The sequence below is a fragment of the Elephas maximus genome, chromosome 17, assembly GCF_024166365.1.
Source record: "Elephas maximus indicus isolate mEleMax1 chromosome 17, mEleMax1 primary haplotype, whole genome shotgun sequence".
Lineage (NCBI taxonomy): Eukaryota > Metazoa > Chordata > Mammalia > Proboscidea > Elephantidae > Elephas > Elephas maximus.
The window spans coordinates 15,918,424-16,062,602 of NC_064835.1; the positions used below are offsets into that span (position 1 = coordinate 15,918,424).

A 144,179-nucleotide genomic window follows, 5' to 3' on the forward strand; every position below is an offset into this window, starting at 1 on the left:
AAATGACTACAAACTCATCTACAATCATTCAGAATCCAATAGAGATACACAAGAAGAACTACAGTCTAATGCTACCACTGTTAGCAGCTGCGCCTCATGTTGGAGGAAAAAATTGCATTTAAGCTTTTGAAACTAACATCTGATTACTCTCCTGATGTCTCTGATTACAAGGAAGGAAAAATATTAGGCCACAATCCAGGGACCCAGCAAGCTGATAGAGAAATCCTTTCATCTTTACCTGCCATGAAAGAACCTGGAAATTTTGATTTTATTTATCACAACAAAAATGGAACTGAGGTGGTGGAGTATCCTGTGACACAGGATAAGAGGATCACCATTTTTTGGAGAAAATTGATCTAAGCCTAACTGTTGAATTTGCAAGTAACAACACATCTAACACAGAACTTGCCTGAGTACGACTTCTCCACCTCATAGTTCATATCTGGTGTGAAAGTAACTATACCCTGAACATTTTTTAAAAAGAGGATTTGAAAACTGTTTGCTTTTTTTTGTTGTTGTTATCTTCACCTTATTGCATAGAGAAAAAATCTACCTCATCATTTAAAATAACATGACTGTAGGTTTCATAGACTTTTTTTTTCTGGTTTAACTTTAGTAACAAAGTTCAGATATAACATTCCCTGCAGGCATCATTATGTACTAATATGTATGGTTTTTTCTCTTTTTTTGTTTTCTGGCCATCAAGTACAGCCGTCAGTAGGAGTCTCTAATATCATGTATAACGAAGTGCTGCACATCTTGACTCATGAAGTTGTATTAACTAACACTTTTAAACATTAAAATATGTCATTTGACCTAATTTTTTAACATTTGAATTGCTCCATTAAATGTGGAACATCTTCTAAATTTCAAGTATTTTATACTTGCAATTGTCAAGAGTTAATAGATGGCTGGATTTGTTGAAGGTACCGAGTTAATGGATCCTTTCACATTTTTCTCAACTTTAAAATAAAAGATTCTTAGGGCCCTAAGTAGAGCTGTGAGGATAAGATCTTCTGTACGTGCCTGGGGAAGAGCTGGTGCTCTACTTGGAATGAGAGGGTGCATTTACTATTTATCATCTTTGATAAACAGTTCAGGAAATGTTATTACTTGTCACAAGATCCCAAGCACCTAGCTGACTATGCTGGAGTCAGGATCTTGAACCGAAACGTCTTCTTCTGTTGTTATTCAACACAAAACTAAAGTGGCTAAATACTTACTGTGAAAATCGCTTTCTTCTAACAAAAGATCATGTACGCCTTCAGCTTTGCAAATTTTTCAGTAAAATCAGATTGAACTAAAAAAAAAATACCATTGGCGGAGCCAAGATGGTAGAACAGACAGACGCTTCCTGCGAGTCCTGTTTACAACAAAGGCCCAAACAAACAAGTGAAATGAGTAGATTTATGACAAGCTAGGAGTCCTGAGCATCAAAGGCAAGCTTAGGAAACAGACGGGCAGGGGGAGGAAGAGACGGTTCAAAAGCGGGGAGGAGTTACCAGACCTGAACCACGGGGAGCCCTCAGGCACCATTCCAGGAGCAGTGGCAGTGGGCTGGTACTAGCATTAGGCCTCAGTTTCCTCAGGGAGAAGCGGCCAGCCTCACAGCCTACTCACACCTCCAGAACCAGAGAAGAACAGTGCTCTCAGCAAAAGCTAAGTACTTGTGTATACTTTACTGTGTCCCCCCACCCCCAAGCTGGCTTCAGCGGCTGAATTCCCTGGGCCTGAGATAGGCCCTGTTGAGTGCCTAGAGCCATCCTCCCGGCCTTGGAAAAGGAAAAAATTTGCAATTGGGGGAAAAGATAATTTGCCAGCTCTACTAACCAGCGGAGCTCAGGACAGAAGCAGCTCCTGTCCAGGCATAAATGGTCATGGACTTTGAGCATCTTTCCCCTGTGCATGGACCTATGTGGGCCTATTTCAGGAGAATAGCCCCTTGTTGTCAGACTTCAACCGTTTCAGCTGTGAGGTGGAGAGGTGGGTGTTTGATGTTTGACATTGCTTTGCCTATTAACAGGGTCCTTACCGACCCACATCAGGGGCCTCAGGACTAGTAGCTCCACTCAGGTCACCCAGCCACCCACGACAGGGGTCCAAGGATAACTGGTACCTCCCAGTCCTTACAACCAAAAACATTGGGTGCCCACGGTCTGTCTGCAGAACCCACCCACCTGCACGCTTTAGGGAACAGGGACGTGCTTTCCTCAGAGACACTCAGAGGTCAGTTCTCAGCCCCCTGCTTTGTTCAGAGTGTGGCTCCCTGCTTCAATCAGATACTGGTACATATACCAATTACCCCTGCCCCTCTAGGACTGTCGGACAGAGCCTGTACCACACACTTGATGATCAGCTACCTGGACACCTGAGCTGAATTCATACAAGAAAAGTGAATGGACTCCGAGACTGATATACCTCATAACAGCTCTAGCCAGCTGGGGACAGGATGTCAGAGCTCCAAAGGCAAAAATAATCAAGCTAGCTCGCTCAAGCAACCCATTTAGGCACATCAAAACAAAGCAAGAAGCTATGACACAGTAAGCAAGCATAAAATAATACAATAACTTACAGATGGCTCAGAGACAACAGTCAATGTCAAGTCACATAAGGAAGACAGACCATGATCACCTCAACAAGCTCTCAAAACAAAGAATCCAGGGATCTTCTAGATGAAAGTGCCTTCCTGGAATTACCAGAGCCAGACTACAAAAGATTAATATACAGAACCTTTCAAGACATCAGGAAGGAAATGAGACAATATGCAGACAAGCCAAGGAACACACAGATAAAGGAATTGAAGAAATTAGAAAGATTATTCAGGAATATAATGAAAACTTTAATAAGCTGGAAAAATCCATAGACAGACAGCAATCAGAAATTCAGAAGATTAACAATAAAATTACAGAATTAGACAACTCAATAGAAAGTTAGAGGAGGAGAACTAGGCAAGTAGAAGCCAGAATTTCTGAACCTGAAGAGAAATCACTTGGCACTAATATATTTGAAGAAAAATCAGATAAAAGAATTTAAAAAAATGAAGAAACCTTAAGAATCATGTGGGACTCTATCAAGAGAAATAACATACGAGTGACTGGAGTACCAGAACAGGGAGGTATAACAGAAAATACAGAGAGAATTGTTGAAGAATTTGTTGGCAGAAAACTTCCCTGATATCGTGAAAGATGGGAAGATATCTATCCAAGATGTTCATTGAACTCCACATAAGGTAGATGTTAAAAGAAAGTCACCAAGACATATTATAATCAAACTTGCCAAAACCGAATATAAAGAGAGAATTTTAAGAGCAGCTAGGGATAAACGAAAAGTCACCTACAAAGGAGAGCCAATAAGAATAAGCTCGGACTACTCCGCAGAAATCATGCAGGCAAGAAGGCAATGGGATGGCTTATTCAAAAAATTGAAGGAAAAAAAATTGCCAGCCAAGAATCATATATCCAGCAAAACTGACTCTTAAATATGAAGGTGAAATTAGGACAATTCCAGACACACAGAAGTTTAGGGAATTCATAGAAGTCAAACCAAAACTACAATATTAAAGGGAGTTCTATGGTTAGAAAATCAATAATATCAGGTATCAACCCAAGGCTAGAACACTGGGCAGAGCAATCAGAAGTCAACCCAGACAGGGAAATCAAAAAAACAAAGCAAGATTAAAAAAAAAAAAAAAAAAAAAAGCTCAAAACAGGGTAACAGCGACGTTATTATATAAAAGAAAACAACATTAAAACAATAAAGAGGGACTAAGAACTGTAATCATAGATGTTCCATGTGGAGAGGAAGATACGGTGATACAAAGAAATAAGAGTTAGGTTGAAATTTAGAAAAATAGGGGTGAATAATAAGGTAACCACAGAGGAGACAAACTATCCTACTCATCAAAATGAAATACAAGAAAAAAATAGACACAGCAGAAACAAAATCAACAACAATGAATATGAGGAAAGGACAATATATAAAAATAATCTACTCAGCACATAAAATTAAGTGGGAAAAAGAAACTGTCAACAAAACACAAAAAAAGGCATCAAAATGATAGCACTAAATTCATACCTATCCATAGTTATGCTGAATGCAAATTGACTAAATGCACCAATAAAGAGACAGGGAGTGGCAGAATGGATTAAAAAACACGATCCATCTATATGCTGCCTACAAGAGACACACCTTAGACTTGGAGACACAAACAAACTAAAATTCAAAGGACGGAAAAAAATACATCAAGCAAACAACAATCAAAAAAGAGCAGCAGTGGCAATATTAATTTCTGACAAAATAGGCTTTAAAGTTAAATCCATCATAAAGAATAAGGAAGGACACTATAGAATGATTAAAGGGACAATATACCAAGAAGATATAATCCTATTAAATGTTTATGCACCCAATGACAGGGCTGCAAGACACATAAAATGAACTGTATCAGCATTGAAAAGTGAGATAGAAAGCTCCACAATAATAGTAGGAGACTTCAACACACCACTTTCGGTGAAGGACAGGAAATCCAGAAAGAAGCTCAATAAAGACACGGAAGATCTAAATGCTGCAATCAACCAACTTGACCTCACAGACATATACAGAACACTCCACCCAACAGCAACCAAGTATACTTTCTTTTCCAATGCACATGGAACATTCTCTAGAATAGATCACAGATTAGGCCGTAAAGCAAGCCTTAGCAGAACCCAAAACACTGAAATATTACAAAACATCTTCTCTGATCATAGGCCATAAAAGTGGAAATCAATAACAGAAAAAACAGGGAAAAGAAGTCAAACACTTGGCAAGTGAACAATACCCTGCTCAAAAAAGACTGGATTATAGAAGATATTAAGGATGGAATAAAGAAATTCATAGAATCCAAGGAGAATGAAAACACTTCCTATCAGAACCTTCAGGGACACAGAGAAAGCAGTGCTCACAGGTCAATTTATATCAATAAATGCACACATCCAAAAAGAAGAAAGGGCCAAAATCAAAGAATTATCCCTACAACTTGAACAAATAAAAAGAGAGCAACAAAAGAAACCCTCAGGCACCAGAAGAAAACAAATAATAAAAATTAGAGCAGAACTAAATGAAATAGAAAACAGAAAAACAATTGAAAGAATTAACAAGACCAAAAGATGGTTCTTTGAAAAAATCAACAAAATTGATAAACCATTGGCCAAACTGACGAAAGAAAAACAGGAGAGGATCAAATAACCCAAATAAGAATTGAGATGGGTGATATTACAACAGACCCAACTGAAATTAAAACAATCATATCAGATTACTTGGAAAAATTGTACTCTAACAAATTTGAAAACCTAGAAGAAATGGATGAATTCCTAGAAACACACTACCTACCTAAACTAACACAAACAGAGGTAGAACAACTAAATAGACCCATAACAAAAGAAAAGATTGAAAAGGTAATCAAAAAACTCCCAACAACAACAACAAAAAATCCCTGGCCCGAATGGCTTCACTGCAGACTTCTACCAAACTTTCAGAGAAGAGTTAACACCACTACTACTAAAGGTATTGCAGAGCATAGAAAAGGACGGAATACTACCAAACACATTCTATGAAGCCACCATATCCCTGATACCAAAACCAGGTAAAGACACCACAAAAAAAGAAAATTACAGAACTATATCCCTCATGAACTTAGATGCAAAAATCCTCAACAAAATTCTAGCTAATAGAATTCAACAACATATCAAAAAAATAATTCACCATGACCAAGTGGGATTCATACCAGGTATGCAGGGATGGTTCAACATTAGAAAGTTAATATAATCCATCACATAAATAAAACAAAAGACAAGAATCACATGATTTTATCAACTGATGCAGAAAAGGCATTTGACAAAGTTCAACACCAATTCATGATAAAAACTCTCAGCATAATAGGAATAGAAGGAAAATTCCTCAGCATTAATAAAGGGCATTTATACAAAGCCAACAGCCAACATCATCCTAAATGGAGAGAGCCTGAAAGCATTCCCCTTGGGATCAGGAACCAGACAAGGATGCCCTTTATCACCACTCTTATTCAACATTGTGCTGGAGGCCCTAGCCAGAGCAATTAGGCTAGATAAAGAAATAAAGGGCACCCAGACTGGCAAGGAAGAAGTAAAATTATCTCTATTTGCACATGACATGATCTTATACACAGAAAACCCTAAAAAATCCTCAAGAAGACTACTGAAACTAATAGAAGAGTTCAGCAGAGTATCGGGATACAAGATAAACATACAAAAATCAGTTGGATTCCTCTACGCCAACTAAAAGAACATCGAATAGGAAATCACCTTTTACAGTAGCCCCCAAGAAGATAAAATACTTAGGAATAAATCTTACCAGAGATGTAAAAGACTTATACAAAGAAAACTACAATACACTTCTGCAAGAAACCAAAAGAGACCTACATAAGTGGAAAAACGTACCTTGCTCATAGATAGGAAGACTTCCCATTATAAAAACGTCTATTCTACCAAAAGCGATCTATACATTTAATGCAATTCCGATCTAAATTCCAACGACTTTTTTTAACAAGATGGAGAAACAAATCACCAACTTCATGTGGAGGGGAAAGAGGCCCTGGATAAATAAGGCATTACTGAAAAAGAAGAACAAAGTAGAAGACCTCACTTTACCTGGTTTTAGAACTGATTATACCACCACAGTAGTCAAAACAGCCTGATACTGGTACAACAACAGATACATAGATCAATGGAACAGAATTGAGAATCCAGACATAAATCCATCCACACATAAGCAGTTGATATTTGACAAAGGCCCCAAAACAGTTAAATGGGGAAAAGACAGTCTTTTTAACAAATGGTGGTGGCATAATTGGATATTCATCTGCAAAAAAATGAAACAAGACCCATACCTCACTCCATGCCCAAACGTGAGCTGAAAATGGATCAAAGACCTAAATATAAAATCTAAAATGATAAAGATCATGGAAGAAAAAATAGGGACAATGTTAGGAGACCTAATACATGGCGTAAACAGTATACAAAACATTACAAACAATGCAGAAGAAAAACTAGGTAACAAAAAAAAAAAAAAAAACTGAGAGCTCCTAAAAATCAAACACCTATGCTCATCCAAAGACTTCACCAAAAGAGTAAAAAGATTACCTACAGACTGGGAAAGTTTTTAGCTATGACATTTCCGATCAGCATCTGATCTCTCAGATGTACGTATACTGCAAAAACTCAACTGCAAAAAGACAAATAACCCAATTAAAAAATGGGCAAAAGATATGAACAGACACTTCACTAAAGAAGACATTAAGGTAGCTAACAGATACATGAGGAAATGCTCACGATCGTTAGCCACTAGAGAAATGCAAATCAAAACTACAATGAGATTTCATCTCACTCCAACAAAGCTGGCATTAATCCAAAAAACACAAAATGATAAATGTTGGTGAGGCTGCAGAGAGATTGGAACACTTACACACTGCTGGTGGAAATGTCAAATGGTACAACCACTTTGGACATCGATTTGGAACTTCCTTAAAAAGCTAGAAATAGAACTACCATACGATCCAGCAATCCCACACCTTGGAATATATCCTAGAGAAATAAGAGCCTTTACACGAACAGATATATGCACACCCATGTTTATTGCAGCACTGTTTACAATAGCAAAAAGATGGAAGTCATCAAGGTGCCCATCAACGGATGAATGGATAAATAAATTATGGTATATTCACACAATGGAATACTATGCATCGATAAAGAACAGTGATGAATCGGTGAAACATTTTATAACCTGGAGGAATCTGGAAGACGTTATGCTGAGTATAATTAGTCAGTTGCAAAAGGACAAATATTGTCTAAGGCCACTATTACAAGAATTCAAGAAATTGTTTAAACAGAGAAAAAAATATTCTTTGATGGTTATGAGAGGGGGGAGGGAGGGTGGGAGAGGGGTATTTACTAATTAGATAGTAGATATGAAGTACTTTAAGTAACGGGAAAGACAACACACAATACAGGCGAGGTCTGCACAATTGGACTAAACCAAAAGCAAACAAGTTTCCTGAATAAACTGAATGTTTCGAAGGCAAGCATAGCAGGGGCAGGGGTTTGGGGACCATGGCTTCAGGGGACATCTAAGTCAACTGGCATAATAAAATCTATTAAGAAAACATTCTGCATCCCACCTTGGAGAGAGGCGTCTGGGGTCTTAAACACTAGCAAGTGGCCATCTAAGATGCATCAATTGGTCTCAACCCACCTGGATCAAAGGATAATGAAGAACACCAAGGACACAAGGCAATTACGACCCCAAGAGACAGAAAGGGCCACATAAACCAGAGACTACATCAGCCTGAGACCAGAAGAACTAGATGGTGCCCGGCTACGAGCGACGACTGCCCTGACAGGGAACACAACAGAGAACCCCTGAGGGAGCAGGAGAGCAGTGGGATGCAGAACACAAATTCTCATAAAAAGACCAGACTTAATGGTCTGACTAAGACTAGAAGGACCCCGGTGGTCATGGCGTCCAGACCTTCTGTTGGCCCAGGACAGGAAACATTCCCAAAGCCAACTCTTCATACATGGATTGGACTGGACAATGGGTTGGAGAGGGATGCTGGTGAGGAAGAGCTTCTTAGATCAGGTGGACACTTGAGACTATGTTGGCATCTCCTGCCTGGAGGGGAGATGAGAGGGTAAAGGGGGTTAGAAGCTGGCAAAATGGACACGAAAGAGAGAGTGGAGGGAGGGAGCGGCTGTCTCATGAGGCGGAGAGCAACTGCAAGTATGTAGCAAGCTGTATATAAGTTTTTGTGTGAGAGACTGAGTTGGTTTGTAAACTTTCACTTAAAGCACAATAAAAAAAAAAAAAAAAAAAACCATCAAAATGCCTACAACTAAAAATTATAACCCCAGTGACAAAGAAAAATTCAAAAAAAGTTAAAGCCCTCAGATTAACAATTATTTCAAAAGTAAAAATTTGCATAATCACCAAAACTACCAGGATATAATTCCGCAATCCTGCATAACAGTTAACAATACTAAGGAACTAAAAACAATTAAAAAAAAAAAAAAGCTAACAGTCCAAATTGTACTGCAGGTTGCATAGGCAGTTTCAGGTCCAGTCCAGAGATCTTAGGAAAGCGGTCTACCCAGCTGTCATCTGCTTCCTCTTCATCTTTTTTTTTTTTTTGGTGATGTTCGAATTTTTTTTTGCCTTTTTATGAGGATTAACAATTCATTTGGGAGTTGGAGCTTTCTTCAACTGGGATAAATGAATCCAAGTCTTAACTCCTTATAGCTTATAGGCACAAGGATTAGTGAGAAGAATGAAATAAGGTCACTTCAATCGAGGTACAAGAAAATCTTTTAATTGGTATCTTTTCCCAGTAAACATAATCTCTAGGTTGAATATTAGGTAATTCAGACATTTCTTGCTTTGATTATCCAAAGCTTAGAATATTGAATTGAAGATTTACAATATTGAAACAAATCAGATTGAATCAAATTTGAATCAGGGCAAGTTGCCCAACAGGGGAGGGCCATAGGCTGTTGAGTAATAATCTCCTAAGGAGACAGTTTTTAAAGTCCAAATGGAGTAGTTCTCATATTTAAAATGTCCAGAGGCACCACCTTATTCCAAGGCAATTGTAAAGACTTGGCAAGTTTGGCTAGTTGAGTTTTCATTATACCATTAGTTCTTTCAACTAGACCAGACCATTGAGGATAGGGACAATGAGGTCTTTGAAAAATGAGGAAGATTTTACATATTCTCTTATTTGCCCAGTAAAATGAGTGTCTCTGTCACTACAAAGGGCACTCGGGACTCCCCAAGTGGGGATAATATTCTGAAGAATTTTCTTAGCCACAAAAGTGGCAGTGACTTGAAGACTTGAGAAAATCTACAAGTTATTATTAATAAAACTTGTAACCACTTGAGAGGAGGGGTTGGATGAAATCAATCTGCCATTCAGGCATTGGTCCCAATGGCAGGGGAAATCTCCCAGGTGGAGCTTTATAAGGTTTACCTAAATTAAATTGAGAGCAAATTGAACATTGTTCAGTGGCCTCATAAAAAATGTCCCCAACAATATATTTTTTTTAATTTCTCTTATTTCTCCCCAAAGGGGTATATGTGTACAATGAATAGGTCTGTTTTTATTCTCTAATTTTATCTGTAAGGGTTAATTGTCAATGTTTAAAAGTGATTCTGAAATTTCTTTCAGGTCAAATTTTGGTGGGCAACACTTTACAGGTGCCATATTTACAGGCATCCTAACAGTTCTATTATTACACATTCCCTCCTTTTCATCACAGTCAGGAGTGGAATTATCTCGGTCATGAACGAGGGCAGTGTCTTTAAAGGGTGATTGGGAAGCGTCTTGTTTAGTTGCTCTCTCAGCTAAATATTTTCCTTTAATTTCCTCTGCTCATGGAACTCCTTTGGATTAATGGGCCTGGATTTTAATTATAGCAATCTCAGGGAGTAGCAAAAGGGCTTCCAGAAGGTCTGCTACTAAAGGGCTATTCTTAATTTGGGTCCTAGAAGAAGTTAAGAACCTCCTTTGTTTCCATAACCCAGTAACCCAGTGTTTCCATATCATGCCAAACTTACGAGTAATTTTCTTAAAAAAAAAAAAAAAAACCTTCAGTGAAGGGTAAGACAGTACGCAATACTGCAGAAGCCAGCACAACGTGTTCAAGGCAAGGTCATGCCAGCTTCATAGACACACCCAGACTCCCTGAGGGACCAAACTGCTGGGCTGAGGGCTGTGGGGACCTTGGTCTCAGGGAACATCTAGCTCAATTGGCATAGCATAATTTCTAAAGAAAACGTTCTACATTCTACTTTGGTGAGTATCATCTGGGTTCTTAAAAGCCTGTGAGTGGCCATCTAGGATACTCCACTGGTCTCACCCCTTCGGGAGCAAGGAAGATTGAAGAAAACTAAAGATACAGGGAAGGATTAGTCCAAAGAACTAACAGACCACATCTACCACGGCCTCCACCAAACTAAGACCAGCACAACTAGATGGCACCCCGCTACCACCATTGACTGCTCTGACAGGGATCACAATAGAGGGTTCTGGACAGAGCTGGAGAAAAATGTAGAACAAAATTCTAACTCAGAAAGAAAGATCAGACTTGCTAGCCTGACAGAGATTGGGGAAACCCTGAGAGTACGGCCCCTGGACACCCTTTCAGCTCAGTAATGAAGTCACTCCCAAGGTTCACCCTTCAAAATGAGACTAAAGGGGCATACCAGCCCAGGGGCAAGGACTAGAACACAGAAGGGGACAAGAAAGCTAATAATAGGGAACCCAAGGTTGAGGAGGGAGTGTTGACATGTTGTGGGGTTGTTGACATGTCGTGGGGTTGTTAACCAATGTCATAAAACAATATGTATATTAACTGTTGAATGAGAAACTAGTTTGTTCTGTAAACTTTCATCTAAAATACAATAAAAAATATATATACATATATATATACACCACTGCTGTCAAGTCAATTCCGACTCATAGCAACCCTGTAGGACAGAGTAGAACTGCCCTATAGAGTTTCCAAGGCACGCCTGGTGGACTCGAACTGCCAACCTCTTGGTTAGCAGCCATAGCACCTAACCACTACGTCACCAGGGTTTCCATATATATATATGTATTTTATATATATATATATATATAGTATATATTGTTGTTGTTAGCTGCTGTCGAGTCAGTTCCGACTCATAGCGACCCTATGCACAACAGAAGGAAACACTGCCTGGTCCTGAGCCATCCTTACAGTTGTTGTTATGCTTGAGCTCATTGTTGAAGCCACTGTGTCAGTCGACCTCGTTGAGGATCTTCCTCTTCTCCACTGACGCTGTACTTTGCCAAGCATGATGTCCTTCTCCAGGGACTGAATCCTCCTGACATGTCCAAAGTATGTAAGATGCAGTCTCACCATCCTTGCTTCTAAGGAGCATACTAGTTGTACTTCTAAGACTGATTTGTTCGTTCTTTTGGCAGTCCATGGTATATTCATTATTCTTCGCCAACACCACAATTCAAAGGTGTCAGTTCTTCGGTCTTCCTTATTCATTGTCCAGCTGTCACATGCATATGATGCGATTGAAAATACATGGCTTTGGTCAAGCGCACCTTAGTCTTCAAGGTGACATCTTTGTTCTTCAACACTTTAAAGAGGTCCTTTGCAGCAGATTTACCCAATGCAATGCGTCTTTTTATTTCTTGACTGCTGCTTCTGTGGCTGTTGATTGTGGATCCAAGTAAAATGAAATCCTTGACAACTTCAATCTTTTCTCCATTTATCATGATGTTGCTCATTGGTCCAGTTATGAGGATTTTTGTTTTCTTTATGTTGAGGCGCAATCCACACTGAAGGCTGCAGTCTTTGATCTTCATTATCAAGTGCTTCAAATCCTCTTCACTTTCAGCAAGCAAGGTTGCGTCATCTGCATAACACAGGTTGTTAATGAGTCTTCCTCCAAACCCGATGCCCCATTCTTCTTCAGATAGTCTAGCTTCTCAGATTATTTGCTCAGCATACACATTCAATAGGTATGGTGAAAGAATACAACCCCGAAGCACACCTTCCCTGACTTTAAGCCAATCAGTATCCCCTTGTTCTGCCCAGACAACTGCCTCTCGATCTATGTAAAGGTTCCCTATGATCACAATTAAGTGTTCTGGAATTCCCATTCTTCGCAATGTTATCCATAGTTCGTTATGACCCACACAGTTGAAGGCATTTGCATAGTCAATAAAACACAGGTAAAACATCCTTCTGGTATTCTCTGCTTTCAGCTAGGATCCATCTGACATCAGCAATGATATCCCTGGTTCCATCTCCTCTTCTGAAAATGACCTGAATTTCTGGCAGTTCGCTGTCGATATACTGCTGCAGCCATTTTTGAACAATCTTCAGGAAAGTTTTGCTTGCGTGTGATATTAATGATATTGTTCTATAATTTCCACATTTGGTTGGATCACCTTTCTTGGGAATAGGCATAAATATGGATCTCTTCCAGTCAGTTGGCCACGAAACTGTCTTCCATATTTCTTGGCATAGACGAGTGAGCACCTCCAGCGCTGCATCTGTTTGTTGAAACATCTCAATTGATATTCCATCAATTCCTGGAGCCTTGTTTTTTTGCCAATGCCTTCAGAGCAGCTTGGACTTCTTCCTTCAGTACCATCAGTTCCTGATCATAAGCCACCTTTTGAAATGGTTGAACATCAACTAATTCTTTTTGGTATAATGACTCTGTGTACTCCTTCCATCTTTTGATGCTTCCTGCGTCGTTTAATATTTTCCCCATAGAATCCTTCCCTATTGCAACTCGAGGCTTGAATTTTTTCTTCAGTTCTTTCAGCTTGAGAAACGCCAAGCATGTTCTTCCCTTTTGGTTTTCCATCTCCAGCTCTTTGCACATGTCATTATAATACTTTACTTTGTGTTCTCAAGACACCCTTTGAAATCTTCTGTTCAGTTCTTTTACTTCATCAATTCTTCCTTTTGCTTTAGCTGCTCGACATTGGAGAGCAAGTTTCAGAGTCTTCTCTGACATCCATCTTGGTCTTTTCTTTCCTTCCTGTCTTTTCAATGACCCCTTGCTTTCTTCATGTATGATGTCCTTGATGTCGTTCCACAACTCATCTGGTCTTCAGTCACTAGTGTTCAATGTGTCGAATCTATTCTTCAGGTGGTCTCTAAATTCAGGTGGGATATACTCAAGGTCATATTTTGGCTCTCATGGACTTGATCTGATTTTCTTCAGTTTCAGCTTGAACTTGCATATGAGCAATTGACACTCTGTTCCACAGTCAGCCCCTGGCCTTGTTCTTACTGATGATATCAAGCTTTTCCATCCTCTCTTTCCACAGATGTAGTCCATTTGATTTCTGTGTGTTCCATCTGGCGAGGTCCATGTGTATAGTCGCCGTTTATGTTGGTGAAAGAAGGTATTTGCAATGAAGATTTAGTTGGTCTTGCAAAATTCTATCATTCGATCTCCAGCATTGTTTCTATCACCAAAGCCATATTTTCCAACTACCGATCCTTCTTCTTTGTTTCTAGCTTTCACATTCCAATCGGCAGTAATTATCAATGCATCTTGATTGCATGTTCTATCAATTTCAGACTGAAGCAGCTGATAAAAATCTTCTATTTCTTCATCTTTGGCCCTGGTGGTTGGTGCATAAATTTGAATAATAGTCATATTAACTGGTCTTCCTTATATGCGTATGGACATTATCCTATCACTGACAGCATTGTACTTCAGGATAGATCTTGAAATGTTCTTTTTGATGATGAATGCAACACCATTCCTCTTCAAGTTGTCATTCCCAGCATAATAGACTATATGATTGTCTGATTCAAAATGGCCAATATCAGTCCATTTCAGCTCACTAATGCCTAGGATATCGATGTTTATGTGTTCCATTTCATTTTTGATGATTTCTAATTTTCCTAGATTCATACTTCTTACATTCCAGGTTCCGATTATTAATGGATGTTTGCAACTGTTTCTTCTCATTTTGAGTTGTGCCACATCAGCAAAGGAAGGTCCCGAAAGCTCTACTCCATCTACGTCATTAAGGTCGACTCTACTTTGAGGAGGCAGCTCTTCCTCAGTCATCTTTTGAGTGCCTTCCAACCTGGGGGGCTCACCTTCCAGCACTGTATCAATGTTCTGCTGCTATTCATAAGGTTTTCACTGGCTAATGCTTTTCAGAAGTAGACTGCTGGGTCCTTCTTCCTAGTCTGTCTTAGTCTGGAAGCTCAGCTGAAACCTGTCCCCGATGGGTGACCCTGCTGGTATCTGAATACCGGTGGCATAGCTTCCAGCATCGCAGCAACATGCAAGCCCCCACAGTACAACAAACTGACAGACATGTGGGGGATTTGGTATATATATACATATATATATATATACCTTGAATGTGTATAAATAGTTACTGACCATCCAGAAGCCAGTTTTCAAGCTCTCGTGGGTGTGGTAAGTTCAGTTTGCTGAGCTGAAGCGACATCAGAAAGACTGTCACTTTTGAACACCTCAGTGGAAGTGGCCACAGTATATCCTCCTTGGTAATGAGAGCTTATAGGTTAAGGCTTTAAACGTGACCCACCAACAAAAAGGATTAAATCAGTATTTGATAATGGGCTTTCTTGTAAATAAATGCCTAGGACACAAAATCTGTTTTAGTAAGATTTAAACAATCATGAGGTGGGTGGTTATTATCATTAAGTAAAGGTAACCACGTAACTGGAGTCAGAGAGGTTACAGTATGTGACCAAATATTAGAAGCTGCCAAAAGGAGAACTTCATAAGTCAGCCTGCTGGCTGGAAAGTGTTGAGTTAATGTTGAATCTAGAATGGCTGACACCATCTGAGGAGCATAAACATTAGTAAAATTACTGAAAACTATATCTGCTGTGGTATTAATTAGTCTAGCAGTTGTAGCAACTGCTGTAGGGCAAGAAGGGTAGCCCCTTTCTCTGGATTTCAGCTGGATACTATAATAACCAATAAGTTTCTGTTGTCCTTCGTGTTTTTGAATGAAGACTCCTTGAGTATTTTAGAAGTCCTGTGGACAAAGGATACCCTGGTGGCATAGTAAGTGGTGAAGAGCTACGGCAGCTAACCAAAAGGTCAGCAGTTTGAACTCACCAGCAGTTTGAATGCTCCTTGGAAACCAAATAGGGCAGCTCTACTCTGTCCTATGGGGTTGCTATGAGTCGGAATCAACTCAGGAGGAACAGGTTTGGTTTTTTGGTTTGGTGGACGAAACGTGAAGAGTCTGAATTATTATTAGGAAAACCTATTGCAGGGTGTTAACTGATGCTTCACTCAGTGTTAACTGAGTGAGGGTCTTTTGGCCATACTAGGATAGTTGAAAGGGATCAGGCTTTGAACTGTTAAGATAATGGTAAAAAGGTTGAGCCAGCGGGAGAAAAAAATTGATATCCAAGTTCTGTAGTAACCACAGAGTTCTAAAAATTCTTTTAAATATTTTTTGTAGTAGGGACAGGATAATCTTAGATGGTTCCTTTTTTCTTTTGGAGTTCACAGTGATTCCCTTTGTTGAGATTATTAAATGTCTCAGGTACCCTGCAGAAGATTGGGCTAACTGTAATTTTTCTTTGGAGGTCTTGTGACCCTCTCTGTCCAAATGTGGTAACAACAGGACACTATTGGTAGGACATAATTGTTGAGAGTTAGAACAGCCTAGGAAATGATTAAGTTATTGCAGTAATGTAGACCCTTTGTATGTTCAGAGATTTAATTAGACAAAAAGAGGGATCAGTTTTTCATTTTGTTGCTCAAGTTGTAAAGGCTGTCTGGGATAGTGGTTTGGGTCTACTCCTTTAACTCCCAGGCCTCAGTGTTAGATGAGCGTCTTTCACCATGCACCAGCCTTAAAGTTCCTTGTGTTCTGCAATTAGGAGCAGACTCTGAAAGGGCCAAGTATCTGCTATTACTGCTGGGGACCCAAGAACAATGCAGGGCTCCCAGGTGCTTATGATCCAGCCCAGGAGGTGGGAAGAGAAGCTGTTCTCAGCCCATGCTGGGCAACAAAAGGCACCATGGGATAGAGCCAGGCACCTGGGGGTTTCAGGGAAAACTGACTGCCCTCTTGCCATGCCACTTGGCACAATAGCTTGGCCAAGTGTGGGAAGAGCAGGATACCATGACTCTGCCCTGATCCCTACCCTGGCCTGGGCCCCATATCTGGTGGATTTTTTTTGTTTTTTATCCAGGCCATCTGTGGCTGCTTCCAACCTGCCTGGGCCTCTTGCTTTGTTTACATACAGGGAACAGGTGAGTAGATGCTGCTGCAGTATCCACAGCCTCTGAGCCAGCACACAGATGCCAGGCTCAGGCACAGCCAACCTGCAAACAGTTTTATTGGGGCTGTGGCTGCTTACCACCACTGGTGCCACTGCCACCACTGAGGTCTGTGCCATCACACTTAACTTACCTATAGAACCCCTCTACAGCCAAGGCAGGGGGGAAGAGAGAAGCAGTCAGTGAACAGCCTTCCTACTGCCTCCTTCCCTTCTGCCTGTAGAACGTCATCGCTCATGGCAGCACTTTCCACCTGGAGCACATATGAGTTGCTAGGGCATGTTTTCTCCGGGCATGCTCCTTAGTTTAATTGGGAAACTTCTTTCCTATGGCATGAAGTTCCCCTTTAGACCATGGGGTATATGCGACATGAGAAGGTTTCTCAGCCTCTTTCGGACATTTAATTTTAAAAGGCATTTCCAAAACAGATTTTTCCTCTTCTAAAGATTCTTTAGGGTAGTATGGGAGTTTGGAGAAAGTATTTAGGGGTGGTAGTTTTTTTTTTTAGGATGGCAAATGTTGGTAAAAAGGGGTGGCTACCAGAGGGGCAGGGGGAGGGGAATGAAGCCAGGCATCTAAGGCTAGGCTAGAGGTGGATTATAGGTGGCAGGGACTCCGCCATTTTGATAAAGAGAGGGTATAGAAACTATTGCTCAATAGAGAGCTGATGAGGTTACCTTTTAATTTGTTTAACTTGTTTCAAAATGGTCTCCTGTAAGGAGGCAAATTGAAAATTTTGATTTCTTTTGGAAGTTTCCAAGTACTTAAAAAAAAATGCCCCTCGTTAGTTTTGTTTGATACAGGAGCCCTTAGCTAACCTTTTGGTTTTTTTTAGCTTCTAATCTACTGCACAGATTAATTTAGTTAAATTAAACCACCCCTACAATAGCCACTGGTCTTCAAATTTCCCTCAGCCAAGTGCATGCTACTAGCCTAAAAACAAGACGGAGCTGGGGACAGAAGGAGCTGCAGGAGTCCTATTGGGGGTGCTGCCCTAATCTTGGACATGGCATTCCCAATATTACTGAGAAACTTACAAGTATCAAAGACCTAAATGCTTGCAAAAAAAACTTGTGGTGCACCAGAAAGAAAGAGTTCAATAACGAATCCAGTTAGCAGAAAATGAAGGAATAGAGAAAAGATACACAATAAACCTCTCATAGAGCCATCTTCACAATAAGCAGAGGCTTCTGTCTGAGAGACTTAACTCCAGCGGGCTCCGAGAATTCGAGGAGACAGGTCTGGGCATAAATGCCCCTTGCTGATACCAGGGCAACCTGGCTCCACAACTTCTTGGCAACACCAAGATAAATATTCCTTCTGAATCCTTGCAACTACACCATTGAATGTCATAGAGTAACTCTGTACTCTGATTAATATAAAATTGAGAGTTTATTGAAAGTAAAAGGACAGCTTAAACTGGAGATAGACTGAACTCCACCCACTGGAATTACAGTAATCCAATATAGCAACTCAGCAGTGGTGTTTATAAGGGGGAAACAAAGAATATGAAGTGCAATACTAGGTGAGTATTTACAAACTTAGGTCACTGAAAGATATTACTTGATTGGTAATTACAGGCTTAGATCATCAAAAGACATTACTCGATTGGTAGCAGATCATTTTAAAGCAGGACTTCCTGTACTGGAAGTTCGTAAGGCAATTGGATTTATGTGTCTTTCTTAGATTGGTTACAAGGTGGTAATCATAAGAGTATGTGACCTTGTGAAGGGGCATAGTAGAAATCGCAGGGTATTTACATCATCATTGCCAGACATTTCTCAGTTTCATGATTATGTCTGCACGGAAAATGGCTGTGGCTAGGTTGGAAACAGAAGAAGCCACAGAGTAGTCATACTCAAACCTCAAGCCAGCCATTTCAGATTTTCTCAGTTACTTCAAATTTTAAAATTCCCTTACACAAGGGCATTTTCCAATTCTCTATGTTCCCTATCATTAATGATCCAACTGGTATTAAAACATTTTTTCCTCTTTGATGAATCAAATCTACTGGTGGTTTTAACGATATTTTAATGTTAACATAATTCCCAGTTCTTCCTTTCTTCACTCTTGTTTGAAAACTACTCTATAGAAAATATACTACACATATATAAATGCACAGTTTAAGAAATTGTTACAAAGTACATATCTATATAGCCACAACTAAGGCCAGGAAATATAATCTGAAAAGTACTCTCCCCACTCTGCCTGCTAGAGCTGACCAGGATCCTAACCTTTATGGATATTTTGATTTTGTTTTTTTTCTATAGATTTCTCCACTGAGTATGCATCCCTTAACATTCCGACCCATAGTGACCCTATAGGACTGAGCAGAAGTGTCCCAAAGAGTTTCCAAGGAGCACCTGGTGGATTTGAACTGCCAACCTTTTGGTTAGCAGCCGTAGCTCTTAACCACTACGCCACCAGAGTTTCCATATCTGTTAACACAGTATAGTTTAATTTTGCTGTTTTTAGTTTTTATATACAAATTCATAGTTTTGTTTTTTTATCCCCCCTCTCTCAGGCTGGCTTTTTCCCCCTCAACAGTGTTTTTAAGGGATCTCCATGTTGTTACATGTAGCTGTATTTCACTCCTTTTCACTATTATACAGCTTGTTAATGTGTGGAATACTGCAACTTAATTAACTATTTTTGATGAAGGTCCCCGGGGGGCACAAATTGTTTGCACTTGGTTATCAATCAGGTTGTCGATTTGAGCCCACCCAGTTGTACCTCAGAAGAATGGCCTAGCAATCTGCTTTCATAACGATTACAGCCAAGAAAACATTATGGAGCTCAGTTCTACTCTATACCACATGGGGTTGCCATTTAGTGAGACTCAACAGCATTGGGTTTGGTTGTTTTTTTATTATTATTATTGATAGACATTTTGGTTATTGCCAGTTTGGAGGCACATAAGTACACACTTCTTTAGGGTTCATACCTAGCACTGAAAATTGTGGGATCATCAGACATTACTAGGTAATGTCAAACTATTTCCCATAGTGGTTGCACCTGTTTACACTTCCACATACTATACAAGAGGGCTTTTTGTTCTGCACCTTCCCCAACACTTGGCACTGTCAGATTTTTAAGTTTATGCCTATCTGGTGAATGTAGGTTGGTATTCACTGAGATTTTAATTTGTTTTCTTATTACTAATAATTAAGCATCTTTTCAATCAACAGCAAATGTTTACTGGCCATTTGAATTTTTTCCTTTGTGAAAATCTGTTCAAATCATTTACAAGTTGTCGTGGGGTCATCTCTGATTCATGGTGACCCCATGTGTGTCAGCGTAGAGCTGTGCTCCATAGAGATTACAGTGGCTCATTTTTCAGAAGTAGATCGCCAGGCCTTTCTTCTGAGGTGCCTCTGGGTGAGCTCAAACTCGTTAGCAGCCTAATGGTTAGCAGCCTAAGGGTTAGCAGCCTAAGGTGTTAACCGTTTGAACCACCCAGGGACTCAAATCATTTACCTATTCTTTAATTGAATTCTTCTTCTTCTCGGTTTGTAGAAATCAAGACATCCAATCAGTTTTATTCGTTGCAGATGCCTTCTCCCACTCGGCGGCCTGTCTTTCCTTTGCTTTGTATTGGTTTACTTCGGTAAGTCCAGGTCGCCCGACAGCAGCCTCCTCAAGAGCTCTCTGGGTCCTCTGGGGTTCTGGTCCCGACGCCATTGTCACAACTGTTTCCACCCTTTCTTCCAGGGCAGGGGCGCCATTCGGGACGCGGTGGCCTCAACCCTCGCCAGCCACCTTGGCGAGGACTGGCCTCTCTGCTCCCCCGACCCGCGCGCTGCCCCGCCCGCCGGCCAGGCCCGAGTCGCCGCCAAGCCGCTCTGTTGCCCGCGGTCGCCAGGGCAGCGGGGCGACGCGGGAGCCGGGGCGGCCGCGGCGCAGAAGGATGCGGGCGACGGTCGCGGCCGCCAGGAGCGCCGGCAGGTGACGGGCGGTTGCCTCCCGGAACGGGGGTGGGCGGTGCGCCCGGGAGGGAGACGGGAAGGGCCGGGACTGGGGGCAGGGACCGAAGCCTCGGCGGAAAGATCAGGACCGGGAGGACTTGACGGAGCCTGCGCGAGAGCGCATTTGGGACGGGGCAGGGAGGACAGACGGTGGCCGCCGCAGGGACAGAAGGGTCCCGGGCCGGTGGCTTTGGCAGGCCGACCACTAGAGCTGCCCTGTTTCTCCGTTAATACAGAGCGGTGCAGCACAGCAGACCCGCCAGCCCCGTCGTCACTTCCTGGGCCTTAAAGACGCCCTGTGCTGCCGGGTCTTGACCCTCAGAAAAAGACAAAGGGAGAAAACAACCGACTGCTCTTTATGGGCAGCTTCCGGTATGTTCCAAAACAGAGCAACTTTTTTCTGTATCCTTCATCTTGGCGATAATCAAGCAGAATCCCTTTTCACCTACATAAGGAAATTCGTTTCCCCCAGTACTAGTGGGGCCCTGGTGACACAGTGGTTAAGAGCTTGGCTGCTAACCAAAAGGTTGGCAGTTCGAGTCCACCAGCTGCTCCTTAGAGACCCTCTGGGGCAGCTCTCTTCTGGCCTGCTGGCTGGATGTGAGTCGACATCGACTGGATGGCGACGGGTTCGGTTTGGGTTTTTTTCCAATACTAGTGGACAAGACCCAAGGCCACAAACGGATCCCTGTGGAGCTGGTCGGGATATATATCCTTGTCTGTCCCTGTTTACTTAGAGAGTTGACAGCCTTTCCCTGTTAGACATTTCAGTGGCACCACAGTTGTCCACTGGGCTGTACTATGGAGCACATTAGTTAAACGTAAAATGCTCATTTTCTGGACTGAATTATTTTATGAAGGAGCAATTCTAAATTGAACTATGATGTTTATTTTAACTTGTGCTTTAAGATCCCAAATACAGTGCCCTTAACTCTTCAGTACAGCAGGTGTTTATACAAACCTTTTTAGTTAAAATGTGTTGGTTAGTAGTTGATGGATTTGTTGTTGCTTTTCAAAAACACCCTAAAAAGCAACAGTTAATCAGCTTATCAGGATTAAAATGATACTGTAAGATGTAATATGTATTTTTTAAAACAAGCACTTAATACAACTGGTCTGTGAAATTAGACAATAATAATGTCAGTCTAACAACAGGGTGAACTTTGAATTAAAAAGAAAAGTCACTTCATGTGTCTTTAAATATGAATGTTACGTTTTGACTGTTGTGTTTGTGAAGGCCTTTCCTCTAAGGAGTTGAGGATACGCCTTAGAAGCATTGGCAACGAGGTTACCGTTAAACCTCCTAAGTAATCCTAGGAGTAGGAATAAGGTATGTGATTTAATTAAAGTTAGGATTTGCCGAAAGAACAACAGTCAGCTATTAAAACAAATTTTACAGTAATCTCTGATGGTAAAGGTTTCTGTTATCTGACCTATAGAAAAAATGGTATAAAGGCTTTGAGATAGAAGACAGACCAAAAGAGAAATGCTAGACAGAGATGAAAGGAAGCACAATCCAAAAACACATTCCTTTCAATTCTCTATGAGCTCAAAGCCGCCTTTCCATAAACCGTCTCATCAGTCTTCGTAACAGCCTTTTGAGACGCTGAGGGTTCACTTGGAATCATACTCTTAAGCAAGTTGTAAGAGCCCCTCGCTGTTATTCAGGCCACTCTCCCACCCCCACCCCCCAGGACAGCATCCTTTTCAGTGGGTGGACATTCAGCCTCTGCTTAAATGTCTCAGTGGCAGAACTTACACAGCCACCAAATAGTTGCTGGATGTTTTTATAATTACTATGTTCTCTGTTATACCGAGCTATATGGGAGAGGACGGAGCCAGTTGTGTAGAATTCTTGCCTTCCATGCAGAAGATCCAGGTTCAATTCCCGGTCAATGTACTTCAAATACAGCCACCAGTGCAGTTACTACCTGTCTGTCAGTGGAGGTTTGCATGTTGCTCAGATACTGAACAGGTTTCAGTGGGAGTTTTGACTAACTTGGAAGAAAAGCCTGGCAATCTACTTCCAAAAATCAGAGAATTCAGCCAAGGAAAAGCCTGTGGATCACAACTGTCCAATCTTGTTGTACAGGGTTCACCGTGAGTGAGCAGTTGCCATGCGTCAGGGGCTGACTTGATGGCAGCTAACAATAACAAGGTTGATCCCCATGTAATATCCACCTAAATTATATTTTCCTACCCAGAAGCAAGCAAGCTGGTTATCAAAAAGTCTTTTCGAAACCATGCAGCTAGCCAAAGTAGGTCTAGGAACAAAACAGCTTCTCTGTTAACTATTCCAGCTGAGGAAACCACACTGTTCTCCTCTCTCAAGAGGCAGGCCCTGAACCTGTTTTACTGTATCCCTGAATACCACGGTACCTGGCATATTTGTATTGTTTCCCTGAGTATGTTGCCGAGTGGAAACCCCAGGTTCTGCTTGGTGTGACTTGTTACCATAAATAAACAAGAGGCCGAGGTGGGAGAGAAGAAAGGCACCTTTACTTCTTTGCGCAAGCAAAGGAGCTATCAGGGCTGTGCTTCCAAAACTGCTCACAGGCAGCTTGGGGAGGTGAGCTTTTACAGAGAGCAGACAAGAAAATGCAAATTCATCGTGAATATTCAGGACTGACCTTCACAGAGGTGGTCAGAGCTTGGGATGATGAGGCATTTTCTTTAGATGGAGTAAGAGGTTGCTTTTCCTTCATTAGCATGTTAAGTCTCCCCCAGAGGCAGGGAGCTTATATGTATTTTCACTTGAACAGCTATTAAAAAAAAAAAAAAGTCACTTAAAATGCCAAGGTGGCATTGAAAACCTGCTAAAACCAGTTGAGGCCATCTAGAAAACCTAAAACTGGTTGAGGCCATCTATGGCCCATTCTGTAGTTACCTTGTCAAGGACAATTTCAGAACAATGTGTGGCCTATTCTGCTCAGTGTAGGAGGATAAGCCAGAGCAGGTGTCTCTTAGAAGGGTTGGGCTCTGAGGTTGCCTGCCTCAGGTATGTGAAAGAGGCCATTGAAATACTGTCCATGAGTAACCATTTGGCTTTGTCCAGGCTTGTCTGTAGTAGGACCTTAGAAGCCAGAAATAGGAATCAGCTTCCAAGCAGCCATTTGATCCCTCAGTAAAACTACATTCAATTACTCTGATTGTTTATGAACTGCTCACGATGAGTTTCTATAGAGAAAAATACAACTGTTTTTCAAATGGGCCTTCCTCACACACACAAAAGGCTGCACACAAAAGCCTACAGACAATATAACAAGGTTCCCTTATTCATTTAAATTTTTGATTAACATTTGCATTCAGAGATTTCTTTTAGTGTCTCTCTCTCTCTCACACACACACACAGTTGCCCTAGAGTCAATTCTGATGCACTGCAGTGTAGAACTGCTCCATAGGGTTTTCAAGGCTGTGACCTTTGTGGAAGTAGATCACCAGTCTTGTCTTCCGAAGTGCCTCTGGGTGGGTTCAAACCAGCACCCGGGGGCTCCTTATTAGTCACCAAATCAAAATACCTGTTGCCATCGAGTCGATTCTGACTCATAGTGACCCTACAGAACAGAGTAGAACTGCCTCATAGGGTTTCCAAGGAGCACCTGGTGGATTTGAACTGCCGACCTTCTGGCTAGCAGCTGTAGCTCTTAACCGCTGTACCACCAGGGTTTCCTTTATTAGTCACAGAGTTATATAAATGTGATTTTTTTTTGTAGGTAATGTTTTGTGAGCCACAGCTTTATATATTCAGTCAACTCCTCCCGTCAATAAGAGGATCCCTTGTTAATTTTTGAAGTTTTCAACATGAGCCGTAGTAAGGTAATCCCTAAACTCTCTATTCGGTCTCCCGTCCATCACACCAAATTAAAAGCCCGGTCCACAGTCCAGTCTTCTAAGAAAGAAGATTTACATCTGATTTCAAAAGACTCTTTGGAATCTGATTCAGAAGGTGTCCCTCAAGAGATCAAGTCCCAGTCTGAACTTGAGGGCCGAATCCAGGACAACAATATGGAACCCGATAGCTTAGAGGAAGAAAGCCCTCAAGAGGAGAGCCTGAGTGAGACAGAAGAGGAGGCGAGCAGAAAAGTAGCTCAGATGGCCAGAGAGGAAAACCACCATTCCCAGGCCAATGGCAACAGTCACAGGTAAGGAATTGGCTTGTGTAAGGAAATAAAGACTTCTGAAGTAGATTGTTAGATAATTACTGTAACATTTAGCCTGTCCTTACCCTCATTTAGTAATATTCTAAATGAGAACAAGGACAGGCTTGACAATGAGGACCTGGTAATGGGTATGGGACAGGTCTCCAAGCAGCGAAGGACAGCTTGGTGCCATCCTTTTTGCCGTATTACTTTCTTTTATGGAAAAACAGATGAATAGGCAAACAAAATGTAGTGCAAGCATATTACTCAGCCGTAAAGAAAAATGAAGTCCTGATACACACTACAACATGGATGAATCTGGAAAACATTATGCTGAGTGAAATCAGTCTGTCACAAAAGGACAAATAGTGTATGATCCCAGTAATATCAAATATCTATTGTTGTTGTGTGCCGTCGAGTCAGTTCCGACTCATAGCCACCCTACAGGGCAGAGTAGAACTGCTCTATAGGGTTTCCCAGGCTGAAATCTTTAGGAGAGCAGCCAGGCACATTAGCCATTTGCACCACCCAGGGACTCTGATTAATTAATACAGGTCAGATAAACAGTATTTATGGGGCATTAACTTTATGAGCTACAGGAAAAATACAAGAGAATATAAAATAATGCAATATTACTCAGCTTTAATAGAGCACTAAATGATATGATGGAGTATAAAACCAAAAACCAAAGCCTATGCCATCAAGTAGATTGACTCACGATGACCCCGTGTGTTACAGAGGAGAACTGTTCCACAGACCTTCAGTCTAGTCAAGCGCAGACCTTTGAATCACCCAGGGACCTCGATGATAGAGTACAGAAGTTAAAAGCTATTGATTAGAAAGAGGTTTTAGTGTGGTAGTTAAGGCATAGGGTCTGGAGCAGAACAAACCAAGAAAATCAAACATGTTGCCATCCAGTTGATGTTGACTCATAGTGACCCTACAGGACACAATAAAAGTGCCCCATAGGTTTTCAAGGCTGTAATCTTTATGAAAGCAGACTGCCACATCTTTCTCCTGTGGAGTGGCTGGTGAATTTGAACTGCTGACCTTTCAGTTAGCAGGCAAGCGCTTAACCACTGTGCCACCAGGGCTCCTTTGAAGTAGACTAACTGGGTTCAAATACTGATTCTGCCATTTACTAGCCATGTAACCTTGGCCAATTCCACTTAACCTCTCTGTGCCTCAGTTTCCTCCTCCATTAAAATGGTGAAAATAATAATAGTTACAGCGTTATTTTGAGACTAAAGTACCTCAATATATATATACTGCTAAGAACAGTGACTAATTGTTATATATGTATTAGATTTTTTTGTTTGTTTTAATGTTGTCATATTTTACATACTGACATCTCTATTTCCCTATTTTCAGTGTTTTAGCTTTGATTTATTTTTGCGACTTCCCTATCTGGGTTGATATTGGGTTACTCTGTCCTGTATTCTAGTCTTGGGTTGCTATCTGATGTTATTGATTTTCTAACCAGGGGAATCCCTTTAGTATTGCTTGCAATTTTGGTTTGGTTTTTGCAAATTCCCTAAACTTCTGTTTATCTGGAAATGGCCTAATTTCACCATCATATTTGAGAGACAGTTTTGCTGGCTATATAATTCTTGGCTGGCAATTTTTTTCCTTCAAGACTTTAAATATGTCATCCCATTGCCTTCTCGCCTACATGTTTTCTGCTGAGTAGTCCGAGTTTAGTCTTATTGACTCTCGTTTGTAGATGACTTTTTGTTTACCCCTAAAATTCTCTCTTTAGCTTTGGTTTTGGCAAGTTAGATTATAGTATGTCTTGGTGACTTTCTTTTGGGATCTACCTTTGTGTGGGGTTCGATGAACATCTTGGATAGATGTGGTCTCATCTTCATGATATCAGGGAAGTTTCCTGCCAACAAATCTTTAATTTTTTTTTTTATTTGGGGGGTCAAGTATATTAAAGAAGGCTTATTGAAAGGCCTAGAATTTGAGCAAGGTTTTGAAGATAAAGAGGTGGATAAAAGAGTATAATTAGAGTGACATGTATGTGGCATGTTAGGGAACCCAGCTTGGTCACAGAGAACTTGTTATGAGTGGAGGGAAAGTGCATTGAGCAGGGCCTGATTATGGGGGCCGTTAGGGTGGGATGATGAAGTTAGGATGGAATGATGAAGTTACAGGTCACTGAGTCCAACCACCCCACATTACAGTCCCACAGGACTCAAATGACTTGTCCCAAAGGTACAGTCACAGCAAGGCCTCATGTGGGATCCAGAATCTGAGCCCAGACCTCGAGTGGAGTGCTGAGTCTTTTTGATCCTTTCTTCTTTCCATCCTTCTTTCTTTCACTGGGAATATTGAGTTGAATCAAGTGCATACAATCCTAAGGGGATCTCGAAGTCCAGGAAAAGTGGTCAGTGCTGTGCCCGAGGAACAGCTATGGTGCTGGGTAGGGGGCAGAAGAGGGTCTTAGGAAGGCTTGATTAGACTGGACTGGGTAGGCCACAAGGAGAGAAAAAAGGTTCTTGGAGAGGACAGTGACAGGGATGTAGCGACAGCAGTGTTAAGGAAGATTATTCTGCAAGGTGGTGCATTTTGAATTAGAAGGTAAACACATAATGCTCAAAGAGATGAACTGGATGGAAATAATTACAAGAAGAATAGCAATAATATCACTTTTTAAAGGCCTACCTGCAATTTCATGTAATTTCTTCATCATCCTGCAGGGAATGTGCTGCTATTCCCATTTTACAGATAAGAAAAATGAAGCTAAGAGAGATGAAATAACTGGTCCAAGGTCACAGTGCTAAGAGGGATGTTTGTTGTTTTGTTATTGATGTTGGCTTTTTAAATCATAAAAAAAAATTCTAACCTACAGAGAAGTCCAAAGGAAAATACAAAATAAACCTTATTGGCATATTTAGTTCAAATCTATATTTTTAAGAAATAATGTATTACAGCTGTAGCTAAAGTTTCCTTGTACCCCTTCTCAAACCCATTCTCCTATCTTTGTCCTCAGAGATAACCAATACATACTCTTACATGGGTGTGTATCCTTCTAATCCATGTTTTCATTTATTTACTTCATAGGTCGTCTAAAACTAGTGTATAAATAGATATTTCTGTATCTATTCTACTCTGCCCTCTTTTGTTCATTCAGCATTACGTTATTGAAATTTTGACATATTTTTTATTTAAGACGTGGTATTAGATCATTATTTTTATCTACTAAGTTCAGTTATATGAACATACAATTTATCCATCTTCCTGTTGATGAGCATTTAGGTTGTTTCCATTTGTCATTATTCCCAACTATGCTGTGTACACATCTCTATATCTGCCCCTGGGTACGTGTACAAGAGTTCCTTTAGCGGGTATATGTGCCCAGGAGTGGCATTGCTGGCTCATACCAGAATGAATGTCTTCAGCTTCACCCAGAGATGCCTGAGACTCCCCAGTCTTCATAATCACATGGTCTCTTTAACTTCAGCCATTCTGACAGATTATGAAATGCTATCTTTTTATAAATTTTCATTACCTTTCCCTGATTACTTGGGAGTTTATCTTTTTATGTTTGTTAGTGAAAGATCAATTTAGACATTCATTGTTGTTAGGTGCCATTGACTTGATTCCAACTCATGGCGGCCCCGTGTGTTACAGAGTAGAACTGCTCCCTAGGGTGATACTCTTTGGCAACTAGGTTTGTTTGGTTTTTTAGCTGTAATAATCTTTTTAAACATCTCAGGCTCTTGGTTGAAAAGCTGAGTAAGTAAAGGAAATGCATCATTAACAATAATAATTAGACTGTAGCATGTGAGAACAACATTTGCCCCTTTTTAACACTCTGTGAACCGCTTTATATTTTATCACATCCAATCCAGGTAACAACATTATGAGTTAGATAATATCATCATCATTTAATAAATTAGAAAACTGGAACCCAGAGACAACAGTCCATATCCAGACCTCCTGAGTGTGCCTATAACTTCCTGTCCAGTATCCACTAGATGCCCCACAGATAAGTAAGGATCCTGTTCAAACCGGAAGTCACTGGCTTCCCCCATACCAGCTCCTCTTTGCAGCTTGACGCTAGTGATGACCCTCCATCCACCTGAACTGAGGATTGGCAACTCGTTGTTTTCATTTAACAAAATATCTTGAGTATGTTGGTTATCTTTATATATTTGTGTTTATAGATATAATTCACGCTACGCAGTATTCTAGTATTCCATATATAGAGGTACCATAATGTATTTATCCAGTCACCTGTTGGGCATTTGGGATGTGTCTAATATTTTACAATGCTCTAATTGAAAACAAATATCTATATATAGATCTATATATATATAGACTCCTAGCGACCCTATGGGACAGAGTAGAACTGCCCTATAGAGTTTCCAAGAAGCACCTGGAGAATTTGAACTGCTAACCTCTAAAAAAAAAAAAACTATTTTTTGTAACCTCTTGGTTAGCAGTTGTAGCACTTAACTACTACGCCACTGGGGTTTCCAGGTATATATATATAAATGTTAAAAAAAAAAACCCTTTGCCATCGAGTCGATTGCAACTCATACTGACCCTATAGGACTGAGTAGAACTGCCCCATAGGGTTTCCAGGGAGCACCTGGTGGATTCGAACTGCTAACGTTTTGGTTAGCAGCCGTAGCACTTAACCACTATGCCACCAGGGTTCAAACCAAACCCAGTGCCGTCGAGTCAATTCTGACTCAGCGACCCTATAGGACAGAGTAGAACTGCCCCATAGAGTTTCCAAGGAGCATCTGGCGGATTCGAACTGCCAACCCTTTGGTTAGCAGCCATAGCACTTAACCACTATGCCACCAGGGTTTCCATATATATGTTTAGGTATGTGTATTTAGGTGAGCCCTGGTGATGTAGTGGTTAAGAGCTTGGCTGCTAACCAAAAGGTCAGCAGTTTGAATCCACCAGCCACTCCTTAGAAACCCTATGTGACAATTCTACTGCATCCCATAGGGTCACTATAAATTGGAATCCACTCGATGGCAGTGGGTTTAATAACACTAGCAAAATGTATAGAGTGCTTATTGTGAGCCCGTCACTGTGCTAACCACTGTGCATGTATTATCTCATTTAATCCTCATGGCAACCCTGATAGGTAGGTATGATAATGACCCTGTTTTAAAGGTGGCAAAATGAGACTGAGAGACATTATGTATCTTAGAGATGTTATAAGTCTGTGTGTAAATATTATACCTATTGCACACAGTGAGAGGTGGAGCCGAAGATACAGGCAGTCTGGCTTCATGCTCTAACCCACGTTTTCATTCTAGCTCTAATCTGAAAGATTCATAGTCTCCTAGGTAATAAATGCTAGTAGTTTTATTTACAGAAATGGAGGCATTGGAAAGAAAAGACCTTTTGCGATGGATAGGCATTCTTGTCTGTACTTTCAAGATGAAAAACCAAGGCAAAAAAACAAGGATCCATTAAATGACCTCATTTTCACCAATGTTAAGTTTCTCTCTTTGAGTCGGGTGCTCAGGGATCTGACTTTAACCCTTGCTCTTTAGCCAGGGACAATTTAAAAACCGCTCAATATATTTCAAAGTAAAGAATAACGTTTACAAAAATCAACATTATGGTTAGAATCCTGATTTAGAGGTCCTAAAACGATGCTGTTTTCCCTCTACTTAGATTTATTTGCCTTTGAAATTTTGAATGATAGACTATAATTTCCACTCAAAAAAAAAAAAAAAATTGATCTCAGACTCTCAATATGGCATTAGAGTAGGTTTTCACTTCTGTAACATAAACGGCATTCTGGGAATTGTAGTTCAAAAAAATTAGTCAAAGCCTTGCCTTAAAGCAAAGGAAAACCTCTTTCTTCTTGCTTTTATAAGCAACAATTTTAAAAGCTGCCTGACAAATCACTTGAGCCCTACTCTTGTGTTTTGATGTCACTAGAACCTTCTCAAAGCAATTACTCCCTTGTATCTCACCATAGTCAAACCACAGTTCAATGTATATGGATTAGAGAAAACCTTTTACTTAATGGAAATTGGAGCAGCATTGACTGTAGTGAATGAATTCAGAGTGGAGAGAGAATCTTCATGTGATAATCCTTAAACCCACTCCAGAACTACCCTTACGACACTCGGCACTCACGAAGAAAGAGATCAATGTAATTCCTAGAGCATTAGAAATAACCTCTTCAGTCCAGGAGTCTGCTGAAACCCTGTACATTAAATTTAAAAATCAGAAAGCAGTACTACAGTACATAGTGTATGTGTTTAATAAGGTCTTGTTTACCAGAATACTTAAATATAATTAGCTACCATTTGTAGAACTATTTGCTTTCTGTGTAGGATCTCATTCATCCTTCCAAGAGTCTCCTAGTTGAGCATCATTATCCCCATTTTGCAGATAAGGAACAGAGGCTCTGAGACTTGTGTCAGGGCATACGGTTAGTTACTAAGTGACGGAACAAGGATGGAGCTGAATTCTCTCCCAACTCCAAAGCCTGCACTTCAGATTCTAAGTATGTGACCAAGGACTAATCCGATAAGGGATTTAATTTTACTATCTAGTTGAAGTAAAGATATAACAATTTCAAGATGGACTGAACTGAGCCAGAGTAAATAGTTATGTAAAATTATAAACTGTAGTAAAGTAATAAACATTTTTCAAAGGATACTGTGTCCTCAGGAGAGTAAAGAAGACATTTGAGGCTAGTTCTAATAGAATTATTAACATTCTGGGAGCTTCCAGCAGTTGACTTTCATTCCTTCTAGTTTCTAGTAAGGTTTTCACTGGCTATTGCTCTCAGAAGTAAACTGCTGAGTCCTTCTTCCTAGTCTGTGTTAGTCTGGAAGCTCAGCTGAAACCTGCCCTCCATGGGTGACCCTGCTGGTATCTGAATATTGGTGGCATAGCTTTCAGCATCACAGCAACACGCAAGCCCCCACAGTACGGCAAACTGACAGAACCAACAAATCTGTCTTGGAAGAAGTACACCCAGAATGCTCCTTGGAAGGAAGGATGGCGAGACTGCATACTTTGGATGTGTTGTCAGGAGGGATCCGTCTCTGGAGAAGGATGTCATGCTTGGCAAAGTACAGGGTCAGCAGAAAAGAGGAAGACCCTAAAAGAAGTGGATTAACCCAGTGGCTGCAACAGTAAGCTCAAGCATAACAATGATTGTGAGGCTGGCGCAGGACTGGGCAGTGTTTTGTTCTGTTGTGCATAGGGTCACTACGAGTTGGAACCGACTCGATGGCACCTAACGACGACAACAGTTTCTAGTAACATTCATCCACGTTGATTTCCATTGTGTTTATTAGACAGATGTTCCATTTAAGGTGATTGGTTGGCCAATCTCCTCAGACATATTACATACCTTGTTCTCCAGGTTTCATACAGTGTTTTAGGGATAGCTGCTAGCGATTTAGTTATTTATTTCTGATCACCCAGAAATAGTTATATGAAAGAAGTGACTTTTTGTGTCAGTATTAGTCATTTGTTTTCTGTTCATTCATTTACTCACACCCTGTGCTTTGCTTTCACCCTGATGTACTCTTGGGAGCAGGCATGGTGCCATCAGAACAGTACAAAGTGTGTGGGGGCATGAATCGTGCCTATTAAAGGCAGAGTCCCCGCCAGAAATGCTAAAGTGACAGTGACTTCTGGCTTGTATTGGCTAGAGATGACCACTAGTTCCTTTCCAGCTAATTTCAAAACTGGAATGCATTAGCGTATTAAAATAAGTAAATAAACAATGGGTTTGAAGCCTTACAAAGTATAATTTAAATATATATCACCTACAATACTGTGAGTTTATCAAGAGAATTAAGAAGATTGTAACCAAGTTACTAAAGGAGTATAGCTTAATACATGACCTTTACTGTGCCTATTTATTTCCACTCCCTGACAAGTCTGTAAGTATAGAAAACTTTTGGTGACTATAGTTTTTTAATGTAGTGAATTTAAAATAAATTATTTTCCCAACATTTATATACATTACTGAGTTTTGCACAATATACTCAGTTCAACTAGAAAAAGAATGGATTGTTAGAGATCTCTTAGTGTTAGGTTTCTGAAGGGGTCAGCCTATTCCCCTTAGTGTACAAAGGGGAAATCGCAAGCCCTAGACCCATTAAGAGACTGGCACAAATTCACACAGTTGGTCAATGGCAAAATCTCAAGACCTGTCCATTGCTTTTTTGATGACATCACAGCTACCTTGCAATTCGAATGCTGTTAATGCAAGCATTATAAATTACAACAGAGCAGTCTCTTCCTCTAGGCAGTATTTATGGAGAATGAACAGAACATCCTAGCCTTCTGTGAAAAAAGTCGGTCATTAGCCTTGTAAGGTCTCACTGAATAAGAGGAGTTGTTTTTGTAAATATTGCACCACACAGCATTTCCCTGTGAAGATGCAGCCTTTGTTTCATGTAACATAACCTTAATAGAAGCGAGGTATTAGAATTTTATGTTGCAATTACTAACATTCCCTCCTTAGGTAATTTGTATTCATTTAAGTCACAGATTGTCCTTGGATCAAGACTGGGACTAGTAAGAACTCAAGGCAAATATCTGGTTATTTTTCATCCACAGATCTTTTGTTGGAGCGCAAGAAGGGCCTTTGGTTAGAATTATCTACATTATATAATTGCTGTCAATAAAATTCACTAGAAAACAATCCAGCCCTTCACTTCACTGTGCGTCTGTAGACAGTCTTTGGCCTTGAGTTTGTTAAACCACCTTTTCCTATTAAAATGTTTATTTTGTTTTTTTAGAAAAATAAAGTGCAGCACATGACATTTTCTGGACTGCAAATAACCTCCGGGAGGCAATTTCAGTGTATTTGTGGGACCATTTTATTTCATTCTTGCCAAAGTGATTTTTTTAATCTTTTGGATTTATTTCATTTTATTTACTTAAAAGCCATCGATAAGAGGATTAAAACGAGCATAGGCTTCAGAAATCCTTGGAAACAATTGTCAATTTTATAGTTCCTTGAGGAAGCATGAAAAACTTTACACTTAAAGAAAAATTGAATTTGCTGTTCATATGCATAAAAGATTTAGTGGCATACAAATTGGGAATAATTGTCTGTTAAACAGGATTAAATTAAACCTAAATCAATAATAACATGTGCAGTTTCAATTTAACTGCCTACTTAAAATAAAGCGGCAAATAAATAACAGCTAAATAATTAACAGCAATGCTTTTATTCACCCCCTCAACAGGCAAAATGGCCAGTTATTGAATATTTTATTGTCACTGCAAAGCATGTTAATTGTACTAGAAACACGCTCTAATCTTAGTAATTTTTTGATTGAATGCTGTGCTGACTATGAAGCTCTTCATTAAATGGAGATTTGATTTTATTTTGTTTGAAGTTAGCAGAGTAAGTACTCAAATACGGTCCATTAAAGCCAGCAAATATCCTGGTGTATGCACGCGAGACTGCCCTCCTCCCCCTTCCTCTCGGCCTCCATTTCTGACCAAGGCATCTGAAGAGGCCAGTCGGCATCTGTTGTCTGAACAGTAACAAAAGAGTTGTGTACTCATTGTCTGTGTAACCTCTCCATCAAATGGGGAGGAAAAGAGGTGCATGCTTTGTGTGCAGATGATGGCTGATGAAGGGCCACTTCACACTCATTTTGTTCCAATGTGGTGACCTGGACCACAAAACACAATTGAGCTTCTTTGCACACAAGCCCGGTACAATGGGTTTCTTTAGTATCATGTTCTGTTTCAACCATTAGATTTGTTTCTGTGAAGTATTACAGCTTTCCATGCTTGTGATATTGCAAAACCTCACCACTATTTGTTTCAACAGATGCTTTCCATCCAGAAAGGGGAGGAAGGGAGTGTTTTAAGGTAGTTTATGCAACTCAGCAGGAATAAATGATGCAGTGTGATTAAAGTTCTCGTAGGAACCACACTTTTGGATTCTGATCCGGTATATGTATACTCTTAGAATTTCTCTTCAAAGAGTTGGCTCAAAAACAGTTTTCTCAGCCAAAACCATTTATTGTGTTGATTTGTTTCAAAACCCGAGTATTTTGTAGGTTCTGCTGAAAACACCAGTCTTTTTCTGCAGTGAGCGATACTGCTTTTACCTCCATTTAAGAAAGGAAATTTGTTAAGGCTAGAGATTGCAGCTTTTTCCAAAGTCCTATAATAATTTAATTCTCTCAGTTTTACCTTCCTTTTCATCTTTCAGCAGTTGTTAAAATATTTCATCATGTGAAAACCCCGGCATTTCTTAATCCCATTTCCTAAATTACATTTTAAATAGATTCTCCACAGTGCCTAAGTCTCTTCGTGATAAGAAACTGGATTTTTAAAGTTGGGTATTAATTCTTTCAGGCCACCAGGGTACCACTTAGTACATCACAAGACAACTTCGTGCCCTGAAAATAACTTAAGCCCCGGGGAGAGACGAACCTCTTGAGATCCAACAGCAGAAAGGACAAATTTGCAACAACAGTTTTATGCCATGGCTACTGAGTGTAACACACAGCAAGCCTCGAGCAGGGACTGAGCTCACTGGTACAGGTTTTTACAGCCAACATGGACACTTTACGTGTTAGTTCACTTAGTCCTCTCAACAACTTATGAGGTAGGCACTATTATTATCCCCATTTTCCTGATGAGGAAGCTGAGGCACAGACAAAGTAAATAACTTGCCCACACTTACATGGTAACTAGGGCACTGGGAATTGCGTGCAGGCAGTGTGATTCTAGGGCCTTTGTCCTGAGACACACTGCTATACCACAAACCAAAAATATTCCCTATCATCATTCAGAGAAGCAAAACACCCCAGATATGACATAGGACTGAGGAAGGCCTATAGTCACCACTGTGGGCTTTATGTCATTATAAGCTGGTGCTGGTCAAAGACGAGGACCATCTGAGTGCCACCAGCTTTCCGCTGAATCTTAGTATAACTTCAGTGATGGAAGCCAGGGAGTCCATCAGAGATGAAAACCAGGGGATCCATATCCTTTAATTATTAAAGACTACCTAAAAAAAAAAAAAAATAGTGGGTGTTACACTTTTATTCTTTTGTGAGTTTATCACAGGATCATAGAACAGTAGAGTTGGAATTGACTGTGAGATATCACCTAGCAGTTGAATCTGGAAATAACTGGGTAACATTTTCAGAGATAAACTGGGTTATGTCTTCCTATTTTAAATGCCCATAACAGCCTTTTTTTTTTTTTTCACGTAAGCCTGTTTTCTTTGCAGCACTTTATATACACTAACTGTTTACTTAATTACTTACAGTTGATGCATAAAGCCTGTCTTCCTCACTAGAAGGTAAGTCCCATCAGGACAGAGGCTGCTTCTGTTTTGTATACCACTGTATATTTAGTGGGGCATTGGTGGTTCGGTGGCAGAATTGTCGCCTTCCACTCAGGAGACCCAGGTTTGATACCTGGCCAATGTATGTCATATGCAGCCATCGCCTGTATGTCAGTGGAAGTTTGTGTGTTGCTATAGTGCTAAACAGGTTTCAGCAGAGCTACTAGACTAAGATGGATTGGAAAGAAAGGCCTGGAGACCTGCTTCTAAAAATCAGCCAGTGAAAAGCCTGTGGCTCACTACAGTTTGATCTGCAATCCTGGGGATGGTGTAGGACCAGGCAGCTCTTTTATGCTTGGGGTTGACATGAGTCAGGGGGCCGGACTTGATAGCAACTAACGACGACATATCTTCATATGCCTAGTATTCTGCCTGAACACAGGCAAGATTTGGTGACTAGCTGGCAGGCTGGACCGACTTACTCATATAAGGCAGACATTGCAAAAATGCTTGTTTCACTACCACCTATAGGAATAGTTGCAAGATGCAGTGCAACCTGACTGACAGAGCCAGGACCCAGAGCTCAACTTCCACGGTCCATAGCCTGACTCCACCACTTCTTAACTCTGTGACCTCGGGCAAGTTACATAAGTTCTTTAGCTTCAGGTTCCTCATCTGTTAAGTGAGGGTAATAATAGTACCTCTCTTACAGACTGTTCTCAGGAAAAAACTAGGGAGTCACTATTAGCATCCCCTAGATCAGCATACAATAATATGTACTGTCCCCAAAGCCACCACTGCACATCCCTCCCCCGACTATGTAGTAGAAGAGTAATCACCAATGTGCTATGTCACCTGTGAAAGGTTGCCAGCCTCTGCTCTAAACAATGCTCTAAAGTAGAGGACTACCTGTTCTAAAGCGTTCCAAAAAAGACTTTAGAGCCTTCTGAAGGTAGTCCTTTCCAAAACGCCATCACTTTGGCTATCTAGAAGTATTTATGTCTTACTAAAATCTTTGCTGTCTATTTTTTGCAAAATGTCCAAACCCTCAAGTTTAGTTAAGCCCACACTCCTTCGTATAGTTTGCAAAGCCCTTCAAGATGTCACCTCTGCTTAATCCTGAGCTGTATTCTTCCATCTTTCCTCCTCCAACCAGCTATCCGAATTTGTTCTTTGAAAGTGTTACGTTCTCTTTTCACGTCCTTTTTACATGCTCTTCCCCTGCCTGGCTCACACGCCTGCCCTTCTTCGCCAAAGGTCTCAACTAAGCCATCACTTCCTCCAGAAAGCTTTCCCCAGTCTCCCATGACGGGGTTAGATGTCACTCCTTTGAGTCCCGAAGGCACGGTGCCCTTCATCAAGGCACTCATCACTTTGTATCATGAATTGCTTATTTCCTTGTCTGTATCCTCCATGAGGCTGAGTCAGCCTCCGAGTTGTTCATCACTACACCCCCGCCCCGCTTAGTAAGTGCTCAATAAATATCCATTGAATCAATGAGTCAGCAGATGAATGAGGAAAGTTAAATTTTGTCAAAACAGAAGTGAACAAATGGATGAGGAAAGTTAAATTCATTTTTTTCTTTTCAGTATATCGTGGATATAGGAAAACTGAATCTTCATTCAAAAATCTTTATTTACTTGAACATAATCATTGAGATACCCCTTAATCTTTTCTTCCCCCACCTAAACAACCACTGTTGAACCTTATGTTTAACTCAGAACAAGATAAGCTAAAGTCATTCGCTAATTTGGTCCGATGCGTGAAGCTTCTGCATGTTTATGTTCTAATTGACTACCACTGGTGTTTTAAAATAGACATCTAATGCTACATTTGTGTTGACTAAAGTATTTTTAAAGGCTCAGTTATTTATTCAAGAAAGCATTTATTATCCTTATGTCCAGAGCACAGTCCACAGTGCTAGGCCAGGGATGGGGAAGGAAGGATAACCCGCAGTCCCTGCTGCCCAGGGCCTGAGAGTCTAGATGAGGAGACAAGATTACCATAGTGAAAAGTCAAATAGGCATAAATGCAGAACACTTTAAGATACCTGGTCACATTTGAATCCTTAAGCAGTCCTGAGAAATAAACAAAACAAATATAATTTATTCCCATTTACAGATGACAGAAACTGGCTCAGAGATGAAACGATTGGCCAGCTGATGCAAGGGCAGGTAGTGATGGACACAGAACTTGAGTCCGGATCTGTCCAGTTTCAAGTCCAGGTTGTGCCCATGTGCAAGGACCAATGACTCTTTAGAGCCAAGTGAAACAAGTTTCAAAACCCGAGTATTTTTTTAGGTTCTGCTGAAGACATTTGCCTGAACACAGGTAATCTTTGAAATTAAGAAATACTGAGTTCATATGATGGGCCATTGCCCAGAGGCAGGGCCAGCTCTACAGGGTTTAGGGGGAGGTGAGATATCCTGACGAATGTGGACCGTCACCATCCAGGCAGTTCGCTGGAGGAGAATATCATTTTATTCTCTTGGTAGAAAAGGAAGAGCAGCCTATTTCAAGAAGTTTTCCATCTTAATATGGGAACTAACAAACTCAAAATGACAATTTAGCAAGACACGGGAGTTCTGGCTTTTTGCTCTACTTTTTGCTTTCCATCAAATCAAAGAAGCCTAGGTCCACAGGAAGAAGAATAAATTAGCATCAGGGGGACCATTAGTTTGTTTACCCAGCATACAATTATATCCTCTGTAAACGGGAATATCAAATAGCATAAAAAGCCTAGGTGATTTACATTTTCTTTTTGATTAGAGGATTGCATCTACTGTACTCAAGGAAGGAAAATCTCTCCCATTTAGCTTTTGAAGATCAAAGAGGCCATTAAATATGCCATATTACCAGCTTTTTTTTCTTTTTGGTTAAGGCTAGGGGGTACTTTACAAATTGAGATTGTCTTGGGGAAAAGGGAAGACTTTATTTGGAGTCATACATAGATCATGTACTAGTTCGCTTCCCTCGGGCAAGACCATATACTTAGCCATTTGGTCAGATTGGGCTGTCCCAGAGCATAAGCTGCCTGCTAACTTGTCTCCTGAGCTTGTGTGCATAAATGTGACAAGCAAGAGAATAGGAACCAAGAGGCTTTCAGTGAGCCAGGGTCTGATTCTAAGCCTCGGGGATATTTCTGCAGTACATTTGATAAATCTACAAAGACCAACCAAAACACCAAACGCATTGCTGTGGAGTCAATTCCAACTCATAGCTACCCTATAGGATGAAGTAGAACTGCCCCATAGAGTTTCCAAGGAGTGCCTGGTGGATTCGAACTGCCAACCTTTTGGTTTGCAGCCGTAGCACTTAACCACTATGCCACTAGAGTTTCCAAAGACAGAGGTAGTGGGAAGTAAAATCTTAGAAAAGGATGAACCTATGTAGGTATTCAGTTGGGATAAGATCTTGCTTTCCTCCCAAAAGGAGCAAATGGAGGCAAATGTTGTCTAGGTGATAATCTCACCTACCCGTATTTCCCTTCCAATATAAGTAGCCAAAGTGTGTATATTACCAGGTTGGGGGGTGGGGGGGATCCGATTTAATCTTCTCCAGCTGAAATACTTAACTGTTGTTGGTGTGCATAACTAATGGCATTCCTCAAACCACAGTGATTCCCTGGTTTAACATTATAGAAGTTTGTCTTTCAGTTGTCTTCTGGCAGTTAGAAATTAACTTTTTATTCCATATTTTAAGGAACTTGGATAAGTAAAACTTCTTTGCACTCATGTGTAGTATGTAGGCTTAATTTAAGCCTAGGATATGTCTTTAACACAGAGATAAACCAGCCAGTTGCCCTTAAGTCGACCCAGTTCATGGAGACCCCAGATGTGTAAGAGTAAAACTGTGCTTCACACAGTTTTCAGTGGCTGATTTTTCAGAAGTATATTGCCAGGCCTTTCTTTCAGGGCACCTCTGGTGAACCTGAACTGGTTAGCAGCCAGGCATATTAACCTTTGCATTACCTAGGAACTCCTAACACACAGATAATAAAAGGAAAATTATAGGATAAAGATTGAGATTGATTTCAAATAAAATGATCAAACTGAATATAATGAATGAATTTATTCTAATTAAGGACTTAACATTTCTTTTCTGCTTTGGGCAGCCAACAACCAGTAGAGGATAAATATTCCGACCTCCGATATGACCCAAACTGGAAAAATAAGAAAGAGGAAGGGCAGTTGTTGACCATGGAAGCATTGCCGGAGTCTCTAACCAGCTCTTCAGAAAATTTGACTTTGGATCCACTCTACCCTTCCAAGGAGACCTCAGTGGAGCCCTCAGGCGGAAACGATGAACACAAGAAGAGCCCACAGAGCGAAGCCTCCTTACTTGGTAGTGAATTTTTAAGCTCAAACTATGAACGTCATGCCCTTCTAGGCCAATCGTTTTCCGAGCCGAGCGATAGTGACCAGGAGGAGAAGTCGAGCAGCCTTTCTCAGTACTTGAAGAGTTCAAGTTCACATAATGAGGTTTTCCTGCCGGCATCACGTGGCCCTCGGCAAAGGAAGCCCAAACAATATTTTGTGGAAAAAAATAAGCTGACTTTAGGATTACCAACTCCTAAAACGGACTCTTATCTTCAACTTCATAACAAAAAAAGGGGGGAAACTCACCTAGAACAGGTATGTAGCTGCTACTTAAAGATCTCTTCTGAACCCCTAAACTGGAATTTGTGTTTGTCTGAAATGATTGGGTATCACTTCCCTTGGGAGGATGATGTCATCATAACCACCTGGCTGAGTAAAACAAATGCCTCCATGAGATACACTACACATTGTCCTCTTTGTGGAGTAAGTGGAATTATTCCATGAATTCTTAAGAGCAAAATAAAAGCCATCAGTGGCATAAATGCTGTAATTATTGTAATTCAGCTATTATATCCAAAATTCCTCCATTCAAGGAAGTATAGAATTTTTTAAAACTATGTATTCCAATACAGAAAATACAGGATTGAGCCTTTGATTCTCTGTGTTTATTGCCTTTGTTTCCAATATAGTGCTGGTTCTCAACCTTTTTTAATGCCCCCACACATGGGGAAAACCCTGGTGGCGTAGTGGTTAAGTGCTACAGCTGTTACCAAGAGGCTGGCAGTTCGAATCTTCCAGGTGCTCCTTGGAAACTCTATGGGGCAGTTCTAGTCTGTCCTATAGGGTCACTATGAGTCGGAATCAACTCGACGGCAGTGGGTTTTTCAACACATTGGAGGTGACATGACACTCATATCAATAATAGCAACTCACACACAGAAGTGATTCTCAACTCCTGTTGTGAGATGAGAACCTCAGAATTCTGTTGGGAGTGGGAGGAGTAGGGTATAATATGGTGTCTTTTTTAAAGTTCTCCAGGCAATTCTATTACCCTCCCAATACCCATTAATAATCACTACCTATCCTTTATTGTGGAAACCCTGGTGGTATAGTGGTTAAGTGCTACAGTTGCTAAGCAAAAGGTCAGCAGTTCAAATCCACCAGGTGCTCCTTGGAAACTCTAGGGGGCAGTTCTACTCTGTCTTATAGGGTCGCTAGGAGTTGGAATGGACTCAACAGCAGGGGGTTTTGTTTTTCCTTTATTGTCTGATGCAAATGATGTTGTATGACTAAACCTTAGTATTTCTCTGTATACTAATGCCTTCTCCTCTTTATCCAATCGTTTTGAGGGTAACTTCTATCCCAGATGATGGATCCAAAATCTTTTGGAGCCAGTAAACTTAGCTCTATTTCATGGACTTAAATAAAGATCATACCAATCCATGGACACAAGCAAAGAGTGTGGCTGGGTTAGTACAATCCATCACCCTACTGGGAAGCAGCTTGAAGTTCATCACCCACTAATGTGGGGTCATCTTCAGATACAAAAGAGAGGTTGTTGTAGTAAATATGAATGCTCACAGACCTATTCCAAATCCAGCTTGGTGTCATTTAAAGTGCTCTAACCTCTAAGTGTCTTCTGATGGAAGGAGATGGATGAGGTGGCTGAACATTCATGATTCTCCGTGATTCAGAAAATCCCTTTATAGTGTTAAAGGATTATGTCGCATCTTTGCCTGCGTAACTAACAACAAAACAAAGGAATGGGTGTGGTATATTTAGTTGAATTACCAAAACAGAAACATAGCTGAATTCAGAGTTTTCAAGGTTATTGGCCCAATTCAGATGTTAATATGCTTTTTTGTTCCATAAAACTTGTGACGTTTTGAATTTTGCTTGATTGCTCATTTAAAAATATGAATAAATCCAACAGTCCAGCATCTGTAGAAAATGTTTATAGCTAGTAGTTTCTCTCATATTTTTCATTACATTTTACATGTGTTCTTAAAAGAAGCCAATCTAAGAGGAGGGGCAAATAGTGAGATCCAAAAAAAAAAAAAAACGGTTTATGTCCAATAATAAAAGGGGAAAAAATTTTGAAAATTTATTATAATTTTTTATGGATTTATTAATTGCTGCTAATATTTCTTGGTAGTAATAGCTTGATTTATTAAACAATATTGAAATGAGTAGATTGTCAGTGACTCCATAGCAAAATTTTAATTATGCCACCCACAGAGGAAATTTTTAAAAATTCTAGGTTTGCTCAGTGTTTAAGCTCTTGAATTATTCTTGGAAATGGCCACTGAACTTTCCTACCACTCCCTGCACATTCAGATGCCTCAGGGCTGATTGCTAATTGTATTTAAAATTGTTTCTTCCAGCATACATTTCCTTCCTCTTCTATTCTTTTAGGAGTTAGTTTGACTTATCAGTGACATAATGATATGTCAGTAGCATAGACTGATAAACGTTCTTTTTGTATCATCTATATATGAAACACGTGCAGGTCTTTTCTGCCAATACAGATAACGTGTTCCCTATGAGCAGGAACTATGGTTTGTACTTGTTATTAATCTTCACAGTAACTAGTCTAATATACTGCAAGAGCTCAATAAACATAACGGAAGTGAAAAATAAATCTTTTCTATTACCTCCTGTCGTAGTCATATAGTGCTGCTATAACAGAAATACCAGAAGTGGGTGGCTTTAACAAAGTTTATTCTCTCACATTCCAGTAGGCTAGAAGTCCGAATACAGGGTGCCAGCTCCAGGGGAAGGCTGTCTCTGTTGGCTCTGAAGGATGGTCCTTGTCATCGGTCTTCCCTTGGTCTGGGAGCACCTCAGCGCGGGAACCTCAGGTCCAAAGGATGCACTCTGCTCCTGGTGCTGCTTTCTTGGTGGTATGAGGTCCCCAACTCTCTGCTTGCTTCCCTTTCCTTTTATCTCTTGAGAGATAAAAGTTGGTGCAGGCCACACCCCAGGGAAGTGCCCTTTACCTTGAATTAGGGATGTGACCTGGTAAGGGTGTTACAATCCCACCCTAATCCTCTTTAACGTAAAATTACAATCACAAAATGGAGTACAACCACAGAATACTGGGAATCATGGCCTAACCAAGTTGATACACACATTTTTGGGGGGACATAATTTAATCCATGACACCTCCAAACTTTATTCTCTTTTGTATGACTTGAAGTTTATGTAGGGGAAATGACATTTCCAGAGCAGCACTTCACAATCCTGGCTGGATATTAGAGTCACCTAAGAAGCTAATAACAAAAAGTGATTCTTGAACTCTACCCAGACCAATTAAATCTTTGGGTGAGGTCCTGTTATGGATTGAATTGTGTTCCCCAAAAATGTGTGTCAGCTTGGCTAGGCCATGGTTCCTAGTTTTGTGTGATTGCCCACCATTTTGTCATCTGATGTGATTTTCCCATGTGTTGTAAATCCTACCTCTGTGAGGTAATAAAGTGAGATTAAAGGCAGTTATGTTAATGAGGCAGGACACAATCTACAAGATTCGGTTGTGTTTTAAGCCAATCTCTTTTGAGATATAAAGGAGAGAAGCTAGCAGAGAAGCATGGGGACCTTCCACCACCAAGAAAATAGTGCCAGGAGCAGGGTGTGTCCTTTGGACCCAGGGTCCCTATGCTGGGAAGCTCCTAGATCAAGGACCTTCCTCCAGAGCCAACAGATAAAGAAAGCCTTCCCCTGGAGCTGGCACCCTGCATTTGGACTTCTGGCCTACTAGACTGTGAGAGAATACATTTTTCTTTGTTAAAGCCATCCACTTGTGGTATTTCTGTTATAGCAGCACTAATTAACTAAGAGAGGTCCTGACCATCAGTATTTTTTTTTTTTAGCTCTTCAGGTTTGAGAACCATTGTTCTAGACCAGAGCAATGATTCTCAGCCTTAGCTTCAAATTGGAATCACACAGAGAATTTAAAAAATACTGATTCCTCGGCCCCTGAAATTCTGATTTAAGTTACAGTCCAAGCACGGCATTTTCAGAGCTCTCAGGTGATTCTAATGTTTAGCCAAGATTGACCATCACTGATCTAGAGCAGTGGTTTTCAAACATAGTATACACCAGAATCATCAGAATGGCTTGTTAAAACAGATTTCTGAACCTAACCTCAAGAATTCCTGATTCGTAGGTATAGGGGGAGCCCCGAGGATGTGAATTTTCTGCAAGGTTCCAGGTGATACTTCTGCTGCTCTCGGGTCCACCACTGATCTTTTGGTTCTCAGACTTTAAGTGCTTACGAACTACCTCAAGATCTTGTTAAAATACAGATTCTGGTTCAGTAAATTTGTGGTGAGACTCAAGAGTCTGGAATTCTAAAAATCTCCCAGGTGATGCCAGTGGTGCTGGTCCACGGACCACACTTTGAGTAGCAAGGGACTAGAGTAAAGAACATAAAGGGTTTTATCAGAACCTAAAAGCCAAAGCTATATAACCCAATACCCATACAGAATTGATGTTTTCAGTGGCTGATAGGATTATTATTTTGGTTTGGGCGTAGAAGGTGAGAAGGTGGGGTGACAGGTTGGGAAGCTATTGTTTTGGACCTTGATTTTTTTTTTTAATTGTACTTTCGATGAAGGTTTACAGAATTAGCTTCTCATTAAACAATTAGTGTACATATTGTTTTGTGACATTGGCTACCAGCCCCATGACATGTCAGCACTCTCCCTGTCTTGACCTTGGGTTCCCTATTGCCAGCTTTCTTGTCCCCTCCTGCCTTCTAGTCCTTCCCTCTGGGCTGGTGTGCCCCTTTAGTCTCATTTAGGTTTATGGGCCTGTCTAACCTTTGGCTGAAGAATAAACTTCACGAGTTACTTCATTACTGAGCTAAAAGGGTTTCCGGAGGCCATGTTCTCAGGGTTTCTCCAGTCTCTGTCAGGCCAGTAAGTCTGGTCTTTTTGTGAGTTAGAATTTTGTTCTACATTCTTCTCCAGCTCTGTCCAGGACCCTCTATTGTGATCCCTGTCAGAGCCTTCAGTGGTGGTAGCCGGGCACCATCTAGTTGTGCTGGACTCAGCCTGGTGGAGGCTGTGGTAGTTGTGGTCTGTTAGTCCTTTGGATTGATTTTTTTTTTTTTTAATTCCTGGTATGTAGTCTTCTAATTCTTATCTAAATTAAATGTCAGGTATTTAGCTCTTAGAACCTCTTCCAAAGTTTCATGGAAACATTTCCAGTTACTTGAAAGTCAGTACTAATTTGTGTGTGTGTGTGTGTGAAAATATATACAACAAAACGTATACTTCAACAATTTCCACATGTACAACTCAGTAACATTGGCCACATTCTTCAAGTTGTGCCACCCTTCTCAACAACCTTCTCCAAACTATTCATCATCAGTACAAACTCACTGACCCTACCCAAGCTTCTCCCCCATCCTTTCTCATTGCTGCTTTCACCCTGATCGCATATAGATAATTCTTCAAAAGAGTATATGTCTTAGTCATCTAGTGCTGCCATAACAGCAATACCACAAGTGGATGGCTTTAACAAACAGAAATTTATTCCCTCCTAGTCAAGTAGGCTACAAGTCCAAATTCAGGGTGCTGGCTCCAGGGGAAGGCTTTCTCGCTCTGTCGGCTCTGGAGGAAGGTCCTTGTCATCAGTCTTCCGTTGGTCTGGGAGCATCTCAGGCGCAGGGACCTCAGGCCCAAAGGACATGCTCTGCTCCCAGTGCTGCATTCTTAGTGATATGAGGTCCCCATCTCTCTGCTTGCTTACCTTTCCTTATATTTCTTGAGAGATAAAAGGTGGTGTGGGTCACACCCCACAGAAACTCCATTCACCTTGGATCAAGGAGGTAACCTGAGTAAAGGTGGTGTTACAATCCCACCCTAATCCTTTCAATATAAAATTACAATCACAAAGTGGAAGACAGCCACACATGGCTTAACCAAGTTGATACACACATTTTGGGGGGAACATACTTCAGTCCATGACAGTGTAATAATGCTTAATGTAGATGTTCTTTTCTAATTAGCCTAAACTATTATTTGGTTCAAAGATGACTTCCAGGGATAGTTTCCATTCAAGGTTTAAATATTTCCTCAGGGTAACAGATTCAGGGGGTCATCTGGCCTCAATGGCTCCAGAAAGTCTGGATTCCATGAGAACTCAAAGTTCTGTTCTGCATTTTCCCCCTTTTGATCAGAATTCTCCCACAGAATCCTTGATCCAAATATTCAGTCTTGGTAGCTGGGCACCATCCAGTTCCCCTGGCCTCACAGCAAAGAAGGCAGTTCTTCATGTGGGCAACTGAACATATATTATTCCATTTCCTCCACTGATTCCTGACCTTCCTTCTTCCTCTGGTGCTCCCAGTGAATAGACACCGATGTTGTACCTTGGATGGCTGTTCGAAAGGTCCCAAGACTCCAGGCATTACACAGTGAAGTAGGAGGCAGAACAGAAGTGCCAAAATCAACACTAGGCCAGTTGACTAGAATGTCCCACAAAACCAAGACCCCAAGTGGAGGCTACTGTTTTGGATTGAGCAGCATCCCTCTGGAAGATTTACATATTTGAAGTATCTGTTTTTCCTTCGTAATTTCTTTGAAAGAGGTGATATATGTCTTATAACTAGAGAAATATTGTTGAGTGAATAAATAAATGTCAACTGCATTACAAAGCCAGGGAAACCCATCTTTTTAATGCAGCATTTTGCTCCAAACATCGGTGCCAAGCTGAATCAGACAGGGTCTTAAGTAGTGTGTTATATTTTGGAAGATCTGAAAATAAATCTAAGAAGTTTACAACATCTCAATAAAACCGTCAACAAGTTTGTTTTTTCTTTTTTTAATTAAGAAGCTGATTATTCAAGTTCATATGAAAATAGGCAACAATAATAAAACAAGCTCTGGAAACGAAGAGTAATGAGAGATGGGACATCCCAGTTAATTGGCTTAATATCGTGTTTAGTACTTCTGTTCTACCTCCTTTTCATTGCATAATGCCTAGGGTCTTTTTTTTTTTTAATATTTTATTTTGTTTTAGGTGAAAGTTTACAGAGCAAATTAGTTTCTCGTTCAACAAATTGTACACAAAGTGTTCCATGACATTGGTTGCAATCCTCACACTGGGCAGCACTCTCCCAATTTCCACCCTGGGCTCCCTGTTTCCTTTCGTCTGGTTTTCCTATCCCTTCCTACCTTCTTATCTTTACTTTTGGGTAAATGTTGACCTCTTGGTCTCATGTAATTGTTTGTTCTACAGAGCACGTTCTTTTCATGTGTTACTGTTTATTTTATAGGCCCGTCTAATGCTTAACCCGTTGCCATGAAGTCCATTCCAACTCATAGCGACCAAAAGGTCAGCAGTTTGAGTCCACCAGGTGCTCCTTGGAAACTCTATGGGCAGTTCTGCTCTGTCCTATAGGGTTGCTATGAGTCAGAATCAACTTGATGGCAATGGGTTTGGTTTTTTTGTTTGTTTGCTTCATCTATTGCTTGACTGGAAGGTGGTTCTGGGAATGGCTGCAGTTCCAAGTCAGAGGTGTGTCTTAGGGCCACAGTCTTGGGGGTTACTACAGTCTCTTTTAGGCCAGTAAGCTGGTCTTATTTTTATGAATTTGATTTTTTGTTCTACATTTTTCTCCCACTCTCTTCAAGATTCTCTGTTGTGATTCCAGCCAGAGAGGTCAATAGTGATAGCCAGGCACCATCTAGTTCTGGTCTTGGGGTCATGTAGGCTGTGGTACATGTGGTCCATTAGTCTTTTGGACTGATTATTCCCTTGAGCCTTTGGTTTTCTTCATTCTCCTTTACTCTGAATGGGAAGAGACCACTAGTTGTATCTTAGATGGCCACTTGTAAGTTTTTAAGAGCCTAGATGCTACTCACCAAAATAGGATGTAGAATATTGTTTTTATGCACTAAAGTTATTCCAGTTGATGTAGAAGTCCCCCAAGTCTATGGTCCATAGCCTTCAAGTCTGGTATCTTTGTCCTAGGAGGTGTTTGATTGTGCATAAGAAGTTTCCATGATTGTGCCCCTTGTGTGTTCTGTTGTCTATATTAGTATACGTGCAACATCTACAAATATGTATGTAGAGGTTACCACCTACCTAACCTACATCTGCAGGTGGGTATGCTCCCTTACACCCTCCCATGCTTCTTGAGCATACCTATCTACCTATGTGTTCTTTTGTAAATTATTGTTTGTTAATACTGTTGTTGCAGGATTGTCTATGTTATAGTAATTGCCATAGTTGCCCCTTGTTTCTGTGTTCCTTTCAGTGTCTTTGCCTTTGTCATGCTGTGCTGATGCCTCCCATGTAGTGTATTGCCTTTCCCTTCACCAATATTACTACATGTGCCTGGGATTTTAAAAACTTGCAAGCGGCCATCCAAGTTACAACAATTTGTCTCTATTTACCTGGAGAAACAGAGAAAAAAGGAGAATCAGAAATAGAGGAGGAAATGGAATGTGTGGCTAATTGCCTTCATGAACAACTGCATCCTTTGCCATGAGACCAGAACTAGATGGTACCCAGCTACCATTACTGAACACTTTGATCAAAGAAATCTATAGAAGAACCCTGATGTAAAAGGGGAAAATGTAGAACAAAATCTCAAATTTTCATGGACTTCAGAATTTCTGGAGCTATGGAGTCTGGACGAACCCCTGAAACTAGCCTTAAAATAATCTTTAAACCTTAAACGAAAAATATCCCCTGAAGTCTTCTTAAAACCAAACAATAGTTTAGCTTAACTAGTAAAAAAAAAAAAAAATTCCTGCTGTGACAGCTGGACTAAACCAAAAGCTAAGAAGCTTGCCGAATACAACCAAACACTTCGAGGGAGAGAGTAGCAGGTGTGGGGGCTTGGGGACCATGGCTTCAGGGGACATCTAGGTTGATTGGCATAACAAGGTTTATTAAGAAAATGTTCTACATCCCACTTTGGTGAGAGGCTTCTGGGGTCTTGAAAGCTAGCAAGCAGCCATCTAAGATGCTTCAATTGGTCCCAGCCCAGCTGGAGCAGAGGAGAATGGAGAACACCAAAGACACAAGAAAAACATGAGCCCAAGAGACAGAAAGGGCCACATAAACCAGAGACTCCATCACCCTGAGACCAGAAGAACTAGATGGTCCCCAGCTACCACCAGTGACCCCCCGACAGAGAACACAACAGAGAGTCCCTGATGGAGTGGGAGAAAAGTGGGGTGCAGAACTCAAATTCTAGTAAAAAGACCAGACTTGATGGACTGACTGAGACTGGAGGGATGCCAGAAGACATGGCCTCGGACTTTCTGTTAGCCCAAAACTAGAACCATTCCTGAAGCCAACTCTTCAAACAAAGATTAGTCTGGACTATAAGACATAAAACGATACTGGTGAAGAGTATGCTTCTTGGCTCAAGTAGACACATGAAACTAAATGGGCAGCTCCTGTCTGGAGGCGAGATGAGAAGGCAGAAGGGGACAGGAGCTGGTTGAATGGACATAGGAAATACATGGTAGAGAGGAGGAGTGCGCTGTCACATTGTAGGGAGAGCAACTAGGATCACATAACAATGTTTATATAAGTTTTTCTATGAGAAACTGACCTGAATTATTAGCTTTCACATCAGGCACAGTAAAAAATAAAATGCCTGCTGTGAGCATTATGCTCTTTTAAGATCTAGGAAATCACTAACTAAATAGTAGACAAGTTAACTTTGGTGAAGGGAAAGACAACACACAGTATAGGGGAAGGCAGCACAGCTTGACAAAGGCAAAGTCATAGAAGCTTCCTAGACACATGTAAACACCTTAAGGGACCAAGTTACTGGGGCTGAGGGCTGGGGACTATGGTCTTGGGGGACATCTAGGTCAATTGGCATAAAATAGTTCATAAAATGGTTCTACATCCTACTTTGGTGAGTATAATCTGGGGTCTTAAAAGGTTGTGAGTGGCCGTCTAAGACACAACTATTGGTCCTAGCACATTCAGAGCAGAAGAGAATGAAGAATACCAGACACAAGGAAAATATTAGTCCGGAGGACTAATGGACCACAGGAACCACAGCCTAGAGCAGCCCGAGCCCAGAAAAACTAGATGGTGCGTGGCTACCACTACCAACTGCTGTGACAGAGATCACAATACAGGGTCCCAGTCAGAGCAGGAGAAAAATATAGAACAAAATTCAAATTCATAAAAAAGATCAAACTCACTGACAGAGACTAGAGGAACCCCCAAGACTATGGCTGCTGGACACCCTGCTGACTCAGAACTGAAGCCACTCCTGAAGCCTGCCTTTCAGTGAAAGATTGGACAGGCCTATGAAGTAAACAGTAACACATGTGAGGATCATGAGTCTTAGTTCAATCGAGCGTATGACACCAAACGGCTAACACCTCCCCAAAAGCAACGACAAGAAGGCAGGAAGGGACAGGAAACTTGGATGAATGGACACGAGGGAACAGGGGAGAGTGCTGACACATTGTGGGGATTGCAACCAGGGTCACAAAACAATTTGTGTAAGTTTTTGAATGAGAAACTAATTTGCACTGTAAACTTTCACCTGAAACACAATAAAATTTTAAAAAATCATAGGAAACCCATACATACTATGTCACCACTAAATACTGCCCAATGGTTAACATCGTAGAAACATGTTAATGATGTATTGTAAAGTGAAAAGGCTGGTTTCCAAACAGAACATAAAATATAATTCTACTCTGTACAAGAAATACATACAAACATAGAAAGCAGCATAGAAGAGAAATCAAGGGACAGCTGCGAAATGTTAACCGTGCCTGTCTAGGTGTTTATACTATTAATACTTTAATTTTATCCCTTTTGACTCTACTTCTAAATTTTACATAATTGGTTAAATTTCTAAGAAAAAAAGCAATTAACTTTTTTGTGTGCATTATTTTAAGATACAAGGAAGGCTGTAGCAGTGATTTGCCAGCCCTGGCTGCAGATTCACTTAAATCATCTTATGTTAAGAAATTATATATGGCTTGCGTATGGGAAGGTGGTTTATTATGGTCTAAGAATGACTTACCTGATCCTTATTGAAATACATAATTTCTGTGCCTTTCGCCTTTTCTTTTGCTTACAGTGGGAGGGATCTCTAAAAATAAATGTGGCTGCATTCTTTGTTCTAAAAAAATATTACTTTTTAAAAACTAACCTGTAAAAAATACTGTAAAAATAGGAAAATTGTGTTATACCCTTTCAGAATCTACAGAAGACTGATAAATTAGACTGCATAGCTATCGAGAAAACTTCTGCAGGAAAAAACATAAGCAAAGCCCAGATATAAAGAACTAGGAAAAATAATTCATATCACAAACAAAACACTATTATCTTTAATATATAAACAGTTCCTAGAAATCTATTTTTAAAAACCTAATAGGAAAATTCACAAAAGATATGAATAGGCAAATCACAGAAGTTAATACATATGACTCTTAAACATATGAAGAGATACCCACTCTCAGTCAAAAGAGAAATGCAAGCTAATACTATATTGGCATTCCATTTTTGACCTATACTTAGGCTATTAAGAGCCAAAAGTTTGATAAACCTGTGAGGAAAAAGTACAGTCAAGCTGGTGAGAGAATAAATGGGTATAACCCCTGTGGGGACAATCTCTTAATAGCTGTGCACTCCCTGAGAAAGAAAAACATAATGGTCAGCAGCATAGACTCTGGATTCAGGTTGGTTGGGTTTGAATATTGGCACGGCCACCTGCTAGCCTTCTAGTCTTGGGCAAGTTACTTAACCTCCTTGTGCCCTGGTTTCCGCATTTGTGAAATGGGGATAATCATAGCACCTTCCTCATTAGGATAATTAAGAAGATTACATAAATGGGCTAGTATATGTAGAAAGTTTAGATCCATGCCTGGCACACAGCGAGCACTATATAAGTGTTAGCAATTATTGTTTTTATTTGCCCCCACACATTCCACTCCTAGGAATTTGTCCTCATTATATGTGTACAGTTTGGAAATAACCTCTGTATAAGCTTTTTCATTTCAGCCTTGTTTATACATGCATATTTGTTTCAGCCTTATTTGTGACAGTAAAGATTGGAAACCACCCCAATGTCAATCATTTAGGGAGTAATTAAATAAGTATGGCGCATCCACGCAGTAGAGTACACCGCAGCTGTTAAAAAGTAAATGAGGACATTAAATGCCGCATGGACAGCTTATCAAGATTTACTGTTAGAAGAAACATCCAAGTTGTAGAACAGTGTTTACAATGTAAAAAAGTGTGTGGGGCAGGGGGGATAAAAGCATATATTTCTCTTTGCTTGGTTTGCATAAAAAAACTGTTGCAGGATACAGAGGTGGTTAATTGTGGGAGTTGGAGGGACACAGGAATAGGAGCACAAGTTTTCATGTTATCCCTCTCCACGTCTTTTATTTTTCAACCATTCCTGTTTACTACCTTTTAAACAAAAATCAAATTGAAAAATAGCAATGAAAAAATAGGGGCAAAACATTTACAACACACAACATTTTGCGTTAGCTCTTCCAACTTCCTACCCTACTGTACCTCTTCATCCTCCCATCCTCACATCCCCCCCATCCAGGTTGCTCAAAAAAATTTTGCATTTTTTGCTTATAAATCATGGTTCAGAGTAGAACCATGACTTACGAGGAATTTTATATTCAACTGCGCCACAATCTTTTTGCCATTTTTCATAGATCCATTGATTTTACGTTAAAATACACTAGAAAAGCAATTTGTGAGTACGTACCATCTTAATCCTATGATGTGTGAAGCAAGAAACCGATGTGAAAACCAACACACACTAGAGGGCACCTAAGTATCACAGTCAACAAATAACTTCTCTGGTAAATATTCAGTGCTTCCTTCATTCATGATTTGTTCAGTAGTCAAAAGGATCTGTGTGTCTGAAACTCATTAGAGTTTGGGTCCATTCGTGGTCTACCATTAAAGAAAAACGTGTCTTGAAAAATGAGCTACCTTTATATCTTGCTTCTAGTATGATTTTGAAGACTGATGAAGTTGGAATTTAGTACGGGTTGAGAAGAGAGCTATACGTGCTTTATACATGTTATTCTACTCTTTCTTTGTAATTTCGTAGAAAGAAATCTTACAAACGTGAATATAGAAAGGTTATTCAATTACCTACAGTCATCAAAACAATATAAAGCCTTCAATAGAATCCGTTATCCATTCTGAAAGGAGCCCTTGTGGTGCAGTGGTTAAGCGCTCAGCTGATAACAGAAGGGCCCATAGTCGGAACCCACCAGCCCCTCTTCAGGAGAGAGATGTGGCAGTCTGCTTCCATAAAAATTACCCGTTGGCATCGAGTCGATTCCAAGGTAGGAAACCCCACGGGGCAGTTCTGCTCTGCCCTGTGGGGTCGTTGTGAGTCTGAATCGTTTCAACAGCAATAGGTCGGGTTTTTTTTTTTTTTTTTTATCCATTCTGAGGGTCAATGGATTGTCGTTGCTGAGACAGCAGGTCAGTTGGCCAACAGCTATTTATTGAGCACGAATTATACTCTTCTCAATGCTAAGGACATAACAGAAAACAAACATGCAGAGTCCGTATCTTCCATTCCACTCATCATGTGGTGGAGATAAGAAACACATGACAAAATAGTTTCAGGTACTGATAAACACTGTGAAGGAGACTGAACGCTTTATTCAGTAAGTAATGGCGGTGTGAATGGGGTGTCCAGGTGCTTGCAGAAAGTCTCTCTGAGGCGCTGTCATTCTAGTTGAGATGTGAATGACGAGAAACAGAAGACTATGCAAAATCTGGAGGAAGAGCTTTCGGTTGCCTCAGCTTTAGGGGCAGCATTCTTGGGAACAACAGGATATTGTGGGAGAAAAATAAAACCACAACAAAACACTGGTTTAGGAGTCAGACGATCATGGATAAAATCCTGACTCTAGAACAACAGTTGGTAGCACTTACTATATATTTGAGCAAGTGACTCTTTAAGCCTTAACTTCCTCATCTATTACATGGAATCAATTTACAGTCTCCTAACCAGGTAATTTTCTTTAACCAGGTAAGGTTGGTCCCTGGGTGGTGCAAAAGGTTAACATTCTCAGCCGTTAACCAAAAGTTTAGAGGTTTGAGTTCACCCGGAAGTGCCTCAGAAGAAAGGCCTGGCAATCTACTCCCAAAAAATCAAAAATTGAAAACCTTTGAAGCACAGTTCTACTCTGACATCATGGAGTCTCCAGGAGTTGGAACCAACTCAAAGGCAACTGGAACCAGATACGGTTAATATCTAAGTCTTATACTGCACTTATTTTCCACAGTTTTGAATTTAGAAAAACTTTTTGTTGTCTATAAAATTAAAGTTTGTGTTCACTGAAATTATGATAATCTTTTCAAAATTTAGTTAGAAACATAGAATTCTTTTTTTTAGAATTCTTCCAGTTTGATGGTGCCTTTGAGTCGTTACCTCAACTCACCGGTTAGGCTTGTAAAAATTATTCTTCTACACAGCAGACACTCTGTGTGTTCATTGATTGATAGATTTTTTTTTGCCCTGTGTAACCACTGCAAGAGCACTTATTTATAATAGTGTATTTTAAATTGAACTTTATTGTTTTATCAATGCTGGGCATTTCTTAAGGCAGCTTTCTTGTATGCAGTATTCACCATTTAGTTACTTAGCTGCCAATTTGTGTGATAGAGTGACCCTTCATTAATTCGGCATTATTAAGGAGGGATCCATGAAGAGAAAACTCACCATTTAACTAAAGCATGCCCTTTCAAAAACTAGAAATTTAACGTAGCTTATCGAGTTTAAGGATAGCTTTCAAAAATATGCCTAGCGTACCTAACCGTTCTGTGCTGTCTCACGCAGAGCAGACTGACGAACACCGGCTACTGCACTCTTCTGTAATGAAGTCAGGACCTATGGAGATGTGGAAGACTCTTTGCCTCTGGTAGATGATGCAGTCTGCCGAGTCTGTGGTACCTGCTCGTAAGGAGCTTATGGCATGGGAAACAGACATGTGAGCAGGCAATACCAAGGGCTAACTGCTGTACCAGAGACATACAACGCATAGTGACACTATAGGACAGAGTAGAGCTGCCCCGTAAGGTTTCCAAGAAACAGCTGGTGAATTCCAACTGCTGACCTTTGTTTAGCAATTTTACCACTGCGCCATTAGGATAGCTTAAAGAAGGAGTGATAGGTGTCACTTAACCAGTGACTTCGTTAAGCAGAAGTTGGATACTGCTGTGTTGGATGTGACTCAGTTACAAGGAAGGGCCTGTGAGTAATTAGGCTAGAGAAGAGCAGGTGCCTTTCATGTGGGCCCTTGTGTGTCGTGTACAGCAGTGATTCTCATAGTGTGGCCCTGGATTAGCAGCTTTGACATCACCTAGAGCTTGTTGGAAATGCCAATTCTTGGGCCCCATTCCAGACTTACTGAGTCAGGAACCCCCGGATAGGGCCCAGCAAACTGTGTTCTAACCAGCCTTCCAGGTGATGCTGATGCCTAGTAAAGTTTAAGAACCACTGTCCTGAAGAATTGGAGCTTTCCTTTCACTGCTATGGAATCATTGAAGGATTTGATCAGTGGAGCAATTTGAGTACAGTATATGAGCTTTGCAGCGAATGATTTTTGTATTTCTACTGTGACATTCAGAGTCAGAATACCTACATGTTCTGAGTTGCGTTGTGGAGAGTAGGTTGCTGGATAAATAAGCTTTGTATAAGGTTACATAAAAAAAAAAAAATTATGAGGTATTATATTACATATGAGGTATTCCTGTAAAAATCTCTTTCACATTCTTGAAAAATGGCCAATTTCATTCATTCAACATATATTTATTAAGAGTACGTTGTATGTCAGGACCAACACTGATCTGTCAGTTTGTCATACTGTGCTGGCTTGTGTGTTGCTATAATGCTGGAAACTATGCCACTGGTATTTCAAATACCATCAGGGTCACCCATGATGGACGGGTTTCAGCAGAGCCTCCAGACTAAGACTAGAAAGAAAGGTCTGGCAGCCTACTTCAGAAAACTAGCCTATGAGAACCTTATGGATCACAACAGAATATTGTCTGATGTAGTGCTAGAAGGTGAGCCTGCTAAGCTGGAAGGCACTCAGACTACACAGTGGCCACAGCAATGGACTTGAACACGCCAATGATCGTGTGGTACAGGACCAGGCAGGGTTTCATTCTGTACGTGAGGTTGCCATCACTCAGAGCTGACTTGATGGCAGTAACAGCAACACGTGTCAGACATTGTCCTAGGTGCTTGAAATCAGGGCTCTGAACTGGTTCAGTCATGGCTGATGACACGAAATTGGCACAGATCTAAATTTTTAAAGTTTAGGCTGAAGTGGAATGATAAGTGGAACAGGAGAAATTATGGGTCAAAGCCCTGGTACGGGAGACTCGGAAGAGGCATAGTGAGCCCTTTCAGGAGCTTGATGCGGGAGATTTGATTATTGCCAGGACTATGGAGAGCAACACACATTCAAAGGGGTGTGGACGGCTGCCATCTTTGAGCGGAGCACCACTGTTTCCGACTCTGCTGGTCAAAAGATCTGTTGCTATGCAACACGCATGCTGCCCTTTCTAAGAGGGAGAGGAAGTTTCTAGCAGGGCTGCAACCTGTAATTTTTCCCGCTCACTTCACTCACATTTTAAAAATTTGGGTCTGTTCGGGTTTTGCTTCATCGGCTGTGACTGAACTGGGCAGAACTGGTTTGAAGCCCTGCTTGAAATGTATCATTGAACAAAACAGCAAAAATCCCAGCCCTCTTAGGGCTTACTTTCTATTAGGAGGTGATGGACAATAGGCAAAATAGTAAATTGAGTAGTGTATTACCAGTTGCTGTCCAGTCGATTCCCACCTGTGAAAACTCCATACGTGTCAGAGTAGGACTGTGTTCCACAGGATTTTTGATGGTGATTTTTCAGAAGTAGATCACCAGTCCTTTCTTCTGAGGTGCCGCCAAGTGAACTCAAACCTCCAACCTTCCAGTTAGCAACTGAGTATATTAACCATTTGCACCACCCAGAGACTCCAAATAGTGTATTAGTAGGTGGTAAGTGCTATAGAGAGAAATTAAGCAGCGCAGAGCGGTGCAGAGTGCTGGGTGGGAAATTACAACTTTAAATAAGTCATGAGGTAAGGCCTCCCTGACAAGGATATGAGGGAGATAAAAGAGCTTGCCAGACAAATATTTGGGGAAAGAACATTCTTGAAAGAAGGAACAGCAGGTGTAAAGGCCTGGGACTGGAGGGCTAGTGAACCAGGGGCAGGGTGAGCACGGGGGAGAGGAATAGGAGATGAGGTCCTAGTTTCTACCTTATTTTGTTGATAATCAGCCACTTGTCTTTGATATAAACCAGAAATATAACGAGGTAAACAAGTCGATGATATGTATTCTGATGTACAGGGAAACTGTGAAGTTCAGGGAACAATGTGGTTTGATCTTTTTATTTTGGTCATATTTACTGAACACCTGTATGTGGGCTCAGTCACCTATGTTCGCACTGCACCTGTGACTAGCGCCTGGGGCTGTACAACCGGGCAGCCCCACCTATTGTCCCTCCTGTTTCCTGTCTTCATGGGACTTACAGTCTAGAGGGGAAAATAAGCACAATTGCCACGGGATACTTGTTACAAAAGTGAAAGTGTAAAGAACGAAGGCAGAGTGCTCAGGTGCTTCTGTTGTACAACTTTGGGGTGTCAGGAAGGTCTCCCAGAGGAAGGTGTATTTCAGCCAAGCCTGGAACAGTGAATGGAATTGGTTAGATGAAGCCAGCTGAAGGAGAATTTCCAGGCAAAGAATGGTATATGTCTATACACCTGGAGATAAATGAGTGCAAAGCCCATCAACAGAACTGAAAGAGTCTAGTTGCAACAGAGCAAGAAGCTGAGGCTGAAGAAGTAGACTGGAGCCTGAGCATACAGGGCCTTGTTGTTAGCTGCCCTGCGTTGGCCCCCGACTCATGGCAACCCCACATGCAACAGAATGAAATGCTGCCCAGTAGTGTGTCATTCCCATGATGGGGTTGGGGTCGAACTGTTGTAATGCATAGGGTTTTCCGTGGCTGAGTTTCAGAAGTAGACAGACCTATCTGCCTAGTCCATCTTAGTCTGGAAGCTCTGCTGAGACCTGTGTACCACCATGGCAACACGCAAGCCTCCACTGACAGACGGGTGGTGGCTGCACTGGCTGGGAATTGAGCCCAGGTCTCCTGCATGGAAGATGAGAATTCTACCACTGAACCATCATCGACTCATTATAGGGCCTTTTAAACCTTTAAAGATTAAGGGCAGTGGAAAAGCACTGATGCGTTTTTGAGTAGGGGGGCTGACATAATTAGTTTGGGGGTTTTAAAAACTCGAGGATCCTCTACTGAAAATACATTATGAAGTATTCTACAAGAATGGAGAAAGCGGCTGTCATGGATTGAATTATGTCGCCCCGCAAAATGTGTGTATCAGTTGGGCTGGGCCATGATTCCCAGTATCGTGATTTTCCTATATTTTGTAAATCCTGCCTCTATGATGTTAATGAGGGAGGATGGATGGCAGTTGTGTTAGTGAGGCAGGACTCAACCTACAAGACTGGATTGTGTCTAGAGGCAATGTCTTGAGATATAGAAGAGAAAAGTGAGCAGAAAGACTGGGGGACCTCATACCACCAAGAAAGCGGTGCCGGGAGCAGAGTGCGTCCTTTCACCTGGGGCATCTGCGCAGAGAAGCTCCAAGTCTGGGGGAAGATTGATGAGAAGGCCGGCAGAGAGAGAAAACCTTCCCCTGGAGCTGACACTCTGAATTTGAACCTTTAGCCTACTTTACTGTGAGAAAATAAACTTCTCTGTGTTAAAATCATTCACTTGTGGTATTTCTGCTATAGCAGCACTAGATGACTAAGATAGCGGCCAAGAGTGGAGCCAAAATATTTCATGTGTTTCGTCTCTAAATATCTGGATAATTAATACAAAACCCTGATAATTGAAATGACTGTGCTCAATATCAGTGCGGAAGACTGACAGTGTTGGGCTACTTGTATTGTGGAATCTCAGCCTCTTTTGCTGGCTGTGTATAAATACAGGCAGCAGCAGTGCTGTGGTCAGCAGGAAAAAACCAGCATGTGGCAAAATGTATTAGAAACAGGACAGCAAAATAAATAACTCCAGCTCACTCATTGTTGTGATGTGCTGTCAAGTCAGTTCTGACCCATAGCGACCCTATGCACAACAGAATGAAACACTGCCTGGTCCTGAGCCATCCTTACAGTCGTCGTTATGCTTGAGCTCATTGTTGCAGCCACTGTGTCAATCCACCTCGTTGAGGGTCTTTCTCTTCTCCGCTCACCCTGTACTGTGCCAAGCATGATGTCCTTCTCCAGGGACTGATCCCTCCTGACAACATGTCCAAAGTATGTAAGACACAGTCTCACCATCCTTGCCTCTACGGAGCAGTCTGGTTGTACTTCTTCTAAGACAGATTTATTCATTCTTTTGGCAGTCCGTGGTATATTTAATATTCTTCGCCAACGCCACAATTCAAAGGCATCAATTCTTCTTCTGTCTTCCTTATTCATTGTCCAGCTTTCACATGCATATGATGCGATTGAAAATACCATGGCTTCAGTCAGGCACACCTTAGTTTTCAAGGTGACATCTTTGCTCTTCAGCACTTTAAAGGGGTCCTCACTCATTAGTCAAGTTAATAAAGAAAAGCTCACTGAATCCAGGGATTGTGCTTGGAAGAGAGGGATTAAAACAACCCATGTGTTGGAATGATAGTAAGCAAAAACTACATTAAAAAGTCAGCGTTTTGGGCTTGTTTAATTCAGATAAGTGCAGTTGTCAATGTCATCAAGGAAGGAGAATAACAAACTAATAAATTAATGTTGCTTCCCACAACACCTAAACATAAAGTCGGTGATAAAAACAAAATATAAAGGAAAAAAGGGGGCAAAACCTCTGTGGTTGCTGGATTCATGGTAGAATGCTGTTTAAACAGGTTTCGCTGTGTTGGTCTCCGTAGCTACCCTAATTCACATAGAGCTTTTGGTAAAACGTCAACTTGTTTGTGTGGCGCTGCCTGATTCTCTGAGAACTTGATGAGTTTCTTTGAGAGAAAAGCAGCAGCTCAATCTAGCTCAGCTGTACTCGATCTGAGTTGCTTTCCTACCTACAAACCCTCACTTCAAAGCAAGGAACATAATGTACAATTTTTTAATGGCTCTAGACCCAGGCACTCAGGCTCTCTGCTCTGCGCCTTACCTCAGTGTAAACACCTCATCAAGATGGCCTGCGCTTCAACAATAGCCGCCAAATGCAATTCGAGAACCACAAGCCTTTGAAGTCCTCCCTGCAAGGGCCGGTTTTCCAGTCCGGGATAATGACATGCCATGATTGCTGTCTTTGTTGTATCTTTTCAGCAGAGAAGCAATTATAGGTCCCAATTTAACAGAATAGACATTACACAGCTTATGTTGCTCAAAATGCAATTTCATTTGATCATTTTCTCAATTTGATTGGTATTAATAGAATGGTTCACAAAAAATAAAAAAAAAAAAATAGCTGGCAGAGGTTGTGTCCCATTCCACTTTCAAAGAGATAATGTAGAAGTATGCTTTACTTGCTCGGAGACTCTCGCTGGGCTGATTCAGTCACTGAGTTCCACCAAAACAGCCTGTGCATGGAAATACTGTGTATCCTACTTCTCTGGGCAAAGGAAGCCCTGTTGTTGTTGTTAGCCTCCGCCCAGTCAGCCCCCGACTCCTGGAGACCCCATGTGTGACACAGTAGAACTGTGGTCCATAGGCCTTTCTTGGCTGTAATCTTTAAGGAAGCAGATCGCCAGGCCTTTCTACTATGGCATTGCTGGGCAAGTTCAAACCGCAAACCTTTAGGTTAGTCAAGTCCAAACCCTTTGCACCACTTATGGACCTTTTGTTTTGTTTTGTTGTTAATTGTGCCTTAAGTGAAAGTTCACAGAACGAAGTAGTTCTCATTCAAAAATTTATAAAGAAATTGTTTTCGTGACACTGGTTGCAGTCCTGCATTGTGTCAGCGCTCTCTTGCTTTCACTTTCCACCCCTGGGTTCCCCTTGTCCGTTCCTCCAGTTTTCTTTCTCACCTTCTTGTCTTTGTTTCTGAACAGATGTTGCCCATTTGATCTCCTATTCTTGATTGGTCTGAGAAGCACATTCCTCACGTGTTATTGTTTGTTTTATAGGCCTGCCTAATCTTTGGCTATATGGCGAACTTCAGGAGCAGGTTCGATTCTTCAATTCTTCAAGTTAGAAGGGTGTCCAGGGGCCATAGTCTCAGAGGTTCCTCCAGTCTCTGTCAGACCAGTAATTCTGGTCTTTTTGTGAATTTGAGCTTTTGTTCTACATCTTTCTCCCATTCTGTCTGGGACCCTCTGTTGTAATCCTAGTTAGAGTGGTAGATAGTGGTACCCAGGCACCATCTAGTTCTTCTGGTCTCAGCATTGTATAGGCTGTGGTTCATGTGGTCCATTAATCCTTTGGACTAATTGCTCCCTTGAGTCTGTAGTATTTTTCACTCTTCCTTTGCTCTTTTTTTTTGCTCTGGACTAGAAGAGACTGATAGTTGTATCTTAGATGGCCACTCACAAGCTTTTAAGACCCCAGACGCTACTCACCAAAGTAGGATGTAGACTATTGTCTTTAAGAGCTATGTTGTACCAATTGATGTAGATGTCCCGAGTCTATGGTCCTTTGCCTTCAAGCCTGGAAACTTCATCCTGTGAGGTGTTTAGTTATGTCTAAGAGGTTTCCCTGACTGTGCCACTTGTGTGCTCTCCTGTCTATATTAATATATGAGGAGCACCTACAGTCATGTATTTAGAAATTTCCGCCACTGAACCTGTATCTGCCGGTGGGTATGTTCCCTTACACCCTTCCTCACCTCTTGGCATATCTATCTATCTATCTGTCTGTCTGTAGATTATTGTTTGTTGATTCCATTGTTGCAGGATTGTGTATGCAATAATAGTTAACCATAAACCCATTTTCCAAATCTGTTGCCGTCGAATCAATTTTGACTCATAGAAACCCTATAGTGACCCTATAGGACAGAGTAGAACTGCCCCATAGGGTTTCCAAGGAACAGCTGGTGTATTCAAACTGCCAGCCTTTTGGTTAGCAGCCAAGCTTTTAACCACTGTGTCACCAGGGCTCCAGTAGTTAACCATAGTTGTCCTTTATTCCTCTCGTTGTCCTCTCTTGCCTTGGTTGTGTTGTTCTGACTTCTCCCATATTGTGTGCTGCCTTTCGCTTCACCAATATTAACACATCTACTATCTCTTTGGTAATTCCCACCCCCACCCCCGCTCATCCCTGGTAACCATCAAAGAGTTTTGTTTCGTTTCTCCCTGTGTGTAAACATTTTGTTGTTACTTTATAAAGGACAGCATATATTTCAATTTATAAGCTTTTTAGCAGAGTTTATGGGATTCCATCATCGTCAATCAAATAATTAATATCACCAGTGAAAAACTGAATTAACTGAACCAAGCCCCCTTTACTTCACTCAGAGAATCCAACATCCTAGTCAGAGAATCCAACATCCTAATGGCAGGCCTGTGAAATAGCTCCACTTTGCTTTTCCCTAGACTCCAATTCCTTAGGGCCGTCCCCTCTTTGAGGTTTATGTCGATTTCTACTCTCTTGACCTTGCATTTCTCCTCTGGGACACAAGAGTTGTTTTCTTTTTAACATCATGGTAATAAGAGATGGAAACCTTTGCAAAAACGGTGATAAATGCTGTACTTCCGTAGTCATCTAGTTTCTTGAACCTGCACTGTGTGAGGGACTGGGAAATGGCAACTTGGGAATTGGTTCCTGCCCTGGAGCAGCAGCATTTGTAGTTCAACTGCAAGTTTAATGGCCTTATGGTATTGTGAAGTTTTCTATTGGCACACTCATCATCCGAACCGGGTTGATTCCTTTCATTTGTAATCAGAAAAACTCCATGATCAAATAGTGCATTTTCTTCCTCGTATAAGCAGTGAAAATTCAAGCACAAAATTTAAGTTTTCTTTTCATTCTTTCCCATTTTCAGAACAACCTTTAAATATTTTAAACTTCCACACCATCTATTTGCCTCATCTGTATATACGATCACAAACATGACAGTGAGAGATAGGGAAAGACATGAAGTCAAATCCTTGTCACATATTTACTTATCACTTATTATTTAAAAAATACTTTTGCCTCTTTCTGTATTGAATATTAGTCTATGTAAGTATGAAGTAAAAGTAAACCGCAGAAAGAATTTGAACACAAACATGACAGACTCTAAATCCCACATTCTCTCCATTGTTACAACTTGCAGCTTCTCATACTACACAGCCCACCAAAGGACGTGTAGCAAAACAAGTGTAAAATCTTGAATCTAAATTTAAAAGTTAATTACATCAGTTTAGACATGACACCATTTACGGTAATGAACCAGAGAGTGCCCAGAGGAGCCAAACCTTAGTAACATTTCACACACAGGAGGAACATCAGAAAAATTTGAGATGGTTCCTCTAAATAAGAGAAGGCTTAGGAGAGAAATCTTAGTCAGCTTCAAATGCTTAGCACCGTTGTCTAGAAGAGGGATGGACTTACTCTGTGTTATTCCAGAGGGCTAGAAGTTGCAGGAAGTTGTATTTCTGCTCTTGTAAGAACTTCTTAATATTCAGGTTGCTTACAAAAAGAGTTTTTTTTTTTTTTTTTAGTGATGGGGAATCTTCAGCCATGAAACAGAGATTAAAAGACCTAATATTTTACTTCATGGGATGGTTGAAAGGACCAGGTGTCCCACAGAAAGGGAATATTCACAGCCTTATCCTTTTTCCCCCACAACCCATAGAAGATCTCTAAACACATACTGAGACTGACAAACAGGTAACTCCACCAGGAGAAGGGGCATGTATGCAGGCAGAGAGCAGATGAACATCTACCAGAGATGGTATAGAAGTGCTGGAGGTTGAACTGGACGACATCCTGAATCTTTTCCAACGTTAAAATTCTGTAACTTTAGGTTTGCTTTCGGAAATGGAACCTGATGGCTAGAATTCCACATACCACAGAAATGAGGGCTCTTGAATAATCTGGGAGCCTAAATCCCACGTAGCTGCCTTCGCCGGCAGTTCCCAAACCTGGCTGCAGATTTTCAGTGCTGAATTAACTTGACGACAATGAGTTTGGGGTGTTTGTTTGTTTGTTTGTTTGTGGTACAGGAGGTCTAAACTATACTGAAAAAAAAAGGTCGCTATGAGTCAGAATTAGACTCGATGGCAACAGGTTTGGTTTTGTTGTTGTTGTTAAAGTATACTGGTATCTGGGGTGGCAGCCAGGCATTAGTATTTTTTTTAATCTTCCCAAATTATTCTAATGTGTAATTAAAATTGAGAGCCTCTGATCTACATAGTTCAAACTTACTGAACACCAAAACTACAAATCCAGCAATTCAAGGATAAGAGTATTTCTAACGAGGGAGTTAGCTTAGCAAAACTGCTCAGTATTCAGGCTCTGCAGTCAGACTGCATGTCTGCTCTGCTTGCCAGCTGTTGATCCTGGGTAAGTCACTTAACCTCTCTGTTCCTCAGTTTTCTTATTTGCAAACAAGGGGCAATAATAGTACATACCTCATAAGGTTGTTGTGGAGACTAACTGATGTGTTATTTGTTAATTGCTTAAGACAGCTACCGGCACACTATCAACATTCAGTTTATGTAAAATGTTGCCATTGCTGCCGTTGTTGTTGTCATAACCCTGGAGTAAAGTGTTGTTCCATCATGTTCCTGTTGGCACCCTCAAACGTTAGTCACAGCATCCAGTTCAGATAACGGTTCTCAGCTTGGGTCCCCTTAGTATTTAAAGTAGTAGTCTAACCTCCAAGCGCCAACTCTCACATCATGCCTGCAAGAGAAAACACTGTTTATTCCCATTTTCCTTGGGAACAGTCTGGGTCCCTGAGGACCGAAGAGCTGAATCCTTGAAATTAACTGAAAATAAAGCCTAGCCCTGCAGGGCATACTTCCAGAGTACATAGACTCAAACCTCATGGCTCTTAAGACTAAAATAAACCCAGTTAACATGCTGTATATGTTTTACCCTCTTAGATCTCCTACCCCATCAGAGTAACTGACAAGACGCCTATTCAGAATGCCAAAGAAATTGAAAATGCTGCCATCGATCCTGAAGACAAATGGCATCAAAGAGCCCAACAGCTAAAGGTTACCTGCTAGATTGAATTTTAAGTGTGTTTCAAGGGGATACTGGTGAATATAAGTAATAGTGACTGCCTTCTTACACTTCAGGGTTTATTCTTATGCCTGAGAATAGTTATCTACCTTCTGGTGGGTAAGACTAGCTTCTGCCCAGATGGGTCATTGCTTGGTCAGCCAGCTATCCACCCATTTTTCCAAAGGGACTATTTCCTAGAGGAAAACAATCGCATCGCTCTTTAAACCTACGAAGTTAAAACCCCTCACAGAAAGAAGCCATGGGGAAAACCCAGGAAAAATCACCTTTCCAAAATAATACCTAATTCTTTGCTGCTCTTGAGCCTGTTTCTTTTAGGAGTTGGCAATTACACAGAATCCCTAGGTGATGGGGGGACAGTATCCCTAAAGATAGGTAGGAACCCCTCGAGCCTCACCAAACCCTTTTTCAGAATGTGGAACCTACCAACTGAGAATTTAGTATGATGACATCCTTTTTAGCCATGGGTTTACTCATTTGAAACCACAATGCAATTTCAGGGAAGATGGCTGTGAACTGTCCCCACTGGCTGTTTGTCTAGGGGAAGCAGAAAGAGCACTAGCAGCTGATGTCGTGTTGAACCAGTGTATGGAGTTATGAGGAGCAGTCACTCTTTGAGTAGGTTTTATCGCTGCTTTAGAAGGGATGAGCCCTTTGAAATCACCCAGCCTACAGAGCCTGTCAGCATCATCAGTTAAACTATGTACAGTGATAAAAGTAACAATAAAAATAATAAAGTTCATCCCAGCTTCAGAGAAGTTAGAAAAGAGGAAGAGTCTAAACCACCTCTTTCCCTCGGCAATGATCTCCAGGCACCATTTAAAGTCACGAATAAAGACGTAAAAACAACAGTTTCTCCAGAGCTTCCAGGAAGCTAATGCCAGGGAAGTCGAACCCAGTAGTTGAGCAGTTGGGGATTGAAATGCCTCGTGGCAGTGGAACGCAGAGGGCAGGCTTCACCACCAGACCTGAAGGAAGAGCCCAGGGAGCTTGGCCAAGGGAGGGAGAGGACAAAGGAAGCACCTTTGTTGTGCATTATGGGTAATGGACTGGGTCAGTAAACGTAGGCTCCTGGGCCTCGACCTGCCATGTATGCATGACTTCGGGCAAATCTCCATTCCCTCAGGCCTTAATTCCTTCTTTATTAAATGAAGGGTTGGTCTAAATGAACTTCAAGGTCCATCCCAGCTCCAAAATGCTGTCATGTTATGACCCTTTATTTCTGATTACTTAAATTACTACAGAAAACATTTCATGCATTTGAGATTATCACAACCTATGGCTTTCGTAATTTTTCACTTAGGACAATGATAGACTCCTCAGTCAATAAAATAATTAAGGTGAAATTATAGCACTGAGTCATGGCACTGAGTCATGGCATAGCCCTAGGTGGAGGCAATTAAACAAAATGCAGGGAAGAAAATCGGAAGAAAGCTAAGAGAATGCTTTTTCTTCTCTGCGTATACTGGAATTTGTTTATAGCCCATTCCTAAATGAATGCAAAGAGGAACAAAATATCTAATGATGATGAGACCTAAAAGGACAGCAACACAGAGTGGCCTAGCGAAGGTTTCCCTTTCTTTATTCAGAAAGGATTTGTCAACTACCCACTGCACTCTCGACACTGGCTGGACACTCGCACACAAGCACTCCAGGCTGCCCTTCTTTCTCCTCTTCAACTACCCAAGTTCGATGCATTCTTTCTGTTCGCCCTTCAAGACCCACTTCCTAAGTGAAATTTTTCCCACCTCTTCCATCCCTCTCCTACGCCCCCTTCATGCTTGTTGTCTGGACCACTCACATTTGCCATGTGTCATTAGCTGCTGCCTGTGTTTCTTTTGCACCAACTACCCTGTAAGTTCATGAAGACAGTTGTTTTTTTTTTTTCTCTATATCTCACAGTGACCGGAACACGCATGTTAGGGGCAGTGACTTTATTCAACTCATACGTAGGTACAGACTGAGCAGATACATTTGCAGCAGCTGGTGGCACAGTGGTTAAGAGATCGGCTGCTAACCAAAAGGTTGGCAGTTTGAATTCACTAGCCACTCCTTGGGAACCCTGTGGGGCAGTTCTACCCTGTCCTGTAGGGTGGCTATGAGTCAGAATCGACTTGACGACGGTAAGGGGTTATATCTCACAGCACAATGCTTTCCACAAGGCTGATGCTCAGTAATCATTAACTAGTTATTTACGAAACCTTTGGAGGTGATTTCGTACACCTCCAAGTGAAAACGGGACTCATTTAAAAATTTCATCTTGAAAGATTATGCTCTGTCCCTTGGTAAACCTAGTTAACTGTTAACTCTCACTAATAAGAAGTATCTTCATGTAAAATCAAAATAATTCACACAGGAAATATTTATTGAGTACTCATTTTACTCTAGGCACTGGAGATTAGGTGCCTGGTTGCAAAGGACCTGGCCAAAATAATAGTAAGGCCTGAGGAAAGATAAACAGATAAACAAACATGGTCCCAACTCCCCAGAGCTCAAAACTTCAGTGGGAATACAGTTATGTAATCATAAATATAATTGTGGAACCATTTGGGAGTAGGTACAAAATGCAACGGAACTAAAAAAGCTCCTAATTCTGCCCTAAAAAAGGTAGGAAAAGCTTCCCCCTGCATTTGAGCTGACCGTAGAAGAGTAAGTCAAAATATGCCAGCAGACAAATGAGGGCAAAGGTAGCGACAGTGCAAGAGAACACACAGTGTCCTGCGTGTTACTTAGAGATCGGTGACTAAAGGAGAGGAGTGGGGCAGGATGGGGCTGGGCAGGCTAGGTAGGAACTAGGACATGAAAGGCTTTGTATAGCCATCAAAAGAATTTGGTTTTATCCTGTGGACAATAGGAAGCCATTGGCAAATTCGGAGCAGGTTAATCAGGCTTGCATATTAGAAAAATAACTCTGCCCAGGGTCTGAAGAAGAGATTCCAAGGGAATAAGACTGGTGTTATGGGTGAGGTTATGTTTCAGCTTGACAAGGCCATGATTCTCACTGGTTTCACGGATGTTATATAATCCTCCATTTTGTGATCTGATGTGAGCAGCCAGTCAGTTGAAAGGGAAGTCTCCTTGGGGGTGTGGCCTGCATCCACTATATATGGATGCTCCGGGAAAGCTCACCTTCTGTGGGTCCTGTATCCAACTCTGGTTCTTGGGACGTGAGCCAGCAGCCTGCCATCTGACCTGCAGATTTTGGGATTCGCCAGCTCCTGCAGCCCCGTGTGCCAGCAGCCTACCGTCTGACCTGCCGATTTGGGGTTTGTCGGCCCCTACAACCATGTGAATCAGCAGAAGCCTCCAGCCTGATGCCTGAGCTGCAGATTTGGGACTTAACCAGCCTCCACAGCTGCATGAACCATTTCCTTGAAATAAATCTCTTTATATATATATATGGTGTCCCTAGGAGTGAAATAGATGAGAAATCTACTAAATATTTACTTGATTTATACAAGCGGAAGAATTCTAGGTTAAGTGAACGCCAGTCTAACTTGAATTTCCAGAATAGAGAATCACAGCCCCTCAGTCAATTCCCAAATTTGAACCAGTTGACAAACCCACAACCCCTTGAATGAAGGGGAGGCCAGGTCTCCTTGAGGAAGGACCCCACTACATTGTCAAAATTTGTACTGCTAATCTTTCTTAGAGTCTTCCCCAAAGATATCTATGGCCTTTTACGAGAGGGACTGTTCATTGGGGAAAAGGAAATAATCAGACTTTTGGGGGATTACTGGACACTGGCTGTGAACTGACATTAATTCCAGGAGCCTGCATATGTATATGCTCTAAACCAGTGTCCAACACATGATGCTTTTTCTCCCATAGCCAGGATTCATGGGTCCAGGAATCAAGGATTTGAAATGAGAGTGTCAGCATTCACTGTTACCCCTAGTGACCTACTCACAAAAGTTTTGCTTCCTGTCCCTGTGACCCTATGCTCTGTGTATATACAGGTCTTGGTTCCAAAGGGAGGAATGCTCCCATGTCAGACACATCACTGATTCCATTGAACTGGAAGTTAAGAATGCCACCAGGCCACTTCGGACTCTTCATGCCTCCAGATCAACAGGCAAAGAAGGGAGTTGCTGTATTGGCTGGTGTGATTGACCCTAACTACCAAGGGGAAATCAGATTGGTGTTGTATAATGGAGGTAAAGAGGAGTATGTCTGGAATACAAGAGATCCCTTAGGACATCTCTTATTAATGTCAAGCCCTGTGATTAAAGTCAATGGAAAACTACAGCAACCCAATTCAGACGTGACCCTTCAGGAAGGTTTGGGTCCTTCCACCAGGCATAGAACCATGACGAGCTGAGGCGCTTGCTGAAGGCGAAGGGAATACAGAATGCGTGGTGGAAGAAGGTAGTTCTAAACATGGCTTCAAACTCTTTTGCTCTGGTTCAAATCCCTGCTGAGAATTTGCATTTCCACCCCAGATATATGGAGTCAGAATCTACATTTTAGAAAGTTCCCCAGGTGATTCTTACATACAATAAATTTTGAGAACCACTGCTCTACAAATGGTTTTCAGAATTGGTCCCTAACCAGCAGCATTAGCATCACCCTGTGAAGTTGTTAGAAATGCAAATTCTCTGCAGGGGTTCACCCAGAACAAACCGGTTTGAAGCCCTGGTTCTAAGTACCAGCTATGACCACGTGACCAGTTGCAGAAATACTAAAAACAATTCTCAGCAGGGTGATGCTAATGCTGCTGGTTAGGGACCAATTCTGAAAACCATTTGTAGAGCAGTGGTTCTCAAAATTTATTGTATGTAAGAATCACCTGGGGAACTTTCTAAAATGTAGATTCTGACTCCATATATCTGGGGTGGAAATGCAAATTCTCAGCAGGGATTCGAACCAGAGCAAAAGAGTTTGAAGCCATGTTTAGAACTACCTTCTTCCACCACGCATTCTGTATTCCCTTCGCCCTCAGCAAGCACCTCAGCTCGTCATGGTTCTATGCCTGGTGGAAGGACCCAAACCTTCCTGAAGGGACACGTCTGAATTGGGTTGCTATAGTTTTCCATTGACTTTAATCACAGGGCTTGACATTAATAAGAGATGTCCTAAGGGATCTCTTGTGTTCCAGACATACTCCTCTTCAACACCAATCTGATTTCCCCTTGGTAGTTAGGGTCAATCACACCAGCCAACAGAGCAATATACATGTGTGTCACAACATGGCCATATACATCCACATATAGATCTGTGGTCCCATAAGGTTATAAAAAAAAAAAAAAAAGAGCTCAGAAATCCCGATTGGAGAACGGGATGTAGCAGATTGAGGCATGTCACACTAGACAATCACGACAATCTTTAAGAACAAAGAAAAAAACGCTCCCAGCTGTTAAAGGATTGGCCCCACTGAAAGCTACAAGGCTAAGGATACCAGAGGGACGGACATACCTCAGATATGGAGAAATTGCTAATGACACGGATTGAAGACCAAACACAAAAGTGAATCCCTCTCAGCATGTTGAAGATAACTGCCAAGCCAAGAAGCTTGTTCAAGATGCTTAAAGAAAAGGTAGGACCAGGCTACGATATTAAGTTTAGCGCTAGCCCTGGGTGGTTTACATGCTTCGAACGATGTTTTTTACTGCATTGTGAAAATAAATGGTGAGTTTGTGAGTGCTGATGTGAAGGCAGCAGAAGAATTTGTTGAAACCTTAGATGTACTAATTGTAGAGGGAAGTTACTTGCGTTAGCAAATTTTTAATATGTACAAAAACTCCTTATTCTGGAAACAAATGCTTGAAAGGATCTTCATCCATTATGTACTGTTCACACAACGTTCAAATTACATAATGTCCTATTTCACAGAATACATTGTGGATGTTAAATGACTCATGACTGTATAGCAAATATCTTTGTTTTCTTCTTACCCTTACTCCATTACTTATTATAAAATATAAGATATAAACAGGGCTAGTACATTTTCAGTTTTATGCACGTTAGTTGTATCTTGTTAGGTGCAAGTATGACTTTATAATTGTCTGTACTTAGAGATTATGCATGGTTTAAGGAGATGGGTACAGGTGCCAAATGGACAAGGGGTGGACCGTGATGGTTAAGGTTATGCATCAACTTGGCTAGGCCATGATTTTCTGTGGTTTGGCACATATTATGTAATCATCCTCCATTTTGTGATCTGGTATAAGCAGCCAACCAGTTGAGAGGGGAGTTTCCTTGGGGCTGTGACCTGCATCCAATATATATGGATGTTCCGGCCAAGCTCGAGCTTTCTCGATCCTGCATCTGACTCATCATCCTCTGTCCTCTGGCTCTGGGGACACAAGCCAAGCAGCCTACCATCTGACCTGCTGTTTTTGGATTCGCCAGCCTCTGCAACCATGTGAGTCAGGAGAAGCCCCCAACCTGATGCCTGACCCATGGATTTGGGACTTGCCAGCCTTCAGAACTGTGTGAGCCATTTCCTTGAAATAAATCTCTCTACATATATATTTGGAGTCCTGGTGGCACAGTGGTTAAAGAGCCGAGCTGCTAACCAAAAGGCCAGCAGTTTGAATCTACCAGTTGCTCCTTGGAAACCCTATGGGGCAGTTCTACTCTGTCCTATAGGGTTGTTATGGGGTCTCTGTGAGTTGGAATTGACTCTATGGCAACGGGTTTTTGGTTTTATATATATGAATACACACTTCACTGGTTTTACTTCTCTAGAGATCCCAGCCTAAGACACCCGGAGAGACAATCCAGCTAGTAAGGGGACTTTTGCCATGGTTTCTGCAAGAAGTGGCAAGAGAACGAGAAGGGGGCAGCACTCACTCTGTGTTTGTCATAACCTCCACGTACCATTTAGTTAAATTTTCTGTGTGGTGGGTATATCTTATTCCACCAACTGGATTAAACTTCTTATAGGTCAACACAGCACCTGTTGTTGTTGTTAGGTACCATTGAGTTGATTTTGACTCATAGTAGAACTCCCCCATAGGGTTTCCTAGGCTGTAATCTTTTTTTTTTTTTTAATCTTCACCAGAAGGAGCCCTTGGCTGCTAACTGAAAGATCAAGTGGATCGAACCCACCAGCTGCTTTGCCAGAGAAAGATGTGGCAATCTGCTTCCATAAGATTACAGTCTTGAAAACCCTATAGGGCAGTTCTACCCTGTCCTATAGAATTGGTATGACTCGGAATTGACTCAATGGCAACGGGTTTAGTTTTGGAGTTTGGTAATCTTTACTGGAGCAGATCACCAGGTCTTTTCTTCCACAGAGCAGCTGGTGGGTTCAAACTGCCAACCTTTGGGTTAGCAGCTGAGTGCTTAACCATTGTGCCACCAGGACTCCTTCAGGACAGTACCTATGCCCCCACATTCTCTCCCTAAAGATGGCTAGGAAGTGAATATGGGGATTAGGGCGGGAAGTGAAAAAGAGCCATCTCTAAATGTCTGATTAGTGGTACCAGTACCACTGATGGAGGGTTTTTGGTGCTGGGGCTGAAAGGGGTGCAGGCATGAGGATGGGTGGGCCTGGCATTGAGTGTAGAGGTGCCTGTGGGAAGGAGGACATCTGGAGTTAGGACACAGGAGAGACATCTGAGTTAGTGATATGCATTTGTATCATAAACACTCAGTGGTGGAATGAAGCTGTAGGGATTATTGCTGAGATGACCCAGGAGTTGTAGGTAGTGGGAGAAGAAGAGAGGATCAAGAACAGGGCCCTTGAGAGAATGGTAGGACTTTAAAGGTGGGCAGAGAGAGAATGAACGAATGATGGAGCAAATGTCGAAAACTGGTAAAAATTGGTGAATCTGGGTAAGGATATATGAAAGATCTCTGTACTATTTTTGCAATCTTTCTGTAAAAAAAAAAAAGTTAGAAATAATTTCAAAATGAAAAGTTAAAGTGAAAAAGGTCCATAGGATTGGCATCTGAGAGGTCACTGGTGGCCTGGTGGAGCAGTTTCCGTGGGCGGTGACAAAAAGGCCTTCCTGAGGGGTGTGGAGGTTAGAGGGGACCTGGGGAAATGGGAGCAGTGCAGTCCGCACTCCAGCTCTGAGCTGAGAGGGAGAGTGTCACCCAAGAAGGGAACCTGGGGAGGCTTTCTTTCATCTTGTTTTTTTAATTTTAATCAGAAAGGCTTAAACACATCTGCATGCTGGAGAGAGTAAGAAAATAGATAGAGGGCAAGGAAAGAGAGAAAATGTGCCTGAGACATTGTGCCTCAGCAGCTGAGAGGACCAAACTGGCCTGAGGCAGTTGGAGCCTGGGGACTTTCACCCTAAAACCCTGAGAGTTGGCGGCCACCGCCATCGTGTTCTATGGAAGAGTCCTTTATGGGTACCTCAGATCTTTACCCCAAGTCAAGTCATCCGTGTTCACTTAACCTTGCCACACTGGGCTTTTTGTCCTGAATCACTTCATGCTCCTGTGAGTCTTCACGGGTTTTCCACATCTCAGAACTGGGTCCTTGCTGGGCAGTGACTCTAGCAGAACAAAGGACTCTTCCCAGGCAAGGAACATGTCAATGAAAAAAAAAAAAAAAAAGACACTTCCTCAATTAAGTAAGGCTTCAAAGGGTAAAGCAGGATTTTTTTTTTTCTTGTCTCTAAAATAATTCTTGATTTTTGCAGGCAAGAAAAGGTACGATAGTCTCGATATAGGACCTTCCTTAATGACTGTTACATCCTGAGGCATCTTCCCACTTTTCCAAAAAGCTATTAATCCAACATCATCACTGCATCTCCTGTGCTTCTTTTATTCATCTGAACACCGAGCCCTGACACTGAAAATTACAGTCCGTTAATATTTGTATTCTAAGCTTTCTTAACATTACCAGATGGAATTTTAACCCAAGCTTAAAGTACTTTACATTTATTGTTAATAAACACAACAGAAACTTCTCCATGTCAGAGCTGACCTTGGCCCTCAGGCACAATTCTCAGGCCTCCCGGGGTAAGTTAGGGTAACTAAGAGTAAGTGCAGCCTTGATTTTACAGCAGATGAAACTTCTGGTTGAGATCAGAACACATATTCTCCGCGCCCCACCCCCCTTTAGGCCATGTGAGCAGGAAAGAGTAAGAGAGAAACAGCCAGACACTACCTTTCACGGGGTATGGGCAGCCTTCCCTCAGTCTTCCTAGTGTGAATGAGCGTTAATATCTAAGGACGGGTCTTACTAAGAAATTATCATCCCAGCGTTAGGCATCAGGAATTGCCCATGTTTTTTAAACTCCAGTCACTGGCCCCTGCTCTGTGTGTGTGACATGAAGACTGACTGCCATTAAGCAGTTACTCTGAGTGCATGTAGCTAGTCCTGATTGCGAGCATTGGTAACAAAAGAACCCCAGTGAGAGCAGGATGAAGTAGAGGATTTCAGCGCCGATGGAGATTAAACAGCCTGAGAATAAAAAAAAATGGCTTTGTATATTAACTTCAGGGAACTCAGGTCTTGCCACCTAAAGCGTGACACCTGATGCCTCCATTGTAGGGAAATAAACCCTCAGTAAACCCCAGCTCTCAAGTAGGCTACTTGGAAGGTGAGCGAAATCCCATCAAGCCCATAAATGTCTTTCTTTCTGGGGACTGAAATGCCATCTCTGGGTACTTCCATTTGCGTGAATAGCAGATTTAACACTTGAGACAATTGAAGTTTCATAAAGTGATGAATCCCTTGGCCTTGTTGACAAAGCACCCTATGAAGAGAACTACTGTGGTCTGAATTGTCATAATAACATGATTAAAATCAAGTGGTAACCCAAGATTTCAGGCCTGGTACCCTAGAAAAGAAGTATCTGATAGTTTTTCTCTTTTATTTTGGTGGGAGTGAGGCTAGAACTAGGAAAAGTACAATCAGATGGCAGCAGAAAAAGAGTTCCTGGTCACTTGTTTCTCAAGTGTATAAAAGGCTGAGCAATAAAAAAGTAAAATAAAACCAGTAGCTGTCAAGTCAACTCCCATTCATGGTGACCCCATGTGTGCCACCATAGACTTGTGCTTCATAGGGTTTTCAAGGCTTTGACCTTTTGGAAGCAGATCACCAAGCCTTTCTTTTGAGGTGCCCCTGAGTGGGTTCTAAGCACCAACCTTTGGGTGAGTAATCAAGTACTTAACCATTGGCACCACCACCAACTCTAGTGCAGTTAAAGGCTGAACAAATATTACAAAGAATAACGTTATCAGCATCAATTAATACTAATAGATATAGCCAAGGAGGGCTTCGCTGGCCTTCATGAACAATGATGACAGCCATGAAAAGAGTGGTTCATGAACACACTAAAGGACTGAAAACTAGCAAGTTTCCTCTGGATCCGCTAGCAAGAGGGGTGCCCGGGGGGCTAGGTCCTTGCAGAGTTTTCTTGCCACTTTTTCCCCATGTGACTCAATACACTTCATGGAAGAAAGGACCTTTTCTTAACTGGAATACAGAAAAAGAAGTTTCTGTCCATTTTTTGGAACACCGCGGGAAAAAATTTAAAATTTATAGGAGCACATCAGAACCTGGCCAATCACCAGGTAAGCTCAAACTCGAAGGAGAACATACGCCAAATTTCAAATTAAAAATTATCCTTACTTGAAAATTTGACATAAGAATATTGTACACTATTACTGATTTGAATTTAACCATCTCAGCCTTATCATTGTAAGATTTTATTTGAAATAGAATCCTAGTCAATATTATCCAGGACTAGAACGAGTCTTAGCAATTGGATAAATATTGAATAAATATGGAACTCATTGCGTTAATCGGATCGCCCTTCAGAGTGAGCAAAAACAAACAATTTGAGTAAAAACATGACTTATTTGCTTCAAGAATTTTTTTTCCTAAATGATCCAGATAACTGGCGTTTTTCGATGAACGGTACATAGATACAGACCATGGAGATTTTTTGTGTGTGTGTTCAGAAAGGGAGAAATATATTGTAGTTGTATAACACGCTGATGCACATGGTCATCTTACTGTTTTCAATAAGCATTTAATCATTCTTTCCAAAGGCCTCTTCACTCAGCTCGTTTTTCACAAATTAATGAGCGCTTTATGCCTTGGGAAATATTTCTGAATGGCTATATAGTACAATATAGTTACACAGTGTATCTATTATGCCCGCAGTACATTTTGTTGTTATAAGACTTTGAAAAGCATAAAGACTGTTCTGAAATTGAAATATTTCCCCCAGATGTTTGATTGACTAAGCACAGGCTATATTAAGGAACAGAAGCAAAACAACCCTTGTGGTTTCACAGATGTCCTTTTATGGTCCTCTGAATAAAATTGCATTCGTTTCATTTAGTGAAGAGGTCATTTCTAGCTTCCGACTTAAAGGTCTAAGAAGACCCGATCATCTGAATTGTATCTCATACTAAACGTGTACTTGGTTGGGAAAGGAAACCGTTGATGTTCTTTGCAAAGTTAAGATTTTTGAAAAAATATTTATCTTAGTTAAAATAAGCTTGCATAGCTTAGGTAGCTTTCCTTTTTCTTTGCCTGCAGCTCCTTGAAGATAAAGCTAGCGCTCCCCTCCCCTCTATAACAGAACACTTCACAACTTTCTAAGTCAACGTATTATCCTTAAGATAAAGCCCATTCTAAGCCCTCTGTTTCTGTCCAGGCCCATAGTCTCTGTTGCCAGGAGCTAATCGCTTTCTGTTGCCTAAAACCGGAAAATGACCCTCTGTACTCTTCTTTCAGTTCCCTGGTCACTGTCCCAGAAGTCTCAACCCCCAGTATGAGAAACACTCATTTCAAATTCATGAAAAGTGTCAATCTTTTATTTTGACATTAATCAAAAACATCTTTTCAGAATTACCAGGAGCAGTGGTCTCAACATGAAAACACAAAATCAAGCAATGTGCCCAGACGTCAATCTTCTGAATCAGCAGACAACCAGCAACCTTCCAGACCAGCCAAGCACAAGATTCGAAAGCAGCATAAACGCCAGAATGGCCTGAAAGCTTTAATGACTAAAGACCTAGTTGCCAGTCAAGGAAACCAGGATACCACACCCAGACAGCAGCAAAGCCAAAATAAGCCTTTTGACACTTCAATAAAATGTGAATCAGTTGTGATTATGAATGCCCCTAACAAGGATTTACAAGACTCAAGTGCACTCAGGAGCTGGAATCCCAAAGAAACCCCCAATAAATTGGCTCCACCAAAACAGGCTTTTGACAAGGTACCATATAAAAACTCTACTGGCTTTCCCTCAGTGATGAATATTAATAAAGACAGGGGGCACAAAGACCAAGAAGAGAAAGGATTTTCATATCAGCAGCTACACGTCAATGCTGTTTCCAATATGGACTTGAACTATGTTAATGAACTTTCTAAGACACAAGTGCCCCTGAGCCAGAAAGGTTCTCAGCCTGTATATAGCGTCAATGTTAACGGAACAACTGAAAACAAGAAGCAACCCAAACAGATTTATGCGGAGACCAAATATAAGAACTTAGAAATGTTATGGTAAGAATTCCTCTTCCTCTGTGGGCTAGCACAAGTGGTTTTCTAGAGGAGAAATGGTAGGCGCTGGCAAAGGCAGGAGGAGAATGGGAAGGGGAGTGCTTGGGGGTGGTCTGGAGGAAAAACCCACGTAACACCTCCCTTGGCCCTGATTCCTGCCTAAAACAGTCCCCTTTGGATTTATGCCTTTTCCCTTCTCCATATCCTCTCTTTTTTTTTTTTTCCACCATAGTTAAACTAGAAGTTGGAGGGAGGGGAGGTCAGAAAGACCCAGTCAAAACAGATCAGTGTATTTTGAAGACTGCAAGTAATTTTTAAAGGAAACAAATTATCTCCAACACTGTAATGGCCTATCCTATAGAAATAATCTAAAGTACAGACATCTAAAATCCCAACAATAGGAAAATATTTAGATAAATTATGATATTTAGTATCATATAGACATTAAAAATTATGGTATGAGGAAACACTTCTATAAAAAGAAAATAGTAGAGTACAAAAATTACACTGAAGGCCTCTACTATGTTAAAATGCACACGAAGGAAGATAAGTAACCAAAAAATCAATGGTGGTTATCTCTGGCAAGAGTAATTGGTATTATTTTTAATTTTTTTAATGTTTTTCTATGTATTGTTCAAGATTCCTACATAGTATAGTAGTACGTAGTAGATTTACTACTCTAATCAGAAAAAAAGAAAAGTTGTTTTAAAAATCAGTTCAGGAGACATTTATTGATGTCATTCAATCAAATAATTACACACCTAAAATGTGCTAAAATGTAGTGCTAAAATGCTATAGAAGAAAAAACAAAAGCTTGCTGCATGGGAACCTTCAAGGAGCTTACTTTCATGGTGGGGGGGCAATTTCACACATAGGAATTGATCAAAAGTGCTAGATTTGGTGATATGGAATGTACATTTTATAAGATCTAGAGTTAGCTTCTAGAAAAGATAGTGCTAGATAGCAGGTATCCTTGTCTTTTTTCCTGATTTTAGACACATGGCCTCTTAACATTTTTACCATTAAAAATCATACTCGGTTTTTGGTAGATAGGGAGAAAGGAAATTCCCTCCTATTTCTTTTGGCAAAGAGGTTTTTTGGTTTTTTATCATAAATGGGGATTGAATTTTATCAAATACTTTTTTGCATCAACTGAAAAAATCTCCTTTAGTCCTTTAATGTGACAAAATATGTTAACAGATTTTCTAATATTATACACAACATCTGTTTATTCCTAGGCTTAACCTCGCTTGCCATACTGTATTTTGAATAAATTGCTTGATTTGATTTGTTAACACTTTGTTTAGGATTTTACTGCAAAAGTGAGATTAGCCCATAATTGTCCTACCTACAAATGGCCTTGTCTGGATGTGTTAGGAAGATTATACAGCCTTGTAAAATGAGTTGAGGACTCTTACCTCTTTTTATAGCCTTTGGAATACTTCATATACAATTGAAATTATCTGTTACTTGAAGGTCTGATAGAATTTTCCCGTAAAACCTTGGGTCATGTTTTTTCTTTCGTTTTGTTTTTATTGTTGTTTCTGGGTAGATTTTTAACTACTGATTCAGTTACTATAATGGTTATGTGTCTTTACAAACTTTCTATTTCCTTTTCTGTCATTTTGATAAATTATATTTTTCTAGGAAAAAAAATTGTTCATGTTTACTAAGATTTTTAATATATTGTCATAAACTTTTCATAGTATATTTATTACTTAACCTCTACTATATCTGTAGTTATGTTCTTTTCAGTTCTAATATTGTTTTTTCTCTTATTTTTTAATTACTTTTTCTTTTATTAAGATAATGAATGCACATGGATTAAAAAGTCAAATAGTACTTAAAGGCACGTAACAGTATAATGTCCTGCCTACACCTCCTCATTCTGCCCAGTCCACGGTACAATACTTAGCTGTGAATAACAATTGCATTCGTATAATAATGAAAATACTGAGTATCTGCAACCCCATAGACTCTTACCTGTTTTCCTCTGACGTTTACACATATGTATAAGTCTCAGTTATACTTATTTACTGCTATGCTTTGCTTCACCAACTTTGTTGTTGTTAGGTGCTGTCGATTCTGATTCATAGTGACCCCATATATAACAGAATGAAACACTGCCTGGTCCTGTGCCATCTTCACAATCATTTCTATATTTGAGCCCATTGTCGCGGCCGCTTTGTCAGTCCATCTCATTGAGGGTCTTCTCCAGGGCCTGGTTCCTCCTGATAACATGTCCAAAGTACATGGAACAAAGTGTCACCATGGTCACTCCTAAGGAGCATTCTGGCTGTACTTCTTCCAAGACAGATTTGTTCCTTCTTCCAGCAGTCCATGGTATATTCAACATTCTTCACCAGTACTATAATTCAAAAGCATCAATTCTTCTTCAGACTTTCTTATTCATTGTCCAGCTTTCACATGCATGTAAAGTATATAAGATGATTGAAAAATACCATGGCTTGGGTCAGGCACATCTTAGTCCTCTAAGTGACATCATTGCTTTTTAACACTTTAAAGAGATCTTTTGCAGCAGATTTACCTTATGCAATACATTGTTTGATTTCTTGACTGCTGCTTCTGCTTCCATGGATGTTAATTGTGGATCCAAGTAAAATGAAATCCTTGACAACTTCAATATTTTTTCCATCTATGGCACTGCGTTTTTTTTTTTTTTCATCATGATATTGCTTATTGGTCCAGTTGTGAGGATTTTTGTTCTCTTTATGTTGAGGTGTAATCCATACTGAAGGCTGTAGTCACTGATCTTCCTCAGTAAGTGCTTCAAGTCCTCTTCGATTTCAGCAAGGTGGGTTGTGCCATCTGCATATTGCACGTTGTTAATGACTCTTCTTCCAATTCTGATGCCACATTCTTCTTCATATAGTTCAGCTTCTCAGAGTATAGCATCAGCATACAGATTGAATAAGTATGGTGAAAGGATACAACTGTGAGGCACACCTTTCCTGATTTTAAACCACGCAGTGTCCCCTTGTTTGGTTTGAACAACTGCCTCTTGGTTTACGTACAGGTTCCACATGAGCACAATTAAGCGTTCTGGAGTTGCCATTCTTCACAATGTTATCCATAATTTGTTATGATCCAGACACTTGAATGCCTTTGCATAGTCAATAAAACACAGGTAATCATCCTTCTGGTATTCTCTGCCAAGATCCATCAGTAATGATGTTTCTCATTCCACATCTTCTGAATCTGGCTTGAATCTCTGGCAGTTCCTTGTCGATGTACTGCTGCAACCACTTTTTAATGATCTTCAGCAAAATTTTACTCGCATATGTAACTCTAGGTCTTTGCCCATTTCATTATAATACTTTATTCTGTATTCACCAATTTTTAAATATTTCTTTTGACTTCCTGGAGCTGTGGTGGTGCACTGTTTAAGATCTCACCTGCTGACCAAAAGATCGACACTTTGAATACACCAGCTGCTCCTTGGAAACCCTATGGGGCAGTTGTACTCTGTCCTACAGGGCTGCTATGAGTCAGAATCTACTCAACAGCAACGTTTTTTTTTAATCGACTTCCTATTTTGGTAGATGAGGATTTAGCTCTTTTATATCACCATCACATCTGTTTCCCCTCACCCATACTCCAAACGTAGTTACATTACAACTTTTGGTTAAACCGGTATTCAATATTTTCATTATTATGCTAATGTACCTATTATTCATAGTCTAGCATTGTAGAGTATAACTACACTTCCTTTTTTATTTTTTCCAGAAGCCAATAATTCCCTTAATTTTTTCTTTTGCATGAATTTCTTTGTACGTACTGCTAATTCTTGCCACACTTTCCAATACAAGTTTCCTCTCAGCACAAGTTTCCACACGGACAAATGCATCAGGTAATCTATCAGTTCCTTTTGCTTTCTTGGAGACATCCTTTCTAGAGACCTGTACTTTCTTCCTCTCTCTAAACCTGCTGTGCTTTCTAGACCGGCAACACAGCTGTTCTCCTGAGAATTCCTGTAGTCTTTCTTCTGATTTGATTTCCCATTTCAGGATCTCATGTTTTCCTTATTTTGCTTGAGCACATCTTCCAGTACTTTCTCTACATTAAAAACATGATCTATTGGCAGAGAGTAGGACGATGGAAAGTTCTCAACATGTCTGTGTCTTATGCCTCACTTCCATTCTAGACTATATTTCCCCATACTAGTGGTCATTTCATCATGGAGGTTCCCTTTGGTTTTTTACTTCATTGAATCTCCTGTTTTCTCAGTCCCCTCACTTCCTCTTTCTTAGTTTCCCACCTCATTTTGATGTAGAACATTCTCCATTGCATAGGAGGTAAATGTTCTGAGACCTTGCATGACTGAAATTGTCTTTATTCTGCCCTCACTCGCTTTTTTTAAAAATAATTCATTTTATTTTTGTTGTAGTTATTGAGAATATACACAGCAGAAAACACACCAATTCAATGGTTTGCTTTATTATTACTGTATAGAGTCAACGCTGTTTTTGATTTACCCAATTTACCCACCACTCATCTGTCAGTTTGTTGTACTGTGGTGGCTTGTGTGTTGCTGTGATGCTAGAAGCTATGCTACCAGTATTTCAAATACCAGCAGGGTCCCCTATTGTGGACAGGTTTCAGCAGAGCTTCCAGACTAAGACAAACTAGGAAGAAGGACCTGGCAGTCTACTTCTGGAAAAACTGGCCAATGAAAACCTTACAGATAGCAGCAGAACGTTGTCTGATATAGAGCCAGAAGATGAACTCCTCCATTTGGAAGGCACTCAAAATACAACTGGAAAAGATCTGCCTCCTCAAGTAGAGTCAACCTTAATAATGTGGCTGGAGTAAAGCTTTTGGGACCTTCATATACTGATGTAGCACAACTCAAAAGGAGAAGTAATAGCTGCAAACATCCATTAATAATCAGAACTTGGAATGTAACAAAGTATGAATCTAGGAAAATTGTAAGTCATCAAAAATGAAATGGAACATATAAAGATCAATATTCTAGGCATTAGTGAGCTGAAATGGACTGGTATTGGCCATTATGAATTGGACAATCATGTGGTCTGCTATGCTGGGAATGACAAATTGAAGAGGAATGGTGTCGCATTCATCGTCAAAAAGAAAATTTCAAGCTCTATTCTGAAATACAACACTGTCAATGATAGGATGATATCCATATGCCTACAAAGAAGACCAGTTAATATGAATTCTACTCAAATTTACACACTAACCACTAAGGCTAAAGATGAAGAAATTGAAGATTTTTACCAACTTCTGCAGTCTGAAATTGATCAAACATGCAATCAACATGGACTGATAATTACTGGTGATTGGAATGGGAAAGTTGGAAATAAAGAAAGATCAGTAGTTGGAAAATACGGCCTTGGTGATAAAAATGATGCTGCATTCTGTGGTGGGATTTTGCAAAACCAATGACTTATTCATAGCAAATACCTTTTTTCAATGACATAAATAGCAACTATACACATGGACCTTGCTGGATAGAATACATAGGAATCAAATCTACTACATCTGTGGAAATAGATGATGGAAAAGCTCAATATCATCAGCCAGAACAAGGCCAGTGGCCAACTACAGAACAGACGATCAATTGTTCATATGCAAGTTCAAGTTGAAGCTGAAGAAAATTAAAGCAAGTCCATGAGAACCAAGTATGAACTTGAGTATATCCCACCTGAATTTAGAGACCATCTCAAGAATAGATTTCACACACTGAACACTAATGACCGAAGACAAGTCATTGAATAACATCAAGGATGACGGCATTGGTTTTTTTTGTTGTTGTTGTTGTTTTTGTTTTTATCATACATGAAGAAAGCAAAAGGTCATTTAAAAGACAGAAAAAACCAAAATGGATGCCAGAAGAGATTCTTGAAACTTGCTCTTGAATGCAGAATAGCAAAAATGAATGGAAGAAATGATGAAGTAAAAGAGTTGAATAGAAGATTTCAAAGGGTAGCTTGAGAAGACAAAGTATTATAATGACATGTGCAAAGACCTAGAGTTAGAAAACCAAAAGGAAAGAACAAGTTTGGCATTTCTAGGGCTGAAAGAACAGAAGAAAAAATTCAAGCCTCGAATTGCAATATTGAAGGATTCTATGGGCAAAATATTGAAAGACACAGGAAGCGTAGAATGAAGGTGGAAGGAATACACAGAGTCACGGTACCAAAAAGAACTATTCCACATTCTACCATTTCAGGAGGTAGCATATGATCAAGAACCAATCATATTGAAGGAAGAAGTTCAAGCTGCACTGAAGGCATTGCTGAAAAACAAGGCTCCAGAAATTGATGGAATACCAATTGAGATGTTTCAACAAATGCATGTAACTCTGGAAGTGCTCACTCATCTGTGCTAAGTTATTTGGAAGACAGCTACCTGGCCAGCTGACTGGAAGAGATCCATGTTTATTCCCATCCCAAAGAAAGGTGATCCAACAGAGTGCAGAAATTATCAAACAATATCATTAATCTCACAAGCAAGTGAAATTTTGCTGAAGATCATTAAAAAATGGTTGCAGCAGTACATCAAGGAACTGCCAGAGATTCAAGCCAGATTCAAAAGAAGATGTGGAACAAAGCGATATCATTACTGATGTAGGATGGATCTTGGCAGAGAATACCAGAAAGATGTTTACCTGTGTTTTATTGACTGTGCAAACGCATTCAACTGTATGGATCATAACAAATTACAGATAACATTGTTGTCTTAGTTACCTAGTGCTGCTATAACAGAAATACCACAAGTGGATGGCTTTAACAAAGAGAAATTTATTCTCTCACATTTCAGTAGGCTACAAGTCCAAATTCATGGCATCAGCTCCAGGGGAAGGCTCTCTCTCTGTCAGTTCTGGAGGAAGGTCCTTGTCATCAATCTTCCCCTGGTTAAGGAGCTTCTCAGGAACAGGGACCCTGGGTCCAAAGGACACACTATTTTCCTGGCTCTTGTTTCTTGGTGGCATGATGTCCCCATGTCCCTCTGCTCGCTTCTCTCTTTTATATCTCAGAAGAGATTGGCTTAAAACAATCTAATCTTGTAGACTGGGTCCTGCCTTATTAACATAACTGCCACTAATCCCATCTCATTAACATCATAGAGATAGGATTTACAACACATAGGAAAATCACATCAGATGACAAAATGGTGGACAATCATGCAATACTAGGAATCATGGCCTAGCCAATTTGATACACATATTTTGGGGGACATAGCTAAATCCATGACAATTGTGAAGAGTGGGAATTCCAGAACACTTAATTGTGCCCATGCAAAACCTGTACATAGACCAAGAGGCAGTTGTTTAAACAGAACAAGGGGATACTGTGTGATTTAAAATCAGGAAAGGTGTGCCTGAGGGTTGTATCCTTTCACCATACTTATTCAATCTGTATGCTAAACGTGTACTGGGTTTTTATGCTAAACAAATAATCTGAGAAGCAGCACTATATGAAGAAGAATATGGCATCAGGATTGGAAGAACACTAATTAAAAACCTGTGATAGGCAGATGACACAACCTTGCTTGCTGAAAGTAAAGACGACTTGAAGCGCTTACTGATGAAGATCAAAGACCACAGCCTTCAGTATGAATTACACCTCAACATAAAGAGAACAAAAATCCTCACAACTGGACCAATAGGCAACATCATGATAGGTGGAGAAAATATTGAAGTTGTCAAGGATTTCATTTTACTTGGATCCACAATTATTGCCCATGGAAGTAGCAGTCAAGAAATCAAACCACATATTGCATTAGGCAAAGCTGATGCAAAAAAAAAAAAAAGACCTCTTTAAAGTGTTAAAAAGCTACGATATCACTTTGAGGACTAAGGTGCACCTGATCCAAGCCAGGATATTTTCAGTCACCTCACATGCATGCCAAAGCTAGGCAATGAATAAGGAAAGCTTCTGAAGAGTTGATATCTTTGAATTGTGGTGTTGGTGAAGAATATCAAATATACCATGGACTGCCAGAAGAAGGAACAAATCTCTCTTAAAAGAAGTACAGCCAGAATGCTCCTTGGAAGCAAAGATGGTGAGACTTCGTCCCCCACAGTTTGGTCGTGTTATCAGGAGAGACCAGTACCTGTAGAAGGACATTATGCTTGGTAAAGTAGAGAATCAGTGAAAAAGAGGAAGACCCTCAATGAAATGGATTGACACAATGGCTTCAACAATGAGCTCAAATATAGCAATGATTGCGAGGATGGCACAGGACCAGGCAGTGTTTCGTTCTGTTGTACATAGGGTAGCTATGAGTCGGAACCAGCTGGACAGCACCTAACAGCAACAACAACAATTATTTATTAATGTCTGTGTCCCACATTTTTTCTTCCATCTTTCTTGTTCGTCCTGAAGTATATCCTTCAAAGGTTCTTTCAGCAAGTGTGACTTGAATTTTTATCAAAAAATTATTTTATTATCTATCTTGAATTATACTTTAACCCGACAAAGAATTCAATTTTTTGAAACCATTATTTTTCTGTCTCCTGGCTTCTGCATTGTTTTGAAAAGTGTTTTGTCACTATAGTTGCCATTCTTTTTGTTTTTAACATTTTTCTTCTGTTGGTCTTACGGTCTTTGTTTTTCTATGTTCTGCAGTTTTACTGTTCTATACCTAGGTATGAAATTTTTCATCCTGTTTCAGACTCTTCAATGATTTCTAAATCTGAGGATTTATCTCTTTCATAAATTCTTGGAAATAAGCACTTATTTTCCTTTGTGTAGTATATCTCCCAAATATGCTCTATTTTCTTCTTCAGGAACTCCAAATAGATAGAATATAGATTTTCTTATTCGAGACTTCATGTCCCTTTAACTCTGTTTCTTATTTTCCATCTTTTATCTCGCTGTACTTCTTCCTGAGAAAATTTCTCACATATGATTTCCAGTACAATAACATCCTTCAGCAGTGTCCAAGATGCTCTTTAATATGTCTATGGAGTTTTAAATTCCAGTGATGTTATTTTTCTATATCTGGATGTTCTCCTTGTTTCTGATTAAAACCTCCCTGTGCCTTTTTTCAAAATATATATTTTTCAAAACATATATCTTCACAATATACTTCTCAGAGTTTTGGTTCTTCTTTTTTGTCTTTAATCATTTAAAACTTATTTTATAAATGATACCTAATATTCTTATCTGAAGTTCTTGGAAGTCTACTACTGCTGCTGGTGTGTGTGTGTGTGTGTGTGTGTGTGTGTGTGTGTCTGCAGATTCTCACACTTGGTAGATTATTTCCTCACATGTTTTGTGAATTTTTGGATTGTGAAATTATGCTCAACCACCTTATCTGTGGCAACTTAGGCAGGCTTGTTTGGGACTGTATCCCGCCAGAGAAGTTTTATATTTGTTTCTTCCAGGAGCCACAGAGATATCCTTAATCCAGAACCACTGTTACATGAATTTCTTGGTGTTGAATTTCCATGATTATATGGACAAGGTAAATTGAGCTCTAAATATTGCTCCATAGAAATTCACAGGGAGGTTGTTGTTGTTGTTGTTGTTTGTTTGTTTTTATGTGGAGCCCAAACCAGGACAGATAGGTTTCTTTTGTTGTTTCCCAAAGCTGGCAATTTTTTTTTTTTTTTAACTAATCCACCTTTTTCCTGAGGATGTAGCCCTTCAAGGGTTCCCACCTTAATGCAGTCATCTCAGTTCTGATTTCCTGCCTCACGTGGGACCAAAGTCTCGTATCTCCTGTGCCATGTTAAATGTTAAAACTCCCACCCTTAGATTACCGAGGCCCAGCATCCCCACAAAGAAAGCCACAGCTTCAGCTGACCCAGTTTCTGCTTTGGTGTTACTTCCTTTTTTGCTTTTGGTCTTTGGAGAGTCCTTGCCTCTCTTACAAATTCAGCTAGGTGTTTAATCATTTAATCCAACATTTCTAGGTATTTTGTTATGGAAAGTTCTTTGTCTTTTCAAAACATTTCTTCTATTCTGAATGCACTCACTGAAAGTTCTAAAGAATAAATAGAACAGCCTAAAAAATAAAAATGAGGAGGATTTTAAGATAAGAAATTAATGCATTCATGAAAAGATTAAGCTGGAGGTTATTAATTGCATTTGAGGAGTGATAAATACATCAAATTAATGGTTCATAATGGCTTTTCATTTTAGATCTCTTATGTATCCAGGTTTTGCTAACCAGTTTGTGCTTTTCTTTCCAACAAGGAAATTCCATTCTTCCTCTGACAGCCCACCTGTTAGAGCTTCTCCAGATACTCGGCTCACTGAGATAATGGGTCAGCATCAGCGAGCCTTAGTGCTGCTGACAGAGGTGCAGCCCAGTGAGGAGGCCTTCTCCAGCATCACATTTCCACCCATAATGTCAAGGGTAGAAAGTGAATCCCGACTCAGTTCAGAAAGAAGCCAAAGAAACCAAGCAAAAATTAATCGTAGCAATTCTGAAGGCTATCTGTTTCAACTGGAAAAAGGAAAGAGACACAAGAAAAGAAGCAGCATTAAGGTAACGTAAGCACCCTGTTACCAAGTAACTTCTAAAAAAAATTATTGTTGCAAAAATATAAAAAACACATTTGCCAATTCAACATCTTTCATGTGTACAATTCAATAAAATCAATTATATAAATCATGTTGTGTAACCATCACCAATATCCATTGCCAAATTTTCCATCCTCGTAAACAAAGATGGAATGCTACCGAAACAACGATACTGTCCTTCCCCCATCCCTCCCATCCCTGGTAACCACTATTAAACTCTAGTCTCTATACCTTTGTCTATTCTAGATGCTTCATGTTAGTGACTTTGCACAATATTTGTTCTTTTGTGATTGACTAATTTCACTCAGTATAACCTTTTCAAGGCTCATCCACAGTGACATGCATCAGAACTTAACTCCTCTTTATGACTGAGTAATATTTTAATGTATGTATGTACCGTGTTTTGTTTATCCGTTCATTTGTTGATAGGCATTTCAGTTGTTTCCATCTTTTGGCTATTGTGAATAGTGCTGCAATGAACGTTGGTGTTTAAGTGACTGTTTGTGTTGTTGCTTTCAAGTCTCTAGAGAAAAATTGCTGGATCTTATGGTAGCTTCATATTTAACTTTTTGTGTTTGTGTGTGCTTTAAGTGAAAGTACATATTTAACTTTTTTAGGAACTTCCATACCGTTTTCCAGAGTGGCTACACCATTTTGCATTCTTGCCAGCAGTGGATGAGGGTCCGCTCCACATCCTCACCCATACTTGTTATTTTACATTTTTAAATCTTGGCTAGTGGGAGTCAAGCGGTATCTCATGGTGATTTTGATTTGTATTTTTTTTAATGGCTAGTGGGAGCCCTGTGGCTCAGTGGTTAAGAGCTCAGGTGCTAACCAAAAGGTTGGCAGTTCTAATCCACCAACCACTCCTTGGAAACCCTTTGGGGCAGTTCTACTCTGTCCAATAGGGTCACTAAGAGTCAGAATCAACTCCATATCAATTTTTTTTTTTTTTAGTTTGGAATGGCTATTGACGTTGAGCACCTTTTCATGTGCTTGTTGGCCATTTGTATATCCTATTTGGTGAAATGTCTTTTAGGTCCATCGCCCATTTTACAGTTGGGTTGTCTTTTTTGTTGTTATGGTTAAATTATAGGTGTTCTTTATATATTCTGGATATTAGAACCTTATCTGATATATGAAAACCAAAACTTAAAAAAAAAAAAACCCAAACCCATTGCCATCAAATCGATTCTGACTTGTAGCAACCCTATAGGACAGATTAGAACTGCCCCATAGGGTTTCCAAGGAGTGCCTGGTGGATTTGAACTGCCAACCTTTTGGTTAACAGCCGTAGCTCTTACCCACTATGCTACCAAGGTTTCCTATCTGATATATGGGTCCCCAGATTTTCTCCCCTTCTGTAGGTTGTCTCTTCACTTTGTTGATAAAATCCTTTTACCAAATAACCTTTTAATTTTGATAATACAGATGGACTTGGATATTCACAGCCCTTGTTTACAGCCCTGGAATAAAACAAAGCCAAACCAAACCCCGTGCTATAGAGTCGATTCTGACCCATAGCGACCCTATAGGACAGAGTAGAACTGCCCCATAGAGCTTCCAGAGAGCGTCTGGCAGATTCGAAGTGCTGACCCTTTGGTTAGCAGCCATAGCGCTTAACTACTACACCACCAGGGTTTCCAACAGCCCTAGAATAGGGATGGTCATTTCTGAGTTGCTTCCACAGCTGGGTGGCCTAGAGTCTTGAGGAGATTCATTACTCTAGCACCCGATACTCCTTGGAATTTTCCTCCCCTTAAAAAAAAAAAAAAAAATTTTTTTTTTCCCTCTTTCTGGGAGCAGCCTGAGATGCCCGTTTCCTCCCACCTCCTTTTTTGCTTCATCTCAGGGGAGGGTCTCCATTTGCAGATATGCAGTAGTCTTCTTTCCAGCCCCAACTTAACCATCACTTCCTCAGAGAAGCCCTGCACACCCTCCGTCCCAACCCGTAGTCTAGGCTGAGTCTCCCTCAGTAGATTCTCATATCTGAAAGGAAGAGGAAGTAGCGTTGAGTGAGTGAAGGCCCCTGTTGCCGCTGCATGTCCCCCACCACCTACCACTGTCCCTCCCCCCTTTTCTTCCAGCTGCCTTGAGTCAGTGACCCCACGTGTATCAGAGTAGAACTGTTCCCCATAGGGTTTTCAATGGCTGATTTTTCAGAAGGAGCACTCCAGGCCTTTCTTCCTAAGTGACTCTGGGTGGACTTGAACTTCCAACCTTTTGGTTAGCTGCTAAGTGTGTTAACTATTTGCCCTACCCGGGGACTCCCTAGAACCCTTCTTGGTCCTAATATCACTTCAGCTTCTGCAATAAAATAACCAGGAGAGCCAATGACTCAATTTTCCTCTGAAATGTTAGCTAATCTTCACCAAGTTCTTTGTCTACAATAAGATTCACCATTACTAGCACCTATGTTCACTTCAGTTTTTCCCCATAGGGCCTATGTGGGTAAATAAGTAAACTGGAGGGCCTGAAGTAGAAGATTTTCAAGGAAGAAATAAAGGAGCATAGGAAGAAGTCTTTTTACGTAGTGGGTATTTTTCCACTGTTATAAGCAAAAAAAAACCCTCTTGCTTGCTTCTCGTGTCAAAGTGTGAGGACAAAGCTGGAAGCTGCATTCTGCTTTACAGTGCTGCCGGGAAGGACCCGGTTGGGAATCCTGTGATGAACGGGGTTACCCAGGAACAGATTCTGAAATGGAGAGTTTAATGGAGGAGGGTGATTAAGGAGCATGCTCAGGAACAACCCCTGTGAGGGCATGAGGTAGGAAACACTGGGCAGAAGTTGAGCTGTGATGCAGCTGCAGCTGAAGCCTCAGCCAATCCCATGGGGGTTCTGAAGCTGGGATGGCCCTTCAAAGGCAAGGGACCTGGGCTTTTCTTCACCAGCCATTGGATACCTGCTGCCTCCGGGGAGAGCTTGGGCAAAGCAGCTCCATCTGGTTTAGGACAGTTCTGGAAGGGAAAGGGGACTCAACTGTGAGCCATCAGCAGATAACACTCCCGGTAGCTGGGGAAATGAATGCCCCAGTCCAGAAGAGCGTCCCCCATGAGGCAGCTATCGGGAATTAAGCAGCTCATTTTTCTCTTAGTTCAATTCAACATGTATTTGTTGAATTGCTACTAGGAATGTGGTAGGTGCTGGGATGCAAAGATGCATGAACCATGATCTTTCCCCCAGGAAAAGCTTATACCTAAATGGAACTGGGGGACAGGACAGGTAAACGGCTTCAGTATGATGTTGTAAGTAAAAAACAAAACAAAAAAAGGAGAGGATACATGGGAAGTGTAGAAGAGCACAAAGGAAAACCCTTAACACAACCTGCGGGTTCAAGCAAACTTCTGGGGATAAAATTTGAGTTGACTGAATCTTGGAAGAAGATCAAGAGTTAGTGGTAGAAAGATGAAAGGGCTCTGCAGACAGAGTGACCAGCATGAGCAAATGCTCTGGAGCTTGAGACACCATCGTGCATCCTGGGGACTTACATGCATCTTGCATCTCAGGGTTGCTGTAATGAAACTGGGAGGTGGGGAGTGGTGGGCCTGCAGGGGAAGAGGCAGTGAGGGCCAGGTCTTAGAGGGCTGGGCTTACCATTCTGAGAAGGGCTTTATGCTATATGCCAGGGAGAACCAAAGAAGAATTTTGAACACATTCAGTTTGTATTTTCACAAGACTGCTCTGACTACAGTGTTCAGTGCAGATGTAAGACATTCAAGGAAGTTAGGGGATTAGGATGCCAGTGAAGCGCTTGGAGAAAAAGAAAAGGGTGGTCTTAAAGAGAAGAAGGGGAAGCTAGTCTAGAATAGACAGTGGGTCACGTTAAAGAGAGAAAAGGAGGCTGGCTGGGGGCTGTAATGTGACCTGAAAAGCTGATGGGTACAAGCCATCCCGGCCCACTCCTCAGAGCACCCCCATTTTGAATGTCCCTGTGGGCATTCACTCACTCAAACCCTGGAATCCTTACCCAACTCCTCCACATATCCCCATCTGAGGGCTCTTGGAACTCCTCATTCTGGCCCCACTCCCTATGTTCTTCATTCCACTGCAGTCCCTAATCCCTGCCCAGGCCATGGAAACCACAATTAGGTTAGGAGCTGGGAGAATCCCCAGTTTTACCCTAAATAAGGAGCCCTGGTGACACAGTGGTTAAGAGCTCGGCTGCTAAACCAAAAGGTCAGCAGTTGGAATCCACCAGCTGCTCCTTGGAAACCCTGTGAGGCAGTTCTACTCTATCCTATAGGGTTGCTATGAGTTGGAATTGACTCAATGCTAAGAGGTTTGGTGTGTTTTCTTGTTATTGTTTTTCCTGTAAATAAGGAGAAAGAAATTTCTGGACTCACAGGTAACTTCTTTTTGCACAGAAACATCATTATATGGTTGTTAGGTTCTAAGGTGCTATTAGTACTGTTTTCAAGTACTTCATAAATAAAAGAGGTTTTGTGGACTAGACTAGAGGCCAGCCACCTTACATGTTAATATTTCTATAAGAAAATGTATTCAGAGCTTTGGAACTGACACATACTCAAGGTGAGGGCAGCCCATTCACGTCAGAGCTCATGGATTCCCAAGGCCTAAAAAACAGTTCAAACGCTACCTCAGAAGGGAACTTTATAGGTTAGGGTTCTTACCCACCATGGATCGTTGTTGGAAATGCAAGCTTTTGAACTAAATTCTTAGTCACCAGGGTTTAGTGGAAGTCATGGGCTTAGTCATTCCCAAGTTCTTAGCTCTATTACCTAAGAAGGAGTCCCGAGAAATCACAAACAGTTGAGAGCTTGGCTGCTAACCGAAAAGTTGCAGATTCAAATCCACCCAGAGGTGTCTCGGAAGAAAGACCTGGCGATCTGCTTCCGAAAGGTCACAACCAATGAAAACTGTCTTTGAAACACATGGGGTCACCATGAGTCAGAACTGACTGGATAGCAACTGTTTTGGGTTTTATCAACTAACATCTCTGTGCCGTTGGCAAGTTTATTAATTTACCTGAGCCCCTGTTTCCTTATACGTCCAGTCAGAACTGTTTTGGGTTGGGCGGGGGTGGGGAAGGTTGTACATTTGTTGCAATAATTAAATTAAATAATATAATAAAACGTAAGTTTAGTCTCAAGCAAAGAATATACATCAAATAAGTACTAGTTCCCTTTTCCATCTTCCCCGTTAGTAAAAACCCTTTCGCTGAGAAAAGGGACAGAAAAAGAGTACTCTGGTTACCTTGTGTGTCACCAGGAATCTAAGAGCATGGGAGAGGATGGAAATGGAAGGAGAACTTTCGGCTACTGCCTCCCAAGCCCTCTTTTCTAACTTGGAAAATCCCTCCCTTTCTGCTTTCACTCAGGAATGTTTCAATCCGTATGTATCCACCTTCTCAGTCCAACCCCCTCAGCCCACATCTGACACACACAGAAGCACCCTTTGTGTTTTAAGCTATTCCAGAAGCTAAAATGATTTATAACGGAGCTATTTGTACAGGACAGCAGGTAGCCGGCGCACCAGACAGAGCGAATCATTATCCAGGTCATGCCCATTTGTTAGTCACCTCAAATCTGGTGGTTTCCAAGGGAATCAAAGTGACTCACGTGGAACATTTGAGGATTTGTAAAGATAATAGGTTCAGGCAGCATTCCTCTTCTCCTGGCTGTTGTGTTGTGACTGATTTATAATGAATACAAGGCATTGTCTGTTCCATTAAATCCAGATGTCAGACAGTAAAGATGAACACAGTGCAAGGGTTGGTGGGCTGTATAAAAATGTCTACTGTAACCCCCAACAAAATAACCACCTAAGGAGTTCTCTGACAGCAGCTTGTGCTGAGCTGAAGTAATTAACTCATGTGTTTGTTGTCACCAGCAATCTGGGCATTGCTGCCTGACTGCCTCTGAGAAGACCTTTATTTGGATTAAGTTTAGCAACTGCAGAGCAAATTTCCTTCCCTTGCTGTTCCCCCGTATTTGAGGCATTGTTTTTTTGTCCTGTTTTTCAGTGACTTTCTCACACTTACACATCTGAGGAATTTTCTGGAGAATAGCCCTGCAGTATCCCCCACAGCAGGGTACAACTTCTCAGAGTTGAAATAAGCCCTCTTGGAACAGCCAATGGCATTTTCGATTCAGGCACACTTTGTCCCCAGTTTACATTAAAAATAGCTCCTCTGGCTTGAGAGGAATTGTGATTAATTACCAGCAGAAATCTCCCACCAGGGAAGTCCTATGCCGTCCTCTGCTGAAGTGAACAACTGATAAACTCCAGTTCTGAGGGGCAGGGCTGGTGATAACAATCCTCAGGCTGTAACAGGGTCGGCTGATGTCAGCCCGTGTGCATCCTACGCGAAGACTCCAGCTGCAAATCCCGGCAGGGATTTAGTGAGAGCTTGCCTCACCAAATTTCCCCGTTTGTTCCCAGGGTGTTTGGGACTATCATTGCTGATTTAAATTTTTTTTTTTTTCTTTCAGCATTGAGCTGTTTGTTACCATTTGGTCTTGTAATAACAACAGCCAAGGAGTAGTAAATCCAAGTAAATTTGAGGAATTATTTTACTCTAAAAGACTTTGGGAGAGACGGAAAGTAGATTAGTGGTTGCCTAGGGCTGGGGCAGGAGGGGGACATGGGGAGTGACTGCTAACGGGTACAGGGTTTCTTTTTGGGGTGATGAAAGTGTCCTAAACTTGGATTGTGGTGATGGTGACACAACTCAGTGGACACCCTAAAAACCTTTGTACACTTCAAATGGGTGAATTTTATGGTATGTGAATTATATCTCAAAAAAAGCTGTCACGAAAAAAAAAAAGAGAAGAATTCTGATGAAGAGAAAGAGCAAACAAAATTGGAGCACTGAGACCCAATCAAGGTCATGTGAGCCAAGCTTAAGTCTATCCAGGATTGTTCGTTGCCAGTCAGCCAGTACAAACTCTGTTAGGAGCTATCACTATCGCTTGAGAAATGTCTCTTGGCCATAAGCAGCTCATCCTGTAAAGAGGTCAGCAGCATCTGGAGGTGGCCTCACTGTTTCCCTTCCCACCAGTACGTAAGGCCAGACCTTGGGCTCTCTTTTTCCATGACAGCCAAGGCATCTAGTTGCAGTGATAATAAGAACTGTGACTGGAGGGCAGTGAGCAATTATTCATGCTTCACAGCGTGTCTTTGGTGAGTCAGTGGGATGATTAAAAGTTAAGAAGTTAAGCTGCTTCACACTAAGGATGTGATTTCTGGGCACCGACTTCTTCTTCCCCATCAGTTTCAGACAAATTGGATTTGTGATTTGGATACAAGTGGGTTTTTTCCTTCTTTTTCATTATTGTTTCACTTTGGCAAATAGTGATTCAGTGATTGCAAAACAATGGTACAGATGGCATACATGAGAGAAAGCTCAAATTTACAATTGCAAAGGGTAAGATATCCAAGTTCATTCACCTATTTAAAATTAGCAAAGGTTTTAAAATGTCCTAACACCCTGTGTAATCAAAGTCTGGACAAAAGAGCATTCCTTCTTACACATGGCTGACGGAAGTCTTAACTGATGGCCTTCCCCACGTTCATCATTTTGTCTCAGTACTTCCGCTTCTGTGAATTTCTCTCAAAGAAATACTCAAGTCGCCCACAAAGAAGGCTTGGTCATTCCTGGGACATCTTAAATGTTAAATAATTCAATTGTAACTAGACGGTTGAATGTTATGCACAAAAACCACAATTAAAAAAAAAAAAACCTTTAGTGACTGGGAAATAAAGTATAATGTTAAAATGCTTCATGAAAAATATGGCAAATAGTTTATAGTGTATGAGCAATTTTGTAAAACTCTGAGCAAAGAGAATAAAAGGGCTGGAAGCAGGTATTAATAGTGATTTTGCTAGCTAATGATTTTGGTTTTATTAAAGATTTATGATTTTGAGATACCCTTCAGTGAACATTTCTTCTGTATAGTTTAAGGCTATCAGTTTTTTCACCGATTTTAGTCCACAACCAAAGCCTGTTGCTGTCGAGTCGATTCCAACTCATAACGACCTTCCTTAAAAAAGGATTTTCTCTCCTTTTTAGAATTAGACACACTAAAAGCGTTTTAACTCTAAGAGTTTAACATTCTAACTGGGCGAAGTCTATTGACAGAACATTTAATCCTTGTAGTGTAGAAGTGTTACCTAAATGTCACATGATTTGGGACCTTTTGCATTATGACACTGAAACACTGAGATGTTGGAAAGATTGCCTTCAGCTACAGGTAACAGAATTGCCATTTAAAATGACTTCAAAAATATAGGGTTTTTTCTTCTTACATGCATTTAATCCTCAGTAGGCGGTCGCTAGCTCTGGTGATTCCACATCCCAGAACATCAGAACCAATATTTGTGTGATTATCTTATGCTTTTTTTCTCTTGGCTACAAGACTGCTGCTGCAGCTCCAGCCATCACGTCCACATTTGAAGCAAGAAAGAGGGAAGGGGAGGGGGTCACATCAGCTTGAATAAGAACTTCCAGCAAACTCCCACTTACACCTCTTGGGGTAGGGCTCAGTGCTGGGAGTCTAGGGAAAGAGGATTTGTCTTTAGAGCCCTATAGTGGGAAGTGGCAATAAGAGGATTTGTCTTTAGAGCCCTATAGTGGGAAGTGGCAATGGAGAAGCTAATTGATGATGACCTCTGGGAGGCCGCTCATAAACAGTCCACTGTGAGTAGAACCCATTCTTGTAATTGTTAATACAATACGTATACATGAATTCATTTTTAAGGTCGGGGAGTTATAATCATTAATTTATCTAATATGATAAATGCTCATTTTGTTTAAGTTTGTCCAGTATCTTGGCCAAATTCTTAGAAAAGATATAAGATATACTGTATATCTTAAAAATATCTTAGGACTTAGTAATTAAAAGGAGCTTTCAAAATGTATGAAAATACTATACCGCATCATTACCATGTAGACAAAGTAGTATCATCACAGCGAGCACCCAGCAGCTGCCTCTTTAGCAGCCTTTTCTTTCTCCCCTACCAGGACCTAATCACTGCCGTCCAAGCTGGCTCGTTGGCATTGTCATTCCTATCCTTCCCATAGAAGGAAATCAAATTAATTCACAAACTGAAAGAAAAAAAAGGATTTGGTTTCCCCGCAAGAGGACCTACTGCAAGCAGCAAGTCTGAACTGCAGTTTTTATGTGGAAAGCGGCAGTTTGGGGACTTCTTCATCTGCCCTAAGGTCAGGAGAGGATTAGTATTTTTGGTCGCTAGGAGTTGGAATCGACTCAAAGGCAACAGGTTTGGGTTTTTTTTGTTTTTTTTGTTTTAAATTGTGCTCAAGTGCCACAGTCTAACAATTAAATTGTCCCACGCTGTTACTTTGTCCTTTGAAATGTGTAACACGAACGAGTGCTATGAATTTAATGTGCTTCTCAGTAGTTTTTAAAGACCGTTAAGTGTTTACTTTGTTTTTTTAATTGTACATGGATTATAAAGTTATTTTTTCTTTTTAAATTATCATTTTTTTTCCAACTATTAACAACAAAATTTCAAAAGGTCCTACCTTCTTCACTTCCATCCAATAGTGTCGCCAACCGGCAAAGCTATGGCAGCATAAGGTGAGGCTGACTCTTTTTGAAGTAACGTGCTTTTTCGTGTAGATTGCCTTTTGCAGAGGAAACACTTGGTTTACGGAACTATACAACACTGGACGTAATAGTAACACCAAACCACCCACTGCCGTCGAGTCAATTCCAACTCATAGCAACCCTGTAGGACAGAGTAGAACTGCCCCGTAGAGTTTCCAAGGAGCGCCTGGTGGATTTGAACCGCCAACCCTTTGGTTAGCAGCCAAAGCTCTTAACCACTACGCCACCAGGGTTTCCAGTAGTGATAGAGCAGCGGCCAAGTGGTAATGTACATGTTCCATGAATAAGCGTTAATAACAAAACAACACTTCACCAGCTCGAAATTCTTTATTGATAATTTTCAGAAGTTCAGTTGATTTTTTTTATTGCAGAAGTAGAAAAGTTGAAACATGTCAGCCAACCAGCTACAAATCACCAAAGAGACTATCACCAATAACGACCATTGAAATGGAAGAATTTTCAGGAGATGCACCCACACTCCAGCCCAAGCCCACACAGTCTTCGCGTTCTTCACTTTCTTTTTCCCTTTCTGATGTGGCCACAGCAAGCTGGGAGAACATACAAGCACTAAAACGAAACTGTCTCTGTGATTGTCTTTGCAGAGTTCCAAGCTGAAAGGTTACCAGAAAAGAGATGTGAAGCTTGGAGGCCTCGGACCTGACATTGAGTCCATCAGAGACAAAGTGAGTGTGATGTACAGACTGCATTGTCAGGCTTGGACTCCAGCCATCTGTCTTTTAGCAAGTCTATATAAAGACGGCCCCCAAGCCAAGTCTTGATTCAAATGTCTCGCTCAGAGTAGAGTCACCTCTGAAGTAGCATTGGTAATAGAGAGCTAGACACTCATTTTTCTGTAAAATAAAAATACTTGGCCAATGTCATTTTATGTATCCACCTCTTAGTTTTGAAGGCCCCAGCAGAAAAGTGGGATGCATGTACGTGAAAAGAGATGTGAGTATTATGTGGTGGTTGGTCTTTCCCAATAGAGTTATCTTGATAATTTTGAAGAGTGGCTACAGAGAAGACACTCCGGGTAAGCGTTTCCCAACCCCTGAAAAGTGCATCACTTTATTCTCTTTCCTCTAGTGAAAAGAGATCTTCATTTAATACGTTTTAACTGCAGTTCCACTCAAGGCATAAAAAGAAAGTAGAGTTCAAAGTTGGAACCAAAAATGAACATAAATTGGGTAAATGCAACAAAGAAGGGGCTGGATATGATCTAGCCACTGTCGAGGGAGTGCCGAGTGTGCTACTCAGGGATGCCCTTCCTCAGAGAGAGACTGTTCGCAGGAGAAGCGTTCACTTTGCCATTTCGCCGCAGTCACCTTGCACATGGCAGCCCCCCTTCTGCTGTGCTGCTGACGCCAACACAGGGCTCAAGCGGTGTCACTTTAAATAGAGAGCAAAGAGATCTAGCAGGACCTGTGATTCCTCACTCCTTTGCTCCTCTGAACAGATGCACAAACTAATACAGCAAAAGGAATACGCAAAACAAGTGAAGGAGCACAACATGAAGACGCTCTCCATCCTGCCAAAACCACAAATGACAAAAACTGAGAATAAATCTGCCATCCCTCGGCAGAAGGTAAGAAATTCCCATAAAGGGATCATTTCTTTTTTCCATCAGAATTAACTCAAAAGGAAACTTGTGTTCCCTCGTGGCATAATAAATTCCCCACTTTTTTTTTTTTTTTGAACACGAAGAGATGTTATAGCTCCTGCCATCCCTGCAGTTTCTCATCACTCAGAGATACTGACGTCACAGTGGCATAGACACACTGTAAGAGTAGCCATTTTGTTGTCAAGTTCATTGTCTTTAATCCTCCACGTTTCCTTCCAAAGATAGTATTGTAAGTTTGTCACCCACGAACACTGAATAATAAACTGATTTCTTAGAAGAAATTAGCAATCCTGGTTCACTACCAATTTCGTTTTCTACCATTAAATAAGTTTTGAAGAGATCAGTGTCTTCTTGCTGTGTATTGGCTCCTATGTCTAAGAAAAGTTCTTTACAAGTTCATTTTCCTACATTTTTCCGAGGAGGAATTCCTGGGTAGTACAAATGGGTAACACACTCGGCTGCTAACCAAAAGGTTGGAGATTCAAGTCCCCCCAGAGATGTCTCAGAAGAAAGGCCAGGTGACCTACTTCCAAAATATCAGCCAGTGAAACCCCTAGAGAGCATAGCTCTACTCTGACACACATGGGGTCACCGCGAGTTGGGATCAACTCGATGGCAACTGGTTTCTATCTAAGAAAAGTGATTTCAGAAAAGTACAGAATGTTCTCTCAGATGGCATCTGACTACAAGTTGTGATGTTAATGAAATATGTATTATGGAGACACAGAGCTTTGCAGTATCAGCCTCTGCCTCAATCAATCTATCCAATCCCAGGGAGGATGTGGGACCCTTTGCATGAGGAACAAGTGATCCTTTGGTACTTTCAGGAATTTGTACTTATGTGCTCTTTCATAGACCATCATATTTTCTATTAATTGCCCTTCTTCCTCAGACCTTGAAGACCTCAGTTCACTTGATTGAGGTTTCATAGTGCCACTTTGTTTCCTCCAATCCACAATTTTTTCATGAGAAGATTCAAGGCAACAAATCTATAATCAGAAATTCCTATATAAATCACCAACGTACACTAGGAAGTCTAGGGCTTTTCTATGTTGTGGAGGTTTTCCCCCTTCCAGGATCTAACTATGCTGTCTATTCCCATTTCGGCTATCAAGAAATTCTTATTCAATAATAAAACCATCAGGCAGATTTCAAAATCGTATTTCGTCATCTCATTTCCATGGTAGTGCCTTTCAGAATTGATATCATAAAAAAAAAAAAAAAGGACTGCCTTTTGTCAGCATCTAGGTTTCTCTAGATGTACTAAAGAAAAGGAAAAGTAATTTTCAACCTCTACTAATTTCTAGAGTTCTAAGAGCCTAGGATCAAGAATAATTGATGTAGTGGAGGCTCAATTTTATATCAACTACAGCAATGGCTTTGGCTGCAAGCTCTTTGGATGGAAAGATCTCTTGCTATCTCTTTAACAGAAGTTTGGTTTTAATAAGGCTGCCAAAAACTAAATAGAAAAACACATTAGACAATCTATTTCCAAACACTTGAAGAAAACATCCCAGGGACACAATCGTACGTATTAGACTTTTTTTTCCCACAGCATATTGGTTTGTGGCTAATTCATTTTGTTTAAACTGTGTGTGGTATTACCTTATTTGCATTTTCCATTTGATCTCTATTTCCATCTATGTCTAAGGGAAGTGGCTGTAGCAGTAATCTGCATTTATAAGTAAGCATTTCCAAAGACTAGATTTAAGAAATCTCGGGCTCACTTCTTCCTTCAACTAAAATTTTATCTTTATGTTTTAGGCTTTGGAATATGCTAAGACCATCCCAAAACCCAAGCCATCCAATCTGACGGATCAAGCATCAAAGGAAACAAAAAATCCGGCTTATACTAGAAAGGAAGAAAGTTTACCTGAAATCCCGCTGTTGGAAATGCTGCAGAGCAGACACGAAAGAGAAAAGCAGGCTGTGGCTGCTTTCAAAGTCCTTCACATTGTATAGACAGCGTAAGTAGGAAACCAAACATACTCTGGGAATGGACACGCGCAAGAGAAACTACCCAACTTGTCTGCGTTAGAAGTGATGACCCAGCATTATTCTCAGCAGTCTGGTTTGCTTCATGCAAGATTTAAAATAGAGGGCCCTTTTATATGATGCCATACTTGCACTTTCTAGGAAGAAAAAAATTTTTTAATTATTTATTTTCAAAACAATTACAATTGGGGCTGAATAAGAACCAGAGAATAAAGCCCTTTGGTTTTACACTGGATCTTTTGATTTCTTAAACTATCTCTACTCTTCCTTGGCAGAATGAAAACTGTGAAGTTACCTAGAAATAAATTTATCTACTTGCATCTCTCTCACCTTCCTGATAAAAAAAAAAGGACAGATTAACTCCTATGTTGTATACATGTTACATATACTGTGTAATCTATAAGGACAGACTGACTCTGATGTTGGATGCATGTTACATATATCATGTAATCTATAAGGATAGACTGTCTCCTATGTTATATTTAACATATACTGTGATACAGTATAAAAGCTGCCTGTATATGGCTTTCTCATAAAACTGGAAGTAATTAGAACTGAGAGTCTGGAAAGATAAGTGTCTGAAGAGAGAATCACCTGTCAGTGATATTTGAAAAACAATGTAGTATATGAGGAATTAGTTCGGGAAAGTCACAGCCCAAACTGTTCCTGCAATATCTTTGTAAAAGAAGAGGAGGCTTCAGGGCACGCAGTGAAGACATTTCTATAAGCATTAGGTAGGATGAAGAACCATCAGAGGGGACAGGAAAGCTGATAATGGGGAACCCAAGGTGGAGAAGGAGAGAGTGTTGACATGTCATGGGGCTGGCAACCAATGTCACAAAACAATATGTGTATTAATTGTTTAATAAGAAACTAGTTTGCTCTGTAAATCTTCATCTAAAGTACAATTAAAAAAAAAAAAAGACAACACAAAAAAATTATAAAATAAAAATGGGCAAATTATTTAAAAAAAAAGAATGAACAACCTTCATGATTTTTTCCTAAATGGCCTTAAATTTGAACTTACTCTAGGAAATAAAATAATGCATATAGACAGACGCATTCCCGTTTCCATATTTAAAAGGATAGGGTAAAAATTTTTAAATATTCTATTTATATTAGAGTATATTACAAGAATTTAGAGTTGGAGAGAGTTTACTTGCTCAGTTGCCAATTTTCCAGAAGAGGAAACAGATCAAGAAAGCATAAGTGACTCTGAGGTCAGTCCCTCCAACTTCGAGAGTAACCAGGTCATAAACCCCCAAGCTTTCAACACCAAGCAGAGGCTGTTCTGTTTCTCTGGGTGGGCAAGGAGCATCTGGGTGGGCAAGGAGCATCTGGGTGGGCAAGGAGCATCTGGGTGGGCAAGGAGCATCTAGTTGTTATGAACTTCAATTTTGGACCTGAATTTCCATCGCTAAATTCAATCTTTAGAAATATTCATTACTATGTACCCTGTAATTTTTTTTTAATGTGTACAATCTGGCAACTTCATTTCTCCAAAGAGGATTTTACACATCGATAAAGTTGGAAAAGGCATATAAAGCAACACAAACTTAGATGCTGACCAATAAAAGAAACAAAGTATTTCTTTTTTCCCCCCCCCCCCAGAACACTTTAAAAAACTTTCCATAACCATTTCTGCCTAAGCCTAAGCATTGCTAAATCCTTTAGGCACTTTCACATACACTATGAAGAGCCCACATGTCTTAGCTGCAGCAGACTGAATGATTTGGTTACGGTCAAACAACACTTCACAGGACTCTTACTCCCAAGACAAGTCTTTATCATCTAGTGCATAAGACTCGAGAACATCAAAATTCTTTATACACAAATACTGAAAGTGCCAAGTAGCATCTAAAATGACTTTGACTAGAGAAATAAAACATATTTGATGGAAGTGTGTGGTTGAAATCAAAGAAGGGGTCAAAATGGGCCTTCATTCAGCCCCAAGTCATCTCACAACGGTAAGATCCAGGAGAATGTCACTAAGCAAGCATGATACTAAGACAGGGCAAAGATTCTATAAAAACAGTGAATGACAAACACTTTTATGCTCCATTAAATCGTACTCATGACAACAATATTGATCTTTTATAGACTCAAGTGGACGCGTGATCAATTTTATAGCATATCTGTTTCAGGCATTCAAGAAGTAAAAACAATCTGCCTATTGTAAAGCAAGGAACTTCAAATTTTAGTGATATGACAATGGACCAGATGCACATATGGCACTGAAGGACACAGTACCTGATGGCTATACAATAAAGGGCCTTTAACCCATGTGATCTCTCTCATTATAGCCTCCTCTTATGATATTTTTCCACCCGAGTTTCCAAAACGAGCATTCTCTTAGAAGGAGCTGTTACAAGTAGCTGAATTTAATGACGGCTGTCTTCACGATACTGTTTTGTATCATAAGGAGTCTTTTGGGAGTTATTCAGAAACCAAGTCAAGGGAAGACAATGTTGAGGAAGAAAATAAAGGTAAGCCTAGCAAAGGCGCTGATACCTAATGATCCCAATTGGGGCCTTATTATTGGTTCATGAATCATTGTCGAAACATCACAGCTAGCATGAGCACGTGCAGGCTCGTCTAGAGCAAGAAAATGACTCTTCATCCCAACAGTTATTAGCTGGGAGCTGTCTGAGAACACATCCAGTAATTACAACAACACCGGAGCTAATTGAGAACCCTGAGTTGATATCAAATGGCCTACAACAGCAGACTAGATAAATTCAGGGGGGGATTCTTTTTTCATTAATTATCGAAAAACTGCAGACAATGAATGGAATTTAGGTGACAGGCTGCAGAAATCAGGTGAAGTTTAGCTAATTTCCTTCCAAGATGTGCTTGGGAACATACGTAATGCCATTAGATTATGAGCAACATTTGAAGATTTAAAGTTCTTAAAGAAAATCACGATTGCTCTATTAAATATGCCCTTTTTGAAAGACTACCTTTTCCCAGTAGAGCAAGAAAAAGTCTTAACAGCTGGAGAAAAATGTAGAACAAAATTCTAATTCACACACACACACACACACACATACAAAATGACCAGAATTACTGGCCTGACAGAGACTGAAGAAACCCCAAGAGTATGGCCCCTGGACACCCTTTTAACCAGTACTGAAGTCACTCCTGAGGTTCACCCTTCAGCCAAAGATTAGGCAGGCCCATAAAACAAAACGAGACTAAATGGGCACACAAGCCCAGGGGCAAGGAGGAGAAGGCAAGAGGGGACAGGAAAGCTGGTAACAGGGAACCCAAGGTTGAGAAGGGGAGAGTGTTGACACGTCATGGGGTTGGCAACCAATGTCACAAAACAATATGTGTATGAATCGTTTAATGAGAAACTAGTCTGCTCCACAAACCTTCATCTAAAGTACAATAAAAAAAGAAATTGAAAAAAAAAGAAGTCTTAAATAACACATAGTTCATCCAACTATAATTATTCACAAGAGACTACAGGACTTCTCCCTCTAATGCTACCTGTGTCTTTATAACTTCTGTGCATAAGAACAGAGAGACAAAAAGATACATGAATACTTCATTGGCCTCTTTATTTGCTTTCCTGGTGCGGAAAGGACTTAAAACTCTACCACAACAGGAAATTTTTGAATTATTGTGGATTTTGTTTATCCAGGAAACCCTGGTAACATAGCGGTTAAGTGCTACACCTGCTACCCAAGGGGCTGGCAGTTCAAATCCACCAGGTGCTCCTTGGAAACTCTATGGGGCAGTTCTACTCTGTCCTATATGGTCGCTATGAGTCGGAATCGACTCGACGGCAGTGGGTTTTGGTTTTTTGGTTTGTTTATCCATGGTGTCTCTCTCACTCCCCTACGTCCCCGATTATAATGAGTTATCTATACCATCAGACAAAGCAATATTACATCTATGTTACAGAGCCAAAATAAGGAGAACTATGTATTCTAATAAAAATATATGTATTTAGATATTTTTTCTACTTTTTAAAATAACACTGAAGTAGAGTCGCAAAGTAGCTAAAACTCTGATATTCAGAACTGTCCCTTCGCCCCACGGCCCCCAGATTCAATACAGTATTTGTTCTTCTCCCTCTCATTTCATTAACGAGAACCACACACCTGTCTCACTGATGGACTGACCAAACATAAAACATCCCAATTTTCTAAGCAAAGATCTGGTCAATCTGGGAAAGCAAAAGGTTTTGAATGGCAGATTTTTCATTTATTTATGTGTTTTACTCTGTCAGTTACTCTCCAGTCTGAAACATTCCCACTGTTCATGTTTGTTTGCTTAATTTTGGCTCAGAGAAATCACTGGAAAGTTCCTAAAATGTTATGAAAACATCACATTGCAAGATGCAATGAGGTGCAAAATGAATAGATTTCTCAGCCTTTTCTACCCCTAAATATAGGGGCTCTTTGGGCATAATGAAGAGAAGAAAAAAGAATTCATGGGCAGGGTTTATTTCCCTTGCTGCCTCTCCATGGCTTTTCATTTTTCCCTTGCAAACCTGGGCAATGTAAGTAATTAATTTTCAATAAGCCGAATAAATGGTCTTCCGCTATTAAATAGCTCTAACAGGTTGAGAGGATCACAGTGATTTGAGTATTTCAGGCATATGTAGTTAGTGAAGCCTGGACATTTCTCAAAAGATTTTATAAATATCCTTTACTGAATTGGCAGTTGGTGGAAACCAGACGCGATAATGGGGCTGCTAAACTGGCTTTTCAGGGCACCCTCTGTCCCTACAGTGCCAGGCTTTTGCAAAAAATGCTTATGTAGTAGGTATACCTATGGTAGAGTTCCTGGGTGGTGAGAACAGTTAAGTGCTTGGCTACTAACCCAAAGGTTGGTGGTTCGAATCCACTCAGAGTCACCTCAGAAGAGAGGCCTGGCAATCTACTGCTGAAAGATCACAGCCATTGAAAACTCTATGGAGCACAGTTCTACTCTGAAACATGAGGTCACCATAAGTCGGAATCAGTGGCAACTGGTTTGGGCTTTTGGTTTGTTTGTTATCCCTATGGTGCCAGTTGGACAGTGGGGAAAATAACTGACACAAACTAAAAAGCTATCAACACAGGAGAAGGAAGTAGAGAATGGAACTAATATCCAGTGAATAAAACCAGTGTAGATCTTCACACTCAACAATTCGGGGCCCAAATGTACTCTTTCCTCTGTGGCAAATTTGTTTCCCAAATTAATTTCGTACTTTCTCTTATGCCATCGACACATCTATCAAGATCACTGTCATGAAGTATGGCTGGCCCTGCCTCATCTCTCTGCCCTGTTACCTGGAAGTGATGTCTTTCCCCCACTTTCCTGCTTTCACACAATGGTGACACTTGGAAGCAGTGTTGTTCAGTCCCTAAATTTGTTGTTTTTACGTAAAATTGATAATCTCCTATGATACAAACCTCAAGCACCTATTTTTAATGAAACCTTTAGATGAATATCAGAGAACTATTTAGCCATGTCTAATATTTTAATTAGATTAGATTCTCAATTTAACCCATTAAACCTCCTTTGATGATCCCATATTTAGTGTTTAGCCTCAGATGCAGGAGGTAATGAATACTGAACCTTTTGATTTAATGAGAATTTCAGCTCTTCCAGCCTGCGCCTCTTTGTATACCTTTTATTTTGCTGGCTATAGAATTCATTTAATTGAAGGAGTCTCTTACCATCACACATTAAGGAGTAGAAATTAGCATCTCCATTCTGACTGGAAAATGCAAGCAGATAGTTTTGCTTTGATCTAAGGATTGAGCTGAGGAGGGCAGCAGCCCTCTGAAAATGAGCTGATGGCCTTGTCATCAGGGCAAAATGCAGATGCGTCCTTGGGAAACAAAACATTTAATGTCTTAACTGAGCACCTTCCTCTTTCAGAGTGTGTCTGTCTGTATGTCTGTATCTGCCTTACTTTCTATCCTGTTTCTTCACTATCCTCGGTGAATTAGGGACATGGGTTTTAAATTAATCCAAGACCAAGAAAGATAAAATAACAAAATCCTCCTACACCTTGGGATTTCTAAGAACATCCTGTAGAACTAGTCGAGACCTTCCACAGACAAAGATTCTTAGGGACTAACCCTAACTTCCAATGCTCTCAACTTGGAAGATCCCAAGCCACTGGTACCGCATTACTTAATGTTCGGTTGCCTGTTGCTGTCGGTCCATTCTGACTCATGGTTGATGACTCACAGTGACCCTACAGGACAGAGTAAAACTGCCCCATAGGGTTTCCAAGGAGCAGCTGGTGGATTCAAACTGCTGACCTTTTGGTTAGCAGCCATAACTTTTAACCACTGAGCCACTAGAGCTATTCTGTGCTTTGGCAATGAGTCACCATGTTAATCTGTTCTGATAGTAATGAGTTCTGCTATATCTCAACAGATTTAGTTACATAAAAGAAGGAACAAAGTAAGACCTACACCTCCACCATTCACTGTAAAGGCTAAAGTAAAATAACATTAAATTCAAATTATAAGACTTCCGCATAAATATAGTAGACTGAACACACACACATCTCTTTCATTCCTTTGGCAAGCTCGCTATTAAAACCACAGTATCAAAAAAAAAAAAAAGGAAAGAAAAGCCAGTTGCTTTTGAGTCAATTCTGACTCATGGTGAGCCCATGTGTTTCAGAGTAGAACTGTGGTCCATGGGGTTTTCAGTGGCTGCGATCTTCCAGAAGTAGACTTCCATGTCTTTTTTCCAAGGTGCTTCTGGGTGGATTCGAACAACCAATGTTTTGGTGAGTAGCAGAGCCCTGAACTGTTTGCACCACTCAGGGATGCCAAAATCACAGTAAAGGGCTTCTAAAAGGCATAAACACAGAAAAACAGGGGGAAAGGAAGAGACAATGTAACAAAATTTTGAAAACTGGAAAGCTGATGGAGGAGTTGTAAAAAAAAAAAAATTGACAGACCCCAAAAATGCTAAATTCTAAACTAGTAAAAGGAAAAGCCACAAACCAATCTGACTTACATAGAATACCAAAAAAAAAAACCTCAGGAATTGGTAGTGTCATTTACTCTGGAGATAGCATTGAAAGGGGGTAGGGGCACTAAACCAAGGAGGGCTGGGTGGGAGTCTAGGAGCCCTGGTGGCACAGTGGTTAAGAACTTGTCTGCTAACCAAAAGGTCGGCAGTTCAAATCCACCAGCTGCTCCTTGGAAACCTTATGGGGCAGTTCTACTCTGTCCTATAGGGTTGCTATGAGTCGGACTCGACAGCAATGGGTTTGGTTTGGATGAAAGTATTTTTAAGAGCAGATAGATCTATAAACCCCTTCCCCAATTTCCATGAAGCCACATAACTGCCCCTCCTCTATAGCAGTAAAATAATTGTTCTACCCACTGCAGAGGATAAGGATGGTGTCTCTAGGCTGAGGGAAAACTGGCTCTGTTGAGGATGGTGGTACAGTACTGAAAATACAACGAACAGTGAATATATGTTCTAAATGCACAGACCTCTGGTCCTCTTCGGCCATTTGACTCCCAGAATCTTGGGTCTTCATCCTGCAAGCAGGAGTTTGGAAGGGTCTTCTCTTAGGAATCCGAACAGCCTAAAAGACCTAAAGATTCTGATATCAAAGGCTGTCCAACCAAAGAACCAACCACATATTCATAGCATCCAATCAGCTTTCTATTTTCCCACACTTAAATATGATCAGACAACCAAGTATTTCCAGCATCTGAGGATACTACACAGGACACTGTTAAAAAGAAGGAGGAGAAGGAGGGGGATAAAGATGATAAGGAGGAAGGGGAACCAAAAGAAGGAGGAAGAAGAGAAGGAGAAAACTAAAAGAGGTCTTGGGAATTAAAAATACATCAGAAATAAAAAACTTAAAAGAAAGATTAGAAGATACCAGTGAGGGACTTTCCCAGACAGCAGAGCAAAAAAGGCAAAGAGATAGAAAATAAGAAAGAAAATAGAAGAAATTTACAAGTACAAAATCTAAATAACAGGAGTCCCGTAAAAAACAAATACTAAGAAAGGGATAGAAATTATCAAAGAACCAGTTCTATAACATTTTCTTTAACTAAAAGAAATGAGTTTTCAGATTGAAAGGACCCATTGAGTATCCAAAAAAATGGGTGAAAACAGACCGACACCAAGGCACATAATTGTAAAATTTCGGTACACTAGCTACAAAGAGAGTATCCTATAAGCTTCCACAGAAGAAAAATAAATGAATAAAGAAAACAGAGCACACAACAAATGACGAATCGAAATGGCTTTAGACAGCAACTGGAAGCTAAAAAGCAATGGAGCAATGCCTTCAAGATGATTCACAAATTATTTCCAACTTAGAATTCTATGCTTAGCAAAAATACTAACGAAGTGTGAGGTTAAAATAAGGATATTTTTTAGACAAGGATAATTCTAAATCATTTACCTCTCATGCATCCATTCTCAGAAAGTTACAGCAGAATGTGCTCCACGAAACTGAGAGAGTAAATCAAGAAAGAGGACAACATGGCAAACAAGAGCAAAGAGAAAGGAATCCCCAGGGTGACTGGGAAGGGAGATGTGTGGGCATAGAATCCATGGTGAAGTAGATCAGAAGGCTCTGGGAGAGATTTCTTCAGGAAAATTAAATTTAAGAATACCTCAATATTTTGAGAGGGGTATATAGACAAATGGTGAAGAACTTGAGGTTAACTTAATTATAAAACCAAAAACCTATTGCTGTCGAGTAGATTCAAACTCATAGTGACCCTATCAGGACAAAGTAGGACAGAGTAGAACTGCCCCAAAGGATTTCCAAGGAGCAGCTGGTGGATTCGAACTGCCCACCTTTTGGTTAGCAGCAGAGCTCTTAACCACTACACTGCCAGGGCTCCAAATTAATGGTGAGTACGCTAAAAATTAAGAATAAAACATGATAAGCATTAACACAAAGGAAAATAAAAAGTTTTGCAGGAATAAAAAGTAATCAATAATTGATTACCTAGCTTAGCTGAGAACTTCATATACATATCATAATAATGACCTCAGCAAAACAAATAATATCATGAGGGGAGATGGAGAAGGGTACATATAAGCAGGGAAGAAAGAGGGCTAAATCTTCATCTTTTGTAGTGTAAAGTTATTAGATCACATAAAAAAGCAGCAATTCAATGAAATCATTTAGAAACATGGAGGTAAATACCAAAATAATCAGCCAAAATTGGGAAGTACTGCCTCTGTGGTGAAGAAAATGGGGAAAGGGGCTCAGGACTGCTCTTTTTCCATAATAATCCTTATAGAACTATTTGACTGTAAATCATGTGCACTATTGATAAAACTCAATCTTTAAGATTCAAATTAGAGAACTCAGGAATTGAAGGAGAAAAAAAGATGAGAAAAGAATAGAGCAAGTATAAAATATTAAAATTTTGCCTTTAACTTGTAAGTTATTCCCATTTGAAACTCAAGATGAAAAGCCACCCCTCAGTCCCATTCCCATGGCTTTCCACAGCTTACTTCCCATCCCGAGTTAAGCCTTGTGGAGGAATAAAGACTATGTGGCTATTACTTAAACTTCCAGCTAGAATATTAACAAGTACATTTAATTATTCCATTATCTGTAGTTACAGTGGCTAGGTAAAGAACGGACGTTAGAGAAGGGTTCAGATAAGCCCCAAGGGTATTATTAGTTAGTATTTTTCAGCAACTCTTTTACTTATCCTTATAGCAGAGATGTATTCATGAAGTGTCATTTTTTCTAAACTAAAAAATTCTGAAAAGCTTCGGAAGGAAGCTTAAATCCTGGCTTTCCCCTGGTAGATTGCATACTGGAATCATAGAACTTCTTTGCCACCTAAGAGGGTTTCCATGAATTTGAAAGCTAACCTCCCTCCCTACATAGCATTATGTCTGTCACCAAACAGGATAACTGAAAGCCAGGGCAGATTCGTGGTGGGCTTGGTACAGGGGTAAAAGGTACATTCTAAATGAAACATCCTCAGTGAAACCTTCTGGCTCCCATTACATCACAGCCTCAAAAGTTCTGCCCAGACCCGTGCAGTAGGACAACGACAAAGAGAAAATAAGATGATGTTACAAAAAAATAAAATTTCTTGGAGAGATGTGTAATAACCCCTTGGTAATGATGGTTAATATATATTTTTTTTTATATTATATAATGATGGTAATGGGACACAAGACTTAGGCTCACCTTCTAGCTAACCGTGTTGGATGCAACAGCTGTACTCCTATGAAGACTGGCATCAATGACATTATTTATCACTGATATGTTTAGATCTATATTGTAATTCATTATCTTTCTCCAGCACTTTTCATCTAAGATCTCACAGTAGGTATTTTCACTCCCTTGTCATTCATAACTGATTTATAGGCATTCTCATTTTTCAGATGCCAAAAAAGAGAAACAATATAATCACTGGCAAAAGTAAGATTAGAATTTAAGTCCTGAAGCCCAGTCATCTAGCCAGTGGGCTATGTTGACAAATCCACTTATGGCTCCCCAATACTCTTGCTGTTGCGTGCTGTTAAGTTGCTTCCAACTCATAGCAACCCTATAGGACAAATAGAATGGCCCCCTAGGGTTTCCAAGGAGTGGCTGGTGGTTGAGTGGCTGGTGGATTCAAACTGCTGGCCTTTTGGTTAGCAGCCAAGCTCTTAACCACTACGCCACCAGGGCTCCTTCCTCTCCAAGACTATAAAGAGCAGAGTTAAGAGAAGGCTCAGAGAATTATTGTAACTCCTGAAGGGGATAGGCAAATATGAAATAAGAAAAGGTTTTCTGGTGTACACAGTAGAAATTCTGTGAGAGAAAGAGTAAATAAAATTGAAAAGGAATGTGTTGGTGGGAGGGGGAATTACAAGCAGAAAATGCAATGGTGAGAATCTTACTGGACACAAGCCATGAGAACCTCTTCAAATTTTTATCCCATTCCTAAACAGATATTAGAATTATCTCTGATCTCTCAAAGTATTCATTCTGGAACTCACCAAACTAATAGGTTATATGACACTGGGCAAGTCAATCTCTCAGGCTCTCAGTTGCCTCTTCTTGTAGTATAGAGATTAGGCCACAGTTTTTAGAATAGAGAAATGTAGAAATTGGAGACACCTGAGAGATCATCTACAGCCCTATTAGATGTGTGAACCTCCTCCACAACATCCCAGCAAGTGGCTATTCAGCCTTGGACTGAATGAAAACGGGGTAAGGAACTCAGTACCTCCCAGGAAAGCTCATTTGAGTGTCAGATTGCTCTTAATCAGAAGTGTTGCCATAAATTGACCTAAGATTTTACCACATAATTTCCAACTATAAGTGTTTTAAAATTTTACATCCAAAATTGCTATGCAAAATCCTCTCCTTCACAGGCTACAACAACATCATCCTCACCACCACGTTTATCACAACAGTATGTTTATCACAAGAGTTTAGGTAACCCAAAAACCCAGTGCCGTCAAGTCAATTCTGACTCCTAGCGATCCTACAGGACAGAGCAAAACTGCCCTGTAGAGTTTCCAAGGAGCGCCTGGCGTATGTGAACTGCGGACCTCTTGGTTAGCAGCTGTAGCACTTAACCACTACGCCCCCAGGGTTTCCAGCTGTAGGGTATGATCAGTAAAACTGGCAAAGTGACTGCTAATTCTTACTCCTTGTCTGAATTCTGCCGCTGTCTATATGACATTAGCAAGACACTCATTATATCTGGACCTTAATTTCTTCACTTGTAAAACAAAGGGCTTAGTTTCTGTCAAATGTTTCCTGACTATACCTTAGATCTTAACCCAGTGGAACATCACTTCTGTTTTCACTTACTTTCTAGAATAAACTGTTGGGGACTTTTTAGTGAATAAATGAATATCCTTGTCTTCTCTTTTTTGTTTTTCTTTTCTAATTGTTACGGATATGATTATTTAAATTAGGGTGTATGAACTAAAATCTTATTCCCAATGATAAAAGAACCAAACCAAACCCAGTGCCGTCGAGTCGATTCTGACTCATAGCGACCCTATAGGACAGAGTAGAACTGCCCCATAGAGTTTCCAAGGAGCACCTGGCAGATTCAAACTGCCGACCCTTTGGTCAGCAGCCGTAGCACTTAACCACTACGCCACCAGGGTTTCCATTCCCAATGATAGGGCCAATAATTCTAGTAGCTTTGACTTTACGGTTCCTTTCCTCCAAAAAGAAGATAGAATACTATGATCTTAAGGGTTAGAAAGAGCCATATAGGATATCTAGTCCAACTTCCCGCTAATGGAGAAATCCAGAATACAGCATCCCTTATGTTTTGCCTTCAGTCTCTGCTTAAACATTTCTAGTGAAAGGTGCTTAGTGTTGTGTGAATTTAGCTTGTTCTGTTGCTGATGGCAGCACAGTGTAGAAGCGTCTGTAGAAGACATTCAGTGTTTGTTGAATGAACTGATTAGTAGGTAGTTTGGTGCTTTTTGGCTTTTTAATGTTGTGCCAAAATCCGCTTCCTTGGAACCACCCCTTGGTTCTGGTTCTGCTCTCTATAGCATGGTAGGATATGCCCCTTCATACTTAGTAACCCTGCAACCCTTCAAATATAACTATCGTAGTTAAGCTTCCCCACCCCACCACCAAAGCTTAGCTTCTCTAAAGGTCACGCTCCTTCATTTGTTGTTTTCTATGCCCTTTACTACCCAGATCCCTGGATACTGGGTGAATTTTAGTTTGTCAGCATTCTCTTTAAAATGCAACACCAAGAATATAACATAAATATAATATAAAACGAGATTTTAAATTTACTTATTATTTTGGCACACCAGTTGAGCCCAATTCAGGAAGACCAGGGAGAAACTGCTTCAACTAAAACGTGTTTATTGCATGATTCTTTTAGCACCAGAAAGCATCTGTTTGCTCTGTGCCTTCAAGGCACACTGTTACCAAATACATCAAAGAGAGCCAGTTTTCTATCTTTTAAGATGGTGCCACAGGTTCCAATTAACCATTTCTTAATACCACTCATAGCAATACTGGGCTGAATGGTGCATCATCCACTTCTAATGTTCTTATGTCCTGTTAACAGAAATATATTTAGAGTCCTTCTCTAGGAATCTGTGGAATGAAGTCCATTGGAAATAGAACAAATACAGAACAAATTATTTACCTTGTTTCTTTGTGGGATGAGTCGCCCACCTTGGCTATTTTAAGATGTGTCTGCCCCTTCAGAATCAAACCTATTGTGTGTCTGTCTCTAACATGTCCTAATGATCATGGTTTTGTCAGAGCTTCACTACCAAGTGAACTAGAGTTAAGGCAAAAGCCTGAGTAATTCAAACAAAATGTCTTGCAGTCTATGGATGCTCTGATCAGTATAGAAGGCCAAAAACACAAAGTGCTATCACGTTACATTAGATTGAGACTAAGTCGTGTCCATCCCCTACCATCATCACTAACCCCATATGTAAAAAAAGGAAGAAACTAGGAGAACTTTCGAACTGTCAAATTGTCTACCACCAATTCCAGGGAATACCGTCTGCTGAGAAAACGGTGCCTCAGTCAGAATGAGAGCCGCTGCAGTTCTGAGCTCTTCCCATGTAACGCAGCCAGGGACAGCCACAAAGGGAGAATGAGGATGATGGCGGCAGAGGGGTGGTGAGCATCTTTCCATGTTTAATGCTCATGAGTCAGACAGCCATTCCCTCGGCTTCAGGACTCATCCTGCCTCCAATCACATGCTAAAAAAAAAAAAATATGCAAATACGGTATTTCTACTCACTGTAAAGATCCTCCCCAAATCCCTTTTAGTAGCTGTACTTCCTGCAATTCTAAGAACGTAAGATTTTTCTTTTGGCTCCAGAGTTATGATCTTGTATAACAGTCTCTACTAGCCTTACTAGGTTACCAAGAACATTCTCATTCACAAATCACTGTTTCCCCACACAACCAAGTCTTTTGTCCTTGGGTAAAGCAGTTGCCATAAACTCCTGCCTTAACTCTGGTATTGTCATTATCTGAACAGGGAGGCAGGGGAGAAATTTGAGTCTACCTGTGCTTTTAACAGCCACACCTTGTTATTGTTGTTAGGTGCCACTGAGTCAGTTCTGCCTCATAGCAACCCCATGCACAACAGAACGAAACACTGCCTGGCCCCGGGCCATCCTCACAATCGTTGTTATGCTTGAGCCCATTGTTGCAGCCACCGTGTGAATCCACCTTGTTGAGGATCTTCGTCTTTTCCGCTGACCCTGTCCTCTGCCAAGCATAATGTCCTTCTCCAGAGTCTGATCCCTCCTGACAACATGTCCAAAGTACCTAAGACGCAGTCTCGCCATCCTTGCTTCTCAGGAGCATTCTGGTTGTACTTCTTTCAAGACAGATTCGTTCGTTCTTTTGGCAGTCCATTCAGTATTCTTCGCCAACACCACAATTCAAAGGCATCAATTCTTCTTCAGTCTTCCTTACTCATTGTCCAGCTTTTACATGCATATGATGTGACTGAAAATACCATGGCTTCGGTCAGGCGCACCTTAGTCTTCAAGGCGACATCTTTGCTCTTCAACACTTTAAAGAGGTCCTTTGCAGCAGATTTACCCAACGCAATGTGTCTTTGATTTCCTGACTGCTGCTTCCATGGCTTTTGATTGTGGATCCAAGTAAAATGAAATCCTTGACAACTTCAATCTTTTCTCCATTTATCATGATGTTGCTCACTGGTCCAGTTGTGAGGATTTTTCTTTTTTTTATGTTGAGATGTAATCCATACTGAAGGCTGTGGTCTTTGATCTTCATTAGTAATTGCTTCAAATCCTCTTCACTTTCAGCAAGCAAGGTTGTGTCATCTGCATAACGCAGGCTGTTAATGAGTCTTCTCCAATCCTGATGCCCCGTTCTTCTTCATATAGTCCAGCTTCTCGGATTATTTGCTCAGCATACAGATTGAATAGGTATGGTGCAGAATACAACCCTGGCGCACAACTTCCCTGACTTTACACCAATCAGTACCCCTTGTTATATCCAAACAACTGCCCCTGGATCTATGTAAAGGTTCCTCATGAGCACGATGAAGTGTTCTAGAATTCCCATTTTTTTTGCCACACCTACACAATCTAAATAAACAGAGAGGGTGTCCTTAAAAAAGCCACACAGGCAAAATACCAAGGAATGCCACTGTTAACAGGAAGAAACAAAGTGTACTGTGAAAAGACATGAACAAAGAGTCAGAAGAGACATTTTCTATCTTGTTAGTCCTGATGTCTTGGGTAAATCCTTCAATCTTGCTGAGCCTCAATCTCCTCATTTACAAAGGGAAAAATAACCCTTGTCTCCCATGCCTCCTAAGATTGTTGAATGATTACAGAGCACTTCGAAAATCTAAAAAGCTATGCAGTGCTTACGTTTTTAAAGCAACAGTTTTGTCTCCTAAATGTTGTGGGTTGGGGACACTTATCTATGCTTAAGTTGTCTCCCTGAACAAGCCTACTGCAGAAAATTGCCTACTGCTACTTTCATAGACTCATAGAACTTAGACCTAGAAGGATCTTTGGGATCCATCCTCTTATTAGACAAATAAGGAAACAAAAAGATAGAATGTAAAAAAAGATGACACTGCCGCGGTCTATACAACTATTATTAATCATTAGAACCCAAGGGTCAGGGCACCACGGAGCCACGTTGACCACTCACCCTTTTCCAGCCTTCCTGAGTTCACTTACCTAAAGACACCACCACCAGAAAAGAAAGGAAGGTCAGAGGCCGAAATCATCTCTGGCACGTGCACTGGGGATGTGGTGCCATCACACAATTCGTTAGCCAAGTTTCAAATTCCAAACATCAAGAGATCTATCTCCTCAGCATTTCAGAGCCACAAAATGCCATCTGCTGTGTCCTTGTCCACGTGCCTGGAACTCAAGACCACCACTTATCAAAGGATCAACAGCAGAAAAATCCGGGTGGGGGAGGCGGGATCTGCTAACGCAAGGTCATTAGCCTCGTTCGTTTCTCCTGGGAACAGGAAGCATCGTGGGCGGAGAGGAAGGGGCGTGCGCATAGGAGGACTCGGTAACAAACGATTCCCGGAAACTCGTGTTCGTTCCCAGTTTTGCCCGGCGAGCCCTTTTATTATCTAAATAGATTGCAAACCCCGGAAGAGAATAGAAGGCCTCCTCCGAGGGAGGGAGAGGGGTAACGCTCAGGGCCAATCATACCGCTGCCCCACCTCGTTCCCAAACGGGTGCACACCCCAAGGAGGATGAGTATCCCCTGTAGTCTTGATCTTGCTAAAACTCTCTCTGTTCCCGACAATGCAATGAGAAGGACCATTTGCAAACACAACCCGAGGAACACCCACTTTAAAAACATCAGTGGCCCCTGGGATATGGAAGAGTTGCCGGACCGTCGAGCAATTAGGTTGGGAAACAGAAATCGCTCCGTGGATTGCCTATGCCCACGTTTCCTGCTGCCCGCGGGAGCCCCTTAGTGTTGGGAGTGGGGTCCTTGTACCGGATGACCGCGCCGGGGTAGAGGCCCGCAAGCGCAGGGAAGGGCGCCAGGATGCAGAACGGCGAGCTTTTACCCCGAGCGGGAGTGCGGGGGGGCTGCAAGCGCCGTCCAGAGAAGGAGGGAGTCGCCTTAGTCTCTGAGTTAGAGATGGGAGGGTGCGGTGCAAGTGACCCGAAGGGCGCGAGTCCGTGCCGGCACCGAAAGTTGTAAGGACAGGTCGTGGGCTCTGCCTGGATGCTCTCAGAGCGGATGGCCCCTGATTCCCCGCCCCTTACCTTCAGCCAAACGGTCTGGCGAGGAAGGGCAAGGGGTTCGGGTGGACAAACTGCGGAACCCCGATAAACGAGCTGGGGAAGGTGGCTGAGCTGCGCGGGCCGAGGGGCCTTGGGTCGCGGCGAACAATTCCCCCCACCGAACTCGAGAGCCGAGAGCCGGGTTCCAGTTCGGGCCTTGGCGGCGGGCAGGTCAGGGTGGCGAAGACGCAGGGCGCGCCAAGGAGAGGTCCCCGGAGCGCACTCTCACCGGACAGGAACTGGGCGGAAGGGAGGTGGGAGCCGAGCCGCCGGCGGGAGGCTGACAGGTGGGTTTTTTCTGTCTTCCCAGAGCCGACCTCTCAGACCTGGAGTCCGAGTCTCCGCGTCCTCGAGGGAATCGCGCCCGGCTCGGCGATCTCGTCCCCCGCCTCCCCCGGACCCAGCGCGGCGGCTCAGAGCACTTGCGGCCCTGAGCCGAGCTCCCCCTCGTCCCCAATGTCCACCTCGTCCTCCGGCTCGGTCAGCATGAAGGGGCCGGCGGGCAGGCCGGGCCGAGCCTCCGCGGAGGCGGCCTCTGGGCCGCGGGGGCTGCTCTCAGGGCTCTCCGGCCGGTCCGGCGCTTTGGGCTCGTCTTGACTTTTCCTCAGCTGCTTTTTATGCTTCATCCGCCGATTCTGGAACCACGTTTTCACCTAATTCCGGGGAGAAAAATAAATAAAACGACCTTATTCTTTCAGACCCGTGGTTACTGAGCTAAAATCTAAGCAATTATTGGGTTTTTGGAAAATGGAACGCAATCCGTTGTTGAGTTATCCAGAAGCTGTGAAAGCCTCCCCATTGGGTTAAGTCACACCTGAACTCACCAGTTAGCCTCTCAGGCTGAATGACAATCAAACCCAAGGCTCCCAGGAGCAATTGTCCCGAAATACTGATGAGGATCAAAATGGTGTGGTTATTATTAGTAATTACTAGTACTGCTATAATTACAATTGCTAATAGTAAATTTTGCTGTTCCTCTGATTAAGATATCTAAATACTTGGTCCACCACGACTTGTGGACAGGAAGACGCCAACGGAACTTGCTGTTTCTTATCAGACAGAAAATCAGACCAGCACCCGGCAGAGCTATTGATTTCACAGCAAGTTGGGTTTCCAGTACGGAGAGGAGGCAGGAGTTCTGAGGTGAATAGCTTCTAGAAGATGGAACACAGGACAGAGCAATAGGGAGGGAGCTTAAACTATGTGTGCTTAAGGTAGGTATGAAGACGTGATTAAAATAAGAAGAAAAAGAACAAGGCTTCAGGACAAGAAAGTGTCTAATCTATCAATTTACGTCTGATCCGGGTTGAAGCCCCGATTAGAGGGAAGTGGCAGAAACAGACTTGATGTCCTAGAGCAATGGTTATCAAACTGGGGATAGAAATCACCTGAGGAGTTTTTCCTTTATGTCCAGAGGCCCCCTCGAGAGTATCGGCACTTTTACTAAAGGTCCTTGAAAGGGGGGGCCATTCCCGCTCGAAGAACTCTGCACATGGGCCCAGAGGTGTTGGGAGTTGAGGGGAAAGGGCTTCTCTCTCCTCCCGCCCACCTGCGTCTCGGACAGGCTGAGGGCCGTGGCCAATTCCACCCGCTCTGGTGTGGACAGGTAGCGCTGGATCTCGAACCTCTTCTCCAGGCCGGAGAGCTGCGAGTCGGAGAAAACCGTGCGAGCTTTGCGGCGGCGGCAGTGCTTCCCCGGCAGCTCCGCGTGCTGAGGGTGCGGGAACAGCGCCGGGACCGGCACTCCTGCAGAGGGAAGAGGAGCGGAGCGGCCTGAAGCACGATCACGGGGAGCAACCTCAACTCAGCTGCCCATTCTCACCTCCAGGGCCTCCTTTCGCCTCTCTCTGCCTCCTACTTCCCTCCGGTCCCCTCCACGCCCCAAAGCTCCTGGAGCCCTTCTCCCAGGAACCCCAGGGCGCAAAAGAAAAATGGGCTGCACGAACAGCGCTTGGAGATCTTTAACAGGAAGACCATCTAGAAATACAAACAACAGTAAGTAAAATGGAAAACAGAATTAGAAAATAAATCCGAGGGCCTTAACAAATGTCTTGGAGAGGCTTCCTTTGCTTCTGTCTGCGCTGGGACTTCTACTGCGCCTCGTGAAGTTTTCTTGCAAACATCAGATATCCCTCTCATCCTCCCAGAACCCTGACGACACTCCGCGCTGTTCTGGGTAGAAGAACGGATGTGATCTTGCCTCCCACCTCCCTGAAAAACGCCTTTTTGCCGAGATGCCAAGGCGAATAAAGCAAAACCTCTCGCCCCGAGCGGCCCCGGAGCTAGAACCTAGAAGCAACTCCGGCCTCGCACGTTTCCTTGTCAGTTTCGGGGTCGTGCGGATGACACCACTCTTTAATCTGGTCCTCATTTTTTTTCTCATTCCTTCCCTCGGACTCCGAACCCAGCGAGCAGGCTGAGGCGCTTTCTCCCTGGTGGGGTCGGGGGAGACTTCTCCTGTCTTTCCTGACACTGGCAGGCTCTACTCTGCGGTTGAGGTGCGCGGAGCAGACAGAAGCTGGGACAGGCTTCAATATCGGTCCATCCCAGAACAAGAAAAACGAAAAACAAGCAGGTTCGGTAATCGCAGGCCACGGCCACTGCTATTTGCGGGGGAACACGGGTGCAGCAGAGCGGAGACTGTTGCGGGCCGGGTGATGCAGCCAGTGCCTAGATACGGACCTCGACACACGCTTTATATAACTGCCTCTCCAATTTAGTGCCCCAGAGTCTGGGTTTTACAGTTTCACTAAAACACTCTTAGCTTTTGCCCTGTATTCCAGCGCCCACATTTTATAAATCATCTCATGCTTTTCCCCAAACCTGGCCCCGACCAGGGTGGGTTTCCTGGCCCTGCACTTCGAATCTAGCTAGACTCTATCAATTTTTCTACTGACTGGACTAAAAATGCCAGCGAAGAAAGCTTGAATATGGCCTTTTGGAGAGAGGCAGAAAAAATCTGGGTATTTTCCCTTCACCTCTCTGTCAGAAATGAACTTTACTGGGCCCTGAAACTTTCCAGGCTCAGGACATCAAAATATATCCGCCTCCAGCTCCAGCGATGCTGGAAACTGGACCAGAGGAGGGCAGCCCCGCCAGGGATTGTGAGCTAAATGGTGGACCTAGACGTTGGTGTTGAAGACGGGTAAAGGGGAGCTGCGTCCCTCCACCTGGTTTTTCTTGCCCTCATTCGGGCCACTCCAGGCTTGCGTCCTCAGAGCCCCCCAAACCCTGGAGCACTTTTAAATACCTGCAGGATCAGCGAATGCTCAGCGCCAGGGAGGAGAATCTGGCCCGGCCTTGGCCTTTTGGGCTTCTGAGCTGGAAGGTTGAGTTTTGTTCCACGGAAAAGGTTCGCCCCTCTGAGCGGGGAGAGGCGGAGAGCTAGGAGACCCGGGACTGAGAGAAGGACCAAAGCGTCCCGGACCACCTGGAGGAGGGGACTACTTTGAGGAAGACTGGGTACTGCCCCCCAAGGATATCGTCAAAACTTCCAGAAGCCTCTTGGCCAAGCACGTCTCCTCCATTATAAAAAGTGCCGAGTGACCACCAAGGCCCTCTGGACTAGCATTCCTCAAAGGAGCTCCGCGTGCTGTCGGCCTTATCCCCACACTTCCGCTGTCATTTAGGGTGGAAGCCGCCCAGCCAGGCCGAGCTTGCTCTGGCCTCCTAGGCTCCGTCACAGGCTTAGAGGCTGCCCTGAAAGACCCGCTCTGTCGCTCCCTATCCCGAGAGGCCCTGTTACTTACCCGAGGTGGTGAGGAAATAAGGGTGGTGGTGGTCCCCCTTGTGTAGAGGGTGATGGGGGTGAGGAGCCAGGAGGGTGGGTGTGGGCATGAGGGGGTAGCCATAGTCTAGCAGAGGCACCCGGGAGGCCAGCGTAGTGGCGAAATGGTCGGGGGCCACCTCCCTCAGAGGCTTGGGCTTGTGCAGCAGGATGTCCTCGATGAAGAAGGACGTGGGCCTCTGAGAAGACGCTGGGTGTAGAGGGGAGGTGAAGTTGAGATTCATTTTGAGCCGACCGCCTGCCACAGGGCGAGGGCCGGGCAAGAAGAGTGAGAAGTACGCAGCGTCTCAGCTAGCCTGATGGAGAGCCGACAACCGCCCTCCGAGACTCAGATCCCCGCTGCTCTCTCTCGGGCCTGGACTACCCCGGGCTCTGGGGAGAGACAAGAAGACAAGCTCCTAGGTGGGGTGGGTCTATGTGTAGGAGAATTGGCAGCTTGAAGAGGGGAGTCAGGAGAGCCAATGGCAAGGCTGCCAGCGGCAGAAGGGAGGGTGCGGTGGGCTTGGGGCGGGGCGGGGGAGCTGTCCTCGGTGCTGAAAGCTTCTGGCCTGACTTAGTGAAGGGAGGAGTCAGCTGGGTTCTTGTTCCCACCGAGTTTTTCCGACCTCAAAATCTGCCCTGATCCTGAAGAAGCTGCTTTGCTCCCCGACATTTGTAAGACAGCTAAAAGGGGAAAAGTGTCTGTCTCCGACAAACTCCTCTTTAGAGAGCAGAAGGCATTAAATGGTCCCCAAAGCGAGAGGGATACGGCACTTATTCAAGTATTTGGCTCTGAGTTTTAAGAGTTCAGAGAAGCGGGGCATCTTTTAGGAAAGACAGCAAAGTGGAAAGGGGAAAAGTGAAGATTAAGGGAGTCCACATCTTCCAGACTCAACTGGAGTTAATGGCTGGGAGATGACTCCGTTACTGAGGTAAATAAATAAAGAAAAGTTCTGATGATCATAACATTCTTTACCTCAGTTATATAGTGTGGACACTGGGAGGGATATACCTACATATGTGTATGTCCATATCTATCTATGTGTATATCATTATATTAATCAAATAATTTGATCTGTATAAATATCCACCTCTTGGGACAATCCTCCACCTCCCGTCAAATTTCCATCTTTTCCTCCTTTACATCCCCACAGTTTGCTATTTCTGCAATATCACTCCCTTTAATACGTGTCCCCAAAAATAATTGTACTAGGATTTTGGCTCCTGTTCCCTCTCCCAGCCTCTTGCCTTTCATTGCCTTCCTCCCAATCTTTTTTTTTTTTCTCTCCTGTTTGTCTTTTTCTAATCTGTCATATTTATCTCCCTGGAGTCAATTTGCTAAAATTAAGGTGATCATCTACAGCACAGCAGGAGTAATTTCGGCTCGCATCTCCGAAAATTGCTCTAATTATTGATGTTAAACTCAGGGAAATTAAAAGAAGCCACTTCTCTTCCATCTCCCCATTTTTAAGCTCTAATTTGTTGAAATCTAGTCATCATCACAATTCCAATCACTACTGCTAATAGTAAAAGTGTTTTAATAGAGACTGAGTCCTCACAACCCATGCTATTAGATAATTAGAGGAGGTGTTAGAAAGCCAAGTGCTAATCCTCGGGCGCTGAGGGTAGGATTTCCATCTGATCTAGCAGGTAGAACAAATTAATTACCAGAATCAATTAGACCCCAAACTGCAGTGCTCCAGGAAGTGGGGCTTCTATTCCATACGGATGAACTGGTAAATTGTAAATAGATGAAGAGCATGAGAGGAAGGAGGGAGAAGGAAAAACAAATTTAAAATAAGATCTTGGAGAGTAGGTGTCTAAATGAAGTCAGAAAGCTTTGTCCTGGAGTCTGAAATGATTTTTGTTTTTGAGCTTGTAACTGAAAAGTCCAAAAGCAGGCGCCCATAGACAAAGTGGCAGTAGAATTTCCTAGAGTCGTCTCCAGCCTTTCCCCAAATCCAGTCATCTCCCGCAGGGCTGGGGGGCGAGGGAGGGGAAGGGGGAAGAGGCGCTGGGGGTGATGGCCCATGCCTTAGCTTTGCAGACTCTCTGCCCCCTTAGTGTGAGCTTCGGATATCAGGTCAATGGAAATAAAGCTTACCAGTCTCCCAATGCTAAAGGCAGAGTGGCTATAGCGGGTGGAGTGGGTGAACTACCAGACTTTGGCCTCAGTAAGAGCCTGCCTTGTGCCTACGAGGGCCCAAGCTCCTTCCCTACACAGAGAGCACAGATTTGCACCCAGCCTTGGGAGAGAGATGCCACCGTCGGTCTGGGCCGGGGACAAACTTCTGCGGCAGAAGCAGAAACAAAGAGATATTGAATGTGCCTTTGGGAGCAGGGGCAGCGGAAATGTCTTTTGGAGTAAAATAAAAACGGCAGGTACCTTTGAGGCAAGTCTCTGCAAACCCTCAGCACTGAGTTTTCCCCGGAGAGTGCCTGCAGGCTGGGGGGGAGGGGAGAGCGGGAGGGGGGCGGTCTCATCCTATTTTACCCGCCCCCTTATTTCCAATGTCCTGTACTCAGCGCCGAACTGCTCCTCAAGGCTAAGGCTATCTCCCCAGTCCTGGCTCCCTGGCCAAGAGGCCAGTGGGGCGCGGCTCCCAACCCTCGGGTTTTTCTAGTTCTGCCCCCACTTGGTCGCCTTCCCCAGACCCGGGCAATGCAGAGAAACACCCGAAGGCATTCCCTCGCCTGTCCAGCTGCTTCGCCTTGGCCTAGATCCCAGTTAAGAACCTAAGTAGTGGGAGACGGAGAGAGGAGGCGACCGCTACAGGAGGGGGCAGGCCCTCGAGGATTACGGACATTTTCCTCCCTCCTCCCCTTTTCCCTTTCAGCGCGGGCTGGAAACAAAGCTCGGTGGCCGAGAGAGTACGACCGGGTCGCCCAGGCCAAAGCAAGCCCCTGGTGGCGCGGAAGCAGGAACAGGGGATCGGAAGTGGAGGCAGACACGGGGATTCTTCGGCGTTCCCTTTATCCGTGAGGATTCACCCTTCTCCCAGGGCGCTCTGATAAACCACAGGTGGGGCTTGTCAGGGCGGGCTGCGCGGCCCGCGCCCAGCGCCAGAACGCTCCGGCTGTGCAGATGACTGAGCTCACGCTCCTCCCGGAGCTATGGCCCAGGCTCTCAGGGAAATCGCAAGGCTCGGAAAGCCGGAAAGTTTGACTACGGTGGAGCGGCATGCGAGCAGAACCACCGGAAACGCTGAGGTTACCCCAGCTTGCGCCCTGAACCCAGTCCATACTGTCCCCTCTGGCCTTGGCCTGGTCCGGCTGCTTCCGCAGAGGGATGAAGAAGGTGTCCAGCCCCTTGTTCAGATCAGTCCTGGCATCTCCTGCGGTAGCAGTTAGCAGATCCTATTTGGCAGCACCCTTTAGCCCTCCCCCACGTCCACTGCCCCAAGCCGGGGGACCAGCCCTAGTAGCGAGTAAATGTTACATTTTTAGACAGCCTGTAAAGATTGACCTTCCGGGACATGGGAAACAATATTCCCCTTAAAAGCAGAGATGTTTCATTGCCTGGTGTCTTAGTCACCTAGTGCTGCTGTAACAGAAATACCACAAGTGGATGGCTTTAACAAAGAGAATTTTTTTTTTTTTCTCACAGTCCAGTAGGCTAGAAGTCCAAATTCAGGGCGCTGGCTCCACGGGGAGACTTTCTCTTTTTGTCGGCTCTGAAGGAAGGTCCTTGTGATGCAGCAGTCTTCCCTTGGTCTGGGAGCATCTCAGCGCAGGAACCTCGGGTCCAAAGGACGCGCTCTGCTCTTGGTGCTGCTTTCTTGGTGCTATGAGGTCCCCAACTCTCTGCTTACTTCCCTTTTCTTTTGAGAGATAAAAGGTGGTGCAGGCCACACCCCAGGGAAACTCTCTTTACATTGGATCAGGAATGTGACCTGGTAGGGTGTTACAATCCCACCCTAATCCTCTTTAACATAAAAACTATAATCACGAAATGGAGGAGAAGCACAGAATCCTGGGAATCATGGCCTAACCAAGTTAATACATATATCTGGGGGGGGGGATATAATTCAATCCATGATACCTGGATTATTTCTACACTCCAGACCAGCACTCTCCATATAATGCTATGTGAATCACATAGGTAATTTTTCTGGTATTCATAATTAAAAAATAAAAAAAAACTGTTGAATTGGCATATGTTTTGTTATGTATGTTTTCACCACAATAAAAAAATTTAAGTAAAAAGAAACAAGCGAAATTGATTTTAATATGTTTAACTTGGCCCCATATATCCTACATATTATTTCAACATGTAAGCAATATAAAAAATGATTAATGTGATGTTTTGCATTCCTTTTTTCATACTATGTCTTCAAAATCCAGAGAGTATTTTACGTTTACAACACATCTCAATTCAGACTAGCCATATTTCTGGTGCTCCATAGCCACATTTGGCTAGTGACTCCCATATTGGACAGTACATTTCTAGTTCATTTCATAGTCCCTATTGTCCCTCTCCAGTATAGACAGTTACATCCAGAAAATGGAAAATAGTTGCTGAAATCAGCCTGGTGTATTCTCAATGCTGCCGTTTATCCATCCGTGATATTCAATTATTCTAGTACCAGTGAGCATCTACTATATGCCAGAAACCCTGGTGGTGCAGTGGTTAAGAGCTCAGCCAAAAGGTCGGCAGTTCGAATCCACCAGCTGCTCCTTAGAAACCCTATGGGGCAGCTCTACTTTGTCCTATAGGGTCACCATGAGTCAGAATTGACTTGATGGCAGTGGGTTTGGTTTTTGATTTTTTACTATATGCTGGGCTTCTTGCCATATACCTTCTCAAGCTTTACCCAAGTCTTAGGAAGTTAAAGAAGTGTATCTATATTTATTTTTGATTCTCATTTGACTAAAATCTGTCACCCAGAGCTGGTAGAGCTATAGCTATATGCAAGGCTGACACATAAAGCCAGATCCTGCACCCTGCCCTGAGTAAAAAATAAAGATCAAATGAATGTCCCCCACCTCACCTGCAAGAGCTGATGGAGCTCTTTCTTATGGTTTCAGCCAAAGAATTATTAATTTAAAGAAAGAAAAGGTGTGTTTTTCAGGGAGCTAATAATTAAACAGCCCTTCTCTTTCATGTCAGCCTCAGCTAAAACTGTCGTCTGAGCTGGGACTTAGTTTCCCGAAAAGATAACTCTATTGAGATCAAAGGAAGAGACTGGTTCCATTAGCCACGCTGCCTATACCGTGGCCTTCAAAATAAAGGAAGAATGTATTTTAGAAGGATCTGAGTAACACACTTTACTCCTAACATTTTGTATTATGTTGCTTGTTGTCTGTTTCAACTTACCTTCTATCTGAGTACTTTATTTTAAGCACTACCAAAGTGGATGACATGTCTAAAGGAAGACTGGGAGTCGCTGGCTGCTTCCTGAAAATGCATCTTCAAATAATGCTTTACACTGGAAATTAGGATGTAAACCCACATGAGAACACATTCAAGAATGGACTATTCGAATTACAGTGCCCTAATGTCAGGTGTACAAAATCCATCCAATTCCCCCATTCAGGACAGGGTCAGTCTGTAGGTCAAACGTTTATTTCATTTCTTTCTTAAAGTTTTCTAGGCAGCCTTCTGCACTCCAATTCAAACCTTTCTTCATAAAATAATAGACAGAAAGAAGATTCAAAGCAGGGAATTAGAGGTTTGAAATATGAGATCCTAACACATTTCTTAATCTTTCAAAAGACATATGGTAGAATAACAATGGTCTTTAAATCCGTCTCTTATTAAGATTCTACCATTTTCCCCATCAGTTTCCAAAAGAGCAGCCAAATATATTTCCAGGGAAAAAATTAAGCTAACAAAAACACCTTTTAAATGTACTTTTCTTCCATTCTAAACCATCCAAATTCTATGATCAGATTTAAAATATAGCACCTACTGACACAATGTACTTCAAATAGTAATACCCAAATTAGTGTACACAGCTTTCAAAATACAGGGACATGAATTGCTACCTTTATGTTGTGAATTTCTGGTGCTACAGATTGTAAGACCCTTTCAAATTATGAGGTACAGAGATGAGCTTGTAAGCATTTCCCAAAAGGACTGTGTGCATGGAGCTAGATTTTTTGGTACGTTTTTCTTTGTTTATATTTTGTTTCAGGATACTGTTCATGGAGCTAAATTGTCTTCTATTATTTTAACTTCCATTGATAATGCAATCAAGCACAATTAAAAAATTTGAAGGTAACAAATGTCACTATAGAGGAATAATACTGAATTTGTTTCACAATGGTGAAGATGATAACTCCCCATTGCCATCAAGTCAGTTCCGACTCATGGTGACAGAGTAGAAGGACTCTTGAGATTTCCAAGGCTGTAATCTTTACAGAAGTAGACTGCCACATCTTTCTCCCATGGAGCAGCTGGTGAGTTCGAACCACCGACCTTTCAGTTAGCAGCCAAGCACTTAACCACAGTGCCATAAGGGCTCCACCATGATGGTAGATAACCTTAAAAGGAAATAGAAGGAAAAATACTGACAAGGCTTTCTTAATAAATTTAAAATAGAAGAGATCATTCTGTGTATGCCATAGAAAACACAGAAGTCATAAAATAGAACATTGATAAATTTAACTACCTTCATTTTTAAAAAATCATATATGGCGAGAATTACCATACTCAAAGTAAAAAGACAAAAATCAAACTGGGAGAAAGTATTCGCAACTCACATCACAGACACAGGGATACTTTGCTACATGTAAAAAGTTCCCACGGAACAGCAAGAAAAAAGATTAAGAACACAAATGGGCAAAGGGTAGACAGAAACAGTTCACAAAAAGGAAATCTGTGTGGCTCTTAAATATTTGAAAAGATGCAAATAACATTCCTTATGGAAGTTTAACTATCTGAAATAACATCTTTCACCAAATTAAATAATAAAAAAATCTGATTACCCACTCTGTTGGCAAAGCTATGGGGAAAGGATCACTCATACATTGATCCAAAGAATGTAAATTTGTATGACCTCTGTGGAGAACAATTTGATAATATCTATCAAAATTACAAACGCACATTGAAATTTATCCAACAGATAGGATGTATATTCATCAGGACTAAATTATACAAACTCAGAATGTATACAAACTCTAAGTGAAAAGACCAAAGTACGAAGTGCTAACATTGGTTTAAAGTGGGGCGGAGGAGGTTACTATACAAGCCTGATTATATGTGTTATGCATACCTCTGGAAAGATACATTAGAAACTTTAAACATCAGTTGCCTCTAGGGACTGAGGTGCTAGGGACTTGGTGAGAAGGCTTTTCCCTGTATATCCTTTTGTACCTTTTCAGTAAGAATCTTACGCGTGTAATACTTACTTAAAAAATAAATATTAAAATTTCAAAAATTAAAACATAAAGGGAAAAAGAATTCTTTTACTGCAAGACAGGAATGTCCAAATCAAAATTAACTGCATCATTTTTATTATGATTCTCTTCCTTCTCTGTGAGTTACCAGACTCAAATTACTACATCAAAAAGAAAAAAAAAAACCCAAACCCATTGCCATGGAGTCAATTCCAACTCATAGTGACCCTACGACAGTAGAACTGCCCCACTGGGTTTCCAAGGAGCAACTAGTGGATTTGAACTGCTGACTTTTTGGTTAGCAGCTGTAGCTGTTAACCACTGCGCCACCAGTTGTATTTAATTGATATTTGCCTACAAAGAACATAAACTTTTATTCCTTGGTAAAGGTTCTATAACTCTCTCGTTTCACGTAAATTATATGAGATTTCAAAATGATGACTGCATGTCCCATTCTTGTCCAGAGATTAGGGAAAATATCTATTTAATTACCTGAAGAAGGGTCTTGAAGAATGCTTTCTGACTATTAAAATGATGATGCTATTGATAATGAGATGAATTTCTTGCATTTATATCATACATCATATATTTTGCTCTGTCTTCTCATTTGAACTTCACAACTCTTCTTTTTTACAGGTAAAGAAATAGAGGGTCACCTAAATAGGGTCATGAGTTCAAGATCACACAGCTTGCATCCAGGATTTGAACTCAGGTTTATCTGACCCTAGAATCCCTACTTTGTTTGTGCCACCACAACACGTTCAAAAAATAAACAAGTAAAGCCATAGTAGACTGTGCCTACTTCTCATCTGAACTGGAACTTGAAACTATAGCCCTTGACTGACAAGGTCTATCTCCCCAATTCTTGTAATTGGTGTGTTTATAAATTCATACCGTGACACATAGACCAATGCAACAGAATTGAAAGGCCAGCAATAAGCCCACACATCTATGGTCAACTGATTTTTTACAAGGGTGCTAAGTTCATTCAATGGGGAGAGGAGTCTCTTCAATAAATGGTGTTGGGGAAACTGAATTTCTACATGCAGAAAAATGAAAGAGGATCCCTGCCTCACACCATACACAAAAACAAATTCAAAATGGATTAAGGACCTAAAATTGCAAATAAAACCATAAAATTCTTAGAAGAAAATGCAGGAGCAATGTTACCAGGCCTAGCTTTTAACAATGGATTATCTAGTATAATAACAAAAGCAAGAACAGCAAAAGACAAATAAATAAATGGCACCTCATAAAAATTAAAAACTTATGTTCATCAAAAGACTTTACCAAAAAAGTGAAAAGACAAGCTACCAACTGGGAGAATATTTACAGAAACCATGTATCTAATAAGAATATAATAACCAAAATATATATAAAACTTCAACAACTTAACAACAAAAAGACAAATAACCCCATCATAAAATGGGAAAAGAATTTGAAAAGACATTTTACCAAAGAGGACATTCAAATGCCCACCAAACACATGAAAAGATGCTCAATGTCATTAGCCATCAGAGAGGTGCAAATCAAAAACACAATGAGATACCATTTCACTCCCACTAGGATGGCTAAGATAGAAACAAACAAACAGAAAACAACAAATGTCGGTGAGGATACGGGGAAACTGGAACCCTTATCCATTGCTGGTGGGAATGTAAAATGGTACAGCCATTGTGGAAACCAGTGTGGTGTTTATTTGAAAAACTAAAAATAAAACTACCATATGACCCAGCAATTCCGCTCCTAGGTGTATACTCAAAAGACTTGACAGTGGAGATTCAAACAAAGACTTGTATACCAGTGTTCATTGTAGCACTATTCACAATAACCGAAAGGTAGAAACAATCTAAATGCCCATCAACAGATGAATGGATAAACAAAATGTGGTACATACATACAACGGAATACTACTCAGCCAGTAGAAGAAAAGAAGTCTTGATAACCACCCCTCCCCCCCCTCAAAAAATCCATTACCATTGAGTTGATCCTGACTCATAGCGACCTTATAGGACAGAGTAGAACTGCCCCACAGGGTTTCTAAGGGTGGCTGGTTGATTCGAACTGCCGACCTTTTGGTTAGCAGCCGAGCTCTTAACCACTGTCACCAGGGCTCGACGTCTTGATATATAGGAGCTTGAAGACATTATGCTGAGTGAAATAAGCCAATCACAAAAGGACAAATACTGTATGACCTCACTTATATAAAAAGACAAGAAAAGGTAAAATGTATAGAGATCAAATTTTATTAGTGGTTACCAGGGGCTGGGGGCAGGGGAAAAGGGGGTTAACAGTGATGGAAAAATTGCATTGATTAAGAGTAGAGTTGCACAGCTAATTATTGCAATTGCTGTCAATAAGTTGTACACCTGTGAAAAGTTGAACTGGCAGAAATTGTATGAGAGATATATTTACAAAAAAAAAAAAAGGTAGCTACTGAGGCTGCTTAATACGTACCACCAAAAACCTCATGGGATTTGGTTCCTTAGTTTAGAGGTTTAGGGACATGGTTTCACGGGATATTCCAATTAATTGGCCTAATAACGTGCTTGGTGTTTCTGTTCTACCTCCTAGTTTGTTGTGTAGTGTCTGGGGTCTTATAAGCTTGCAATCGGCCATCCATGGCACCATAATTGGTCTCTACTCATCTGAAGCAACAGAGGAAGAAAAAAAGTCAGGAATAAAAGGAGGATATGCAATGTGCAGCTAATTGCCTCCGTGAACAACTCCCTCCTTGGCCACGAGACCAGAACTGGATGGTGCCCGGCTACCATTACCGAGCATTTTGGTCAAAGATTCTATAGAAGAATCCTGATCAAAAGCAGGAAAATGCAGAACAGAATTTCAAATTCACATGGACTCCAGCATTTCTGGAGCCATGGAGGCTGGCTAAATCCCTGAAGCTATTGTCCTGAGATAACCTTTAAACCTTAAGCCAAAAATGTTCCTCAGTGTCTTCTTAAAATCAAACACTAGTTTAGCTTAACTGGTAAAAAATGTCTGTCTTGAACATTGTGCTCTTTTAAGAGCTGTCTATATGTGATCAAAGTGAAAACAGCAACTCAAAAGATTAGATATCTTAGGGAGCAGTAAATTTATGTCAATGGGGGAGGAAGAGCTCAGAAAAAGCACGAGAATCGTCGCCCAACTTGAAGAATGTAATCCATGTCACTGAATTGTGGGTGTAGAAACTGTTAAATTGGTGTATGTTTTGCTGTGTATATTCTCAACAATAAAGTAAAAAAAATTGGTTTTTATTGTAAAAAAAAGTTTTTAATAAAAAAAAAAGAAAATCATATCATGACCTGCAAAAGCTAAAACCTAAAATACTAGAAAGGATGTTGTGAGGTTTCGATTTTGGCATATATATTCTTGGAATTACATATTCTTCGCTTCAAAGTGATGAAGGCAGAATCTAAAAAAAACGCAGTGGTAAATAGAACAGGGCCTGGAGCCAAACAGACCCAGGTTAGAATTCTGGCTCCACCACCAACACATGCTAGCTGTATGGCCTTAGAAATTTTTCTTAACCCCTCTAAGCAGTTGCCCTCATCTGTAAATGGGGATAACAGTAATACCTACTTCATAGGATACTTTTGAAGCATAATTAAGGTAATGTATAAAGCCTTTTGCTCAGTGCCTGACATACAGTCAAAGAGCATTTATTGAGTGTACACTGTACACTAGGCTCTATGTGAGGCAGTTGGGGGAGATCAGGTATAGAAATGCATGTAGAGAAATACAGGGAAAGTATAGGCTTCAAACAAACCCACACACCCACTCCTAAAACACATCCAAAAATAATGCAACCACTTTGAAAGGATTAATGAAATTGACAGACCACTGGCCAAACTGATGAAGGAAAAGAATGAGAAGATGCAGAAACAGTGCAACAAAAACAAAACAAAAAAAGCTTCTCTATGCAGTTCACTTAATGAGTAAAATATTTACATCCTCAAGGCGATGCAGGTTTATTCGTCTTTGTAAATAAGCTAGGAAATGATACTGGGAGACCGGGAATCCAAGAACTCTGTGATATATTCAGCTCAAATCTGCAAAGATTTCCTGAACATGCACCTTGTGGAAAATGTGGGTATGCATTGGGAGGCTTTCTCTCAAGCATGTATCTTGCTTTCACTTTTAGGCCAAAGATTTACTTTTATCTATTATGTCAATATTTGGCTCATGCAAAATTGACATGAAAAGATTTCTATGATTGACTGCAATATTGTTTGACAGTTCTCAAGTGAAGGAATAATATAGTGCTGATTGCCAAATCCCACCCTACTGGCAGGGGCCTGGTGGCATTGTGGTTAAGAGCTACAGCTGCTAACCAAAAAGTCGGCAGTTCGAATCCAACAGCTGCTCCTTGAAAACCCTGTGGGGCAGTTCTACTCTGTCCTATAGGGTCACTATGAGTCGGAATCGACTCAACTGCAATGGGCTTGAGGGTTTTTTGGTACCCTATCGGCAGGGAGGTAGGGAAAGCCTCAATATGGTGTGGCAATATCATGTGGTTTTACTGAGAAAGAAGAAATATGGACTGGTGAATTTGGGGAAATCTCTTCAAAACTAACTAAAACAGAGCCTCCACCTTCCACTCTGGGGTCTTAGTCCCTTAAAGTTCAGTGACTAAAAGTTGCTTTCATTGTTCTCTTTCTGGAAGGATCTTCCCTATCACCTCTCCATGTACATAGTTAATCTCCATCCAATTCATTCCCTTCTCCCCAGAAAACCACACCTGCTCCTGGTACTTAGTCACAGAGTATTGCCAGGTGCTCCACCCACTGGGCTTCTGGCAAGGGCTAAATGCTACACAGGAGCCCTGGTGGCGCAACATTTAAGCGCTAGGCTGCTAACCCAACGGTTGGTGGTTCCAACCCACCCAGTGGCTCTGGGGGGAAAGATCTGGCGATCTGCTTCCATAAAAACTACGGACTAGAAAACCCCGTGGGGCAGTTTACACGGAGCCACTACAAGTTGGAATGGAATCAATGGCATCTAACAAATACTACATCGACACATTTTACCTCTTTTCAGGGCCATGTTCTCCTGTTAAAATTTTCTATTTATTCACTTCAAATCTCATTCATTCACTCACTCACTCATTCACCTCTTCAGTCAATATTTACTGAGTATTACTGAATGCTGCAGAAACAAGAAAGCTCTCTAACACAGAACCCCATTTGATTTTGGTTTAACCGGAAATGTAATTTGTAAACAGAAAGTGAAATTTGGGAAACCAGATATTTGCATGATGCCAAAGTATCACCCTACAGATGACTTGTTGTTCACAAGCAGGAAAATGTAACCTTATATGGAGGCATCAGGCTGTCACCACTTTAATCTAGTGATCAGACTTAGCCTCACTAGTGGTAGGACCAGCGGTCTTCAAGTCAACTCCAACTTGTGGTGCAACTAATTATTTAATACGGGCCTTCCAGTCAAAGTTTTTGTGACTCACACACAGTGATTGAGTAGGACCATGCAAATAAGGTATATGGAATCCTAGTGAGGGGATTGGTCAGTTCTGCCATCCCGCTATACTTAAAATGAGCCACACGAGGCAGGAGGCGAGGATCTCACCACCACCAAGAAAGAAGAGCCAGGAGTCGAGTGCATCCTTTGAACCTGGGATCCCTGTGCTAAAAACCCCTAGAACCAGAAGACAGAGGGAGAGATAGGTGTAACGCTGAAGATGGTGAAAAGCAGTGGCAGAGACCGAGCACCAGCAGAGACTGGAGACAGGCTTCCGGGGCCACGAAGTGAGAAAGCTGAGTGCCTTTGGGCAGTAGACTTGCTGGCAGAGTAGGGGGCCTCTGGGCACTTGGTAGAGCTAGGTTTGCCCACCCATGGAGCTAGAAGAGCTGAGTGCCTTCAGGCCAAGGTCTACTAGTGGAGTAGGGTGCCTCTGGGCACCTACCACAGAGCTAAAAGAGCTTTGTAACATTTGCCCGAACAGGGCAGAGGCCGAGGGGCTGAGGGCCAGAGACCTGCCTGTGGGCACGGCTGAGAAGAAGCTGTACTGATTGAAGAACTGTATCCCTAGTGTTCCTGAACCTGAATTGTAGCCTGTTACTTCCCCAATAAACCCCGTAACTGTGAGTTTGGTCTGTGAGTTCTATGTGGCCATTGCAACGAATTATCGAACCCAGCAGAAAAGTAGAGGGTGGTGTTGGGGGACAGTCGGTGTCAGAATTGGTAAAAAGTGCTGTCGAGAGGAGGTGTGTCTGACATCTGCCTCGTAAGAATCAGCCTTGTACTGTTGACCTTGATTCTCCTTCCCCTTTGTGAAGTTAGGTCAGATGCCTCTGCCATGCCATTTTTACACAAGTCATGGCAACTCCATGTGTGTCAGAGTAGAATTGTGCTTCATAGGGTTTCCAGTGGTTGATTTTTCAGAAGTAGATCACCAGACCTTTCTTTCAAGGTGCCTCAGGGTAAACTTGAACCTCCAATCTTCTGGTTAGCAGGCAAGCACATTAACAGTTTACACCACCTAGGGACTCCGGTAGTGGGACAACTAGACACTACGTGTGCCCCCTTGTTGTGCTAAGTGAACTACACATCACCACCTATAAAGTATTCATTTCAAAATGTTTAACCTGAATCCAATCAGGTTTCCACCGGACTTCCCAAGTTACAGAAAATACAAAGGACAGAAGAGCAAGCTAAGCGGTACTGTATGGAAACAATCAGACAAATCCAGGAGGTCAGGCATTCTGTGAGCAATTCCCGGTTTCCTTCAACAAGGCCATGTCCTAAGAGAAATTAAGAAGACTGCTAGAAAGGAGAGACATAACCAAAAGCAACGTGTGGTCCTTGATTGGATCCTAGTTTGAGCAGACCAACTGCAAAAGGCTTTCTTGAAAAATGAAGCAATCTTAAGATGAAATGGTATTAAATGATGTTAAGGAATCATTGTTAATTTTGCTAGATATGATAATGGCGTTGTGGTGATATTAAGAAAAAAGTCATTTTTAAAACTAATGGGTGCATTTTGAAGTTGTCAGGGTTAGTAATGATGTCAATTTAGTTTACTCAGGGGGAAAAATGAAATAAATACGACAAAAGCTTAACAACTGTTAAATTTGGGTAGTAGATAGATGTGGGTTCCTTACGTTATTTTCCCATTTGTTGAAGATCTCCATAATAAAAAGGAGAGCAAAAATGCCACATAACCATAAAAAAAAAAAAAAGTTGTTGTTGTGGGCCCTCGAGTCGATTCCGGCTCGTAACGACCCTATAGGACAGAGCAGAACTGCCCCCTAGGGCTTCCAAGGAGCGGCTGGTGGATTCGAACTGCAGACTTGATTAGCAGCCTGAGCTCTTAATCACTTCGCCACCAGGGCTCCAAAAAAAAAAAAAAAAAAAAAGTTAGCCAATGGTTAAAAAAAAAAAAAAAAGGGTATGTATACAGTACCCAGGATCCAAAAAGCAACCCAGTCCAGAGAGAAAAGACCTCCTGTCCTGAAGTGGACAAGGAAGACTTCCAGGAGGAGGTGGGACTTGGGTGAACGAAACTGAAATGTGCGTAGGCAGAGCTGAGGATTTCCTAATCACGAAGTGGCCGTGACCGTAGCGAAGTCTAGACGGTTGCCAGTTTAAAGGGACATCTCCTCCACTCCCCTCCACTGTGGGCTGTAGGAGGGGTGCTGGAGAATCTGACCCTGGGAGACGCCAGGCTTCATTGCCTAATTTGGTCATAAAAGTCCGCTCACTATTGGTCTATGGAGTGCGAGCCCAGAGCCTGACCTCCCGCCGGGAACCACTATAAGCTCCCAGCTGAATAATCAAAGCTAATTACAAACACAAAGGGATGCTCATTTGCAAAGAACTGACCCCAGCTACTTGTTGCTCCCGGCGGCGGTCGACACAGTCCAACCCAATTAGTATTTCCAGGAGAGATTCCTCGCCCATCCCAACTGCCGGCTCTAGGTCCAGCGCCAGCAAAACCACCCAGGAGCATTTGAAAGGCACAAGGGCACGTTTCTCCTCCTCAAGTTCAAAGCTGCGCGTTTTTACTTCACCGTTAGAACCGATTCGCAGTCCACACCAAACAAAATAACAGCAGGCTGCATGATGTTGTCATTTATATGCTCTGACTAATGTAGTCCCTGATTTCCCTTCCAAATTAAATGCGTTGCGCTTAGTACATTTTCAGCTGACGTTACGCATCCGCTGGATTGAGTCTGCTGTGAAAGCGTTACTTTGGTAGCAATTTGAAACAAAAGCACCTTAACGTGACTGAGGCTTTGCTTCCCCTTCTCCCTCTATCTCAGCCTTGCTTCCTCCCTCTCCCTCCCCAGGGCAAATGCATCGCTGATGGGAGGATGGGGAGGATGGAAAGGGCTGAGGGTTTTCTTCTGGGCACTACACTACATTAGGAATAAAACCTCCCACTTAAACACTTAAATGAAAACATCGAGAAACTAATTTACTATTTGCAATCACATGATTTAAGCCGAAGCTGCCTTAATTTCCTTCCCATTTTGCTTCATATTCAATGTGAGCGCTGGCTAGATTGGTCTATGAAAAGGCTGTCTTCCAATCACAACACTTAAGACCTCTTTCATTTTCTTTTTGATTAAATAATTGAAATTCCTGTCAGGGCCTGCACTTTACTGGCGCACAGATTTGGTGTGTGAGGATAAAGACCACTTTTTGTTTGCTGCCTGGATCTTAAAAGCCAGCGGCCTTTACTTCATTGAGGGGCTGATAAAATGGACCCGCGCTATTCACCCATTTCGCAGAAATTTCCTGCGGCTATTAAGTGATTGTTGGAGAGGAATTATGGAAAGCCATCTCTTCTCATTTAGCCATCCTCATTCACCTAGAGGTTTCTCGGGCTGAAAAGAGAGCAGCTACACTGTTGCCAATTTCATCCATTAGGAAGGAAAAAAAAAGAACATATACAGGAACAGAAAACACTGCATACAAAAGTCACGGAAAACCTCATTTGCTTCTATTCAGGAAACTTCTAAGGGTATTAACATTGCATGATGGGCTGTGGCCAGGAAACCCCAGGCCAACAGCATGGCCCACCATAGCCATGGGCCTCTGGAGTCCTTGTGGTTAAGGTAAAAAACAAACAAACCAGTTGCTGCAAGTCCGTGATGACTCATGGCAACCCCATGTGTGTCAGAGTAGAACTGTGCTCCATAGGGTTTTTAGAGGCTGATTTTTCAGAAGTAAATTGCCAGGCCTTTCTTCCAAGGTACCTCTGGGTGAACTCAAATCTCCAACCATTTGATTAGCAGCCAAGCACATTAACAGTTTGCACCACCCAGGGACTCTCTGTAGTTAAGGTAAGTGGATCTTAAGGGGAGGGCAAGAAGGAGAGACCCTCACTTAGAAGAAATGCTGACCCTCCCGTTCTTGGTCCATCCTTTGATGAACCAGGGATTTAACTCAACAGCAGCAGGTACTTACTTGGCTCTTTCCTTGATTCTTGCCTCTGTAACACCTGTGTAGTCTTACTCAAAGTATGTGCCTGTGTTTAAGTACACATCACACACGCTCTTGTCTGAGGCTCACTCTCAGGAGATGGCGTTTGTTCAGCTCTGGCAAGAGGCCCAGGAGCACTGCCAGATACTCACAGCCAGGAACAGTGCAAACGCAGCCCTGCTTGGAGGCCAAAGGAGAGACATCATGTCCTGTAAAGATCCCCAAAACACCAAACCAGTTGCATTGGCAGAGTAGAACTCCATAGGGTATTCATGGCTGTGACCTTTCTGAAGCAGATTGTCAGGCCTTTCTTCCAAGGTGCCTCTGGGTGGGTGCGACCCATCAACCTTTTGGTTAGTAGCCAAGTGCTTAACCGTTTGTGCCACGCAGGGACTCCTTTAAAGACCCCAGTAAGCCAGAATTTCCTTTCTCTAAAGCAAAACTAACCACAGTCATGCAAAGGAGGGAAAGCTGGATATTTATTTCCCAACTGCCAAGTAAGGACAAGCTAAGTCTCACATAGATGATTTTTTAATGGTGCACCGTACTTGCAGATATTCTTTATTTTGTGTCCCAGTCTGTAGTTTCACTAAAACTATCAGGGGATAGTTTTGGTTCAAAGTTTAAAGAGTATCTTGGGGCAACAGTCTCAGGGAGTCCTCTAGTCTCAACTAGTCCAGTAAGTCTGGACTTCAGATCACTTCTTAATCAGAGCCAGGCAGCCAAAGTTTCCCAAAACATAACCAGGCAAAAGGACTAATGGACCATGAGTATCACAGCCTCCACCAGGCTGAGTCCAGCACAACTAGAGGGTACCCAGCTACCATCATTGACTGATCTGACAGGGATCACAAAATACAGTGTCCCAGACAGGGCTGGAGAAAAGTGTAGAACAGAATTCCAACTCACACAAAAGACCAGACTTACTAGCCTGACAGAGACTGGAGAAACCACAAGAGTATGGCCCCTGGACACCCTTTTAGCTTAGTAATGAAGTCACTCCTGAGGTTCACCCTTTAGCCCATAAAACAAAATGAGACTAGAGGGGCACACCAGCCTAGGGGCAAGGACTAGAAGGCAGGAAGGGACAGGAAAGCTGGTGATTGGGAGCCCAAGGTGGAGAAGGGAGCATGTTGACATGTCGTGGGGGTTGGTAACCAATGTCACAAAACAATACATGTACTAATCGTTCAATGAGAAGCTAGTTTGTTCTGTAAACTTTCATCTAAAGTACAATAATAATAAGAAAGAAAATTGAATGAGGGGTGGAACCAAGAATAAAAGTGTGTTCCAAACGTTAAAAAAAAAAAAAAAAGGCAAAAGTCTAAGCCCAGGGCACCACTCTGAAGATTTAGGCCACTGAGCATGCTTGAAGTACATTCTCTGTTCTGTGCCTGATCAGTATTTCTAACAAAACCACCTAACTTTTTTTTTTTTAATTTTATTTATTTTTTTATTGTTGTTGAGAATATATACAGCAAAACATATACCAAGTCACCATCTCTGCATGTACCATCTAGCGACACTGGTTACATTGATTTGGGCAACCATTCTCATCTTCCTTTTTGTGAGTTGTTCCTCCCGATTAACATAAATCCACGGCTCCCTAAGGTTCCTATCTTTCAAGTTAGTATTGCCAATTTGATCCCATACAGATTGTTCTTAAAAGAGCATAATGCTCAAGGCAGACATTTTTTACTAGTTAAGCTAAACTAGTATTTGGTTTTAAGAAGACTTCAGGGGATGTTTTTGGTTTGAGATTTAAAGATTATCTCAAGGCAATGGGGGTTTGTCCAACCTTCATGGCTCCAGGAAGTCAGGGTTCCATGAAAATTTGAAATTCCGTTCTACATTTTCCCCGTTTTGATCAGGATTCTTCTGAGGAATCTCTGATCAATATATTCAGTAATGGTAGCCGGGCACCATCCAGTTCTTCTGGACTCATGGCAAGGGAGGCAGTTTCATAGAAGCGGTTAGCCACACATTCCATGCCCTCCTTCTATTCCTGACTCTTCTTCCTCTGTTGCTCCAGGTGAACAGAGACCAACTGTTGTGCCTTGGATGGCCACTTGCAAGCTTTTAAGACCCCAGGCACTATTCAAGAAACTAGCCAAGCCACATATTTTGAACACTACTCATTTCACCAGTAATCATTTCTAATACCAAATGTGCATATTAACAAAACTCTGGTGTGAATAGGAGATAAAGATCATTAAAGTGTCACTTCAAGGGTGTGGGCTTTTGGTTAACTAATCACCCCTGAAATGTGAGGTACACATCATACTCTTCATACTGAAGTAATTTTAAGTAAAGGCAGTATAACAGCTACTCATTGTTGGTGTTAGTTGCCATCGAGTTGGCCCCGATTCGTGACGACCCCATATACAACAGAATGAAATGTGGCCTAGTCCTGGGCATCTTCACAGTCATTGACATGATGTTCAAGCCCATCGTTGCAGACATTGTGTATTTTGAGTGCTTTCCAACCTAGGGGTTCCTCTTCCAGCACTATATCGGACAGTATTCTGTTGTGATCCGTAGTGTTTTCACCGGCTAATTTTCTGAAGCAGATCACTAGGCCGTTCTTCTAGTCTGTCTTAGTCTGGAAGCTCTGCTGAAAGCTGTCCACCGGGAGTGACTCTGCTGTATTTGGAATACCAGTGGCATAGCTTCCAGAATCGCAGCAACACACAAGCTATCACAGTATGACAAACTGACAGATGCATGGTGGAACAGCTATTTGGGTATCCCAGAATTCTTTATTATCATTTTAGAAAATGTTACCCTTCCATGAAATGTGAAAGTCCAAAACTCACAGCCGTGTATGAAACTGCTTTGTGAAAGATTATTCAGGTAGAAACGAGTTCCTCCAAAGGGACCCTTGCACTCAGAATATTCCTGTATGTGATTTTTGTAGGCAAATTTTAATGGAAATCAATGTCCCCAGCCACTTCTCCCAGCCGACAGAGGGGATGGGTTAGAACAGAAATCTGCCTGGAGTCCATCTTGGGACTCAATTGCATGATTGCCAACCAACGTTTGTTTCTCAGAGAGTTTGTATGTATAAAAATGCAAAAGTTGCAATTAATTCCCAGAGAAATCACTCCTCAAGTTAATTAGAAATGCAAAGTGTGAGTCTAAATGTTATGAGATTATAAAATGGCTTAATAATGGGAACAATGAGATTGAAGCATATGCATTCTGGCCATGTAAATATTTCATCACAGTGCCAATCTGATTTCATTTGCCTAATCACGCCATTGCTATGCAGCCACCATCCTGCAAATAGAAAGGCTGAATCGCAGATCACCCTCCTAATGTCATAATTATTAATATTGGAGGGAAATGGAGCTGCCACACTCCAATGGAAGCTGCTGGGCCGTTAGAATTGAGATGGGAATGGCGCTGCTGGGGTGCGCGGAGGAAGGTGATACACTGGCCCCAGCATCCCCATCCTGCTTGTTGGTCAGCAGCCTTTAGGTAATTAGGCAGCTCAACAAATTAAAGTGATGAGAATGCTGGTGAGAAGAGTTGCAGGGCATAAATTCCCCAGCCCTCAATCAAAGTCATAACAAAACGTACACATGAGCAATTTGAAAAAAGAAAACAGAGGAGACATGTAGCAATGAAGGATTCTGTATGTGAGCGTTTAGATCAATGACATTTGGGATCACGGCGCTGAGCTGGGCAGCAGTTGCTTCCTCTATTCAGCCAGCAGGTTGTTCATATACTTTGTGCATAACTGTTCTTTTTACATTTTCTTTTATTGTGGTAAACATATATGTAACAAAACACTTAGCGCTTCAGCAATCTTCACAGGCACAGTTCACTGACATTAATTATGGTCATGTTGTTCAAGCATCACCCTTATCGCTTCTGAAATTATGCCATCACTCTAACAGAAGCTCAGCGTCCCCTAGGCATTGGCATAGAACCTGACTTTCCTGTTGACACAGGGGAATGGATTCCCTTCGTTTCCAGCTGTACTGCTTTGGGACATTTCTTGTATCATTAATTCATTTCCCCTTGTGTGTCTTGACTCTCCACTTTCAGGGTAAAGAAGTGGCATTTAGTGTGCACCCTAAATACAGCGAATTGACTGAGTCCAGTGGCAGGGGCACTAACTCTTTTAGGTAGCAGGGGGCAGAGAAAGGTTACAATAGATAAAATGGTAAGGAAACCTTGGGTCCTGGCTCTGCACTTAGCTGTGTAACCTTGGGCAGGTCACCTAAGCCCTCTGAGCCTCAGTTTTCCCGTTTGTAAAATGTGAATCATAATGCTAATCTCACAGCTTTGTTGTGAGGACGGTTCAAGAAAAAGAATACAGTACCAGTATTTAGTTACACAGTGTCTTGTTACAGAAAGGATCTGGAAGAACTAGAAAGCATTTTTTAAAATGTCAAATGCTATGCAAAGGTTCAAAATACACATTTTCAGCTGTAAGTTTCTCTGCTTGCTTTTGCTCCAAGTGTCTCTCCCTAGCCGAACAGGAACCAAGCCCTACAAGTGTTTCTTTTCTTCTAAATAAAGATTAGGATAATATTAATCCTTGTCACATAGGATTAGTGTGAGTATTGAGATAATATATACAAAAGATTTAGTATAATGCTTGACTCACAATAATAATCTGTTGTTATTACTATTACTGTATCATATGATTGCAAACTAAGAAATGGAGGTACAGTAGTTTCCCCTAATCTGTGGGGGATACATTCCAAGACCCCCAGTAGATGCCTGAAAACTCAGATAGTACTGAACCTTACATGTACTATGTTTTGTCCTATAGATACATACCTATGATAAAGTTTAAATTGTAAATTAGGCACAGTAAGAGATTAACAACAATAACTAAGAAAAAAATAGAACAACTATAACAAAAAAAGTTCTGTGAATGTGATCTCTCCCTCTCTCAAATATCTTATTGCTCTATACACACCCTTCTTCT

The 144,179-nt window shown here is 41.5% G+C and overlaps 2 protein-coding genes and 1 pseudogene across 4 annotated transcripts; 2 read left to right on the forward strand and 1 right to left on the reverse strand.

Annotated features, from left to right (window-relative positions):
* LOC126060963 (coilin-like) overlaps window positions 1-360 on the forward strand; it is a 2,204-nt pseudogene extending 1,844 nt beyond the window's left edge.
* Window positions 361-20,716: 20,356 nt separating this feature from the next.
* JHY (junctional cadherin complex regulator) lies at window positions 20,717-102,282 on the forward strand. Of its 3 annotated transcripts, XM_049857296.1 has the most exons (10): window positions 20,717-20,802; window positions 24,536-24,964; window positions 40,354-40,873; window positions 65,658-65,771; window positions 77,568-78,226; window positions 88,414-88,708; window positions 98,939-99,019; window positions 99,793-99,921; window positions 101,722-101,924; window positions 102,228-102,282. In XM_049857296.1, the coding sequence occupies exons 2-9, from the start codon at window positions 24,624-24,626 to the stop codon at window positions 101,917-101,919; spliced, it is 2,337 nt and encodes a 778-aa protein (XP_049713253.1). In that variant the 5' UTR covers window positions 20,717-20,802; window positions 24,536-24,623; the 3' UTR covers window positions 101,920-101,924; window positions 102,228-102,282. The 3 variants fall into 3 exon arrangements, with proteins under 3 accessions (XP_049713253.1, XP_049713252.1, XP_049713254.1); XM_049857295.1 differs by lacking the exon at window positions 102,228-102,282 and having other exon boundaries at window positions 101,722-102,091; XM_049857297.1 differs by lacking the exons at window positions 65,658-65,771; window positions 102,228-102,282 and having other exon boundaries at window positions 101,722-102,091.
* Window positions 102,283-119,093: 16,811 nt separating this feature from the next.
* On the reverse strand, window positions 119,094-122,691 carry BSX (brain specific homeobox). The gene is made up of 3 exons (XM_049856382.1): window positions 122,430-122,691; window positions 120,230-120,426; window positions 119,094-119,333 (listed from the first exon to the last, which is right to left on the reverse strand). The coding sequence occupies exons 1-3, from the start codon at window positions 122,689-122,691 to the stop codon at window positions 119,094-119,096; spliced, it is 699 nt and encodes a 232-aa protein (XP_049712339.1).
* Window positions 122,692-144,179: the final 21,488 nt, after the last annotated feature.

Excerpts from the sequence above, each read along its gene's own strand:
- JHY (XM_049857296.1), top strand. The coding sequence starts at position 24,624 with ATGAGCCGTAGTAAGGTAATCCCTAAACTCTCTATTCGGTCTCCCGTC. Across the intron at positions 40,874-65,657 it reads GGGAAACTCACCTAGAACAG|ATCTCCTACCCCATCAGAGT; the intron begins GTATGTAGCTGC and ends TTACCCTCTTAG. Across the intron at positions 99,922-101,721 it reads CTGCCATCCCTCGGCAGAAG|GCTTTGGAATATGCTAAGAC; the intron begins GTAAGAAATTCC and ends TTTATGTTTTAG.
- BSX (XM_049856382.1), bottom strand. The coding sequence starts at position 122,691 with ATGAATCTCAACTTCACCTCCCCTCTACACCCAGCGTCTTCTCAGAGG. Across the intron at positions 120,427-122,429 it reads TTATTTCCTCACCACCTCGG|GAGTGCCGGTCCCGGCGCTG; the intron begins GTAAGTAACAGG and ends TTCCCTCTGCAG. Across the intron at positions 119,334-120,229 it reads TCAGCCTGTCCGAGACGCAG|GTGAAAACGTGGTTCCAGAA; the intron begins GTGGGCGGGAGG and ends CCCCGGAATTAG.